Source organism: Peromyscus eremicus, chromosome X (assembly GCF_949786415.1).
Source record: "Peromyscus eremicus chromosome X, PerEre_H2_v1, whole genome shotgun sequence".
Lineage (NCBI taxonomy): Eukaryota > Metazoa > Chordata > Mammalia > Rodentia > Cricetidae > Peromyscus > Peromyscus eremicus.
In genome coordinates this window covers 131,945,745-132,086,855 of record NC_081439.1, presented here as the reverse complement: position 1 = coordinate 132,086,855, position 141,111 = coordinate 131,945,745, and the positions used below count along the sequence as shown (strand labels likewise).

The 141,111-nt window shown below is 46.2% G+C and overlaps 5 protein-coding genes across 12 annotated transcripts; 4 read left to right on the top strand and 1 right to left on the bottom strand.

Moving 5' to 3' along the window:
* The first annotated feature begins 62,122 nt into the window (after positions 1-62,122).
* On the top strand, positions 62,123-86,829 carry Hcfc1 (host cell factor C1). 5 transcript variants are annotated; one of them, XM_059250038.1, is made up of 26 exons: positions 62,123-63,571; positions 69,371-69,519; positions 69,839-69,999; positions 70,822-71,030; positions 71,797-71,881; positions 72,402-72,508; positions 73,745-73,924; positions 74,005-74,364; positions 74,654-74,814; positions 75,983-76,180; positions 76,488-76,712; positions 76,872-76,976; positions 77,199-77,418; positions 77,523-77,665; positions 77,799-77,940; positions 78,167-78,387; positions 78,941-80,444; positions 80,581-80,744; positions 81,288-81,732; positions 82,035-82,358; positions 82,507-82,625; positions 82,715-82,852; positions 83,286-83,471; positions 84,151-84,451; positions 84,910-84,973; positions 85,136-86,829. In XM_059250038.1, exons 1-26 carry the CDS (start codon positions 63,379-63,381, stop codon positions 85,173-85,175), a joined length of 6,144 nt encoding a protein of 2,047 aa, XP_059106021.1. In that variant the 5' UTR covers positions 62,123-63,378; the 3' UTR covers positions 85,176-86,829. The 5 variants fall into 5 exon arrangements, with proteins under 5 accessions (XP_059106021.1, XP_059106020.1, XP_059106019.1 ...); XM_059250037.1 differs by having other exon boundaries at positions 82,032-82,358; XM_059250036.1 differs by having other exon boundaries at positions 81,156-81,732.
* A 3,768-nt stretch (positions 86,830-90,597) lies between these two features.
* Positions 90,598-98,083, top strand: Renbp (renin binding protein). Of its 3 annotated transcripts, none has more exons than XM_059250589.1 (11): positions 90,598-90,704; positions 90,895-91,004; positions 91,164-91,239; positions 91,340-91,415; positions 91,568-91,740; positions 92,170-92,394; positions 93,186-93,267; positions 93,597-93,772; positions 94,658-94,789; positions 97,770-97,857; positions 97,943-98,083. In XM_059250589.1, the coding sequence occupies exons 2-11, from the start codon at positions 90,898-90,900 to the stop codon at positions 98,065-98,067; spliced, it is 1,260 nt and encodes a 419-aa protein (XP_059106572.1). In that variant the 5' UTR covers positions 90,598-90,704; positions 90,895-90,897; the 3' UTR covers positions 98,068-98,083. The 3 variants fall into 3 exon arrangements, with proteins under 3 accessions (XP_059106572.1, XP_059106571.1, XP_059106573.1); XM_059250588.1 differs by having other exon boundaries at positions 90,614-90,679; XM_059250590.1 differs by lacking the exon at positions 92,170-92,394 and having other exon boundaries at positions 90,614-90,679.
* Positions 98,084-98,282: 199 nt separating this feature from the next.
* Positions 98,283-103,678, top strand: Naa10 (N-alpha-acetyltransferase 10, NatA catalytic subunit). Of its 2 annotated transcripts, none has more exons than XM_059250387.1 (8): positions 98,283-98,450; positions 98,850-98,948; positions 99,338-99,396; positions 100,413-100,458; positions 100,553-100,668; positions 100,879-100,923; positions 102,605-102,689; positions 103,365-103,678. In XM_059250387.1, the coding sequence occupies exons 1-8, from the start codon at positions 98,430-98,432 to the stop codon at positions 103,596-103,598; spliced, it is 705 nt and encodes a 234-aa protein (XP_059106370.1). In that variant the 5' UTR covers positions 98,283-98,429; the 3' UTR covers positions 103,599-103,678. The 2 variants fall into 2 exon arrangements, with proteins under 2 accessions (XP_059106370.1, XP_059106371.1); XM_059250388.1 differs by having other exon boundaries at positions 103,277-103,678.
* A 5,768-nt stretch (positions 103,679-109,446) lies between these two features.
* Arhgap4 (Rho GTPase activating protein 4) lies at positions 109,447-123,876 on the top strand. The gene is made up of 22 exons (XM_059251160.1): positions 109,447-109,608; positions 114,066-114,273; positions 114,351-114,513; positions 114,714-114,776; positions 115,061-115,273; positions 116,215-116,343; positions 116,452-116,673; positions 117,954-118,055; positions 118,227-118,418; positions 118,516-118,600; positions 118,853-118,880; positions 119,044-119,146; positions 120,283-120,343; positions 120,429-120,506; positions 120,587-120,721; positions 120,817-120,922; positions 121,013-121,246; positions 121,322-121,389; positions 121,477-121,660; positions 121,987-122,073; positions 122,414-122,513; positions 123,432-123,876. Exons 1-22 carry the CDS (start codon positions 109,542-109,544, stop codon positions 123,663-123,665), a joined length of 2,862 nt encoding a protein of 953 aa, XP_059107143.1. The 5' UTR covers positions 109,447-109,541; the 3' UTR covers positions 123,666-123,876.
* An 877-nt stretch (positions 123,877-124,753) lies between these two features.
* On the bottom strand, positions 124,754-126,388 carry Avpr2 (arginine vasopressin receptor 2). Its single transcript, XM_059251565.1, has 3 exons — positions 126,364-126,388; positions 125,141-126,025; positions 124,754-124,959 (listed from the first exon to the last, which is right to left on the bottom strand). The coding sequence occupies exons 1-3, from the start codon at positions 126,386-126,388 to the stop codon at positions 124,754-124,756; spliced, it is 1,116 nt and encodes a 371-aa protein (XP_059107548.1).
* Between the last annotated feature and the right edge of the window lie 14,723 nt (positions 126,389-141,111).

The window sequence follows — 141,111 nt, the reverse complement described above, 5'->3', positions numbered from 1 at the left end:
TACATTTTATTTTTTATTTTTTTATTTTTATTTATTTATTTTTTTTTTTTTGGAGACAGGGTTTCTCTGTGTAGCTTTGCACCTTTCCTGGAACTCACTTGGTAGCCCAGGCTGGCCTTGAACTCACAGAGATCCGCCTGGCTCTGCCTCCCGAGTGCTGGGATTAAAGGTGTGCGCCACCACCGCCCGGCAACATTTTAAATGAACCACATAGGTACAAAACCTTAAACAACAGCAGAAACATATATACAATATGTTATAACAAAAATAACCTTAAATTTTTATCAATATGCAAAAATCTTTTAAACCGGAGTAGAAACATATATACAGTGTAACAAAGATAACTTCAAATGTGTATCAATATTCTATATTCTCCTAAATGATAACAAACATCCATAACCCACCAAATAATCAAAAGCCTCCCACACCCCTCAATTCTTGGGAATGTGGGTGTGGTTTTCTCCATACTTTTTCCTGCTGTCTGTGGACAAAGTATCTTTACAGTCCTAGAGAGAAAATTTGAGATAATGACCAAGTACTGGAAAGACCAGCAGTAACCTTTGCTGATATCACCTGTCAAGTTTCAGTAGGTATAGCAGGAATCTTAAAAGTTCTTATTAATAAAATTAAACCTGAGCCAGGTATTGGGGTAAACACTGGAAGATCAGAGAGACAGAACAAGCCACAGCTAACCACACCTGGCTAACTTCTCAGCTAGTCTTGTTTCCTCAGATTGGAAGCCTCTGTGTCCTCATATCCGAACGGCTCTCAGCTGAACTGTGCTGCTCAAAACCTAAAAGCTTAACCAGCCAAATGCTTCTAGTTTCTGGTCTTCACGCCTTATATACCTTTCTGCTTTCTACCACCACTCCCTGGGATTAAAGGCTCGCTTTCTGGAATTAAAAGCATGAGTCACCATGCTTGGCTGTATCTCTGAACAGATGGATTTCTGCCTCTGGAATCCTAGGATTAAAGGCGTGTGCTACCACTGCCTATCCTAAGTATCTAGTGGCTTTTCTGTTCTCTGACCCCAGATAAGTTTATTAGGGTACACAATATTTTGGGGAACACAATACCACCACATTTCCTCTCTTTTTGTCTAAAATTTAAAAAAGCTTATAATACAAGAAAAATTATATCCAATAAGTATGTACAATATACACAGTCAAGAATTACATTAACAACGTCTAGTCCATTAACAATTGACAGATTCAGTTAAAAACTCCATTATATATATTAATAATGTCCAGTCCAGTAACACTTGATAAACTCAGACAAAAAAATTTATTACTTATCCTATTTAAAACAAGTCGTTCCTTTTTAAAAGTAGATTAAAAAATTGACCTTTTTATCTTATTATATTCAAATAGGTCTCACCTGATCAAACCTGATCCATATATTCCTGCAGGAATCCACAGCCTCTCATCTCCTGTGGAAACAAAACTCTAAAGCATTTTTTAGTTCCATTTGACAACTATATTTTTTTACTTCTTTTCTAAAGTATCTAGATTGGTTCAATTTAGCAGTCCAGTTCACAGTCCCACGTGTCCTAGCAGCTGTCTTTTGCTCTTCAGCATCAAAAAAATTCAAAATCAACACAATAACACAGTATCCATACTCCCTGTGTATTTCCCACCTCTACGTGGTTTATTCTTTTTTATATTTCTTTACTTCTCTCTTTAAAGACTTTATTTTTAAACTATTTTTTTCTATGACTATACCCCTTTTTTTTTCTTCTTAAGTCTATGCATTTTTAAACACACTGTAACCTGTTTAGAGGGTTTTTTGTTTGTTTGTTTTGGTCTGGACCTCTTTTACTGCATATATTTTAACCTCTTTTGAGCATGTGAGCAAACCTTAAAACTGCTAACTTACACCTAGATTCTCCCCATGCAGCTCTCAGCTGGCTCTGCCTGCCTCTCCAGTTGGGAAAGCCAAGCCTAAACCTCACGGCCCTGTCAGAAGTTCATGACTGAAAACTGCATTCAACCTTCCTAGCTGTGAAGCCTGTACCTGTGTTGCCACAGGTGGTTTTAACTTAGCTTACAACTTTTATTTAGCACTGCCAGCTGAACAGGAGCACCTCTTAAAGGAGCCATATCTTTATTATTTTTTTCCAGCTTTCTTGGGCCCTATGGAAATACAGCCCAAGTTGGAATGCCAAAATGTTGTTATTTGGTTTTGGCTCTTTGTGAGGGCCCACCACCCAGCTCCCTAATAAATTACTCACAGAGGCTTATTCTTAATTATAAATGCCTGGCTTTAGTTTGGTTTATTTCTAGCCACGTTTTTTTTATTAAGAAATTTTTTATTCATTTTACATACCAATCACAGATCCCCCTCTTCCCTCCTCCAGCCCCTCCAGCCTTCTCCCCCCAATCCACCCCCCATTCCCTCTTACAAGAAGGTAAGGCCTCACATGGGGAGTCAGCAGAGCCTGGTACATTTAGTAGAGGCAGGTTCAAGCCCCTCCCCCTTCCTCAAGGCTGTGTGAGGTGTCCCACTATAGGTAGTGGGCTCCAAAATGCCAGCTCATGCACCAGGGATGGATTCTGATCCTACTGCCAGGGGGTCTCTTAAGCAGATCAAACTATACAACTGTCTCATTTATGCAGAGGGCCTAGTCCAGTCTCGTGGAGGCTCCATAGGTGTTAGTCTAAATTTAATGAGTTCCCACTAGTTTGGTTTGGTTGTCTCTGTAGGTTTCCCCATCATGATCTTGATGCCCCTTGCTCATAGAATCCCTCTTCTCTCTTCGACTGGACTTCTGGAGCTTGACCTGGTATTTGGCTTTGGATCTCTGCATCTGCTTCCATCAGTTACTGGAGAAAGGCTCTATGATGACAGGGTATTCTGATTACTAGGGTAAGTCAGGTACCCTCTCCACTATTGCTAGTAGTCTAAGCTGGGGTAATCCTTGTGAATTCCTCAGCCAGCTTTTCTTAACTTGAATTACCCCATCTACCTTTTGCCTCTGGGCTTTTCCTGTTCTCTTACTTCTGTAAATCTTACTCTTACTCCATGGCTTGCTGTGTAGCTGGTCCCTGGAGTTCACCTCCTTCCCTTGCTAGTTCTTCTTTTTTTTCCTCCCAGATTTCTCCTTCTATATATATTCTCTCTGCCTGCCAGCCCTGCCTATTTCTCTCCTGCTATTGGCTGTTCAGTTCTTTATTAATCATCAGGTGTTTTAGACAGTCAAAGTAACAAAGCTTCACAAAGCTAAACAAATGCAACCTAAACAGAAGTAACACATCTTAAACTAATATTCTACTACATAAGAGGAAACAGGAAGTGATATGGCTGGGTGGAAAGAGGAATATAAGGCATGAGGAAGACAGGAGCTCAGCCCCCTTTTGGTCTGAGGATTTGGTAGAGGTAAAAAGTCCCTCTAGTGGCTGCTCCTTTACTCCTCTGATCTTTCAGCATTTACCCTGATATCTGGCTCTGGGTTTTTATTACTAAGACTAATTAGAATTTGTGCTACACATCTGTATTGTTCTTTGATTGCATGAGATGAATCTTAAACTGCTATGTTAGTTGCTGGCATAGCTCAGCTTAGAGCATGAGTTGGTGTATGGCATTGGCAGCTGGCTCCTCCCTCTTTCATTCCCTGAGAGTTTAGCCTTGTGGTACAGGTACCAGTGGAAGCGATGTTTACTGCCCCAGCTCTGGAAAGTTGTTGGCTCCATGCTGTCACCAAGTAACACTCTGCCTGCTCATAAACCCCATTTAAGTGTTCAGTAGCAGGGACTCTTAAAAGAGCTGCACCTGTGTTTGGCATTAACACCAAGCCTACGTGAGAAAAGGCAGTTATCAGGAATCCATGTTTGGCTTTGTTTTTTATGCTTAGAATCTTTTTTCAAGCTTTGTTATGTCTTATATGGAAATTCCAGCCCTATGTTGGAACATCATTTGTAGGCAGACTATTCTGTCTAACCAGCTGCTCTCCAAATAACCACTCTGAGGCTTATTATTAATTATAAATGCTTGGCCAATAGCTCAGGCTTGTTACTAATTCTTACATTTAAATTAACCCATATTCCTTTTTTTCACTTTTCTTTATTAATAAATTTTCTTTTTTTTCTTTTTTGGTTTTTCGAGACAGGGTTTCTCTGTGTAGCTTTGCACCTTTCCTGGAACTCACTTTGGGGACCAGGCTGGCCTCGAACTCACAGAGATCTGCCTGGCTCTGAATTTTCTACTCACTCCATATACTATCCACAAATCCCCCCTCCTGCATCCTCTCACCCCCCTCTTTCCCAAGCCACCCCACATCCCCACATCCCCCAAATCAAGGTCTCCCATGGGGAGTCAGCAGAGCCCAGCACACTGAGCCTAGGCAAGTCCAAGGCCCTTCCCACTGCACCAAGGCTGTGCAAGGTGTCACACCTCAGGCACCAGATTCCCAGAAGCCTGCCCATAGACCAGGGACAGATCCCAATCCCCCTGCCTGGGTGCCCTCCAAACAGTTCGAGCCAAACAAGCACCTTCCATATCCAGAGGGCCTAGTCCAGTCCCATGGGGGCTCCACAGCTACCAGTCCACAGTTCATGTGCTTCCACTAGTTTGGCCAGTCATCTCTGCATGTCCTCCCATCATGATCTCAATGTCCCTCACCTGCAGAATCTCTCCTCTCTCTCATCAATTGGATTCCTGGAGCTCAGCCTGGTGCCTGGCTGTGAATCTCTGCATCTGCCTCCATCAGTCACTGGACAAAGGCTCTATGATGACAGCTAGGTTATTTGCTAGGCTGATCACCAGAGTAGACCAATCCAGGCACCCTCTGGACCACTGCCAGCAGACCAAGGTGGAGTCAAACTTGTGGATTCCTGAGAGCCTCCCCAGCACCCTGCCTCTTCCCATTCTCACGATGTACTCATCTATCATGGTATCTTGCTCCCTGCCCTCCCACTCTGTCCCTGTTCCAGGTTGACCATCCCATTTCCCTATGTTCTCATCCCCCACTCCTCACCCTCTGCCACCGCCCACACCCAGTCTGCTCATGTAGATCTCATCCATTTCTCCTTCACAGTTAAATTTACCCATATTTCTCATCCCCAGGTATGTAGCATCATACCTGTAATCTCAGCACTCAGAATTAATACCAACCTAGAGGCAGGAGGAGCAGGAGTTCAAAGTCATCTTTAGCCACACAAGAGTTCAAATCCAGCTGGGGCTACATGAGATCTCTCTCCTTTTTTAAAGTAATATTTAACAATGTCTAAAAAAAAACATTAAAATGAGTGAATAAATGGATTTTTCACTGCACTGGGGTTGGTGCCCACAAAACTGGGCATGGTGGTAAAAGCTTATAATCTCAGCTCTTGGAAAGCTTGCAGGAGAATCTTGAGTTTTAGGTCACACTGGGCTATACATCAAGACCCTGTGTTGTGAAATATTCCTTTACACTGTGTGAACTATGTCACTGTGACTGGTTTAATAAAAAGCTGAATGGCCAATAGCTAGGCAAGTTTTCCAGGCACAGAAGATGCTGGGAAGAAGAAGGGTGCAGTATTGAGGAGACATGGAGGAAGCATGATATGTAGGAGATGAGGTAACAAGCCATGAGTCATGTGGCAGCACATGAATTAATAAAAATGGGTTAATTTAAGTTATAAGAGCTAGTTAGAAACAAGCTCAAGCTATCAGCTGAGCTTTCATAATTATGTCTCCATGTGGTTATTTGGGAGCTGGCTGGTGGGACAGAGAATGACTCACTACAACTCTGTCTATAAATAAGTAAATAAGTAACTAAATAAATAAAATCACTAGAGCTGAGGATGTGCTCTGTGGTAGAGGGCTATTGCATGACTGAGGCACTAGGTTTGATCCTCAGCACCACAAAACTCCAAAATTAATAAGTTGTCAAAGGATGATTACAAGATTATACTATACAACAGTGGCTTTCTATATAAAAATAAAGAGGGGATAGAGAGATGGATCAGTGGTTAAGAGCACTTGTTGCTCTTACAGTGGATCCAGGTTCAGCTCTCAGCACCCATTTGGCAGTTCACAACTTTTTAAGGATCCTATGCCATGGAACTAAAATGAAGAGCTGAGATTATAAGCTTTCACCACCACACCCAGTTGTGATAGGAGACCAAGAAGGGTCTAGTCCAGAATTACAATGGTGGTTAAGAGTACTATAGTTGGAAGTTTTCCTGTGTTCTGCCTGGTCCTGAAGACACTCAAACCCAAGTAAATACACAGAAGCTTATATTACTTACAAACTGTATGGCCTAATGGCTTAGACTTCTTGCTCGATAGCTCTTACAACTTAAATCAGCTCATTTATATTAATCTATGCATTGCCCCATGGCTTCATGGCTTACTGGTACTTTTACATCTTGCTTCTCCTGGAGGTGGCTCACAACATCTGCCTCACTCTCCTTTTTTCTCCTCTTTCCAGTTTGAATGTACTGCCTAACCTTATTCTGCCTCACCATTGGCCAAACAGCTTTATTGATCAACCAATCAGAGCAGCACATATTCACAGCATACAGAAAGACATCCCAGAGCAGAGTACTTGTTGCTCTCATGAAGTACCTGGGTTCAGTCCCCAGCATCTACAAAGTGGCTCACAACTGTCCTATATCTTCATTTTCAGGAGATCTGACATCATCTTCTGACCTCCATGAAGATCAGGTATTGTTGTTTACTTTTTACTCTTTACTATTTTGGGGAGCCAGTCACCCAGCTTCCAAATAAATCACACATATGGAGGCCTATTCTTAATTATAAATGCCTGGCCTTAGCTTGGCTTGTTTCTAGCGAGCAAACTTTTCCTTCTTTCCTTTACTTCTTTCTTCTTTTCTTTCTTTCTTTCTTTCTTTCTTTCTTTCTTTCTTTCTTTCTTTCTTTCTTTTTCATTGACAGAGTCTCATTATATCCCATGATGACCTTGAACTCCTGATCCTCCTGCTTCCACCTGCCAAATACTGGGATTACAGGTATGTGTCACCATGCTTCCTGGCTCTCTTTGGTCTTGAGTTCAATCTTAGGGATCATTCCTGTAACTAGTTTTTATGCTAGTCTCAACTCTGGGTTATCATTATATCTTCCCCTTCCTCCTCCTCTCTTCAACAAGATCTTGCCATGTAGCCCTCTGCCTCCTGAGTGATGAGATTATAGATACAATCTGTCACACCTGGCAATCACAACTCTTTAGGAGTCTAAGCACAAACTGTTTATTTTCAAGACAGGGTTTCTCTGTGTAGCCCTGGTTGTCCTAGGACTCACACTGTAGACCAGGCTGGCCTCAAACTCAGAGATCCAACTGCCTCAGCCTCCTGAGTGCTGGTATTAAAGGCCTGCACCACTGCCACTTGGAGCAAATTGTTTTTTATTATTTTTCAATAACTGCCCTTTGCACTGAGATGTACCCAGTTCCCTGCTGTGGAATAATTCTCTTGTACACTGTAAAGATTTGTCACTCACATTGGTTTAATAAAACAATGATTGACCAGTAACCAGGCAGGAAGTACAGGCAGGGCAACCAAACCTAGAATGCTGAGAAGAGGAAGAGAGGAGTCAGGAGTTGCCAGCCAGACACAGAGGAAGCAAGATGAGAATTCTGTACTGAGAAAAGGTACCAAGCCACGTGGCTAAACATAGGTTAGAATTATGAGTTAAGTGTAAGAGCTAGTTAGTAATAAGCCTGAGCTACCAGCTGAGCATCTATAAGTAATATTATAAGCCTCCAAATCAATTATTTGGGAACAGGCAGGTGGGAGAGAAATATTCCACCTACATGTGGCGCCCAAATATTTGGCAAGAATTTCCACATAAAACCTGAGAAAGCTTAAGAAAGGATTCTAAACACACAAAAATGGAGTCAAATGCAGCTTCTTGGTAACTGTCTTTTCTCCGGTAGGCGCTGTTTGCTGGCAGTGAGCAGAGGCATGGCTCCTTTGAGAGAGGGCTTCCTGACTCAGCTTTAGTGGCAAAAACTGCATGGCTCTTTCAAAAGGCCCTACTACCAAACATGGCATACTACTTGGTGACAGTGTGGACCCAAAAACTTCTCAGAGTTGGAGCAGTAAGCATGGCTTTCAGAGCTGGCAGTAAATGTGCCTCGGCCATGAGACTAGCTTCTCAAGGAAACAAGGATTGGGGTGGAGCCAGCCGCAAAGCCAAGTCCACTAAGCAGCTCAAATGCTTATGTGGTCAGAAAAAGATAGAGATATACAGGAAAGACAGATTTAAAAAAAAGCTCTAAGTGGGTTACAGTGTGCTTAAAAATATATGTAGGCTTGGGAGAGTAAAGAGAAGGTATAGACAGTCATATAAAAGAAATATATAGTTTTAAAATAAAAAAGTAAAGTTCTTAAAAAGGGAATAAAGTAATATAAAAAAGCCACATAAAGATGGAAAAGTACACAGAGAGTCTGAATACTGTATGTTATTGCATTGTCTTTGAATTGTTTGACAACTGAGGAAGGAGCAACAGCTGCTAAAAGACATTTGATTATAAATGTTGCTGGATTAATCCAACCTATATATTTTGAAAACGCCTTGACTTCAAAATTTAAGTCAAAGATATGTTATTTTGGAGAAGGGGTTATGCTTTTATTTCCACAGGAAATGAGAGGCTGTGGATTCATTCTGTGTTAAGAAAAATCAGATTTGCCCAAGGAAGACTCCCTGAAAAATCTCCAATGGGAACAAATGGCCTAGAGGATCCAATATTTCAGAGCATCTCTGTTGCAGTTTCATTTGAGTTCTGCATCCAGAAAGACTTCAGTGCTGCTTGCCGAGATGATCCAACCTCACAGACTACTCTAGTCAGGACTTGACCATAATCCTAAATTTTCTGAGGGTCCCCATAAGATCATCAGCACCCCCAATCAGCAGGAAGTAGCCTAGAAAACTACACCCACATTCCCAAAAAAATGGATTATGAATGCTTGTCTTTGTTTAAGGGTTTGGTTACAAATTATTATTGGTCATAGCCAATCTTTTTCTAAAAGAAGAAAGGGGGTATGTTATAGAAATGATGGGGGGAAAGGGTAGATTATTGAATCTACTTTAATTCAAAAAACAACTATTAATCTTACAAAAGTATGGATTTTGGTTTACTGAACCACAAAGGTTACAGGGTCTTATTAATAAAAGCAAACCTGGAGTCAGGTACTGGGGTCAATGCTGGAAGATCAGAGAAGTAGAACAAGCCACAGCTTCCTCACCTCACAATTACTCAGCTGATCCTGTTACCTCAGACTGGAAGCCTCTGTGTCCTCATCCAAATGGATCTCAGCTAAACTGCTTCTCGAAAGCCTGAAAGCTTAACCAGGCTAGTTCCTGGTTTTCATGCCTTTTATACCTTTCTGCTTCCTGCCATCACTTCCTGGGATTAAAGGCTCTTGTTACCACGCCTGGCTGTTTCCAGTGTGGCCTTGAACTCACAGAGATCCAGATGGATCTCTGCCTCTAGAATGCTAGGATTAAAGGCATGTGCTACCACTGCCTAACCTCTATGTTTAATATTATGGCTGTTTTGTTCTCTGACCCCCAGATAAGTTTATTAGGGTACACAATATTTTGGGGAACACAATACCACCACAGTTTATTGATACAAATTTAAAGTTAATTTTATTATACTGTATATATATTTTTACTCTTGTTTAGGGTATTATGTTTATGCAGCTCATTTAAAAATGTAATATATAATTAAGAAATACAGATTAATAGTAATCTATACTAGGAAATTTAAAGTCATGTTAGATATCTTTTCAAAGTCATACAGAGATATATTTCAGATAGATAGACAATCTTCCAACACTTTAAAGACCTACAGAATATGGCACTTAAAATGTTTTAAGAATTTAGACTTTTCTTGACAGTGAGACACATCTGCTCTTGGCAGCACCAATTACTTAAAAGAGGATGATGGACATCGAAGAAACTTCATATGGAATTTGTATTCTTTATGGCAAAAGCTAGCCATGTGAGCAAAGAAAGTACCCTTCCCTCAACTGATGACAGTATGCTCTCTAAATTGCACAAGTAGGACACAAAAGAAAGTGACTGCGGAACTTTACCAAGGTAAGGTGGGACAGTCTTTCAAAAATCTTGCTTCACAGATAAGTCTGTCAGACATGCTAGGCCTGTAGGCCAAAGATGGATGCCCCAATGTTACAGAGGAACTTTGGGTGACTGTCCAGACAGCTTGAGGTCCCTGTCATTGTCATTAGGTAACATTTCACCCTTCTGGGGTCGTTGATAGAGTTGAAGACAAAATAGTTATAAATACAATTTTCATTAGTTATAATAGAAAGTAAATTAGATACAAAACTTTAGACTCACCAAGATAAGATAATTAAGTATTTTCTCTAATTTTGCCAAATGCAAATGGATTAAATTATGGTGATATTTTATTTGTAATAAAATATTTATTTTATTTATAATTTATTGAAATGTGATTTTATTTGTATGTTAATAAATAAAGTTGCCTGGGGGTCAGAGCTAATAGCAAGCCATAGCAGAGGCAGGTGTTGGTGGCGCATTGTAGCTAAAGTTTTCCTGCCTGGCCCACAGTCAGGACAAATCTCTCTCACCTGCTAGTCCCACAGCCGCTCAGACCCAACCAAGTAAGCACAGAGACTTATATTGGTTACAAATTGTATGGCCATGGCAGGCTTCTTGCTAACTGTTCTTACAGCTTAAATTAATCCATTTCCATTAATCTATACATTGCCACATGGCTCGTGGCTTACCGGCATCTTCACATGCTGCTTGTCATCATGGCGGCTGGCAGTGTCTCTCCCTCTCAGCCTTCCACTTCCCAGCTTTATTCTCCTCCTTGTCCCGCCTATACTTCCTGCCTGGCCAATGGCCAATCAGTGATTTATTTATTGACCAATCAGAGCAACACACTTGACATACAGACCATCCCACAGCAGCGCATGCCTTTAATCTCAATACCAACCATAGAAGACCTGGAGATCTGTACTGACAGGCAGTGACGAGGAAGTCATGTGGTTGGGTTTACAACCAATGAGAAGGCAGAATAGAAAGTCAATAAAAAGCACAAACACACAGGAAGTAGATCTATTTCGGAGAGATAGGACAACAGTGACAGTGAAGGGTAAGGTTTTTAACTCTTAGCTATTGCTGTGACCTCTTGGCTTTCATCTCTGTATTGGCTCTGTGTTTCTTATTTAATAAGATGGTTACATCTACATTTGGTGCCCAATGTGGCAAGAATCCATTAAAAACCGCTTGGCTTGGCTTGCCGGCAGGTCTGGTTTCCCGCCTGGGTGGCCCGGCTCCCTAGCTTGGGCCCAGCTCAGCTTAGGCCTCAGGCCCGACTGACTGTAGCTACAAGTGGTTAACCACAGCTGGAACTACTTGCTTAAAGCCGGTGCTACAAACAACTCAGGCCTGCCAGAACTTGACTGTAGGCTGCACTCGACTGTAATTGCAACAGCTACACAGAAACGCCAATGCACATGGTCAGAGCTTAAGGAAGCCAGAGCCTAGGCTCAACTTGGATCAAGCAGGAACACATGGCTGGATTTAAGCTTTTACCCAGAAGTTGTGGCTATGCTTTCTTTCTTTCTTTCTTTCTCTCTCTCTCTCTCTCTCTCTCTCTCTCTCTCTCTCTCTCTCTCTCTCTCTGGATTCACACCTCAGACACTAGGTGGCTGTTTTAAAATTCCCTCGGATTTCTACTGTTCTACACAGATTTGGTAAGTCAATTAAGATATCGGATATTTTAAAGGAAACTATTTAAAAGAGAATTTTTTTTCCACATTAAAAAAATGGGTTTTATGTGTACATTGGAAGAAAATTGGGCTTTGTTTGAAATTTTAGGCAGTCTGACAATGGAACAACTATATGAGAAGATTAATATTGATCGAATTATGCACTTTATTACTTTTCTTATCCTCATTTTACTATTTAAAAAGATAGTCAATTTACGTGCCAGGATAAAAGTTTTAGAAAAACATGTTAAACCTGTTAAAATGAATTATAGAGAAATTCAAATTCAGACAGAAGAAATTAACAGTGAAGTTGTTTCAAGATTGGATCATAAGGTTACAGAAAGAAAGCCTGTTTTCACTCAATCACCCTTAATTTATCCGGTAACAGTACAGCAGTTACCTGATCAAGTGAATACACAAAATATTTGGGCTCCAATTGAAATGTTAGATTTACGAAGGTTTAAGGAGGCAATAGTATCTCATGGCATGCATTCCCCATATGTAAAGCAAATGTTAAACACCTGGTCAACTTATAATAGGATTATACCACAGGACTGGCAGGAGCTGGCACATGCAGTTATGGAACCTGGACAATGGCTCCAGTGGCAAATGTGGTTCAGGGAGGAGGCTAAAAACATAGAAAAACAATGGAGGGATAAAGGAATACAAGTCTTCCAGGATCAGCTTGTTGGAGAAGGCCAATATGCTGCAGTACAAACACAATGTTTATATGATATTCAAACCTTAATTCTATGTCGAATGGCAGCCTTGAATGCATGGGACAGAGTTGAGGAACCAGGAAAGAAAACTGAGTCATTTACAAAGGTTATACAGGGCCCAAAAGAATCTTTCACAGATTTTTTACAAAGACTGGCTTCAGCAGTACAGAGAATGGTCCCGGATTCAGAAGCTAGTCAGATAATAATTGAATCTTTGGCCTTTGAGAATGCGAATGCAGCATGCAAAACAATAATCAGGCCGTTAAAGGCAAGATCTGCACCTTTGGAAGATTGGATTAGAGACACAGTTAATGTTGAGGCTCATGACCATGATAATATGTGGGTAGGAGAAGCAATTTCAAAAGGTTTGAGAAATGTTAGATGTTTTGGATGTGGAAAACAAGGACATTTGAAAAGGGACTGTAACAGGTCATTCCTAGACACAATGTTTCTTCAAGGAACAATGGCAACAGAATGCCCCTTCCTTCTGGAGTATGCAGAAGGTGTGGTAAGGGAAAACACTGGACCAACGAATGTAGATCAACAAGGGACAGACAGGGTAATCCTTTGCCTGGGGCTCTAGAGAACTCCCAGAGGGGCCTCAGGCAGGCCCCAATAGCAAATCCAGTTCAAACCTTTCCAACAGTCATAGAGGAAACGTGTTGCGCCTAACTCGACCAGCAAGAAAGACACGACGCAGAGCTCTTCTCCAAGCTGTTTTATTCAGGCCTCTTAATCTGTTTTTCTTTGTTCTTCTACCCCTGGGGAGAGCCCGCCCCAGCCTTATATAGGTCTCAGTCCACCAGCCCCCATGCGCCACATGGGATTCCTGGATAGGTACATGTATGCCTTAGCAAGCCAAAATCTGAAACCAAGCCAAATAAGGTATTGCTGTGGGATGTTCTGTATGGCAAATGTGTTGCTGATTAATCAATAAAACACTGATTGGCCATTGGCTAGGCAGGAAGTATAGGTGGGACAAGGAGGAGAATAAAGCTGGGAAGTGGAAGGCTGAGTCAGAGAGACACTGCCAGCCTCCACGATGACAAACAGCATGTGAAGATCCTGGTAAGCCACGAGCCATGTGGCAAGGTATAGATTTATAGAAATGGATTAATTTAAGCTGTAAGAACAGTTAGCAAGAAGCCTGCCACAGCCATACAGTTTGTAAGCAATATAAGTCTCTGTGTTTACTTGGTCGGGTCTGAGTGGCTGTGGGACTGGCAGGTGAGAGAGATTTGTCCTGACTGTGGGCCAGGCAGGAAAACTCTAGCTACAAGGTATTGCTTAAAACAAAGAGCGCTCGCCACCAGGAGGGCGGGGGGCGGAAGCCAGCTCCATCTCAAAGGTGCAGCTTCCTGCAGCTCTCTACAGTTCCCCCTTTTTGTTTTTGACAACAGGCAAGAGTAGAGGTTTGATCTCTGAGAAAACAAAAACCTGTACTAATGCTATCCAGGTGTCATCCACCTAGAGAGTACCAGACCAGTTCAGCATCTTTTTTTCAGAAGCGGGAGATAGATGCTAACCCGCATGCAATCAAACATGCTCTTCTTGAGGTCAATGTTATTTCGACCTCAAGTGCAGTGCCATGCCTCGCAGCCTGTGCTTCAAGGCTACAGCTTTACTAGCCAAGCCTGAGGGGACTGACCAGCCTCGATGGCGGTAAATGCTTGGACAATCATGGCTGCCTGACGGCGCTGTGCAAACCTCATCTTATGGAAACACCACAGGCAAACAAGGAAGGCAAGTATCACAAGAACCAATAAGGCACCTAGTCCCGCCCATTCCTTCAAATGATTTGCTGCAAGCTGGATCCAGGAAGTCAAGCCCTCAGCCATGCTGATGTCCACTCGAGTGGAGTTAATGGTCACCACCACCGCTCTCAATTTCTCCAGGGTTTCTTCGAACTTTCCAGACCAGTTTCCTACAAGAAATCTAGAAAGTTCTTTAGACAAATTTGTGGCTCAGGAAGCATTCTGAAATTGAACACTGGTAACACACAGGCCAGGCATTCTCCACTCACAGCCCAACTGGGCCATTTGCCAAAGGATATCAACTTGTTCCTGCACCAAATCAATGCGCTGGTTGAGTACCATGAGGCCTCCTTTCAACTGCGCATTCAGAGAGTTTGGGCATCCAGGGCCCGGGACACTGTAGCAGACAAATTATTTAAAGTTGTGGCTGTTTGCACAGTGGTAGACATAGCTATACCTGCAACAGTGGCAGAGACTGCGGCCATGGAGATAGCGGTTATAATCGCTGCAGTTATGCCAAAATCTCTCTTGGGTCTAAACAGCATCATAGTACTAGGCACTTCTACTGGTACTGGAATCCACCGAGGCACCCGAGCAATAAGGGCTCTGGTAAACAGCTTACTGTCCCAGCATTGGGACATCCAACAAGTACTATTTGTACAATTTGCAAAGCTAAAATTTGACAAGATAAACAGAAATGGAGGATGAACACATACAGGACTGGCTTTAAAAGTGGTGTTATTCACTATGGTCTTAAAAAATTGAGTGCAAGTTATAGAAACATTCTGGGGGTCAGAGGCATATTCTCCATACCCGCACTGATCATGCTGAGCAGAACAAAGAAGTTCATGCACTCCATAACTTCCTCCCTGAATCATGACAATAGGGGCTGTATCGGTGCAGCTTCCGTTTACACCGCACAGCATCCATTTATGAAATGGATTCATGCACTGGTCCTGCAAGAATAGCCCTGTCTTCATGTCTCCTTTGATACCCCCCTTTTCAAGGGGGCCACTCATATCAGGTGAGAAAGTAAATCTTTGTACTTTATCGGCCCATCTGACAATAGTGGATTGGCAGTCTGTCCAGGGCCAGGGGTCGCCTTCATATGCTCCCCAACAAGTAGGACCCCACTTGGCTTGCTTAGGGGGTATATAAGTATTATTAGGCAAGGTGATATTATAGGTGAGCATAGTGCCATTTAGCCAGATAACAGCTGTAGTATAACTATGTTTCAGGGTAAAACAGTCATTCCCATGGCTAATTTGCTGTTGCTTAATGCCTGGGACATAATTTCTAGCTCCATTAAACCACCCATAAAGGCCTTTGATCAGGGGAATGTAGTCTCCAGATTCATCTATTTGAAAGCACAGGGATCCTTTTTCGGGGAAACTACGATTCTCTCCTAGAGGCATTCGTTCCAGATCCAAATACAAATAAGGGAGATTAATAGCATTATTAGAGGTAAACAGCCTAGGAAAAACCTGTGCATCATGTTGTACTGGCATTGGTTTCGGGAATGCAGACAGGATCCCCCATCTCTGTTCCATCTTCCCTGGCTGTAGACTCAACAGGAACATCAGGCATGTTTGCAGAAGCATCTTCCTGAGACTGTGTCAATTGTGCTTTTCTCACCAATCTTTCCGGTACCCAGATCGGATCTTGTTGACCCTGTGGGAAAACACAAACAGAACCTCTTGCCCATGCAAGCACGGGATCAGGTCCATGCCAGATACCTGTCAAGGCATCTTTCCATTTTACCATCCCTTTAGAGGGACTGTGCTGACATTGATGTCTATCTGCAGCTGAACAGTTTGATCCATCCAAATTAAAAAAATTCAAGGTAAATAATGCAAGAGAGAGTCTATCCTTAGGGGTACGGCTATGGCCTATTCCCTCTTTTTGTTTCTGAAGCAGTTCCTTCAAGGAGCGATGTGCGCGCTCCACAATGCCTTGACCCTGGGGATTATAGGGCAGGCCATGTACAAGTTGAACATCCATTTGACGGCAGAAGGAGGCAAACTTGTGGCCCGTGTAAGCAGGACCGTTGTCTGTTTTTATTTGTTGTGGTTTGCCCCACGCTGCCCATGCCTCTAGGCAATGGGTGATCACATGAAATGCCTTCTCACCTGCCATTGGGGTGGCGTGGATGACTCCAGAACAAGTGTCAACAGAAACATGGACATATTTGACCCATCCAAATTCAGAGATATGTGTAACATCCATTTGCCATATTTTCAGAGGGAGCAAACCACGAGGGTTGACTCCTAATGCAGGAGGGTGCTGAAAAACGACACATTGAGGACAATCTAGAACTACCTTACGTGCATCAGCACGTGAGAGAGAAAACCTTTGTTGTAATGTTTTAGCATTAACATGATATTCCTTGTGGAATTCTTGTGCTCGTTGCACTGCTGAGGCCACAAACATCCATTCTTGCCTGGTACAGAGGTCTACAACATTGTTGCCCTCAGCTAATGGACCTGGTAGGCCAGTATGAGCACAAATATGTTGTGCAAAGAATGGATTTTTCCGCTGCCAAATCAGTTGTTATAATTGGCAAAAAAAGACTGTACGGGACTAGAGGATTTAAGAGTCCCTGCACATTCAAGAATTTTTAAGGCATTAACAACATAGCAGGAATCTGATACCAAATTAAATGGAAATGGACAAACGTTAAAAACTTCTAGAGCAATTAAAAGTTCCACCTGCTGAGGTGCGCCCAGTAAATATTGGTGCTTCACAGGCTCCCCTGAGCCCACCATATAGGCCCCGCAACCTGTTTTAGATCCATCAGTAAAAACAACAGTGGCTCCGGGAATTGGCCAGGAAGCAGTTATTTTAGGAAAGACTACAGGATGTTCCTTAAAAAAAATTCAATAGTGGATGCTTCGGATAATGGCAATCTATATGCCCCGCATAGCTACAGCGCAATATGGCCCAATCATCAACAGTAGCACATAAAACTTTCACCTGATTGACATCATAAGGTACAATCAGCATTTGCAGGGAAGTTCCAAAATATTGTAAGCACTGCTGAATATCTTGCTGGGCAAGTAGTGCCACAGTTGTGGGATAATACTCAATGGATTTTGCAGGGGAAATTCTAGTGTAAACCCACAATAAAGGTCCATCCTGCCATAAAATACTGGTGGGCTGCAAAAAGGTGGGCAGAATGTATAATACAATTGTGTTGGGATCTCGAACTCTCTGAAGAAAGGCTTCCTGTAATCTATCCTCAACTTTGCATAGTGCTTCACATGCTTCCGTGGTTAACTGTCTAGGGGAATCCAAAGCTGTGTCACCTGCTAATGTATCATAAAGCGGCTTTAGCTCATAATTTGCCATTTTTAAACTGTCTCTTATCCAATTTATGTCCCCTAATAATTTTTGAAAATCATTTAATGTACATAAATGATCTTTTTTCAATTCTACCTTTTGAGGCCTAATCTGTTGACTGGTAATCTTAGAGCCTAAATAAGTAACCACCTGATCCTGTTGTACCTTCTCAGAAGCAATGTACAACCCTTTAGTTCTTAACACTGTCCCTAAAAAGTGATATGCAGCTTGTAAAACATCCTTTTCTTTTGCTGTGAGGAGGATGTCGTCCATATAATGGACACATCTAACAGTAGGGAAGCGGGCCCTTAATGGCTCTAGAGCTTGTGCTACAAACAACTGACATATAATAGGGCTGTTAGCCATTCCTTGTGGTAAGACAATCCACTGATATCTCTTATCTGGCTCTTCATGATTAGTAGATGGCACTGTAAATGCAAATCTTTCACTATCCTTGTCATGCAAGGGGATGGAGAAAAAACAATCTTTAATATCAATCACAATAATGGGGCAGTTCTCTGGCAAGGCTGATAATAATGGAAGACCTCTCTGTACAGGCCCCATAATATTCATCTGGTCATTTATTGCTCTAAGATCATGCAACAATCTCCATTTCCCTGATTTTTTCTTTATAACAAAAATGGGTGTATTCCAAGGAGAAAGGGAAGGTTTGATATGTCCCTCTCTCAACTGTTCTTCCACTAGCTGCCTTGCTGCTAGCAGTTTCTTGGAGGAAAGTGGCCATTGAGGAACCCACACTGGTTCCTCCGTTTTCCAGGATATGGGAATTCCTTCCTCAATGGCCCCTAAGAAAAACCCAGCCCTTGCCTGGGCTTTTAGGTGTTGCCTGTATTGGCTCTCTTTTTTTTGTAAAAACTTTCCTAATCCAAAATTGGGATGGCATCCCATCTTTTTTATAATATTTTGAGATTCTTTGGAATACTCATTGCTTAATTTGAAACCCATAGACTTCATGAGGTCCCTCCCCCAAAGGGAAACTGGAAGCTCAAGGACATAGGGTTGCACAACGCCGGAATGTCCTTCTTTATCATGCCAATTTAGCAAACTTGCATTAATATTAGGAGTGTTAGCATAACCCAGTCCTTGTAATGTCTGGGAAGAAACTTGTATTGGCCAATCCCGAGGCCAATCTTTGTTAGCAATAATACTGTGGCCCGCTCCAGTATCCAAAATTCCCATAAGTTTAATACCATTAACAGTTAGTTGTAATGTAAGTCTCTGATCTAAATCCAGTGATAAGAATGTGAGATCTGTCCCTGATGACACAAATCCTTTGTCTCCTCTTTCTTTGTCATAAGCTGGGTGGGCACCATGCAGACTGGGGAGTAAAATAAGTTGTGCAATTCTATCCCCTGGGGATATGGCAGTAATTTCTTTTGGTGACTCTACCATAATCTTTACTACTCTTGTGTAGTCAGAGTCAATCACCCCTGGATGAATACGCAATCCTTTCAATAAGGTAGATGATCTCCCTATTAACAGCCCTACTGTTCCTGGGTCAAGGGGGCCTTGAAAATCAGACTCTATTACTTGTACCCCCATTTGCAGAGTTAGTACGAGTCTGGCGGTGGCACGGAGGTCCAGTCCTGCTGAGCCTGCAGTAGCTCTCCGCGGTGCTTGGGATGGTGAAGGGAGGGCCACTGCTCTGGAAGGGAGTCCTGTCTTGGGGTTTCCATTGCCCCATATATTTGAGGGCCCTGGGAGCGTGGGCCCCGCTGGCCGTTTTTTGGAAAGCTGTCTACCGCAATGGGTTGCTTGTTTATATCTTTAACGGACCGGCATTCATTAGCCCAGTGCCTCCCCTTTCTGCATTTTGGGCAGAGCCCCGGCTGAACGCGGCGCTGGCTACTTCCTTGTTCCTGTCTACTACCCCCCCAGTGGGCAGTTGCGTCTTATATGTCCTCTTTTCCCACATTTAAAACAAGCATCTTGAGTATTACCTTCTTTTCTCTGGGTAAGCTGAAGGACTGCAGCTGCCAGACCTGCACTGGTCAGAGGTCCTCCTAATTCCCAGCAAGCCTTCATCCAGGCTTCCAACCCCCTGGTCTTATATGGGGTGATGGCGGCCCTGCACTCCTTTGTACACTGCTCATATATTAGCTGTTTTATTAGGGGCATTGCAGCATCTGTGTCCCCAAAAATTCTACCAGAAGCCTCTATCAAGCGAGCCACAAAATCTGAAAAGGGCTCCATGGGACCTTGGAGTATCTTGGTCAAATTGCCACTCACTTCACCTTTGTTAGGCAAAGATTTCCAGGCTCTAATGGCTATTTGATTAATTTGAGTATATACATTAGGAGGGTAAGTAGTTTGTTGATTGACATATCTGCCCAGACCAAGCAACATATCAGCATCCCATTGTAGGCCTGTGTTGTGGTTGGCCATCGCCTGCTCATTAGCAAATTCAATGAAGAAGGCCTTCCAGTCTAAATACTGGCCTGGACTAAGGCAGGCACGGGCAAGATTCATCCAATCTGAGGCAGTCATGCATTGTCTTTGCAGAGTCTCAATCTGAGTAAGTGTAAATGCAGCCGTAACCCCATAACTTTTTACAGACTCCGCTATAGACTTGACAAGTTTAAAATCCAAAGGTTCATGATATCTTTGATTCTGATTATCTACAAAAACAGGACAAGCTACCTGCATTTCTCTCCTAACTTCCCTCCACAGCTGTGGGTGAAGGCTGCTGCTGACTGGCAACGCTCCAGGAGCTGCCATAGCCTCAGGGTAAGGGGGAGGAGCGGGCGGGGGGGGGGGGATTATGGGCCCACAATCCTGTTTTCTTTTGTTTTTCTTTCTCACCTTGTTTTTAATCCTTACCTTTTGTAATGATCTAACTAGAGACTCTACCTCCTCTGAACCAAGAGAAGAGTCAGTAGACTCGGGGTCTTCAAGGTCCGATAGGGAGGGATAGAGTCGTGTCTCCTTTCCTATTGTCTTTTTACTGCCCTTGCATTCTACAGACTCCGCCTTCTCAGATCTCTCCTCTTGCAATTGTTCTAAAGCGGCTTGTCCGTTTTCCAAAGCATTGCTACATTGCTGATTCTCTAAACATCCACGTACTAATTTCCAAACTGGTCTCACCCCCGGTTTCAGGGTCCCCTGCTCTGCTGCAAAGTCCAAGTCTCGTCCCAATTTTTCCCAGGAGGACACTGTGAGATTCCCAGAAACAGCGAACCATGGGGCCACAACATCGCATTCCTCTAAGAATCTTTGTAAAGTTCCCTTCTTTATCTTTAAGTCTTTTGTTAGAAGCAGCTCGTTGAGAGCCAAAAAAATTGGGTGCGAGGAGGAAGTGCCCATCCTTGTACAACCCTGTCTTTTTAACCTAAGTGGTTTCTCGGAGCCTTTATCAAACAGCCCCAGTTTTATCACCTTTTTTTTTTTTTTTTTAACTTTTGCTCCGCGCGTCCACGGAGAAGTAACAGTCAAACTAGTTTCATTTCCCGTCTGCCTCTTGTCGGCAGCTCTGCGAATATCCATTCCCCAATTAACCTGGGGACTTACCAGGTATACCTACCCTGACAGCAAGAAGTTCTGAGCTCCCTCTTTTCAAAGAGTTTTCCCCATAGGGGGCCGCCAATTGTTGCGCCTAACTCAACCAGCAAGAAAGACACAACACCCGAGCTCTTCTCCAAGCTGTTTTATTCAGGCCTCTTAATCTGTTTTTCTTTGTTCTTCTACCCCTGGGGAGAGCCCGCCTCAGCCTTATATAGGTCTCAGTCCACCAGCCCCCATGCGCCACATGGGATTCCTGGATAGGTACACGTATACCTTAGCAAGCCAAAATCTGAAACCAAGCCAAATAAAGTATTGCTTAAAACAAAGAGTGCTCGCCACCGGGAGGGCAGGGGGCGGAAGCCAGCTCCATCTCAAGGGTGCAGCTTCCCGCAGCTCTCTACAGAAATGCCTACTCAGAGCAATTAAATAACCAAATGCCTATTGGAATAAATCATGCTGGTCGGGATGATAAAACAGAGAGAATAGAAAATTCAGGAGAAAACATAAAGAAAAAATTTTGGCAAACTTCTATAAATGAACAAAGACCAAAACTAACAATAAAAATTAATGGTGTTTTGTTGTCTGGTCTAGTAGACATAGGTGCTGATGTTACCATAATTGCACCAGAATTTTGGCATCCAACTTGGCCTCTTCAAGAGGTAAATGTTCAACTGTTAGGAATTGGAACATTATTTCAAGTGAAACAGAGTGCAAGATGGCTTGAATGTATAGGTCCAGAAGGACAGAGAGGAAAATTAAAACCACATGTGGCTAACATAGCTATGAACCTGTGGGGTCGAGACTTGTTGCAACAATGGAATACTCAGATTAACATCCCTCCAGTCTCAGAAACAAATCATAAACTAGCACATGTTTCTGAGGGAAATATTAGAAGATATTATTCTAATAAGTGGTCACCAACCATCCATATTATACAAGAACAGGGCACAACAGTTGATGATCTCCCAAAGACACCAACAGCTCTACCTTTAAAATGGTTAACAGACAAGCCTGTATGGGTTCAGCAATGGCCTTTAACAACAGAGAAACTCCAGGCTTTAGAAGTGCTGGTAGAAGAACAGTTAAATGCTCAGCATGTTGAAGAATCAACCAGCCCTTGGAATTCTCCTGTATTTGTTATTAAAAAGAAATCTGGTAAATGGAGAATGGTAACAGATCTTAGAGCAATTAACAAAGTAATTCAGCCAATGGGCTCTCTACAATCTAGATTGTATGGATGGCCTCTCATAGTTATTGATTTAAAAAACTGTTTCTTTTCAATACCCTTACAAGAAAAAGATAGAGAAAAATTTGCCTTCATGGTGCCTACTTACAATAATTCTCCACCGGTTAAAAGATTTCAATGGAGAGTCCTCCCACAGGGAATGTTGAATAGCCCAACTCTGTGCCAATATTTTGTACAACAGCCATTAGAAGTGATACGTAAAAAATTTCCTAAATCTATAATTTATCATTATATGGATGATATTTTACTAGCTGACTCAAATGCAGATACTTTAGAAAGAATGTTTGAAGAAGTAAAGAAAATTTTACCTTGATGGGGATTACAAATTGCTCCTGAAAAGATACAAAGAGTCGATTCTATTAATTATTTAGGATATAAAATAGAACTACAAAAAATTAGACCCCAAAAGGTGCAAATTAGGATAGACTACAGACTCTTAATGACTTTCAAAGATTATATGGAGACATTTCTCATCTACGAACTATTGTTGGGGTAAAAAATGATGAACTGAATAATTTATTCAAAACCTTAGAAGGTGACAAGGACTTAAATAGTCCAAGAGAATTACCACCTGAAGCTGAGAAAGAATTGGCCTTGGTAGAAAAGAAAGTACATGAAGGGCACGTGGATCGTATTGATCCAAAGCTAGATTGCATTTTGGTTACTTTACCTTGTAGGCATTCTCCTACAGGAATATTAGTGCAGAGAGAAGATATTATATTGGAATGGATATTTTTACCAAATAAACCAAATAAAAAATTAAAAACTTATGTGGAAAAAATCTCTGACTTGATTTGGAAAGGAAAATTGAGACTTCGTCAATTAGCAGGAATAGACCCAGCAGAAATTGTCATACCTTTAACTAAGGAGGACATTGAAAAATTATGGACAGAAAGTGAACCTTGGCAAAGAGCTTGCAGTAATTTTTGGGAGAAATTAACAGCAAATATCCCAAAATCAATAGAATTGATCTTATAAAGAGACCTGATTGGATCTTGCCTCAAATTGTACAGGAAAAACCCACATCTGGAGTTCATACATTTTATACAGATGCAAACAAAAAAGGAAAGGCAGGTTACAAATCAGAAAATTTAAGTAAAGTGGTTCAAAGTCCTTATAATTCAGTTCTAAAATCAGAATTGTATGCTATTCTGTTGGTATTAATGGATTTTTCAGAACCTCTCAACATAGCAACTGACTCTCAGTATGCTGAAAGAGTGGTATTACATATTGAGACTGCAGAATGTATCCCTGATGCTTCAGAATTAACTTCACTATTTATTCAATTACAAGATACAATCAAGAAAAGGAGTCATCCTTTATATATAACTCACATTCGATCCCAAACTGGTCTGCCAGGCCCTCTAGCACAAGGAAATGATGAGATTGATAAATTATTGATAGGAAATGTGCTGGAGGCCTCAGAATTTCATAAAAAACATCATGTCAATAGTAAAGGTTTAAAAAAGGATTTTCCCATAACCTAGCAACAAGCCAAAGAAATAGTAAAGAAATGTCCTACTTGTTCCTTCTACAATCAAATGCCATTACCAGCAGGAAGTAACCCAAAGGGTTACAAAGGATATAGTTATCTTTCCTAGAATTTGACAATTAACCTAAAATTTTTCTTTTCAGGATAAAGATACCTTCGCCCATACCCAGCAGGAAGCAATTTTAAGAATACAACACCCACATTCCCAAAGAGGTGGTGTGGGGTGGGTGGTTTTTTGGTCTTTTAATGGGTTTTGGGTCTGGGATAATTTTCATTGTTTAGGGGGCTTGGTTACAAGTTGTTGTCAAGGGTTAGGAAAAGGGCTAAGCAAAGGGGATTAGATTTAAGGTTCTTGTTTTAAAAAAAAAAAAAGAAAAGAAAAAGACAATTACCAGTTTTAAATACTTTACATCGGATTGGATTGTTTTATATTATATACAAATTATACATATTGAAATTGATATTGTTAGAAAATGCTATATGTATATTTCTAATTGTACTTATACCATTCATTTAACAATGTAATACAATTTTCTGATCCTTGAATGTTATTATTACCAACTATTAGGATATAAAGAAATGAAAGAAGCCGGGCGGTGGTGGCACACGCCTTTAATCCCAGCACTCGGGAGGCAGAGCCAGGCGAATCTCTGTGAGTTCGAGGCCAGCCTGGGCTACCAAGTGAGTTCCAGGAAAAGGCACAAAGCTACACAGAGAAACCCTGTCTCGAAAAACCAAAAAAAAAAAAATGAAAGTTAGTAGTTAGACATTATAATAGAACTTGTAATCATATTAGGTATGTTTTCAAGATTGAGCAGATATATTTTAGATAGGCAGGTCATCTTCAAACCCTTCAGAGATCTACAGAATATGGCATTTAAAATGTTTTAATAACTTGGAAAATTTTTCTTTTTGTTATGACTATGAGACATGTTGGCTCCTGGCAGTACCAATCTACTTCAGAGAGAATATGGGCATTGAAGAAACTGCATATGGAGTTAACTTTCATTGTGGCAAAAGTTAGCCACTGGACAACAAAGTATTCTCGAATCAACTGCTGACAACAGGACAAAATGGACAGACAGAACATGAAACAAAGGACTACTGATTCTTGCCAAAACAAGTGTGGTTATGGCTTTATCAAAAGGCATCTTCTGAGGCCAGGACAATATGGCACCATCCCTGAAGTTCCCTTCACAATCCGGGAAAGGTACAGTGCCCTTTTCTTCGAAGGCAGCTGAACAGGTAGTGGGCCGATGGCTTCTGATGTGCAATGGAACAGCAGCTGAAACAGTTATTCTTGAAGAGTAACTAAACTCACACCTCTCAATAGTAGACTGGCATTTAATAGGAGGATATGGAGAAGAATGGGATGCTGAGATGAAGCCACACACACGTAGCCAAGAAGAATGGACAGCTGAATTAAAAAAAAAATCAACAATTTCCAGAATTTAAAATCCTGAATCATGACATGACACTAGTGGAATTAATGTGTTTCTGGTACATGGACTGCTCTCACCCAATGTGAGGTCGAACTATTGACCTTGTGTTCATCCTACTTCACAAATGAGTCTGTCAGATACACTAATCCTATAGGCTGAAGATGATGCCCCAACACTGCTGAGAAACCTCAGGTGACTGTCCAGGCAGCTGGCTGTTTCTGTCACCTCACATTTTTTTTTTGGAAGCTGCTTGCATGAACTTCTTGTTTTTATTTTTTATTAGTTAATATTATTTCTTTCTTGGATCTCTGAGGGAGTTGAAGATTAGTTAGTTATAGTTGAAGATTAGTTATAGTAGAAAATTAATTAGGATAGAAAGTGAATTAGATACATTTTGGACTTACCAAAATAGGATAGATAATGGAATTATTTTCTCTGAATTTGTCAAATACAAATGGACTAGACATTGTTTAGGTATTTATTACTTGTATATATTGTATATAGTTATTGTACTTTTGTATATAGTTTTTCTTATGTTAGTTATAACATTTTTCCCTTTTTCTTTTTATTAAAATAGAAAAGAGGAAATATGGTGATATTTTATTTGTACTGAAATGTGATTTTATTGTATGTTAATAAATAAAGTTGCCTGGGGGTCAGAGCCATAGCAAGCCATAGTAGAGGCAGGCATTGGTGATGCATACCTTTAATCTCAATACCAACCATAGAAGACCTGGAGGTCTGTACAGACGGGCAGTGATGAGGAGGTCATGTGGTTGGGTTTACAACCAATGAGAAGGCAGAATAGAAAGTCAATAAAAAGCACAAACATACAGGAAGTAGGTCTCTTTCGGAGAGGTAGGACAACAGCGACAGTGAAGGGTAAGGTTTTTACCTCTTAGCTATTGCTCTGACCTCTTGGCTTTCATCTCTGTATTAGCTTTGTGTTTCTTATTTAATAAGATGGTTACACCTACATTAAATAGTGTTACTGTAATTCTTACCTAATAACTGTTTTTGTTATATATAATCTTACTATGTTAAAGTTAAAACCTTCCTTTTTAATTACACACAAAAGAAGGGAAATGCTGTGGGATAATGTTCTCATACACTGTAAAGATTTATCACTCCAATTGGTTTAATAAAACGCTGATTGGCCAGTAGCCAGGCAGGAAGTGTAGGCAGGCAAGCAGATAAGGAGAATTCTGGGAAGAGAAAGAGCTGAGTCAGGAGTCAACAGCCAGACACAGAGGAAGCAAGATGACAAGGCAGAGCTGAGAAAAGGTACCAAGCCATGTGGCTAAACATAGATAAGAATTATGGGTTAATTTAAGTGTAAGAGCTAGTCAGTAATAAGCCTGAGCTAATGGTCAAGCAGTTATAATTAATATAAGCCTCTGTGTGCTTACTTGGGGACGTGAGTGGGAGAGATTTGTCCTGATCACTGGCCAGCTGGGACACAGGAAAACTTCAGCTACAAATGGCGCCCAGACGTGGGGCAAGAGTTTCCACCTAAAAGCTGAGAAAGCTGTTTTTTTTTTTAAATTCTAAAATGGAGCAAAAAACAGCTTCCTAGTTGTGTCTCTCAGGCAAGCCATGAGCTACAGTATGGCGGGTTCATGGCAGCGTGTGGGCTTGACCTGCAGCATGGCAGATTCCCGCAGTGGTACACAGTGGCATCTGCAAGGTGCACAGCATGATGTATGGTGGATATAGGTTTTGCTAATACAGACAAAAAAAGGTTTCTGGGCTACATGGTGCTTTAATGGAGGCATAGACTCACTGCTTCCAAGAGTTGGTGGTACACATGTCTCCCAGAGCTGGCGGTAAATGTACCACTGCCATGTTGAAAACCTGAGGTGGGTGGAGTCAACAGCCAAGGCTGCCTCTTCTGTTCTAACCACCCTGAAGTTTAAAGCAACAATTCACAATAAAACAGATTCAGATGAAATAAAACCTAAACAGTTTATAATGTGTGTAAAAATGTATGTAGGCTTGGAAGACAGGGGGAAATGAATATAGACAGTTATATAAAGAAATAGTTTTTATATTTTTGGTTGTGAGCCTAGCCTTTAACGGCTGAGCCGGGCGGTGGTGGCGCACGCCTTTAATCCCAGCACTTGGGAGGCAAAGGCAGGCGGATCTTTGTGAGTTCGAGGCCAGCCTGGTCTACAGAGCGAGATCCAGGAAAGGCGCAAAGCTACACAGAGAAACCCTGTCTCGAAAAACCAAAAAAAAAAAAAAAAAAAAAAAAAGAAATAGTTTTTAAAAATAAAGTCCTTTAAAAAGACAGTAAAAGTAATATAAAAAATAAACCACATTGTGAGACCAAAATGAGCCATCTTAGAAATAAGACCAAAATGCTTTCACCCTAAAACTAAGGCCTAGGATTTCTCCTTTTAGGTACAGGCCATGAGTTACTGAAACTAGTCAGTCCAGATTCCAGAAACCAGGAAGTGTAAAAGTACAGAGTCACAAGGTAGTCAAGAGGTAATGACAGCCGGACTATGGAATGTCCTCTCCCTGGTTCCCTAGGTAACTGACCAAAGAATGTTCCAACCCTGGTTTCCAGGGTAACTGACCATAAAAATGTCCCCACCTGAGGGCAGCCAATGAGAAATGGTGGCGGGCAACCACTCCCTTAGAAATAAGATTAAGGGGTTGGGGATTTAGCTCAGTGGTAGAGTGCTTGCCTAGCAAGTGCAAGGCCCTGGGTTCGATCCTCAGCTCCAGGGGGAAAAAAAGAGGGGAAAGAAATAAGATTAAGCCATGATTTCTAGAAAGTCCCTAGAAGCGAGCCAATCAGAATTGTACCCATACTAGCACCCCTAAATGATGTAACCTTATGGTTTGTGCCTTTAAAAACTGAGCTTGCAGAGAGGCAGGCACTTCCTCCAGCCTCCACTGCGTTGGATCTGTTGGAAGAAGTCCCTGCCTAGGCTTGTATTGCTTTTGGATATCCAGAATTAAACCTTGCTTTTGCATTCTTTGCTTGTCTTTGGTGGTCTCTCTGGGGGTTGCAAACTGGGCACAACACACATAAAGATGGAAATCACACACAGAGTCTGGATTGTGTTGTCTTTGGGAATTTTAACTACAGAGAGACATTTGATTGTAAAAGCTGCCATGTTAAATCTATCTATCTATCTATCTATAGATATAGATATAGATATAGATATAGATATAGATATAGATATAGATATAGATATAGATATAGATATAGATATAGATATAGATATAGATATAGATATAAGTAGCTAGAGTTTTCCTGCCTGGCCCACAGTCAGGACAAATCTCTATCACCTGCCAGTCCCACAGCTGCTCAGACCTGACCAAGTAAACACAGAGACTTATATTGATTACAAACTGTATGGCTGTGGCAGGCTTCTTGCTAACTGTGCTTATATCTTAAATTAATCCATTTCTATAAATCTATACCTTGCCACGTAGCTCGTGGCTTACTGGCATCTTCACATGCTGTTTCTCATCTTGGCGGCTGGCAGTGTCTCTCTGACTCAGCCTTCCACTTCCCAGCTTTATTCTCTTCCTTGTCCCGCCTATACTTCCTGCCTAGCCAACGGCCAATCAGTGTTTTATTTATTGACTAATTAGCAACACATTTGCCATACAGAACATCCCACAGCATGCATATATATATATATATATATATATATATATATATATATATATATATATATTAAAGGTATCTCGATTTCAAAATTAATGTCTAAGGATACAGTGCTTTGGAAAAGAGGTTCTGCTTTTGTTTCCTCAGAAGATGAGAACCTACGGATTGCTTCCAGGCTAATATGGTTTGATCAAGAAGACCTCCTGAGAAGTCTCCAGATTTTCCAATATCCAAACAGCTTCAAGGCAACTGGCTCAAAAAATACAACATCACAGACTATTCCAGTCAGGACTTGACTATAATTCTTAATTTTCTCAGTATCCCCATAAAAATACAGTACCATTTATCGGCAGAAATTAGCCTAGAACACTATGTCCACATTCCCAAAAACTGGATTGTGGATGTTTGTCTTTGTTTAGGTTGTTGGTTACAAACTGTTATTGGTCAGAGTCAGTATCTTTCTAAAAAAAGAAAGGGGGATATTATATGGAAAAATAGGATATAGATATGACAGGAGAATTGTAATTATAGTTTTCCTTAGTCATGATAAATGATAAATTATATATGAAACTTTAGACTCACAAATATAGGATAGATAGAATATTTTCTTTAGGGGCTGGAGAGATGGCTCAGCGGTTAAGAGCACTGCCTGTTCTTCCAGAGGTCCTGAGTTCAATTCCCAGCAACCACATGGTGGCTCACTACCATCCGTAATGAAATCTGGTGCCCTCTTCTGGCCTGCAGGTGTATATGCAGACAGAACACTGTATACATAATAAATAAAAATAAATCTTTAAAAAAAAAAAGAATATTTTCTTTAATTATGCCAAATACAAATAGACTAGATATTGTAACTGTAATTCTTGCTTGATAACTTTTCTATTATATCTAATTTTACTATGTTAAAGTTCAAACCTTCCTTTTTGATTAGACAGAAAAGGGGAAGTGCTGTGGAATGTCATTCTGCATGCTGTGAATATGTGTTGCTCTGATTGGTTGATAAATAAAATGCTGATTGGCCAGTAGTCAGGCAGGAAGTATAGGTGGGATAAGCAGACAAGGAGAATTCTGGGAAGAGGAAGGGCAGAGTCAGGAGATGCCAGCCAGACACAGGAAGCAAGATGACAAGACAGAACTGAGAAAAGGTACCAAGCCACGTGGCTAAACATAGATAAGAATTATGGTTAATTTAAGTGTAAGAGCTAGTCAGTAATAAGCCTGAGCTAATGGCCATTCAGTTCATAATTAATATAAGCCTCTGTGTGTTTACTTGGGGGACATGAGTGGGAGAGATTTGTCCTGACTGCTTGCTGGCCGGGACACAGGAAAACTTCAGCTACAACCAGGGGTGATTGAGACATTAGGAAGAAGACTCAGAATGACAGTTGTAGTAAGTATAAGAGCTCTATTGTAGAACTTTGTGACTGCACTTAGTAGTAACGATGTGTCCTGTACTTGAAAGGGACTAAGCCTGGATTTTAAATGTTTTCACTATTAAAAATTCGAATTATGTGAGCTGGTTCCTCATATCTTAATTTAACTATTTCACAATTTATACTTATGTCAAAATGTCTTGTTGGCTGGGAGTGGTGGCCCACACCTGTAATCTCAGCACTTGGGAGGTAGTAGCAGGAGGATCAGGAGTTCATGGTCATCCTCAGCTACGCAGTGAGTCTGAAGACAGTGTGGCATATATGAAACCCTATCTCAAAATAAAAAACATGTTGTACTACTTTTGTTGTTGTTTTGTTTGAGATAGGGTCTCACTGTATAGCTCTAGCTGTCCTGGAACACAGTATATAGACCAGGCTGTCCTCAGAGAGATCTGCGGGCTTCCCAAGTGCTAGGATTAAAGGCATGCACTACCATGCCCAGCTTCATAATTTTTTTTTTTTTTTTTTAGTTTTTCAAGAAAGAGTCTCACTATGTTGTGTATATGTCCTGGATCTCACTCTATAAACGAGGCTGGCCTCAAACTCACAGACATCCACTTGCCTCTGCCCCCCAAGTGCTGGGATTAAAGGCATGCTCCACCACTGCCCAGTTCTCATAAATAATTTCAATTATTGTCAGAATTTTTACATTAAAAAAATCCTTATGGAAAAGAGGTAAGATCTCCTGTGTAAACTGGGAGCATAGGAGAGGGGAGAAAGGGGGGGAAGGGAGGGGAAGGAAGGGGGAGGGAGGGGGAGGGGGTTGAGAACATGAGGGAATGAGATGGTCAAGCTGGAACAGGGACAGACAGGGAGAGCAAGGAAAGAGATATCTTGATAGAGGGAGACATTATGGGGATAGGGAGAAGCCTGGTGCTAGGCAAATTCCCAGGATTCCACAAGGGTGACCTCAGCTTAGACTACTAGCAATAGTGGAGAGGGTTCCTGAGCTGGCCTACCCCAGTAATCGGATTGGTGAATACCCTAACTGTCATCACAGAGCCTTCATCCAGTAACTGATGGAAGCAGATGCAGAGATCCACAGCTAAGCACTGGGCAGAGCTGTGGGAGTCCAGTCAAAGAGAGGGAGAAGACATTATAAGAGCAAGGTGGGGTCAAGATCATGATGGGAAATCCACAGAGACAGCTGACTCGAGCTAGTGGGAACTCAGACTCTGGACTGACAGCTAGGGAACCTGCACGGGACCAAACTAGGTCCTCTGCATGTGGGTCATAGTTGTATAGCTTGGTCTGTTTGTGGGTCCCCTGACAGTGGGATCAGGATTTATCACTCGTGCATGAACTGGCTTTTGTGAACCCATTCCCTACAGAGGGATACTTTGCTCATCCTTGATACAGAGGGAAGGGGCTTGGTCCTGCCTCAACTTAGTATGCCAGACTTTGTTGACTCCCCATGGGAGACCTTACCCTCTCTGAGGAGTGGACTGGGGGGAGCAAAAGGAGGGGAGGGAGAGAAAACTGTGGTTGGTATGTAAAATGAAGGAAAAAACCTTAAATTAAAAAATTCCCATCTAAGCCAGGCTGTGGTGGTGCATACCTTTAATCCCAGCATTCAGGAGGCAGTGGCAGGCAGATCTCTGTGAGTTTGAGGTCTGCCCTGGTCTATGGATCGAGTTCCAGGACAGCCAGGGCTACAGAGAGAAGCCCTTGGAAAATGTAAAAAACAAAACCAAAAAATGTCTATTTACCTGGCATGCTGGTCCATGCCACTTACAAATCCCAGCACTTGGGAGTCTTAAGGTAGGAAGATTGTGAGTTCCAGGCCAGCTTGGGCTGCATAATTAAACCCTGTCTCAAAATAACAAAGAAAAATTTACTATGCTATTTGGAATATTGTACAGTTCAGGAGCATTCTATTCTGAGATAGGGTCTCATTGTGTAACTCTGGTTGACCTGGAAGTCACTATGTATATTAGGCTGGCTTCAGATTTACAGAGATCTGCCTGCCTCTGCCTCCTGAGAGCTGGGATTAAAGGTGTGTGTCACCACAACCAGAGCATTCTTTGTATGTTCACTACTATACAACCATCACCACCATCCATTTCCAGAACCTCTTAATTTCTCCCAATAGAAATTTATACCCATTAAACAATAAATCTGTTTCCTTTCCCCTATCCCCTGACAGCATTATTTTGTTTTCTATGAATTTGGTTGTTCTAGGGACCTCTAACAAGTGGAATCATGCAGCATTTGTCCTTTGGAGATGGACTAATTTCCCTGCATATAGTATGGTCTCAGGTCATCCACACAGTAGCACACACCTATTGTGGAATAGATTGCTGCGGAATAATCCTGCTGTATACTGTGTGAATATATGTCACTATGATTGGTTTAATAAACAAACTGAGTGACCAATAGCTAAACAGGATAAAGTTAGGTGGGAAAACCAAACTGAGAATGATGGGATGAAGAAGGGCAGAGTCAGAAGAGAGGCCAGCCAGCTGCAGAGGGAGCAGCAGATGAATGTGCCATGCTAATAAAGTTACTGCCATGTGGCAGAGCAAAAAATAAGATGGGCTAACTTTAAATGTAAGAGCTAGTTAGTAATAAGCCTGAGCTAGTAGCTGAGCATCTACAACTAATTTAAGTTTCTGTGTGGTGATTTGGAAATGTCTCCTGGAATGGGAAAACTGCCTACAATAGAATATTTGTTTAACTAAGTAAAGATGTGCTACATTTGTGCTGCAGAAGAATTGTTTAACTATGTAAAGATGTGTTGCATTTGTTTATGTAAAGGTTTGTTGCTTTTGTTTATGCTGCTTTTGTTTAACTATATAAAGATGTGTTGCTGTTTCACCTTGCCTTCCTAAGGCACCTTATTGGTCTAATAAAAAGCTGAATGGCCAATAGCCAGGCAGAGAAGGGATAGGTGGAGCTGGTGGGCAGAGAGGAAAAAGGGAGCCAGCCAGCCAGCTAGGGTCCAGTGAGTCAGGCAGTCGCCAGCCAGCCAGACACAGAATAAGACATACAGAAAGAAAGAAAGGTAAAAGGCCCCGAGGCAAAATGTAGATGAAGAGAAATGGGTTAGATTAAGTTATAAGAGCTAGTGAGACAAGCATAAAATAAGGCCAAACATTCATAATTAATAAAAAGTGTTCATATCATGACTTGGGAGCTGGTTGGTAGCCCAAAAGAAAGCCTGCTACACACACCAGACTTCTTCCACCTTTTATTATTGTTTTTGTGTTCATGATGTGTAGCATGTGAATAAGGGTGTGCAATATCTCTCTCTCTCTCTCTCTCTCTCTCTCTCTCTCTCTCTCTCTCTCTCTCTCTGTGTATGTGTGTGTGTGTGTGTGTGTGTGTGTGTGTGTGTGTATTTGCTTGTATACCTGGTGCCCAAAGACCAGAAAAGGGCATGGAATCCCTTGGAACTGAAGTTACATACAGTTGTGAGCCACCATGTGGGTGCTGGGACCTGAACTTGAATCCTCTGCAAAAATAGCAAGTGTTCTTAACTACTGAGCCATCCCTCTAGTCCTCTTGATGTTTTGTGGCCTGCAAGCTTCCAGGAGATTATCCTGTCTCTTCCTCCCATCTCACCATAGGAGTGCTGGGATTACAGATGCACACTACCTCATCTGGCCTCTAAAAAGTATTTGTAAAGCTGGGGATGGTGGCACACACCAGTAATCCCAGCACTAGGGAAGCAGAAGCAGGCAAATCTCTGAATTTGAGGCCAGCCTGGTCTAGATAACAAGTCCCAGACCAGCTAGGGCTACATAGTGAGACCCTGTCTCTAGATAATTATTATGTAATTAATTAATTAAATCATCCCTCTTTTAAGCTGTCTTTTTCCCCCAATATTTTGTCACAGAGATAAAAATAAACTGAATAATACAATGTCTACTGCTGCTATGAACAGGCTATACGAAAATCATGATTTAGTCCTGCTTTCAACTCTTACACATTTATATCTAGAAGTGCAGTGGCTTCAGATATCATTGACAATCTACTGATATCATTTTCCTCCTTTGGGACATTAATATTGTTGTTTACAATAATGACTTTACTAGTTGAGCCATCTGCATTCTTTCTTGGTGCACATTTGGAGGTCAAAGAACAACTTTGGGGAAGCTAGAGAGATGGCTCAGAGGTTAAGAAGTACTTGTTACTCTTCAGAGAATCTGGGTTTGGCTCCCAACATTCACATGGCAGCTCATAATCATCTCTAACTCCAGTACTAGGGGGTCTCATACCCTCTTCTGTTCTCCACAGGCACTAAGCACACATGTGATACTTATACATGCAAACACTCATACACACAAAATAAAAATTAATCCTTTTTTTTAAGCAAAAGATGTGGTGGACCAGCCCCCACACTTATTTACCCCAGGAACTCTTGAGGAATGAGGAATAAGAGACTTAATTAGAAATAGAAGAAAAACAGAGAGAAAACACAGGATAGACTTGGGTGCACCTGGATCCTTATCCACCGGCCCAGAACTTTATTCCAAAGGTCTATTTATAACAATGCCAGGCTGGAGAGATGGCTCAGAGGTTAAGAGCACTGACTGCTCTTCCAGAGGTCCTGAGTTCAATTCCCAGCAACCACAGGTTGGCTCACAACCATCTGTAATGAGATCTGGTGCCCTCTTCTGGCCTGCAGTCATACATGATGTGTGCATAATAAATAAATAAATCTTTAAAAAAAAACAGTGCCAAGGGGTGGAGCAGAAGACCTCCCCCTTGCTAGTTAGACCCTTACAAACACCTGGTACCCAGGCCTGTGGTCCAATCAACCTTTTATGCAGTCCTGCTAGGTACAGCCACTAGGAAACCTAGTGGGCTCCAAAAAAATAGCTAGACAAACTAATAAAGTTTAAGCAACTTTCAGGAGTCGTTTCTCTCTTTCCACAATGTGGATCCCAGGGATCAAGCTCAAGCCATTAGGTTTGAAAGCAAGCACCTTTATCCACTAATCCATCTTATCAGCTCTGTTTTTGAGGCAGGATCTTCTGCAGCCCAGGCTAGTCTTGAACTTGCTGTGTAATTTACACTAGCCTTGAACTCCTGATCCTTCTGCCTCCATCTCTCGTGTGCTGGGAATATAAGTGTACACTGCTGTACCCAAGACCTCATGCTTACAAGCACTCTACCCATGAGATCTATCCCTAACATTTTTATGAACTTTTGAGACAGGGTCTCATTAAATTTCTGTCTGGTCTTGAATGCATTCTGTAGTCCCAGGTGGCCTGGTACCTGTGACTTCCTGCTTCACACTCTTAGGTAGCTGTGATTACAGGACTATGCCATTAGGCCATACTTTACCTGTCACTTAATTTTTTTCAAGACAGAGTTTCTCTGTGTAGCCTTGTCTGTCCTGGCAACCAGGCTGGCCTCAAACTCACAGAGATTCACCTGCCTGTGCCTCCCAAGGGCTGGGATTAGAGGCATGTGCCACCACCCAGCTATCTGTCACTTTAAAGTCTGAAAATAATTCATATGAGAATTTACTTGGCCTGTCTTTTGCCACTTTTGTCTCCCCCTCACTATGGGAACAAGTATATTACTTAAGTCCCAAAGTTTATGGTGGTACACTCTTAATAGCCACACCTGGTCTGCAGTCCCTTCTTCATTCTTTGTTTCCTCTCTGCCATGAGATGAGCAGCAGCACCCTTCCTTGCTCTCACCACTTCGACAGAATCAACAAAGCCAAGGACTACTCAGACTGAAATAAGCTAAAATAATATTCTCTTCTTAAAATTCTTCTCATAGCTATGCAAAAGGTACTAACACAAGCCAGGAACTAGAAACAGACTGTGGTGGTTTGAATGAGATGTCCTCTACATTCTTGGGCATTTGAATCTTGGTTCCCAGTTTGGGGAGGCTTAGAATGTGTAGACTTGCTGGAGGAAGTGTGTCACTAAGGGTGGGCTTTGATGTGTGATATTTTGATCACATTCTGACAACAAAGTTTGCTTTGAGTTCAGAGGGCAGAGCTAGCCACTAGCTGAACAAAAAATTAACCATAGAGATCTTGTAGGACTGAGGATAGAAGACAGGAAGTACTAAGGCAGGGCTGAGAGAGGATCTCAACCCTTTTGGATTGAGGAATGGAAGAGATAGGAGGTCACTGGTGGCTTTTCTGTTACTTCTCCTATCATTCAAGTTCTTACCCCAATATCTGACTCCTGATTTTTTTATTGCCAAAGAATAATTAGATAAACACTTCACCTTGAGGTTTCAAAGCAACACACCATTTCTGGTTCACTCTCCCTGCTTGGTACTTGCAGTTCAACAGGTACTCCTGCCACCATACCTGGTGCTCATTGCCACACTTCCCCACCATAATGGTAATGTATTCTTATCCATATGGAAGCATAAGCCCAAATAAAACCTTCCATAAGTTGCCTTGATCATAATATTTTATTACAACAATAGACACAGACTGAATGGCTGGCAACAAAGGAACTGAAGCCAGGAATGATAGCACATGGAAACCAGAATCACACACACCTGCAATTCCAGCACTCAGGAGGCAGAAGCAGGTGGCTCTCTGTATGAGTTCCAGTTTAGCTAGGGCTACATAGTGAAGCCTTGTCTCAAAAAAGAACAAAACCCCAAGATGAACAAATAAGCAAAAATATGACTCCTTAATACATGGGATATCGCTCAGACATGAAAAAAAAAATATGGGCATGAGCTGAATCACAAAACAAGATAGTGAATGAGTGATATCAGACCTGAGAAATGCATGTCATACACAATGGTTTCTATGAAGTTCTAGAACATGCAAAACCAATCTGCAGTGAAAGATCATTTGGGAAAGATTGTCCTAGCACTCATCTTTGGGGGCTGGGTTTGTACCACCGTGTGTATATATGTAGCTCGAATGTTAAATGGTCTTTTTTTTTTTTTTTTTTTTTTTTGGTTTTTCGAGACAGGGTTTCTCTGTGTAGCTTTGCGCCTTTCCTGGAACTCACTTGGTAGCCCAGGCTGGCCTCGAACTCACAGAGATCCGCCTGGCTCTGCCTCCCGAGTGCTGGGATTAAAGGCGTGCGCCACTACCGCCCGGCTAGACGGTCTTTTAATTAAAAAAAAAAAAAAACCCTAGAACCAGATATCAGGGTGAAAGCTGAAAGATCAGAGAAGCACCTCACCAACTTCTCAGCCTGAAAGAGCTTCAGCCAATAGGCCTTTAGCTGAATGAGTTTCCTCAGGTGAAAAGCCTTAGTTCTTGTCTCCTCATGCCTTATACACCTTTCTCCGCCCACCTTATCATTTCCTTCTTAGTGCTGGGATTAAAGGCATGTGTGCTTCCCAAGCAAAGGCATGAGATCTCAAGTGCTGGGATTAAAGGTGTGTGACTCCCAAGTACTAGGATTAAAGGTGTGTGCCACCACAGCCTGGCTCTGTTTCTCTCATAGACTGAATCAATCTCATGTACTCCAGGGTGGCCTTGAACTCACAGAGATCCAGACAGATCTCTGCCTCCCCAGTGCTAGGATTAAAGATGTGTGCCACCATTGTCTGACCTCTATGTTTAATCTAGTGGCTGTTCTGTTCTCTGATCTTCAGTCAAAGTTATTAGGGTACACAATATATCACCACATATATGACAAATTTAAATTATATACTTAATATGTGAACACTTTGCTGGACCATATTTTATAGAAGAATAAAAATTTCATCTATGGAATTTTTTTAAAATATGAATTTCATTGAAAGACCTCTTTTTACTGTTATTCATATATTTTTCAAGTATATATTTTATTAATGTACTTCTGGGGTTTTTTAACTTGGGGAGGAAAGGGTTTATTTGGCTTACTTGTCCCCAGTCACAATCCATCGAGGGAAGCCAAAGCTGACAGTCAAGCAGGGTAGGAACCTGGAGGCAGGAACTGAAGCAGACCTTGGAGGAGCGCTGCTTACTGAGTTTGTTTACTTGGTTAGTTTGTTTGTAGTATTGGGGGTTGAACCTAGGATGCTAGGTATGTCAGGCAAGACCTCTACCACTGAGCCCCAGCCCCAGAACCTGAGAGTATTTTAATTCTTATTTTTTTTTTTTTTTGTGATGTATGGAGAAGGTATTACAGACTCTAGCTGAGTGACCATGTGCTTTTGGTTACCACACTTAGGAGGGAGGCTGGCCTTGAACTTCAGACCCTCCTGCATCCACCTTCCAAGTGCTGGGGTCACAGGAATATGCTCTCATGCCCTACAGTTGCAGGGGGTAGTCTTTTTTCACTTTGTGGCTTTAGATGCTGCCATTGTGTGTAGGTACAACCCATGGATGTGAGAGGTGAATTCTGTACCTGCCTGGCAGAAACCTCTAGTCAGAGCAGTTGTCTGCTTCACCAGATGTTCTTGAAGGGAAGCTTGTAGCTAACATTCTGCTTCTACCATGCCAGATTTGTCTCTTTCTTCCTGGCAGCCTGTCAGTTTTTGCTTGAGCTTTTCGTTTGGTTGGTTGGTTGGTTGGTTGGTTTGATTTTGGTTTTTCGATATAGGGTTTCTCTGTATAACAGTCCTAGCTGTCCTGGAACTCTTTTGTAGACCAGGATGGCCTTGAACTCACAGAGCTGCTTCTGTCTCCAAAGTGCTGGAATTAAAGACATACCACCACACCCAGCTTTGCTTGAGCTATTTTGAGTTTATTTTAACAATCCCTAAGACGTTTTTGTTTTGTCTCAGCATCCATTCTATCTGATGTTAATACAGATAGCTGAGCCAGGTTTCTTTCTTTGGTTACCTGTTGCCTATCATGGTTTTTTTTTTTCTCCTTTTTTTTTCCAGACAGCATCTCATGTATCCCAAGTTAGCCACAAACTCAAAAGCCAAGGACGACCTTGTACTTTTGATCCTCCTGTCTCCACCTCTCAAAAGTGGGAATTACATTACAGACAGCAACCACCATGTCCAGATTCTTCTCTTATTTTTCTGATGCATTTTGTCACAGTGATGAAGTTTTTTGTTTTTGTTTTGTTTTGTGTAGTTGGACTTTCTTTGGACTGCCAGCCCCCGAATAATGACATGGAGATTTATTATGAAAACTTGGCCTTTAGCTTAGGCTTGTTCCCAATTAGCTTTTTCTTTAAAGATTTATTTATTTATTATGTATACAGTGTTCTGCCTGCATGTACACCTGCAGGCAAGAAGAGGGCACCAGATCTCATTATAGATGGTTGTGAGCCACCATATGGGTGCTGGAAATTGAACATGGGTCCTCTGTTGGAGCAGCCAATGCTCTTAACCTCTGAGCCATCTCTCCAGTCCCCCAACTAGCTCTTATAACTTAAATTAACCTGTTTCCATTAATCTATGTTCTGCCACATGGCTCTTTACTTTTCCTCCATTCTGAATGTCCGACTTCCTCTGTGTCTCACTGGTGAAATTCCACCTTTCTTCCTCCCCAACGTTCTTCTCTATACCCAGAAATCCCACCTATTCCCTCCTGCATAGCTATTGGCCATTCAGTTCTATATTAAACCAATCACAGTGACACATCTTTATACAATGTAAACAAATATCCCGAAACAGTTTTGTTTTGTTTTCTGAGACAGGGTCTCACTGTGCTGCCCTAGCTGTCCTGGAACTCGGCTCTGTAGACCAGGCTGGCCTTGAACACAAAGATCCATCTGCCTCTGCCTCCCAAGTGCTAGAATCAAAGGTGTGCACCACCACCACTCAGCTTTGAAGTTGTTTTATGTTTTTGTTTTGTTTTTTGTTTTGTTTTTTTGGGTTTTTTTCTAGACAGGGATTCTCTGTTTAGTCCAGGTTGTCCTGAAACTCACTTTGCAAACCAGGCTGGCCTGGAACTCAGAGATCCACCTGCCTCTGCCTCCTAAATTCTGGGATTAAAGATGTGCGTCACCACCACCTGGCTAGCTTTGAAGTTTTATGTTGTGTGTATTTTATTTTGAAAATGTATTTTCTAGGCCTAGGGGTATAGCAATTACCTAACATTCATGAGGCACCAAGTTCAATTCCCAGCACTGAAAAAAAAAAAAAACATTTTCAAGTGAAATTTAAACCCAAGGATATTGCGACAAGCACTCTCTGGGATATAATGAAAAACAAAAGTGACAGATGGAAGTCCAAAGCCCCAAGGTGAACCTCATCCTGGCCTCTTCCTACCTCTATGAACTTGAAGGTCACTCAGCTTCTCTAAACTTATTTTCTTTCATTTTAAGTCCACAATCACTGTAAGCTGCTACCAGCATGACTTGGGTCCCCTCATCAGTCATATAGCCAACAAAAGTGGAATGGCCTTCCTCCTCACAAGAGGCAGAAGTGGGATAGGAAGGACTGCCTTAGTGTCAAATTTTGTTTGTTTGAGACAAGGTCTCACTATATAGGCCTGGCTGTTCTGGATCTCACTCTGTAGACCAGGGTAGCCTTGAACTCAGAGACCCACTCGCCTCTGCCTCCCGAATGCTGGAATTAAAGGTGTGTGCCACTCCACCCAGCTTAGTGTGCACTTTTATTAAACTATCTACATACTTCTAGATGGTACCCCACAAAAAGAGTAAAGTGAGGCTCTGAGTTCTCAGGAAGCTCACCTAACACCTCTTATTACTGAATAGCAGAGATTAGTCTCAATTGTTTCATTACATTTATTGGAGTGGCACTTACATTCCATGGTACATGTGTGGAGGTCAGAAAACAAATTGGTGTCAGTTTTCTCCTACTGCATGAATCTCAGGGACTGAACTCATGTAGTCAGCCTTGGCAGTAAGCCCCTTTACCTACCAGGCCACCTCACTAGCCCAAATCTCAACTTCTATAAAATGATAGTTAATGGGACTAGGAATGTTAACTCAGTGATAGAATGTGTTTAGCATTTGAAACCTCCTAGGTTCAACATCCAGTGCTGTGGCTAAATACACATAGCATGAATTTGTCATCCTAACCCTTGGAAGTGTGCATATAGTTTGATGGCTGAATTATATTCACAGTACTGTGCAGTTATCACCACCATCTAGAGAGCTTTTTCATCTTCCTTTTCTTTTTTTAGGTTTTTGAGACAGGACCTTACTCTGTAGTTCAGTTTGGCCTCAAACTCACTATGAAGTCCAGTCTGGCCTTAAACTCATGGCAATCCTCCTATCTCAGCCTCCTGAGGACTGAGATGTTACAGAATATTATTTTAATGTGTGTTACATTAGTGTATGCTGTGGAACATTTGTTAATGATGTAAAGATGTGTTGTATTTTTTTTATGTTGCATTTGTTTAACTCTGTGAAGCTGTGTTACTTTGTCTCCCTAAAACACTGATTGGTCTAATAAAGAGCTGAATGGCCAATAGCTAGGTAGGAAAGGGGGATAGGTGAGGCTGCCAGGCAGAGAGAATAAAATATGAGGAGAAATCTGGGGAGAGGGAGACCAAGGAGCGAGAGAAGGAAGAGGACTCCAGGGGCCAGCCACCCAGCTACACAGCAAGCCACAGAGTAAGAAGTAAAGAAAGGTATACAGAAATAGAGAAAGATAAAAGCCCAGAGGTAAAAGATAGATGGGATAATTTAAGTTAAGAAAAGCTGGCTAGAAATAAACCAAGCTAAGGCCGGGAATTTATAAGTAATAAGTCTCCATGTCTATTTATTTGGGAGCTGGGTGGTGGGGCCCCCAAGAGTAAGAGTTAAAAAAACACTGAGATTCTAAGTGTGAGTCAGCACATCCAACTTGATCTTGTGCATCTTGCAAAACTGAAACTCTGCCCATTAACCATGATTCTCCTCAGCAATTCTTCCAATCTCTGCCACCTACCACTCTGTGTGTCTCAATCTGAGTGCTCTGGGGATCTCCAGAAGCAGTATCAGAACAGTTTTTATTCTTTTGTGCCTGACTGATTTCACTGAGCATGGTGTCCTTAAGGGTCATCCCTGTTGTGAGAAGCCCCAGCCTTAAAGGGACAGAGAAAGTCTTTCAGGAAACTTCTCAGAAGTGGGATTGCTATATCATGGGGCACATTATTAATTTTGGGGGGCAACCTTGTGTTCGGTTGGAACCTGCAGCTCACTCCTGCATGATCCAGAAAGCCTCATTCCTCTCTCTCTCTCTCTCTCTCTCTCTCTCTCTCTCTCTCTCTCTCTCTCTCTCTCTCTCTCTCTCTCTCCAAACCCCACCCACTCAGAGAGCCTCTGAACAAAGGATGGGTGGGTGCTAAAAGCCTGGTTCCACATTCTTAGTGGCTACTGCAGCTTCCTCCCCTGCTGCCCAAGTCCTTGCCTAAAGTGCTCCACTTTTGACCATACTTGGGCACAAGTATAACCAAGCTTGTGGCAGATACATCATCCCCTACTTGCCTACAACCTATGAAGTCTCCCTGCTTTTGTTTGTGGGTGCAGCTTCTCCAGCCTCAATCTCTGGGACTGGAGAACCCACCTAGGAGTTGCTTTGCTCAAATAAACCTGTTGTTATACTTTTTCAATTTGGCTTGATCTGGCTTACTTCATTGGCAGAGAAACCTATTATCAGGGCACAGAAAATCTATTACCTTGATTTAAAGCTGAGACAGTCAAACAAGAACAAAAGGCAATTTGAGGTCACCCCCACCACCTCAGTACATGGTAAATCCTGTAGCCACACCAGGGCTAGAAATTTGGGGGGCAGTCATTTCAGTAAGCCCTTTGGGAAGGGGCTTGGCGTCTTCTACCTAAACTTCAGTACTCTCACCCATAAGCACCAGGTAGGCAAGGAAATGGACCCAGGGATGCTGCTTGAACAGCAGTGGCAAATAAAGAGCTGGGAAACACACATAGAAGATATTGACATGGTGGACACCAGAATTTATATTACAGGTGAGAAGGGGGCAAGAAAGGAGGTATGTTGGGTCACTATATGTTGGGAGGATAAGTTTGAGTACTGAATCTGCAAGGATTCATGTCTTTCTTTTTTGTTGTTTATTGACTGAGTTTTGGTTTTTCTTTTCTTTTTTTTTTTTTAGGATTTATTTTATTATGTATATGGTGTTCTGCCTGCATGTATGCCTGCAGGTCAGAAGAAGGCACCATATCTCATTATAGATGGCTGTGAGCCACCATGTGGTTGCTGGGAATTGAACTCAGGACCTCTGGAAGAACAACCATTGTTCTTAACCGCTGAGCCATCTCTCCAGCCTGAGTTTTGGTTTTTCAAGACAGGGTTTCTCTCTGTAGCCTTGGCTGTCCTGGAACTCACTCTGTAGACCAGGCTGGCCTTGAATTCACAGAGATCTGCTTGCCTCTGCCTCCCTAGTGCTGGGACTAAAAACTTACACGACCACTGTCCAGATGTTATTTTTTTATCAATTTATTTACTTTAAGACTGAAGCTTATGTGTCCCAGGCTAGCCTCAAACTGGCTATGTAGCTGAGGATGACCTTGAACTTTTGATCCTCCTGTCTCCTGGTTTATTTGGTGCTAGGAATAGAACCCAGGGCCTTGCGCATAGACTCATGTCTGTACTGGCTAGTTTTATGTCAACTTGACACAACCTAAAGTCATCTGAGAGGAAGGAACCTCAATTGTGAGAATGCCTCCATAAAATCTGGCCGGAAGGCATTTTTTAATTAGTGATTGATGAGGGAGGGCCCAGACCACTTTGGGTGGTACCTTCCCTGGGCTGATGGTCCTGGGTTCTATAAGAAACAGGCTGAACAAGCCATGGGAAGCAAGCCAGTAAGCAGCATCCCTCCATGTTCTCTGCATCAGCTCCTTCCTACAGGTCCCTTCCCTATTTGACTTCCTGTCCTGACTTCCTGTGATGGGGAAGTATAAGCCAAATAAACCCTTTCTTCCTCAATATGCTTTGGTCATGGTGTTTTATCACAGCAATTGTAACCCTAACTAACACAGTGTCTTTCAAGAAAAGGAATCTGATCTGGCTAGGGTGGTGGCAACTGTAGACATACTAGCTGAGACCCTACTGGAAGTCAGGTGCACCATAGAAAGAAGCAGAAAAGTAAAACTTGAAGTCAGGTGCAGGCAGAGATTTCCTGTCCCACAGATGCTCTTAAATAATCACTCAGATTCTTAATATTAATTATGAATGTTTGGCTCAGGCTTGTTACTAGCTAACTCTTATACTTAAATTAACCTATATTTCTATTTATGCTTTGCCAAGTGGCTCATGGCTTGTTGCCTCATTTTCTACACATCCTACTTTCTCGGTGGCTGGCTAGCTGGCTGGCTGGCATCTCCCCTGACTCCACCCTTCTTCTTCCCAGAGTCCTCTGTGTCTGGCTGTCCCACCTATACTTCCTGCCTGGCTACTGGCCTGTCAGCTTTTTATTAACCAATGAGAGTAATATATATTCACAGTGTACAGAAGGATTATTCCACAGCAGTCAGGCTCTGGAGAGAAACAGAGAGCAAAAATCAAAAGAGAAGGTGGCAATAGAAGAAACTACCAGAAAAATACAAGAAGACTAAAAAGACTAGGCATGTCAGGTGGTTGTGGCAAAAACCTTTAATCTCAGCACCTGGGAGACAGAGGCAGGCAGATTTCTGAGTTTGAGGCCAGCCTGGTCTACAGAGCAAGTTCCAGGACAGCCAGGGCTACACAGGGAAAACCTATCTCAAATTTAAAAAAAAAAAATGACTAGGCTTGCCACCACACCCACTAGGCCCCTGATTCTTCAGACCTACAGAGGTCTAGTACTGGCATCAAGATGGCCACAAGCATACTAGCTACAGAGTCACTTAGCAGAGACATGCCACCCAGAATAGAGGATGCTTACCAGCACAGAATGCCAGGAATGTAAAAATAGATCAAGGCTGAGGAGACACCTGGGCTGAAACCTGTGGTGACAGGAAAGAAGTGTTCCCCAAACACACAACTATTTAGGGACTTGCTTGAGGGCAGAAACTGCCTTGTTTATATTATTTGGGGTTTCTACCATTAGAGACCTTCAAAGGGAGGGCAAGGCCTTACATACCTGGTTGATGTGCCTGGCTTTAAGGGCAGAAACACCTCCCTTGTCCTCTCAGGCTGTGATGTAGTGTGTACCTATCTCCTTTTTCCTGTGAAACATGATCTCAAGACGACAGTGACTCCTTTGGAACAATTACTGTTTGAGAAAAATTGTTTCAGTGCTGAGATGGAACACAGGGCCTCCTGAGGAGTATACTCAGACAGAGCTCAGCCCTGAGAATAACTGTATTTTTAAAAAGATTTATTTCTACTATTATCTTTAGATTTCTTTATTTACTTATTTTTGTTTTTCGAGACATCATTTTTCTGTGTAACAGCCCTGGCTGTCCTGGAACTTGCTTTGTAGACCAGGCTGGCCTTGAACTCACAGAGATCCACTTGCCTCTGCCTCCCAAGTGCTGAGATTAAAGGCATGCACTACCACTGCCTGGTGGATTTATTTTCACTTAATGTGTATGAGTCTTTTGTCTACATGTATGTATGTGTAACATGTGTGTGCCTGGCACCCAAAGAGGTCAGAAGGTGGCATTGGGCCTTATGGAACTGGAGTTATAGATGGTTGTGAGCTATCATATGGGTGCTGGAAACTAAACCCAGGTCCTCTGGAATAGCAGCAAGTACTCTTAACTACTGAAAATTCTCTCTAGCCCTCTGTTTTTATTATTTTAAATTATGTGTAGGGATGTGTGATGTGGTGATATTTTATCTGTGTCCCCCCAATAAAGTTTATCTGAGGATCAGAGGAAAAAGCCAGCCACTATATTAGACATAGAAGTCAGGCAGTAGTAGCACACGCCCTTAATCCTATCACTTGGCAGTGATCTGTCTGGATCTTTGTGAGTTCAAGGCCACACTGGGAACAAAGCCAGGTGTGGTGGCACATGCCTTAAATTCCAACACTAGTTAACCATAAAGGTCTGGAGGTCTGTATACACAGGAAGTGATGTAGCTGGGCAGAACAGAAAGGCAGATAGGCGTGGGTATACAGGAAGTAGGTCTCTTTGGAGACTGAAGGTCGGTGAGGTGAGGTTGACTTGTGGCTTCTACTATTTCTCTGATCTCTTAGCTTTAACCCCAATTTCTGGCTCCGTGTTTTTATTAAGACCGTTTAGCAATTTGTCCACAGTGTGACTATATGTAAGTATGTACACATGAGTGCAGGTGCCCTTGGATGTTAGAGGCCTCTGATCCCCTAAAGCTAGAGTTACATGTTTGAGAGCTACCTGATAGGGGTGAACCAAACTCTGGTCCTCTGGAAGAGCAGAAAATACTTTCCAACTCCTGAGTCATCTCACCAGCCCCAAGAATAACTTTATACTTAACACTTATGCTGAAAAGTATTAGGCAACTGGTAGAGGACATGCTAATTTTAACAAAAGTAGCTGAGGTGTAGGCAAGTACCACCTAGCCACCCAACAAACTAAACCAAGGCTGGTGCACACCTTTAATCCCAGCACTTGGGAGGCTGAGGCAGGTGGATCTCAGTGAGTTTGAGGCCAGCCTGGTCTACAAAGCAAGTTCCAGGACAGCCAGGACTGTTACAAAGAGAAACCCTGTCTCAAAAAACAAAAAGAAAGAAAGAAAGAAAGAAAGAAAGAAAGAAAGAAAGAAAGAAAGAAAGAAAGGAAGGAAGAAAGAAAGAAACTAAACAAGGCTAGTCACCTACAAATTATAATGAAAAAGGTAAACATGAGGATGTAAAGTTTCAACCACTTTGCTTTAAGATACTCACAGCTGAACATGATGTCACACACCTGTAATCAGTCAGGAAACTGATCCAGAAAGATCAGTAGTTCAAGGCCTGCTAGTGCCTCACAGTGAGATCCAGGCCAGCATGGGTAACTTAGTGAGACCGTATCTCAAAAACAAACAGAGATGCCTACAAAGCCAAATAACAAGCAATAGATTTTTAAAACACATTTGGGCTGGAAAGATGGCTCCAAAGTTAAGAGCACATACTGCTCTTCCAGAGGACCCAAGTTCAAATCCCCAGCATCTATGTTGGTGGTTCAACTACCTATAACTACACTCCAGAGAATCTAAAACTTCTGGTCTCTGTGGGCCAACACTCATGTGCACATACCCACACAGTCTCATACACATAATTAAAATTAAAATACATATTAAAAAGAACACTTTTGTTATTATATAGGAGATAAGAGCTTAATGTCTATAATATAAAAATAATTCCTGGGGCTCAGAACATACATCAGTTGGTAGGAAAGGGATAGGAAAGGATCCATCATGAGTGGTTTGCCCAGCATGCATGGAGTCCTGTGTTCCATTTCCAGCACCAAAAGACAGAGGTGTGGTGAACACCCATAATCTCAGCATACAAGAAATGGAGGCAAGAAGACAAGAAGTCCAAGGTCATCCTCAGCTATATACTGAGTTCTGTGCCAGCCTGGATTACATGGGACCCTGCCTCAATACAAACAAAAAGAATGCCTGCAAACTGATAACAGAAGAAAAACAAAAACAAACAAACAAAAACTCCCCACTAAGAACATTTCCAGAAAAACAAACTGGAAACAGGCAAATGTACACACACCAGTGTAAATGGATTTTTCTTTGGGCCACCAGCTCACAAAAAAAAAAAATATGACACAGAGACTTATGATTAACTATAAAAGCTCAGATAATAGTTTAGGCTTGTCCCACTAGCTCTTATAACTTACTTAAATTAACCCATATCTTTTAATCTATGATCTTTTATATGGCTCGGTTACCTTTACTCTGTATTGCCCATCCTGCTTTCTCAACGTCTGGCTAGGGACTCCTCCTTTCTTCTTCCCAGAGCTCTCTCCATCCAGAAGTCCTGCCTATACCTCCTGCCTAGCTATTGACTGCCTAGCTTTTTATTGAACCAATCACAGTGACACATTGTAAAGGCATATTCCACAACCTTCATGTGTGGGCTGTTAGTCACAATCAAATCAAACTCCCTGAGATTGGCATAGCATGAAAAGAGCCTCAAACCTTTGCTATTGGGTAAGAGCCAGAAGTAGTGCCTGAAGTTGCTGGTAGAAATGTGAATTGTGAGCCGGGCGGTGGTGGCGCACGCCTTTAATCCCAGCACTCGGGAGGCAGAGCCAGGCGGATCTCTGTGAGTTCGAGGCTGGCCTGGGCTACCAAGTGAGTTCCAGGAAAGGCGCAAAGCTACACAAAGAAACCCTGTCTCGAAGAAAAAAAAAAAAGAAAGAAAGAAAGAAATGTGAATTGTGAAAGTCCCTGGGAAAAGTGATACATGGATCAGAAACATAATTACTTGTCCACCCACCTGCAATCTGCCTCCTTGTACTCAAGGAAGTGGTACTACATACAGAATACAGAGGTGATACACGCAGTTTCCAGCACCATGTGTCTTTAAGGCAAATTGAGATTAGAGGCACAGTTGCAAGGCAGTGTGGGATTGAGTCAGTGACAAAGACCCTGTATGCTCCTTAAGACTGCATACCAGTCAACTGTGAATGATGTGTGTGAAGAAGTGGCCAGAATCCTGGAAGTAATTTTAGGTGGTGGTGGGTAATGTTTAAATTCTATGTTGTTCACTTCCTTGCCCTATGAGCCTGTATCACCTGGCCCCTAGAATCCCCATCTCCTTGTTCTCTTGCTCTTTTTTCTTTTCCTCCCAGATTTCTCCTTCTATCAATTCTCTCTGCCTTCCAGCCCCACCTATCCTTTCTCCTGCCTCTCAATTGGCCATTCAGCTCTTCATTAGACCATCAGGTGTTTTAGACAGACACAGTAACACAGCTTCACAGAGTTAAACAAATGCAACATAAAGGAATCCAACACATCTTTGCATCATTAAATAAACGTTCCACAGCATAAGCAAATGTAACACATCTTAAAATAATATACTACAACAATCATCCACACAATTAGAGCAGAAACAATACAATTTGGTTTGTTTTTCTTAAGACAGGGTTTTGCTATGTGGTCCTGGCTGGATTCAAATCCTCTAGCCTCAGCCTCCTGAGGGCTAGAATTCCAAGCATGTGTGCCACCATGCCTAGCCAAGAAAACATTTCTTTCCACTAGGGAGAAAATATTCAGCAATAACACCTAAAAGCACTTTTCCAGGCAGAGATTGTTGGCCCTGACGGTAGACACCTGGCCTTCGGATAGTCTGGGCTGTGTTTTTTCAAGCACTCCAGTTTCAGTTTCTTATTCTGTGAAGTAAGAAATTTTTGCAGATGTCTTCTGAGATATCCCCCCACTAGCTTAGGAACCTCTATACTGTCAGGTCAAAGATGGGAGGGGCCCTATCTGGCAACCAACCATTGGCTCCCCAGCTGTATAGGGGGCACATGGAACAGCAAGACTGAAATCAATAGTCACGAGGACTCAGCAACAGCCCCTTCCTACAGCAAAGATGAGCCCGGTGGAGGTACTATAGATGGAGGGCTGAAGACAGGCCAAGGGAGGCTTAGTCAGAAGCTCTCTTTCTCCAGCTCTTTGGGACCTACTGGTCCCAGGCCAGGGCAAGAGAACCTAAGTCTTTGTGAATTAAGTAAGCTCTTCATCTAGGATCTAGGAACACCCCCCCTCCCCAATCAGAAGCTGTCAGGGGGCGAGTCTGCTGAGAACTCTGAGGCCTTATTCATTCCACACCTTTGAGCTGCAAGGACGAAGAACAAGTACCACTATTTCATTCTAGTTTTCATTGTTACTAATATATATTCAATAATTGTGAGAAACTTCTGGTTTTCATTTAGCTCCTGTGTCAGGCAGCGTCCTCATCAGAAACAGGTGGCATGCTGAGATTTGGATGACTCAAGGCAGGCAGTTCCACAGAGAACTACTGGGTAGACACACACATACACATATGGGAACCACACGGGGCCTTAACTACTCTAGGACCCTGAGGGGTGTGTAGCCACAAAAGGAGGAAAGATCTGAGATGGGGTGATTTCCTGGGGGTGCCCACAAGCCTTCTTTTTCTAGGGCACGACTTTTTTAAAACTGTGGGTCATGACCCCATATGGAATTAATTAACCAAATGTGGCAGTCTCAAAAATTTGGCAACAGTAAAAAGTTTCTCAATATTCAGTGACCAAGCACAGTGGCATACATCCATAATCCCAGTACTTGGAAGGTAGAAGAAGATCAGAAGTTTAATGTCATCCTCAGCTACGTTGTACATTTGAGACCAGCGTGGGATACATGAGGCCCTGTCTCAAAAAATCAAAAGAAAAAGAAGGGAGGCTAGGGAGATAGCTCAGTCAGTAAAGTACTTATTGTGAGAGCATGGAGGACCCGAGTAAAAGGCCAGGTGTGGTGCTGTGCACTTGTAATCCCAGGGCTCGGGGGGGGGGGGGGGGCAGAGACAGGAGGATTCCTCAAGTTTGCTGGACAGCCAGCCTAGCCCAATCAGCATGACCCAGGCCAGTTTGAGACTCTGTCTCAAAAAACAAGGTAAGGGCTTGTGGGCAAATGAAATGAGAACATGACTGCTCCAAGATATGGTTGAGGAGTTTTGGGGGTTGGGGGGGTTGTTTGTTTGTTTTTGTTTTTTAGATATGAGGGAAAAGTACAGCCAAAGACATCTGGAAGAGTCCAGAGCCAGGAGAGAGGAGAGTAGTAGACTAAACATGATGAGTAGACTATAACATGAATCTTAATTGGTCTTAATAGTAAAAACCTGGAGCCAGATATCAGAGTAAATGCTCAAAGATCAGAGAAGCAGAGCAGCCAGCCACTAGAAAGATTTCTTCCTGCCAGGCGTTGGTGGCACACACCTTTAATCCCAGCACTCGGGAGGCAGAGCCAGGCGAATCTCTGTGAGTTCAAGGCCAGCCTGGGCTACCAAGTGAGCTCCAGGAAAGGCGCAAAAGAAAGACTTCTTCCCTCTAGGAATCCTCAGACTGAAAGGGGGCTGAGCTCCAGTCTCTGCCCGCCTTATCACTTCCTGTTTCCTCCTCCCAAGTGCTGGGATTAAAGATGTGTGCCACCACTGCCTGACCTCTATGGCTAACTAGTGGCTTGCGCCATACTCTGATCTCCAGGCAAGCTTTATTTGTTAGAGCACAAACAAAATATCACCACAAATAATCATCTATGTGATTGGTTATACATAATCTCTAACAACAAAGAGAATCACAACTGATGACACTTCCACTTTAACCAAGAGAAACAATTGGAGGAAGAGGAGTCAAACTCTCATCAATCTGGAATATTCTCTATGAATTCATGAATAAAACTTAGAAATAAACAGTAGCGATAAAAATCCTGATACTTGCATACTCTAGGTCTCTCCAATGGTGACAGACTCATGACCCTTAGGTGGCCTAAGCCTCTAAGGACATTAAACCACACCTGATGGTAGACCCACATGCAACTTTCCATTAAGAATATAACTTTTGAGCCCGGTGGTAGTAATGCCTTTAATCCCAGCATCCCGAGTGCTGGGATTAAAGGCGTTGTGCCACTGCTGCCCTGCATGTTGCATTTTTGTTGTTGTTGTTGTTGTTGTTTCAAGACAGGGTTTCTCTGTGTAGCTTTGCGCCTTTCCTGGATCTCGCTCTGTAGACCAGGCTAGCCTCGAACTCACAGAGATCCACCTGCCTCTGCCTCCCGAATGCTGGGATTAAAGGCGTGCGCCACCACCGCCCGGCTGCGTGTTGCATTCTTTTATGCTGCATTTGTTTAACTCTGAAGCTGTGTTACTTTGCCTATCTAAAACACCTGATAGTCTAATAAAGAACTGAATGGCTGATAGCTGAGCACAGAAAGGATAGACGGGGCTGGCAGGCAGAGAGAATAATAGGAGAAAAAGAGGAGTCAGGAAGCAAGAGAGATCAAGGAACAAGAAAAGGAGAAGAGGATGTTAGGGGCCAACCACCCAGCCACACAGCCAGACATGGAATAAAAAGGAAAGCAAATATATACAGAAATAGAGAAAGGTAAAAACCCAGAGGCATAATAAAGGTAATAACTCAGATGGAATAGTTTGTGAAAAGCTGGCTAGAAACAAGACAAGCTGTAGCATGAATCTTAAAAGGTCTTATTAATAAAAACAAACCTGGAGCCAGGTATTGGAGTGAATGCTGGAAGATCAGAGAAGCAGAACAAGCCAAAGCTACCGCACCTTGCCAATTCCTCAGCTGATCCTGTTTCCTCAGACTGGAAGCCTCTGAGTCCTCATCCAAATGGATCTCAGCTGAACTGCTGCTAAAAGCCTAAAAGCTTAACCAGGCCTAGTTCCTGGTTTTCACACCTTATATACCTTTCTGCTTTTTGCCATCACTTCCTGGGATTAAAGGCATGAGTCACCATGGCTGGCTGTTTCCAGTGTGGCTTTAAACTCACAGAGATCTGGATGGATCTCTGCCTCCCAAGTGATAGGATTAAAGGTGTGAGTGCCACCATTTTCTGGCCTCTATGTCTATCTAGTGGCTGTTCTGTCCTTTGACCCCAGATAAGTTTATTAGGATGCACAACATATTGGGGGACACAATATATCACCACACCAAGCTAAGATCAGGCATTCATAAGAAAGAATAAGTTTCCATGTGTGTGATTTATTTAGGAGCTGGGTGGCAGGCCCCCAAAGAACCAAAAGAGTAAGATAAAAAACCAACAACAATGGGGCCTTTTAAAAGACCCCAGAACAGAGAACCCTCAGACTGTCAATGTATCTCCCCTGAGAAAGTACAGCAGGTAAACTGGAGCAGAGCAGGGGGAACTGGTGGTATTTGGAACCTCTAGTTTATAGACAAGCAAAGAGGTTAAGAGCAATTGAATGTCACAGATTCTAAGCCAGCACCCTTTCCAGATGATAGACTCCAAACCAGGCAGAGCACTGACAAAGGTGGGTAAGGACTAGCCAGGCCCAGGCAGCAGTCAAGGAGGGGGACCAGAGCCTCTAGCAATGACACCAGAGCAGCCTGTCCCTCCTGCCTGAAAGTAGTAGAACAGGATTCATAAAGAGATTAGCAAGAGAAAGGTAGCAAAAGTGAACTCCCAGGCCAAAAGTTTGTAAGGAAAACAGGGAAGGAAACAATTGAGTTGGATGGGGTCAGGAAAGCTGGACTTCTTCAAATCTATCTTGTATTCTAGATTTTCCTTTGGAACATTATTATTTTGGTTTTTTGAGACAGGATCTATAGAGCCCTGGATGGTGATGGAACTTGCTACATAGACCAGGCTGGCCTCACACTCACAGAGATCCACTGTTGCATGAATCCTAAATGGTCTTATAATGAAAACCTGGAGCCAGATATCAGGGTGAAAGCTGAAATATCAGAGAAGCAGAGCAAGCCACAGCCACCACCTCTTACCTCACCAACTCCTCAGCCTGAAAGAGACTGAGTTCCTGTCTCCTCCCACCTTATATTCCTTTCTCTGCCCAGCCATATCACTTCCTGTCTCAACTTTCCTAGTGCTGGGATTAAAGCGGTGTGTGCCACCACTGCCTGGCTCTGTTTCTCTTTTAGACTGGATTAATCTCGTGTAGCCCAATGGGGCCTTGAACTCACAGAATTACAGACGGATCTCTGCCTCTGCCTCCTGAATACTAGGATTAAAGGTGTGTGCCAGCACTGCCTGACCTCTATGGCTAACTCTGTGTCGAGCTCTGCCCTCTGATCTTCAGGTAAGTTTTATTACAAGCAATATGTCACCACAATCCTCCTGCCTCTGACTTCTGAGAACTGGGATCAAAGGCATGCACCACCACACTCAGCAAAGGCATACTTTTTTAATTTAAAAAAATATTAAATTTACATGTGTGTTTATATTATCATGTATACACACACATTTAGAGCCAGAGAATCAACATGCAAAAGTCAGTTCTCTCCTTCCATTGAGTGGGTCTCATAGAGCTATTTAATTCAGGTCATCAGGCTTGGTGGCAAGCGCTTGTTGTTAGTTTTTTTTGGGGGGAGGGGGTGTTGTTTACTTTTTATACTTACTGTTTTGGCTCTTTGCTCTTTGATGGGGGGGGGCTGCCTCCCAGCTCCCAAATAAACACATGGAGGCTTATTCTTTCTTATGAATGCCCCGCCTTGGCTTAGCTTATTTCTAGCCAGCTTTTCTTAAATTAAATTATCCCATCTATCTTTTGCCTTTGGGCTTTTATCTTTCTCTGTTCTATATACCTTTCTTTCTTTCTTACTTTGTTGCTGGTTGTGTAGCTGGGTGACTGGCCCCTGAGGTCCTCCTCTCCTCCTTTTCTTGCTCCTCAATCTTTTTTCCCTGATTCTCCAACTATTTATTTTCTCTGCCTTCCAGCCCTACCTATCTTTTCTCCTGCCTAGCTATTGGCTGTTCAGCTCTTTATTAGACCATCAGGTGTTCTAGGCAGGCAAAGTAACACAGCTTCACAGAGTTAAACAAAAGCAACATAAAGGAATGCAACATATCTTTGCATCATTAAAAAATGTTCCACAGCATAAACAAAAATAACACATCTCAAAATAATATTCCACAACAAGCACTTTTACTTCCTAGTCATAAATTATCTCATGAGTCTTTTTTTTTTTTTTGCGACAAGATTTCACTGTGTATCCTTGATTGTCCTGAAACTAGCTATGTAGACCAGACTGGCCTCAAAGTCACAGAAGTCCACCTGCCTTTCCTTCAGAGAGCCGAGATTAAAGAGGTATACCATCACACCCTGTTAGATCCTTGTTTGTAAACAGACATTTCCTGTCCTGATTGTCTGGTCCCAAATTACCACACAGAGGCTTAATATTACTTATAAATGCTTGGTCAATAGCTCAGGCTCGTTACTAGCTAACTCTTACACTTAAATTATCCCATATTTCTATTTATGCTTGCCACGTGGCTCATGGCTTGTTACTTCATTTTTATTTATTTTTTTTACACATCCTGCTTGCTCAGCACCTGACTGGCTGGCATCTCTCCTAACTCTGCCCTCCTTCCTCCCATCATTCTTAGTTTGGCTTTCCCACCTAACTTCCTGCCCAGCTACCTACCTGTCAGCTTTTTATTAACCAATAAGAGTAATATATATTCATAGAAAAGGATTGTTCCACAGCACTTGGGTTTTTTTAATCTTTTATTATTCTTTGATACTTTCAATATATGTATACAGTTACAGTATATCTCAATCAAATCCACAGGTCCTTGCTTTCTTTGGGGGGGACAGGAGGGGACAGTCTCACATTATAGCCCAGGCTGACTTAATAAACTTACTCCTGCCTCTACCTGTCAAGTGTTGGGATTAGAGGCATGTCCCACCACTCCTAGTGAGAAATGTATTAGTTATCATTGAAGGGAGAATAGGCTCAGCTCAATGCTCTGAAAATGACACACAGCCAATCACAGCTAAGAGGTGGTAGAGATGAGGGAGAGAACACAAGGAGAGGCCTCAAGCTCTCTGTACTCTAATGCCAAGCTATGTGCCTCCCAGCCCTGGCTTTTCCTCAGCAATATGACCTTGTATCAGAACCAGTTTGCTTACCCATAAAATGTGGAAATTGGCAGCTCTTTCTTGAAGCCTGCACCCATGTCTTCGGTGCATAGTATTCTCTTTTTCTCTTGAAATAGGGTTTCTTTCTATAGTTCAGGCTGTTCTAGAACTCAATTTATAATCCAGGCTGGCCTCAAACAGGTGATAATCTGCCTGCTTCATCCTCTGGCCTCCTGCAATTACAGGCATAAGCCACCACACCCAGGTTTTTGAATTTTTAAAAAATATATGGGCCGGGCGGTAGTGGCGCACGCCTTTAATCCCAGCACTCGGGAGGCAGAGCCAGGCGGATCTCTGTGAGTTCAAGGCCAGCCTGGGCTACCAAGTGAGTCCCAGGAAAGGCGCAAAGCTACACAGAGAAATCCTGTCTCGAAAAACCAATATATATATATGTTTATCTGGGTGGCAGTAACACACTCCTTTAATCCCAGTGCTCGGGAGGCAGAGGCAGGTGGATCTCTCTGAGTTTGAGACCAGCCTGCTCTACAGAGTGAGTTCCAGGACAGGCACCAAAACTACACCTTTATACTTATTTTCTTTGAGACAGAATCTCACTACATAGCCCAGGCTGCTGGCTTCAAACTCGCAGCAGTCCTCCTCCTCTCTCAGCTTCCTGAGTGCTGGAATTCACTTATGCTATACTCAGTTTATTACTGTCCTTTTCCTAACAGTTACAAGTGTAACCTCCTCTACCCTGGCCCTCAACTCTGCAATTCAGGGCTATCTCTTATCTATTTAACAAACTCTCAACTTAGGCTGGAGAGATGCTTCAGCAGTTAAGAGCACTGACTGCTCTTCCAGAGGATCGGAGTTTGAGTCTCAGCATCCACAAGGCAGCTCACAACCAGCTATAACCACAATTCCAGGGGATCCGATGCCCTCTTCTGGCCTGACACTCCATGTGTGCCATGCACAGGCATACATGCAGGTTAAACAGCCATACATATAAATTAAAAATAAATGTTTTAAAACAAACAAAAACTCTCAACTTGAAGAAAAAATGTTGTGGAATATTACTTTAACTATATAAAGATGTGTTCCATTTGTTAATGTTGTGGGATATTACTTTAACTGTGTAAAGGTATGTTGCACTTGTTTAACTATGTAGAGATGTGTTACATTTGTTTATGGTGTGGAATATTACTTTAACTATGTAAAGATGTGTTGCATTTGTTCAATTATGTAAAGATGTGTTGCTGTTTTACCTTGCCTGCCTAAAGCACGTTATTGGTCTAATAAAAAGCAGAATTGCCAATAGCTAGGCAGATGAGAGGATGGGCAGGGCTGGTGGGCAGAGAAAATAAGTAAGAGGAGGAATATGGGGAAAGGGGGAGATGCCAGGGGCCAGCCATCCAGGCAGCCGCCAGCCAGCCAGACACAGAGGAAATAGGAAAGTAGAACACACAGAATGAAAGAAAGGTAAAAGGCCCCAAGGCAAAACATAGATGAAGAGAAATGGGATAATTTAAAAAGCTAGCTAGAAACAAGCTAAGCTAAGGCTGAGCATTCATAACTAATAATAAGTCTCCATGTCATGATTTGGGGGCTGGCAGTCTGAAAAAGCCTGCTACCAAAAAAAAAAAAAGGTGGCTTCATAGCTCATATCTGTAATCCTAGCTGATAGGGAGGCTGAGGCAGGAGGATTAAAAGTTTAAGGGAAACCTGCTTGAATAAAATCCTGACTCAAAAAGTTAAAAATTGCGGAGGATATAGCTCACTGATAGGATACTTGCCTAGAATATATGAGGCCCTGGATAATATCCCCAGTGGTATAAAAATAAAACTAAACAATAAAACGTGGAAGCCACAGAATTATTTATATAGAACTGGTTCTGTTTCTGCTTCTCCTGCTGTTTTGGGGTGTGGTTTTTTTTGGGTTTTTTGTTTGTTTGTTTGTTTTTTGTTTTTTTGTTTTTGTTTTGTACTACTGAGGATGGAACCCAGGGCCTTATGCATGACTGCTAGGTAAGCAAGGGCTCTACAACAGAGCTTCACTTTCAGCCCAAGAATGGGCTATTGTACATCAGACTACTTACCAACATTATATATTTGTTGTTTGTTTCTAAGACAGACTCTCCTACTGTAGTTCAGCCTGTCTTGCTTACCATTCCCATCCTCTTGCCTCAACCGCCCAAGTCCTGGAATTACAGGCACGAGAAAGTGTTTAGTTTCAAGGCCAAATATCCAACTCCCTTCCTGAAGTTTAATGTAGGACACAGTTGGCTTCTACTCTCTTCCCTTACCCTCTCACCAGACCCATTTCCTCTTTGTCTTCTCAGATATGCCCTGGAGTCACCTGGATTCTGGGCTGCTGGGCTTAATTATGAGGCTTGCTTGCCTTCAGTATCTGTTGCTAAGAAGGACCACCAGGTCTAGTATGTGGGTCCCACTGTTCTCCCAAACTCATTACCACCACCAGGGAACTGAAGCTTTCATCTTGAATTTGTCTCCATGTCTGGGGGCCACCTCTGCTCTGGGATTCTTACCTCCAAGCCAGGGTTAACATGGTCTGTATTCTAAGGCCCTGAATCTTCCTTAAGTACACTTGGATCTCATCGTATTCCTTCTAGCCAACCTTTTGGCTGGACTCAAAGTGCCGTCCACATGTATCCCTGAAAAGGCTTCAGCTGGGACACAAGCTGAAGCCCTACCTGGTGTCTCTACATCCTTCCCTGTACTCATATGGAGCTCAATGACACCCATATTAGACTGGCTCTTTTTTTTTTTTTTTTTGGTTTTTTAAGACGGGTTTCTCTGTGTAGTTTTGGAGCCTGTCCTGGATCTCTCTCTGTAGCCCAGGCTGGCCTCGAACTCACAGAGATCCACCTGCCTCTGCCTCATGAGTGCTGGGATTACAGGCGTGGGCCACAACTGCCCGGCTTAGACTGACTCTTCTATATTCCAGTAAGCATAATGGTGAACTAAGGACATGAGTCAGATACTATCAATGGAATAAAGGTCGACTGTTGTTTGGATCTTAAACAGTCTTATAATATAAAACCCAGAGCCAGATACAGGGTGAAAGCTGAAAGATCAGAGAAGCAGAACAGCCAGCCACTAGTTCTTACCTCTACAAAATCCTCAGCCTAAAGAGAGTGAGTTTCTGTTTCTTCACACCATATAAACCTTTATTTGCCCTATCATATTACTTCCTGGGATTAAAGGTGTGTGCCAACACTGCCTGACCTCTATGTCTAATCTAGTGGCTGGCTCTGTCCTCTGATCCTCAGGCAAGTTTATTAGGTTACACAATATATCACCACAGTCGACATCCAGGAAGGGTATAGATAAAGCAACTCTTCCTGCAATGGGATCAAAGTCTACCTGGGTCCAATATGAAAGTCACATACAATGAAACCAATTGCCCAAGTTTGTCAGGAAACCAGGCTGGTTACATTGTAGCTTAACTCCCCTCTACTCTTGAACTGCTATGACCCTTGTTCCAGGTCGAATAGATCTTCAGAGCTTGCCCCTAGCAACTGACAGGGAAGGCTCACAGCATTGGCTCTTAGGTCTTGGGTCTTTTGGGGACATCCTGCAAAGCATGACAATGTATTTTGCCTCTCCTTCCCTCTACTTTTCTACAGAACTATCTATGTAGCAGGCATTAGCTTCATATTTCCACCACTATGTCCATATAAGTGTAACAATTTCCAAGCTAAGGAGCTTCCTTCAAAAATTCATGTTCCTACCATTAAGGAGGAGGGGATGGGGAGTGAGTGGGTATGGTGATATATTGTGTACCCTAATAAAATTTGCCTGAAGATCAACGAAGCAGAGCCAGCCACAGCCACCACCTCTTACCTCACCAACTCCTCAGCCTGAAAAAAGCCTCAGCCAATAGGCCTCTAGCCGAATGAGCTTCCTAAGCCAAAAATCCTTAGTTCCTGTCTCCTCATGCCTTATATACCTTTCTCTACCCAGACATCACTTCCTTCCTAGTGCTGGGATTAATTGCATGTGTGCCTCCCAAATACTAGGATTAAAGGTATGAATCTCAAGTGATGGGATTAAAGGTGTGTGCCACCACTGCCTGGCTCTGTTTCTCTCCTAGACTGAGTCAATCTCATGTAGTTCAGGGTGGCTTTGAGCTCACAGAGATCCAGATGGATCTCTGCTTCCTGAGTGCTAGGATTAAAGGTGTGTGCCACCACTGCCTGGCTTCTATGTTTAATCTAGTGGCTTGTTCTGTTCTCTGATCTTCAGTCAAATTTTATTAGGGTATCCAATATATCACCACAGGTTGGGGGCATGGGGAAGCAGGAGGAGGGATGAGAGGGGGATCTGTGGTTGGTATGTAAAATGAATTTAAAATTTTTTTAAATAAAAAAAAAGAAAGAAAAAAAACTTGTGTTCCTTACACTTGCTTTTTTCCTGTGGCTATATGGATTTAAGCAGCAGCCACTGTCACCTCCAGACAGTGGAACAGAGGTGGTATTTTGGCCTGCAGCATTAATGAGAACATTCTGTTGGGCCCCAGGACTGTCATCTGTGATCTTTCTGCAGATATGAAGGCATAGCATGAGACACTTACCAAATATTTGAATGACCTTAGCCACTCATAAGCCCACAAACCCCAGAGGAACCAAATAGTTTCTGAATTTGAGAGCAAAACATGCTAAATTCAGTCAAACCTCTGGGAGACCAGCGGGTCAGCTCCCTTATTTTACAGGGAGGACCTGGGGCTATAAAAGAGATTGGTCAAGGTCACATAGCTATCGGTGGTACAGCCATATAAGCAGGGGCTCATCTCTGGCCTTTGCCAAATGAGTACTTGCAACGGGATAACTTAAAACCAAGAATTAATAAATACATTTAATACATGAAAACAGGATTATTACACACATTGTTTATAAAGTGACAAGGTAATTTGCATGCTTTATTGCTAACAAATTACAAGATCTACTGGCAGGCTCAATACAGTAACATCAAAGTTAAAATTATTCAGTGGGGTGATATATGTCCCCCAATATATTTTGCATACTAATAAACTTATCTGGGGTCAGAGGACAGAACAGCCACTAGATAGACATAGAGGCCACGCCTTTAATCCTATCACTTGGGAGGCAGAGATCCATTCGGATCTCTGTGAGTTCAAAGCCACACTGGAAACAGCCAGCCATGGTGACTCATGCCTTTAACCTCAGGAAGTGAGCCTTTAACCCCAGGAAGTGATGGCAAAAAGCAGAAAGGTATATAAGGCGTGAAAACCAGGAACTAGGCCTGGTTAAGCTTTTAGGCTTTTAGCAGCAGTTCAGCTGAGATCCATTTGGATGAGGACTCAGAGCCTTCCAGTCTGAGGAAACAGATCACCTGAGGAATTGGCAAGGTGAGGTGGCTCTGGCTTGTTCTGCTTCTCTGATCTTCCAGCGTTGACCCCAGTACCTGGCTCCAGGTTTGTTTTTATTAATAAGACCCTTTAGAGATTCGTGCTACAATTCAGACTGCCGGTAGAGCTTGTAATTTAATTTTTAGATCTGTACAAAGCAGCTACAGGACCTGTAATGATCTGTACATGTCCTTTGATGACAAAGTCACAGGTGTGTGATACTCTATGTTCTGCTTTCTATATTTGTAATTACTGGAAATGCCAAATTTCCACCAGAAGTTAGTTAAAATAAGGATGAAATTAAGGGAGACTAACGTGGAGAAATAATCTGTTCTTGGTCTAGGCTCTGGGACATCAGCTTAGGACCACTGTGCTTGCCTATAATGATGATGACATTGCAGTGCCTAACTGGCCTGCTGGGAGACTTAGAACGTAGAAATAATGACAGTAACGATCCCTTGTCAAAGTTGTTGTGTGAATTTACTGTATTGGCGCGAAAAGGACAGAGCTCACATCCGGGTATTTTGCTTCTCTGGGTTTGCTAGGGAAAATTCAAATCTCGAAAAAGGGCGGACCCGTAAAGCTGCTATAAGCCTGCGCAAGGGCGGGGCGAAGAGCCCTGGGAAGCAGGCGGGGCGGATGACGCGAAGTGACGCGAGTGGCGCGCTGCACCCGAGCTGGCTTGACTCCGGTGCTGTGCCGTTGGGCCGCTGTGGGAGGGTGGCCTGGCGCGTTGCGAATCGGAGCGCGCACCTGGGCTCGTTCCGGAGGCCCGGCGGAGGCGGCAACGCCCCGGGGTGGTGCTGGCGGGCCTGGGAGCGGGCAGTAGCTCCGCCCCTGTGCGCTCATGGCGTCACCTTCGGCTTCGCCCCACCTCCAGCTCCCCACTGTGGCGGGGCTCTGGCTGTCTGCTGAGTATTCGGGGCGGGAAAACAGCTGCTTCTCACCCAGGGGTACAATCGCAGTGTCTCCTCTCTACCACCCTTAACTACCATGTGCCCTATCTCCACAGCTAGTTTAAGGGTATTTCTCGCGTTTCAGTCCCTTCAGCGACCCGGGAGACCGTTCCCAGGGGGGCGTGGCCAAGCGAGTCTAGGGAGAGTTACATATTCATCCGGGCAATCCCAGATGCTGCGGCCATCTTTGTTTTGTGCTGAAAGTCGCTATTAACGCCTGCAGACAGCCGGCGCGGGGAAGTGGCAAGATGGCGGCTCCCAGGGAGGAGGCGTGGAGGAGAGCTAAGGGGGGACGCAGGGCGGGGCGCTACTGCACCTGACCCGAGTTCTGCTCTTTCTCTAGACTACTGCGCAGCAGCGCCAACTCGCCCACAACCAGACAGCACATTGCACTTTTAAGAAGCTTTAATTCTTTATGAGCCTTGGGTCATTTAAGAGGCTTGGGCCCAGAGGTGAAGACGTGCGAGAGCGGTGGAGCGGTGACGTCTCCTGACTCCGCCCCCTCGCCCGACCGCCGCCATGTTTAGTTGTTACTTCTTCACACAAGATGGCGGCTCCCAGGGAGGAGGCATGAGCGCCCTGCCGTTACCGCTTCTTCTGCCGTACAGTTGTCACTTCAGGGCCTAACTCCTGCTCTTTCGAGCAGCTCCTGTGGGAAAGTCATAAGAAAGGAAGCGAGGATTGGACGCTGCCTTGCTTTTGGTTTGCTGTGGAAGAACTGTCCAGGAAGAAGAGAGTAGGGGGAAGGGGAAGCTAGTCTCAAGATGGCGGCTCCCAGAGCGGCAGGCACAGCCTGAACAGCAGAGGCGGACTCAAGGGAGAGGTGCGAAACCTCACGAGCGGTCCGGCGCGGGGCCCCCAACAGTTCGAGCCGGTTTTGCCAGCCTCTGACGCGCCTTTTTAAGGAACGTTGGGGTTGTTCTGCGATCGGCTGCTGTACTAAGTGCTGAGCGGTGAAGCAGGACGGGCTCAAGATGGCGGCTTCCACAATTGTGGTCTGACTGCCGACGGGATTGAGACAACCGCGGCATTTGTGGCTCTTTTCCACCCGCCCCGGAAGCCAGCCAGTGCTGAGGACTGGGGGGTGTGGGAACCGGGCCGGGGCTCCGCCATTTCCGGCGGGGGAGGGCTACGACTGAGGAAGGGAGGAGAGAGAGGCGTCTCAAGATGGCGGCTCCCAGAGCCTCCTGCCCGAGGTTCTAAGCGGGAGCACCCGGGCAAATAGTTAGAGCGGCATCGCTCAGTGGCCTCCAGCTTCTCGGGAGTAAGTGCTCTACAGTTTTGAGAAGCTTTAAAGGAGACGAGCCGAGTGAGAAGGGGGGAAGAGCCAAAGGGAAGGAGGATAGTTAAGATGGCGGCCTCCATGGAGTCGTCCACCGCTGTGTAAGGAGCCGCTTCTCCGTGAGAGCTGCCTTAGACGAAAAGGGGTGTGTGAAGAATTAAGGGTCTCCCTCCCGCTCAGTGACTTCTTCCCACTGCATCCTTAACCGGAACTATGGCTTCGGCTGTGTCCCCTGCCAACTTGCCAGCGGTGCTTTTGCAGCCCCGCTGGAAGCGAGTGGTGGGTTGGTCGGGTCCCGTGCCCCGACCCCGCCACGGCCACCGTGCCGTGGCTATCAAGGAGCTCATAGTGGTGTTTGGCGGCGGCAACGAAGGGATAGTGGACGAACTACACGTGTACAACACTGGTGAGTGTAAGCCCGCTGGGTTCTCAAAGCCTTCTCTTCATCTCCTCTCACTCTCCTTCACTCTTCACAATCTTCTCCCCTCTTTCCATCCCTTTCTCACTCCCCTGGTGTCCTTTCCTCTTTCCTTGCTCTGTTTGCCATCTTTGCTTTTCCCTGGTTTTTCAACCCCCGTTCTACACCCCCGGACTCTCCTCTGTTTAAAGGTTGCATTTGGTACTTAGAGAAACCCTCTAGTCTGACTTGTGAGGGGGAGGGGATGTCGCCTGCGATGGTGACTTCAGACGTACACCGTTACCCGGCGGGCTGGGGCTGGCGCGGCAGCGGATGTGTTCTTTTGGCGCAGGCGGAATCCTCCCCCATCCTGCGCTCGTCCTCATCTCCAGCGTCCATGCTTGTTCAGGAGAAAAGACAATTTCTAGATCACAGATCCATTCTATGCACCCAGAAAGAGGGAAGCACCCTTAAGGGGCAGACTTTTAATAGTTTAATGCGACCCTGTGGCAAGTGCTGATGGCAGGATGGCTATGCTGTCTCCCCCTCACCCCTCCACACACACACAGTTGGAGGTATTTACTTGTACGAGTTGTGGATTTTTGTGTGTTTTTTTTCCCTTCAAATTGTTTCTTTTCCTAATGTGGTGCCTTAACAGCTGAGGTTCTTCTAACCCCCCCCCCTCCGCCATAGCACAGGCTGGAGAGCTCAGTGCCTCCTTTCCTGTGAGGTTGAAGGGGTTAACCAGTCCCTTCTAATGCCTCCCTCCCCAAAACCTTTGCAAATTGGGAGGAGCCTCTCTGTCTACAGGTATGGCTGATCTGCAGGCTGGCCTCTGCCCCCTCCCTTATGGAAGCCACATGTTGTTCCTTGCTTGGTTCCCTTGCTCTGCCTCTAGGGCAGAAAGCTTTGTCGAATCCTTCCCCTGTGGTAGCACTTTCTGCACATCTAGTACAGGGGATTGTCCTGAGTTGTCGGTTGACTGCCCAAAGGCCTCTAAGACCTTTGCCTTGCCCTAAGAGAGAGTACTGGGACTTGCTAAGGCCGGAAATATGTACCAGTTGTGTCTAGGTGAGAGCCTGGAATACTAGTGTAGCCAGACAGAGCCAGCCCCCTTGCCTGTGGTAGACTGGAAGCTTCCCTCTTCTGCAGGAGGTGCAGCCTGCAATGCTTCCTCCCTTGTCAACTCCTTAGCCTCTTCCATATACCTTCATCTTTTCTGGGCCCCTGCCATCCCAGGCACCTTCTCTTCATGTGAGGGCGGGACCAAGTGTGCAGCAAGGCCATTCTATTGACAACCCATCCCTACCCTCTTGCCTCCTTGGTCTGTCTGATAAGGTAGGAAGCAGGCAGGAGATCGTGGTCTGGGGTAGTTCATGGAGTGGGGCTTGAAGCCAGACTCTTCTGGCAGCTCCCCAGCACCTCCCCCACCAGGCTGTGTGTGCAGGCCTGCCTCAGCACCTCTGAATTATTCCCCCTTCCAAGTTGATGGGTGAGTGGTTCATGACGCTCCGAGTTCCTTGCCTCTCCACACCTGTTGCCTCTAGGGAGCAGGGCTTTTCTCAGGGCCCCCTCAGAAACGGGGGGGGGGGGGGGAATTGGTGATGCTTGTGCCAGCCCAGACAGCTGTGGTAGCAAGAATTCGCCCAGTAAGGTAAGGACAAGGGCGGAGATGCAATTTGTGGAGCTGTTTTTAGAGATGCCCTCTACAGGAGCAGCAGCACCTTCTCCCTACCCTAGAATGCCTTTCTTCTACTAAGGCCTGGAGCAGACTTTCTGGCAGGAAAATACAATTTTAGAAAGTAGGGCAGGGGCCTAATTACAGTCAGCACCAAAGTCCATTGCGGGCCTCTGTCATGGCTTCCTGGGATCTCTACATATTCATTAGTTTATTGAAACCAATTGACTACTTTGGTATTAATTTGTTACCATTTTGCAAAGAGGTTGGATGTTAGGAGGTAACCAGCCTTCTAAAAGTCAGCTTACAGCAAAGGCCTGGAATCCTCCAAGAGTAACAGTTTTCAAATTGTCCTGATCATTTTTAGGTGACTTGAGAAAGCATCTAGCTGACCCCACTACCCTGTTCTTCACCTTAAAAGGTGTACCCCTTGTTTTGATGGGCTCTGGGTGTGTCATGTATTTGGCAAGCTCCCAAGTTCTAGCAGTCCTGATGCTACCCTTGCTGCTCATCCTTCCCAACACATGCCTCTTCTTACCGTGGTTTTGTTTCCAAAGAGGCCTGAGTTCATAATGTGTTCATGCCTCTGCCTGTATCCCTTTGCTTTCGTGGGATTGGTCTTTACCCCTTTATAGAGTAGGCTGATCTGGAAACATTTCTCTTTTCCATGGTGTATATGTACTTGGCTGTCTTGTTCAACTCTTCAGTTTGCGGGGGATGGAGTATAATTCACCCAGGGGTTACCCAGTGGAGTAATCAGGTTTGTGTGTTCTAGAGAGTGCACGCATGCATGGGTTTCCCCATTTAGTGGCAGTCACCACGGGCTGAGAGACCCTTTACTGTCTTTTGATAGGTCTTGTGGTTGCAATTGTCCATGGAGGAATTTTATTTCCATGAGGCAATTCAGATTATTCAAGAGGCCTCAAGCTCAAGGATCCAGGGTCTGGGGTGGATTGTGTTGTGCTGAAGCTGGGTGTGTGTGATTGTTCCCTCTCCCAGGCTGCTTTTGCCTCAGTGGATATTGGATGTCACCAACCTTCCCCCCACCCCCCCCCAAGGTTGAGTGTGGAACATTGCTTTGAGCAAGTGCTATACCACTGAGCCACATCTCCAGTCCTACAATAGACTCTTGAGAGTTAGTGGTAGAAAATATTTAAAGGGACTTCCTACACATAAGGAAATTAGAATCCAAGAGGGGAAGTGTCAAATCCAGGGACACTGCACTAGCTAGTGGTAGAAGTGGGCCAGTGTGTGAACCTTTATGGGGACTGCTGTACCACTTATTTCTTTTCTCGTGTGTGTGTGTGTGTGTGTGTGTGTGTGTGTGTGTGTGTGTGTGTGTTTGTGTTTTCAAGACAAAGTTTCTCTGTGTAACCATCCTAGCTGTCCTGTGACTTGCTCTGTAGACCAGGCTGGCCTCAAACTTACAGAGATACAACAGCCTCTGCCTCCTGAGTGCTGGGATTAAACATGTGCACCACCACCACCCGGCTGTACCACTTATTTCTTAATTCAGTTCATAGGCTAAAAACCATCATCTTAGAAACACATCCCTTTTTCCTCTGTCCCTATACCTAAATTTCACTAAGTCAGATGGGTATTATTTCTGTTCTCCCATCTTTTTCAGGCCCTCTTCTTAGCAGGCTCACTTCCTGATTGGCCTGTTAGTTTTTTTGATTAGGAAATAGGGACATGCCAAGGCATATCAAGAATGAGGGACCCAGGGATTAGGTTACATGATACCCCACTGGATGTTTGAGGGCAAGGGAGAACAGCTGTTAGATTTGTAAGATGGAGAGAGGAATTCACATATTTGCACACTAAAACAGGGATTCGTAGAAGAGATAAGGAGAGGAGATGTTAATCTTCATACCAGGAACTTTGCTCCCTGACATACTCCTTGTGGGAGTTGGGAAGGGCTTCTGCCTTGCCAAAAGAAACATTCTAGAACCAAATTAGTACCTCTTAGGTCTCAGGAGAAGCTGGTGATCTAGGAGGCCAGGAACATCCTAGCTAACATCTGCCTGGCCAGCTGGGTCACTGAATCAGCATGATGGGAAAGCTGTAGGTCAATCCCATTTGCCATTTAGCTTTCACCTAAGCCTTGTCTCATGACTCACTACCTATATGCCGTCAACACAAGGGTTCTCAGCTAAGTGAGAGACATGAGACAGACAGTGAATCAGGTTCATGTCCCTGTTGGGTTTTACTCTGACTTCAGGTGAGTTTCCTTTCCTGGGCTCTGGAGTCTTTTGTTTGTGACTGTTTTTGTTTTGAGACAAGATCTCTTATAGCCCAGGCTAACCCTGACCCTCCTACTTCCATCTTTGAAGTGCTGGAATTACAGGCATGCTCTGGGCTCTTTTCTTTAACTGAGAGCTGGATTGGTTCTTCCTCAAAGGTTCCTGTTGGCTTTACCTTTGTAACTTGGATGAAAAACTCCTTCCACAGATTGTTTAACACTATCTCTTTCAATTTATGTAAGGTTGATTTGCCTCAGTATTGAAAACTCCTACATTTCTTGGTTCGTGTTTGCACTAGGAATGAGAAATGAGGTCAAGAGCCAACATTTGGGTATGTGGACACGTGAATGCATGTGCACAAGCAGTTCATCGCTCCAGCAGGAAAATGGCAGAGAGGATGGGGCCTAGGCAACCTATTTCAGTGACTCATCTAAACCACCGACGAGTCCAATAGCTATGCTGGGGGCACCTGGGAAGACTTCCCCCCTCTAAGGCAAAGCAGGGTGCAGTTGTTGCTTATAGAGCCTTAGAATTGAGAACACAGGAATTTAGAAATGGGGGGGGGGCTTTTTCCCAAATGCATCTGAATAAAGGCTGAGGGAGCAAAACAAGCATTTTCCCTTTTTCTCAGACATTGGTCTCCAAATCAAACCTCTATTTCTTAACTTGTATGCCTGCCTCCCTGTGTGAACAGTATGGCTAAGAAGCAGATGAACAGCCTAGACTGGTCCACAAATGCCTCCTGTGTCACCTCCTCCAAAACATAACCTGACCTCCCATCAGCTCCCAGGAGGGAGACTGGTCTTGGCTCTGAAGTCCTTCCCTATAGCAGCTACAGCCCTCTCAGATCTCACCTGACTGACATGTACATGTGGCAGGTCTGCCTCTGGGTCCCAGTCTTGGAGATTTTGGAGAGAAAGTGGCTTATCCTTTAAATATATGACATGGCAGAAAAACATACTTGCCCGTAACATTCCCAGAACCCTTGCCACTGCTGATGTGAAGGACACAGGAGCCTAGGTGAAAGAACAAACTGCCAGACAAGCTAGGGAAGGCTCTGTCCCAGCTGAAAGTTTAACCTTCATCTTGTATCATCCTAAGGGAACAAAGAGGTGCCCTTTTTTGGTGACTTCCCCACCTCACCCCCTGTTAGAAGTATGAGGAGCTCCTGAGAAGTTTCTGTCACAGAAGCTCTATGGCAGTTGCCACCTCAGGCTTGAGAATATTCTGGACTTGTGTGGGCATGGGGGAGGGGGGACACTGCCATGGAGCCTGTGGACCATCACTTAGGAGACAAGCCAGTAGGGAAGTCAAAGCAGAGATAGCTAGGCCTGGGAGGTCAGCAGAGACTGATTCTTGCCTCATGCTCTTCTGAGCCAGTAAGCGATGACCTCTGTTCCCTGTTAACTGCCTACATGGAGGGAAGGCATCAGCCCATAACAGTTGGTGTTTCTAGGACCACCTAAAACTGCAGCTGTGGGCTCTGAAGAGGAGAACATAAGCCCTAGAGGGCTTTTGGGGTATAGAAGTTTGATAATCATGTGAGCAGTAGGGGAAGGAAGTCAACGACTACTAGATTCCCAGAGGCTGATGAATTATCTTGGTTGGTGACTTAACTGTCTTCTGAGGTGACCTTGATGAGAAGCATGCAGTGGTGCAGCAGTTTGAAAGCCAGGGCTCTGCAGATGGCTTGGCTAGAGTGACTAGAGATTTGGGGTGATGGTGTTCTTAAGGGACAGTAAACCGGCCTAGCCTCTCCTCTCTTGGTTACATTTGAAAACTAGGAGTTGGAGAGTACAAGACTTAAAGAATAAGAAGAAGCGGGGAGGGGCTCAGGTTCTAGGAAGCTCCTGGATGTTTTGACTACTGTTTCCTTTTGCTCTTCAGCGACCAACCAGTGGTTTATCCCAGCTGTGAGAGGGGATATCCCTCCAGGGTGTGCAGCCTATGGCTTTGTGTGTGATGGTACTCGTCTACTGGTGTTTGGTGGGATGGTGGAGTATGGAAAATACAGCAACGACCTCTATGAACTTCAGGTAATAACATAGAGCCCCTTTGGGCCTGGGTTAATACACTGCCTCAGCCCTCATGGGACTCTCCATAGTGTTCCTTATAGTGTTTGAGGGTTAAGACAGGAGAGGCAGTGGAAGGGATCATTTAAGAGTCTGCCAAGGCTGTTCTCATCTTGAACAGTATCAGAGGAGAGAACGGGACCAAATTCCTTAGGACTTGCATGTTCCAGCAATATGCCCCCTCACTCAGGACCACCTTCTCCTTATGCCACAAATTGCCCTAGGCCCCCTACCAGTGGCCTTCTCATCTTGGGAGTCATTCTCTTAAGTCTTGATTTTGCAGGCCAGTCGCTGGGAATGGAAGAGACTGAAAGCAAAGACGCCCAAAAATGGACCTCCTCCGTGTCCTCGACTTGGACACAGCTTCTCCCTTGTGGGCAACAAATGCTACCTATTTGGAGGTCTGGCCAATGATAGTGAGGACCCCAAGAACAACATTCCGAGGTGAGACTTTGTCCTTTTTTGGAGAACACCACCAGGGTGGGTCTACTTGATCCAGGTACAGAGCCATGTTTCTCTCCTTTGCTGGGTTGTCATTAGAGAATGCATTCAGTGCCCTTTTAAGAAGTTCCCAGCATTGAATCTGAACCCCTGGGTAGGTCTTGTAGGAGAAAGCTGGGCAAGAGGTAGAAGCCTGCTTTACCTTGGACTGGTCCCTATCCGTCAGACCAAAATTAGACCTGGATGCTTCCTTTGCAGCTTCTGCTGCTTATACATTTCCTGTATGGGTATTTTCTAATGCCTTTAGCCAAAGGCCTTACTGTCTGGAGGTAGTTCTAAGCTTGACATCCTCTTGCTCTAGAGACGCCCAGGTATAATGTCTGACATTGTATACATCCTGAAGGGACCTACCACTGAGTCTGAACTTAAGGCTGCCATCATAGTTTCACACATACACCCCTTCCATTGCTCCAATTGTACTTACCTGGTAAGCTTCTGTCAGTCAGTCCCCTCTTCAGGAACAAAGGTTCCATGGTCTTTGCTCCATTTGTTTGTTTTGTTTTGTTTTGTTTTTCAAGACAGGGTTTCTCTGTGGAACAGCTCTGGCTCTCCTAGAACTCACTCTGTAGACCAGGCTGGCCTCAAACTCAACAGAGTTCCACCTGCCTCTGCCTCCTGGGTGCTGGGAATAAAGGCGTGCACCACTACCACGCCTGGTCCTAGCCTTTGCTCTTATGTTCTAACGAATATACTGCTTACTGAGATACCCAGTAAAAAAGCCTGTGGTGCATATGCTCAAGGCTTGCTATAAATTATCTTCCTCAGGTACCTGAATGACTTATATATCCTCGAACTACGGCCAGGCTCTGGAGTGGTAGCTTGGGACATCCCCATCACTTATGGAGTCCTGCCTCCACCTCGGGAGTCACATACTGCCGTGGTCTACACTGAAAAAGATAACAAGAAATCCAAGCTGGTGATCTATGGAGGGATGAGTGGCTGCAGGCTAGGGGACCTTTGGACTCTAGACATCGGTAAGAAGCTGCTACAGTTCCAGTAGCTTCAGAACAAAGCCAGTTTTCTGGGTAGCTGGCCTTGAGTGACTGGTGAGGTGGGGCTCATGGGGAGCTAGTGTCCTTCTTGACCTTGTCAGTGGATAGGAAATAGTAAGGCTCAGTTGGGCTTGTCTGGAGAGAGTACAATCTTTTTAGAATGGAATTCTCTCAATTTGGGCAGAGTCCCTACTAACTCTTCAGTGGACAGTCTGTTTGTGGATTGGTGTATTCTGATATGTCTAACACAGTAAAATTGGTTACCCATAGACCAATTAATTATACTTTTGTCTGTGAAGTGGGTGATGGATTGGGGGGGGGTGTTGATCTTGGTTATATTGCCCCGTGGATCAGAGCACCCAAGTATTTGAACATAAGCAAAACTCGTTTCCTAAAGTGTGGTCCTGTCCACTACTAAGATGGCATGGGGATAAATGTGTTCTGCAGGGAGTAGAAGTGTAAAGGAGAAGCTGGGGTGAGCTTGACCACCCCTGTGCCATCCCTGAGAGCTCTACTGCCTTATAGCAGGTGCCCAGTACATTTGGGAAGAAACCTTGCCCAAATCATACAAACAGCTTTAGAAATGCTGAAACCTATCTGTTAGGGCAATAAATTGGAGGGCCTGCTGAGGGATTTAGGGCAACAGGAATGCAATTCTTACGTTTGCTTAGGCTCCATTTGGCCCAATGAACTATGAACTATGGTGTTTGATCCAGCATAGGTAATCCCTTTCTCTCCATCTCTGCAGAGACACTGACATGGAATAAGCCCAGCCTTAGTGGGGTGGCACCCCTTCCTCGAAGCCTCCATTCTGCAACCACTATAGGAAACAAGTAAGTATCTGCTCTTCTCTTCCCTGACCTGAACTGCCCCTGGCGCCTGAAGAGTTCTCAAGTCAGTTTTGTCAACTGTCCTTCAATCCCAAGGAGACTTCTTTCTGGCAGGTCTGGCATTCGGCTGCCCCATACCCACCTTATTATAACATAGAGAAGGCAGATTTAGGGTGGAAAGGACTGCATGTAACTCAACCTGAGACCATTTCTTGGCCAGTAAGACTGCTGTAGCTCCTCACACAAACAGCATTGTTGGTGAATGCCAAGGTCTAGGGTCCATAGAGATTCAGGTACACCTTAGATGAGCCAAACAATACTCTCCTGCTATACAAATGACAGTTCTTTGTAAGAGTTGTACCATTAGGTAGGAAGTGCAATATTAAACTGCTTCATGAATCTTCAGGGACTCCTGGGGCCTTCTAGAGAACTGAGCATATTCAGAACTTTCTGGGTAAAAGAGGTAGCCTCTAGCTTGGTACTTCCTCTTCAATCCTCTCTTGCTTTTCCTTCACCCTCCCAGAATGTATGTATTTGGTGGCTGGGTACCTCTTGTCATGGACGATGTCAAAGTGGCCACACACGAGAAGGAGTGGAAGTGTACCAACACGCTGGCTTGTCTCAACCTAGGTATGGCCTCCTCTGGCTTAGAGTGGCCAGGGGTGGGGTGGGAGTGGTCCTGGGAGATTTTCACAGTGTACAGGAGCAAACCTGGGCTCATGGATCTTTCTAGAATTCACCCAGAAGTATCCGATAGGTAGAGAACTCTCAGGCAGCACTCCTTTTAGTTTGGATAGGTTCTTCATATGTGCCTGACATCCACAAGTACAAAAGCACATACAGTGAAGAGGATATGTTTCTTGTACCCCATTACAAGGACTCTTCTATACAGGCAGTAGCTCTAGGACCTTAGCCTGCCATATACAGGGCCAAGTGGCCCTTTTCCCTTACTATATCTTGGAGATCATTTCATATCCTTGCACAATGAGTATCACATTTTTTTACTATGGCGTACGACTTTAATCCTAGCACTCATGAGGCAGAGGCAGATGGATCTCTTGAGTTTGAGACTAGTCAGGTCTTTCATAGTGAAACCCCCATATCAAAAACAAAAAACAAAAATTTTGAGTTGCTCTTATTTTAACTGAAGATACATGCATTTTCTTAAGATCTTTACTTCATTTTTCCATATATTGTTTCTCTTTTCCTGTCTCTTAGGATTGTATTACTTTATATGCAAGGAGTTAAACCTTTGGCTATATCTTCAAAATACTTTCCAAGTTTATGGCTTAATTTTTTCCGTCCTTTCTTCTTCTTCTTCTTCTTCTTCTTCTTCTTCTTCTTCTTCTTCTTCTTCTTCTTCTTCTTCTTCCTCCTCTTCTTCTTCTTCTTCTTCTTCTTCTTCTTCTTCTTCTTCTTCCTCTTCTTCTTCTTCTTCTTCTTCTTCTTCTTCTTCTTCTTCTTCTTCTTCTTCTTCTTCTTCCTCCTCCTCTTCCTCCTCTTCTTCCTCTTCTTCCTCTTCTTCTCCTTCTCCTTCTCTCAAGACAGGGTTTCTCTGTGTAGCCCTGGCTCTCCTGGGACTCACTCTGTAGCCCATGCTGGCCTTGAACTCAGAGATCCATCGGCCTCTGCCTCCTAATTTTCCCACCATAATTTTTATGTTGTTTTTGCCTTATTTTTGTTTACTTTTAATTTGTTACTCCAATAACTTTACCATCCCCAACAGTGAAAGAAGAATAGAGAAAAACTTGGGAATTGGGGGTGGGGGCATTTGTATGGGGGTTGGGGGGGTTGTTGGTTGGTTGGTTGGTTGGTTGGTTGGTTGGTTTTTGTCTTGTGTGACCTCCAGCACTTGTGTGCCTCTAGATACCATGGCCTGGGAAACCATCCTAATGGATACACTGGAAGACAACATTCCTCGAGCTCGAGCTGGTCACTGTGCTGTTGCCATCAATACTCGCTTGTATATTTGGAGTGGCCGTGATGGCTACCGCAAGGCCTGGAACAACCAGGTCTGCTGCAAGGACCTGTGGTATCTGGAGACAGGTAAGTGCTATGCCACTGCCAGTTCCACATGCTGAAGCCTCTTCATTCCCTATCTTAACAGTTGTATTATTGTATTACAGAAAAGCCACCACCCCCAGCCCGAGTACAACTAGTACGAGCCAACACCAATTCACTGGAGGTTAGCTGGGGTGCAGTGGCAACAGCCGACAGTTACCTTCTGCAGCTCCAGAAATATGACATTCCTGCCACGGCTGCTACGGCTACCTCCCCCACTCCCAATCCAGTCCCATCTGTGCCTGCCAACCCTCCCAAGAGCCCTGCGCCTGCAGCAGCTGCACCTGCTGTACAACCACTGACCCAAGTAGGCATCACACTTGTTCCCCAGGCTGCCACTGCACCCCCAAGCACTACCACCATCCAGGTCTTGCCGACAGTGCCAGGCAGCTCCATTTCTGTGCCCCCCGCAGCCAGGACTCAAGGTAAGCTACAAGGGCTAAAGGTATTTGGAGTAGGGCCTAGTCACTGGAGACAATCATTTCTTGAGTCGTAGCTGCTGCTTTGTTGATTGGTAGATTTTAGCTTCAGGCTTATTGAGGATTAGAGGATAAGAGTGCACTCTCTTGCTGGCAGGGACTGTGTTGAGAACATAGAAGAGCCACACATAAAGAATAGGCAGGTCAAGGAGTAGCACAAGTCTGCCTTAAACTTGGCAGAGTGGCAGGATAACTGTGGAAGGGGACCTCCTGATGATCAACCTTTTCTTATCAGGTGTTCCTGCTGTTCTCAAAGTGACTGGTCCTCAGGCTACAACAGGAGCCCCACTGGTCACCATGAGACCTGCCAGCCAGTCTGGAAAAGCCCCTGTCACTGTGACCTCTCTGCCTGCTAGTGTGCGAATGGTTGTACCCACACAGAGTGCCCAGGGGACGGTGAGGATCTGTTACTGAGTGGGGTTTTGTGGTAACCCAGTAGCATAAACAGAGTTCTTGTGTGATCTTTAAAAAAAATATAACTGCTCTGGGACTGGGGATGTAACTTAGTTGATAGAATGCTTGACTAGCATGCATGAAGTCCACCATTTCCCACACTGTACATCATATGCCTTTGTTGTTTGTAAGGTGCTGTTGCATTGAAAATAATGCCTCAAGGGGGCCTAATGCTCCATGTATTCCTTGGGGGCATTTTCAGTGTGAACTTCCTGATTTGGAAGGCCAAGGGGAAAATCTGTTTAGCTGAGTTTGACCCAGGCCTATAAGAATGAGTTGTATCTAACTCGGGTTATGTTTGTTTCGTTTTGGGTTTTGACAGAGTAATTCTGTAGCCCAGGCTATCTACCACTTAGAGAGATTATCATGCCTCAGCCTTCCAAGTGTTGGAGTTCTAAGTATATGAACCATCACACCCAGCAGTGGCAGTGGTAGTATTGATGGGTGTTGTATGTGAAACTCATTACTGCCTGTGTGCTAAGCATGTGTTCTTGTACTGAGATACATCCACAGTTTTGGCTCTGGTCTTTTTCTTTATCTCTGCAGTACTGGGGACAGAACTCTGTTAGGGAAGTATTTCAAATACTGACTACACTCTTACTTTTGAATCAGGTCTCACTAAGCTGTGAGACCTTCAGCTTCCTGAGTAGCTGGTACTACAAGCATTATGCCCCAGGGCTAGCTTGACTATGCTGTTTGATTAAAAATTTTCTCTGGGACTGTAGGGGTATAGCTCAATTGGTAGAGTGCTTGCCTAACATGCATGAAGCTCTAGATTCAGTTACTGCATAAGCCAAGTGTGTGGTATTACATGTCAGTAATCCCAACATTTGAGAGGTGGAAGTAAGATCAGAAGTTGAAGGTCATCTTCATGAGTTTGAGAAAAGTCTGAGCTACAATGAGACCCTTTCTGGAAAAAAAAAAAAAAGGCACTTGGCAAGCACCTGCCTACTTGTTGTTTGCACTAGGAGAGAGGATCCAACATTAGGAAAAACCAAGGGATGCTACTGAGGCCCCCCTACCCCGCAGATTCTGAAAGGGTCATGCATGGAATTGGGAGGCAGGTAGCAGATAGAACCCTTGTAGCTCACATGTTCTGTGCCTACCACAGGTGATTGGCAGCAACCCGCAGATGAGTGGAATGGCTGCATTGGCTGCTGCTGCCGCTGCCACACAGAAAATCCCTCCTTCCTCAGCACCCACAGTGCTGAGTGTCCCAGCAGGCACCACCATTGTCAAGACAGTGGCTGTGACACCTGGCACAACCACTCTTCCAGCCACTGTGAAGGTGGCCTCCTCCCCTGTCATGGTGAGCATTTATCTTCTGGGTCTGGTTCTGAGCCTGTAGCCCTGAGGCTGGTGACTTCTGATGGAACAAGCAGTGGCCATGTGTTCCAGGCTTTGGACCAACCCTTCAGGCCGTTGGTTTATAATTGGTACTGGCATGGGTTATGGAATATGTAGTTACTTTAATCGTGTGCAGCCTTGGGTTAGACCTGTGGGGAGTTCAGGCTGCCCTTTTGCTGCTCAGCCAACCAAGTTAGGTAGACAGGTGGTCATCAGAGATATAGCCATTATGTTGCCACTATTCTCATCATTTATCTCTGCTTCTCCAGGTGAGCAACCCAGCCACTCGCATGCTAAAGACTGCAGCTGCCCAAGTGGGGACATCTGTGTCCTCTGCTGCCAACACATCTACCCGCCCTATCATCACGGTACACAAATCGGGCACTGTGACAGTGGCCCAGCAAGCCCAGGTGGTGACCACAGTGGTAGGCGGAGTCACCAAAACCATCACCCTAGTGAAGAGCCCCATCTCTGTCCCAGGAGGCAGTGCTCTGGTGAGTGACAGGCACCATCTGGCTTTGTTTGACAGCTGCCAGACTATGGTGAATGCCACTGGTGACTTACTGTCGTGGGCTAACTCCAGTATAGTCCTAGCCCAGGCCATGCCCTTGTTTGGTTCCAGATCACTGCCTGCTCCATTCTTTCCTTTTTAGATTTCCAATCTGGGAAAAGTGATGTCAGTGGTCCAGACCAAACCAGTTCAGACTTCAGCAGTCACAGGCCAAGCCTCTACAGGCCCTGTGACTCAGATCATCCAGGTGAGCTCTCACTGTCTCCCCAGAAGTCATCCCTAAACTCCAGGCCTACAAGGATGAATGGGCACTGGGAAATAAGGACAGAAGTCCCATAAGCACAAGTAGCTCAAAGGCCTGCTGATATCATAGCACCCATAGTAATCAGAATATTCTGAGTTAGAGTAGCTACACCTATTGTTGCTTTTTGGCAGTAGTTCCTGTTCACTCACAGCTTTTCCCTTTCAGACCAAAGGGCCTCTGCCAGCGGGGACTATCCTGAAGCTGGTAACATCAGCAGATGGCAAGCCCACAACCATCATCACCACCACACAGGCTAGTGGAGCAGGGACCAAGCCTACGATCCTGGGCATCAGTAGTGTCTCTCCCAGCACCACTAAACCTGGCACGACTACCATTATCAAGACCATTCCCATGTCAGCCATTATCACCCAGGCAGGCGCCACAGGTAAACATACAGCTTTCAAAAGGCCCTTGCTGGTGAGTGTAATTCAGGAAGAAGATGGGAAGCTTTCACAGAGCTTATTTTCTCTGGACCCTTCCCCAATGCAGGTGTTACCAGCAGTCCTGGCATTAAGTCCCCCATCACAATTATCACCACCAAGGTGATGACTTCTGGAACAGGAGCACCTGCCAAAATCATCACTGCTGTCCCCAAGATTGCTACTGGCCATGGACAGCAAGGAGTGACCCAGGTGAGGCACAAGTGGCTCCTTTTCACCTCAGTCTAGTGCAGACCACATGTGTCCTCGTAACAGGCCTGAGAGGGGCAGCATAGTCCAGTCAGCCTGAAAGTGACATTGGTGGCACTTTGCTCTGGTGTTCCAGGTGGTGCTAAAGGGGGCCCCTGGACAGCCAGGCACTATCCTCCGCACAGTGCCCATGGGCGGCGGCGTTCGCCTGGTCACCCCTGTCACCGTCTCCGCTGTCAAGCCAGCTGTCACCACATTGGTTGTGAAGGGCACCACAGGTGTGTAGCCCACAGGCCAGGTCCTTGGCAGTGACTGGGCTCTCCCTCCAGTCTTCTTCTGGACATAACCTCTAGTCTGGCTGGGGGAGGATGACAGGTGCTCTCTCCAGAGCCTTCTGTCCTTGGTGGCAAAGCTCCCATTCCCCAGCCCTTTCCAGAGACGTGCTGCTATATAGAAAGTGGTAGCAATAAGCTTCATTCTACTTCTGCCTCTTCCTCCTGTTAGGTGTCACAACCCTAGGCACAGTGACAGGCACTGTCTCTACTAGCCTTGCAGGAGCTGGGGCCCATAGCACCAGTGCCTCCCTGGCCACACCTATCACCACCTTGGGCACCATTGCCACTCTCTCAAGCCAAGTGATCAACCCTACTGCCATCACAGTATCAGCTGCACAGACCACACTGACAGCTGCTGGTGGACTTACTACACCCACAATCACAATGCAGGTAAGTGGGTTCCAAGGATGTACCACCATACAGCAGCACTCCCACATGAAAGTAGGGGGCATTTCGTCTTTTTGCCCCTTTCCAGGTGCTGTTCTGCAGCCCTGTGCAGCTGTGAGTTTTTCCACACGTGGTGTGTATGATCTCTGTTTTAGTCTTTTCCAGTGACATATCTTATTTGAACTATTTAGTTTGCAGACACTAGGATCTCATACATAATGTATTGTGTATGCATATAGTATTTGTCCTCCTGACATGTTTTTATTTCTCTCAAACTAGACAAGAAGTGCTAAGAGATCTAATGCTGGCCTTTGTATCAGCAAATAGGCCAACCCCCTCTCCTGCCCCAGCTCTGCCTCATAGCCCCTCCATCTTAGTCTGAATAAGTCTTAATTCATGTTTTAAGATCATGGGGCAAGTGAGTCTTAGATTTGCCTGGGCTCGTTAGCAGAGTTGGTGGTCCCAGCCAGCATGGACAAGCATAGACTAGTAGGACAGTCAAATGAAAAATCACATACTTCAGACACTAACTCCTCTGTTCTACTGTGTCCCCCAGCCTGTCTCCCAGCCTACCCAGGTTACTCTGATCACAGCACCCAGTGGGGTTGAGGCCCAGCCTGTACATGACCTTCCTGTGTCCATTTTGGCCTCACCTACTACAGAGCAGCCCACGGCAACAGTCACCATCGCTGACTCAGGCCAGGGTGATGTACAGCCTGGCACTGTGACACTGGTGTGCTCCAACCCACCCTGTGAAACCCATGAAACAGGCACCACCAACACAGCCACCACCACTGTTGTGGCTAACCTTGGGGGACATCCTCAGCCTACCCAGGTGCAGTTTGTTTGTGACAGACAGGAGGCAGCTGCTTCTCTTGTATCCTCAGCTGTGGGACAACAGAATGGTAATGTAGTCCGTGTCTGTTCAAACCCCCCCTGTGAGACCCATGAGACAGGCACCACCAACACTGCCACAACAGCCACATCCAACATGGCTGGGCAGCATGGCTGCTCAAACCCCCCTTGTGAGACTCATGAGACAGGTACCACCAGCACTGCTACTACATCAATGTCCAGCATAGGCACTGGGCAGCAGCGAGACACTCGTCATGCCTCTAGCACCCCCACTGTAGTGCGGATCACTGTGGCTCCTGGGGCGTTGGAGAGAGCCCAGAGTACTATGAAGCCTCAGTGCCAAACACAGCAGACCAACATGACCAGCACCACCATGACTGTGCAGGCCACCGGAGCTCCATGCCCAGCTGGCCCACTGCTCAGGCCAAGTGTGGCACTGGAGGCTGGGAGCCACAGCCCTGCCTTTGTGCAGCTAGCCCTTCCAAGTGTTAGAGTTGGTCTAAGTGGCCCTAGCAACAAGGACATGCCCACAGGGCACCAGCTGGAGACATATCATACTTATACAACCAATACCCCAACCACAGCCCTCTCTATCATGGGTGCTGGGGAGCTTGGTACAACTCGGGTGGTCCCCACATCTACATATGAGAGCCTCCAGGCAAGCTCTCCCAGCAGCACCATGACTATGACAGCCCTAGAGGCACTATTGTGCCCTTCAGCTACCGTGACCCAAGTCTGCTCCAACCCACCGTGTGAGACCCATGAGACGGGCACCACCAACACTGCCACTACCTCCAATTCGGGCAGTGCCCAGAGGGTATGCTCCAACCCGCCTTGTGAGACTCATGAGACTGGAACCACACACACAGCCACTACTGCCACATCAAATGGAAGTGCAGGCCAGCCTGAGGGTGGACAACAGCCTGCCGGTGGCCATCCCTGTGAGACACACCAGACCACTTCCACTGGCACCACTATGTCAGTCAGTGTGGATGCCCTGCTTCCTGATGCTACTCCTGCTCGTGGAACCCTGGAGTCTGGCTTAGAGGTGGTAGCAGTGCCCACCGTCACCTCCCAGGCTGGTGCCACATTGCTGGCTTCTTTCTCAACACAGAGGGTATGCTCCAACCCTCCTTGCGAGACCCACGAGACAGGCACCACACATACAGCTACCACTGTCACCTCTAACATGAGCTCAAACCAAGGTGAGTGAAAAGTGTCCAATATAGTAGGGTACAGATATTCTGGCTATATTAGCTATAGTGGAGGGGGCAATTTCTAGGAAATCTGTGGTGGTAAAAACAAGTGGAAGTCAACTGGTTCCCCCTTTGACACCCACAGACCCTCCACCAGCTGCCAGTGACCAGGGAGAGGTGGTGAGCACCCAAGGTGACAGCACAAACATCACCAGCGCCAGTGGTATCACAACAACAGTGTCCTCCACACTGCCACGAGCAGTGACCACTGTGACACAGTCTACACCAGTCCCAGGTCCCTCTGTGCCGGTAAGCTTCCACTATGCCTTTTATTTGTGCTGTTCCAGAGATGGACACCAGATGTCGCTATTATACCAGACATGGCATTGCTCCTTGGTTCTTCCAGACCATAAAAGGGCAGTCTTGGTATCTGGGTACTTTGTCTCTGATGCTGGTTTCCATCTTGGCTGTTTTCTATAATTTGTCTCTACAGTGAAACCTCTCTGAGCATGAGTTGAAACTTGATGCCCTTCATGCTGCTCCTTGACCCACCTTCCCCATCTACATTTAGCATGGGGTTAAAGGTAGCCAGCCTGTCATGGTTGATACCATAGGCCTACAGGAAAAAATAAAGGCCATCTTGTTTTTCATCCCCACTGCCTAGTACTAGCCTCCGTCTCCTCCCCTCTTCCTCTGACGGGGGCTTCTCTCCCTTTCTAGAACATCTCATCACTGACTGAGACTACCCCAGGGGCTCTGACTTCCGAAGTCCCCATCCCAGCCACGATAACAGTGACCATAGCCAACACAGAAACTTCTGACATGCCCTTCTCTGCTGTTGACATCCTGCAGCCCCCAGAGGAACTCCAGGTCTCACCAGGGCCTCGCCAGCAGCTGCCACCACGGCAACTCCTTCAGTCTGCCTCTACCCCTCTGATGGGGGAGTCCGCTGAGGTCCTGTCAGCCTCCCAGACCCCTGAACTCCAGGCCGCCGTGGATCTGAGCAGCACTGGGGACCCATCTTCAGTCCAGGAGCCTGCCAGCTCTGCTGTTGTGGCCACTGTAGTGGTCCAGCCACCTCCACCTGCACAGTCTGAAGTAGACCAGTTATCACTTCCCCAAGAACTGATGGCTGAAGCCCAGGCAGGCACCACCACCCTTATGGTAACAGGGCTCACCCCAGAGGAGCTAGCTGTGACTGCTGCTGCTGAAGCAGCTGCCCAAGCTGCAGCCACTGAAGAAGCTCAAGCCTTGGCCATCCAGGCTGTGCTCCAGGCTGCACAGCAAGCTGTCATGGGTAAGTATCAACTGAGAGCTTTGAGGGATAGGCACCTTGGGATGAGTGACAGCCTAATAGGGAGGGCTAAGGCACTATATGGGGACAACTTGAGATGAGAAGACATGCTTCCTATGAAAGTACATAGTGTGCTTCAAGGGAGGCCTGTGTAGGACAGCTGGTCCTAGAAAGGAGACACAGGGCCCAGTGGTGAGGGTATAGTAAGGTGTGAGCAGGATCAAAGCTAAGGAAAACAAGATCTCAGGAACACCATCGCTGTCTGTTAGGCCAGGCACATTAGTATTCTTTTGGTCCTGGAGCAGGCACTGGGGAGCCCATGGATACATCTGAAGCAGCAGCAGCAGTGACACAAGCAGAGCTGGGTCACCTTTCAGCTGAGGGCCAAGAAGGTCAGGCCACCACCATACCCATTGTGCTGACACAGCAGGAGCTTGCAGCCCTGGTGCAGCAGCAGCAGCAGCTTCAGGAGGCTCAAGCTCAAGCCCAGCAGCAGCACCATCTCCCTACTGAGGCTCTGGCCCCAGCTGACAGTCTCAATGATCCATCCATCGAGAGCAACTGCCTCAACGAGCTAGCTAGTGCCGTCCCTAGCACTGTGGCCTTGCTACCCTCAACAGCCACTGAGAGTAAGCTGGGCTGCTTTTTGGCAGGGGTAAATTGTTGATAGAGTTGAACTGGTGGGAGATGGACACTTTGACAAGGGTGGCATGAAGGTTCCGGGAGGTTCTGGCTCAACACAGAACTTCCCCCGACTGATATTTTGTTTCTTCCCAGGCCTGGCTCCATCCAACACATTTGTGGCTCCCCAGCCTGTTGTTGTAGCCAGCCCAGCAAAGATGCAGGCTGCAGCTACCCTAACTGAAGTGGCCAATGGCATCGAGTCCCTGGGTGTGGTGAGTCCAGTGCAGTGGGCCCCAGGGGATAGGAACAGCACTGCCTTTGGGCCCCAAGGACTTGATGTCATCTCATTTCTGTTCTCCAGAAACCAGACTTGCCACCCCCACCCAGCAAAGCCCCTGTGAAAAAGGAGAACCAATGGTTTGATGTGGGGGTCATTAAGGGTACCAGTGTAATGGTGACACACTATTTTCTGCCACCAGATGATGCTGTTCAGTCAGATGTAAGTATACCCAGTAATTGGTATCTTTGGGTAGTGGGGTGGATCCTGCCCTGCCTGTGAGACAACTATCATAGAAATAAACTTAGCTTTACAACTTTGCAAAGGGGCTCACAGGAGAATCCCACCTTTGTGCCACTTTTGAACAATTAAGAAATGGGAAGACAGCCAGATGGAAACCTTCTTCTCAGAGAGTAAGAAAGTAAAAATTTGATTCTTTCCTGACAGCACCAAGTTAATCTCACCATGTCCCTAGGGCCTTGCTATAAGGACAACCATCACTGAACAAAAGTCTTGGTTCCATGGTCCCCCTAGGACGTTGGCCATTCTAGACAAGCACTGTAGCCCTGAACTGCCCCTAGTTTCTATAGCATTCTTTTTGACTGCAGGTTTTATGCCATTTTCTTCTTTCCTGGTATTCCACTTCTTGCCCTAGGATGACTCAGGCATGGTCCCAGACTATAACCAGCTGAAGAAGCAGGAGCTACAGCCAGGCACTGCCTATAAATTTCGTGTTGCTGGAATCAATGCTTGTGGCCGGGGGCCCTTTAGTGAGATCTCAGCCTTTAAGACCTGTTTGCCTGGTTTCCCAGGGGCTCCTTGTGCCATTAAAATCAGCAAGGTGAGTCTTTTCTATAGGCTGCCTTTCTGTTCCCTATTGGTCTGCTGTCTCTGCTCTAAGGAGGTACATATGAACAGAGCCAGGGGGTGGCTGGACTGAGAGTGTACCAGATAAGTGCAAAGTAACCACACTCACCCTTAGTAGACAGAGGTCATGTGCCAGGCTCTTCACTGATAAATCTTTTGTCTAATCCTGAAAATTCCAAGGAGGTCTGGGTTCTGTTAGTCCTATTCTCAAATGCTGAAACTGAGGCACCAAGAAGCTAAGTGACAGTTATGAGTTAGGTGATGAGTTAGGGGTGTTAAAAGGCTCTTTTAAAGTCCTTTGAAATTTGATGTGGACTATCTGGGTTGTTTTGGTTAATTGTGTGTGTGTGTGTGTGTGTGTGTGTGTGTGTGTGTGTGTGTGTGTGTGTGTGTTGCTCATGTGAAGGTCAAAGGAGGTCATGTGGGTAGGGGAGATTCAACTCAGTCATCAGGCTTGGCAGCAGGCACCTTTACCATACGGCTGAGCCATCTCACCGGCCCCTGGATTATCTATTGTGTTGGGGGAGGTTGTTTATGGGGGTAATTAGCAGTTCTTAGAAACTTCTAGCCCTCTTGCTCTGGGCACAGGCAGGGTGGGCTGAATCCACAGTGGCTGAAGAAGACAAGGCTTGACTTTATGTCCTGGATTCTAGAGCCCAGATGGTGCTCACCTCACCTGGGAGCCACCGTCTGTGACCTCCGGCAAGATCATCGAGTACTCTGTGTACCTGGCCATCCAGAGCTCACAGGCTGGTGGTGAGCCCAAGAGCTCCACCCCAGCCCAGCTAGCCTTCATGCGAGTGTACTGTGGGCCTAGCCCTTCTTGCCTCGTGCAGTCCTCCAGCCTCTCCAATGCCCACATTGACTACACCACCAAGCCTGCCATCATCTTCCGCATTGCTGCCCGAAATGAAAAGGGCTATGGCCCTGCTACACAAGTGAGGTGGTTGCAAGGTAAATATTCATAAGCCTCTTGGGGCAATTTTTAGGGAAGGCACGGGAGAGCAGAGATACCTAACCTAGCTAGACTAGGAGGGCTTCAGATTGGGATATAAGGGTGTAGGATGCTATAGAGACAGAAGCCTCTTGTGCTCTTGGGTGTACAGAAGATACCCTGGGGTGTCTAAAAGTAAGAAAGGTTAGAGGGCTAGAGAAAGCAAAAGCTGTTAGGCCCAAGCATATCCCAGGGCCATTAAGATGGGGAGCCTAAGCTGAGGCCAGCTTCTAGGAAGCATCTGTCTCAGGAGGGGCATTGAGGGCAGGAGCTGGGCCAAAAGGATTTCTGACTCCTATCCTGCAAAGATCAGAGACCTGAAGGATGACATGGGCAATCAGGACTATGACAAGTAGGGTAAACCCAAGTGTTCCCTGCCTTTTGTTGGGTTGCTCACCATCTATCCCATTCCTTTCAGAAACCAGTAAAGACAACTCGGGCACCAAGCCAGCCAGCAAGAGGCCCATGTCGTCTCCAGAAATGTAAGCAGCGAGTCTCTTTCAGGAATCTTCTGGGGGGTACTTAGAGTAGAAATAGGCTTCACCTCTCATCAGCTGCTTGGAACTATATTTACATAGGGTCCTGAGTCAGTGTGATGCTCTTGGGATCCTCTGTAACTGTTCCTCCTCTCTTTCTTACATAAGGAAATCTGCTCCAAAGAAGTCTAAGGCTGATGGTCAGTGAGGAAGCTGGCCAGCATCTGGATCCTCCAGACCCCTCTGCTTCAGGAACGCCCTATAGGGCCCACCCTCCCACCCTGCCTACCCAGCCTTTGCACTTCACCCTCACCAGCCACTGGCTACCATTCAGTCTCCCCCTTTCCCTCTGTTTTTACAATAAAGAAAGCACACTTTACCATTGCTGTTGGGAGGAAGCAGAAGGCAGATTGGAAAGACCGGCGAGTAAACAAATGAGCACAAATTGTGCTCCTTTCTTTTCCCTACCTGGTGACCTCCCTGAGCTGAGTACAACTGGACAGTTCAGAGACTTTGGGAAGAGAAATAAAAACTAAAAACAAAGGAGATAGCACCCACACTTAAGCCTGCACTTGTTTGTAGTTCATCACCCTTGGCCTGAGAGGCAGCCAAGGGCTGGAGCAGGGAGGGGTGTCCCCCAAGTTCCTTCAGAGGCTTTCCCCAGCAGGAACCCCATCCTGGGTGTCTGTCTGGTTCTATTTTTGTTTTGTTTCCAGCCACCTCCTATCCCTTCTTCAGGCTTCGTAGAATCTGTCTCGTCCAGCAAACCCACCGGAAGCAGAACACATCTCAGAGGCCTTTGTGCTACCACTTAACACCTCTCCCTTCCTCTTTACAAAAAAAGATGAGGGAAAAGGAGCCTTGGGTGGTCTGAGCAGTGGCTGTGAAATCCTCCTATTGGGCACAGAGTGGCCCCCAGTGATCCTGGCTTTGGCCCACCTTGCTTGAGCCTGGGGGACACATCACCAACTGCTGCATTTGTTGTATTTTTTAAGTTGAAATTAATGAAGTATAACATTTTTATTGTAATTTTAGCCTTAGCGTGTGGGGGTTTATCCCTTTTTGTTAGCTGTGTACAGAATGTGTATCGTATTTTTTTTTCTTCCATTTCCCCCCCTCTTGGCTAATCATTGGCAAGGATCTTTCTGGGGAAAAGCTGAGAGAGCAGCTAGGGCAGGAGAGTGTCCTGGGTAGGACCTGATAGACACTGCCTATCTAATTTCCTGTTGCTAGCCCCTACCTGCTTTTGGAACAGTGTGAGACATTGACCTTTATTCCCTGTGGGTTAGCACTTAACATGTAGAGGTTTGGGCTTCTACATCTTCATTAGCATCACTTGCAGAGGACTGACCCTGAACAAAACAGCAGGGGCAGGGAACAGGTGGGACCTGGACACCTTGAAGGCAGCCCCAAGTGTGTGGGGTATGCTATATATCCCACAGAGGCTGGGAGTAGGTACATGACACAAACTCAGTAATTAATTTCATAGCATTGTCCCCAAGCTCTGGATTTTTGTCTCCGGGACCCAAGTTTTAGGCGGTGAGTAATACTTGCAAGAAAGTTACTGAAGGATTTAAAAATGGACAGCCAATGTGTTCACCGCTCAGGCCCATACCCCCTGGAGCCGCTAGTGTATTGTATCATATTTCTCTGTGGAAAACCGTCATGTTTAGTCAAGTTGGAGCCCACTCGCCTGGTCCCTTTGTTTTCCCTATCCCTTCTCCCAAGCACCCTTTGATTTCTCTTCTGAGAACAGTACTACCCCGTTCATCTATTGTAGAGTAACCCTGTGACTCAATATTACCATAGTGCGATGTTGTTTTGTGCTATTTTGAACAATTAAAAGACTTTTTTTGAAATAACCATCTGGTGTCTGTCTACTCATGTCAAGAGTGTCTTGTGACCTTTGGAAAGGGGAAGCTGGAACCTGCCCAAGGTTCACTTGAGCCACTGGAGGTCTTTTGTTACCAGGAACCATAGGTGAGCAATTCTCAATTGCCCTTCTAAGGCTTCAGAGCAAGGTACACCACTGGGGCCTCTAGAGCCATGCTACCTTACAGGCCCAAGGCTGAGGGGCCTCTTGAGTACTTGCTGTTGATTCTGCATTTGGAAGCCAGATCACCTGTTCTCCCACTAAGGGACAGACCAAGCCTGGCTGGCCATTGGCAGACATGTGAGTAAACCACAGCCTCTATATTCTTCCCAACATAAGCTCAGGAGGCTCCAGGGTATCAGCTCAGACAGGACAGGTGTGTCTGACATGTGATGGATACTCAATGTGGCAGGACCAAATCCTCTATCTTTGTGTACAAGCCAAGCCTCCAAACAGAGGCAGAATTACTGACCTTGGCAGTCTAACAGCCGGTTGAGTGGTACAGCTATGATTTGGTTGAGTAGTGCTATCTGGGCAGAAAGCTAAAGACATCCTAGATATAAGGCAGTCCTGGCCTATAGTCAGAGCTCAGTGATGGCAGGTCTAGGTGCCAGCAGGCTGAGAGTAGCAAGCATACCACCTCCATGCATCTCTAGGCCCCTGGTGCTTGAGCTAGAGAAAGAAGGGGTGTAGGTATATGTTTCTTTAGCATCTCTTTTCTGACATCTCCGCCGCTACTGCCTTTATTTAGATTTGTTTTTTGAGATAGTCTGTGTATCCCTGGTACTCACTGTGTAGACCAGGCAGGCCTCAAACTCAGAAATCTGCCTCTGCTTCCCAAGTGCTGCATTACAGGCTACCATACCCAACTTTTTATTATTTTTAATTATGTGTAGGTGGGTGGGTGGATAAGTATGTGCAGGCTCCCTCAGACACCAAAGACATGGTCCTCTGGAGCTGGAGTTAAAGGCAGCTGTGAGCTGACCAACTTGGGTGCTGGAATTGAACTTGGGTCCTCTGTAAGAGCAGTACATACTCTTAACCACTGGGCTATCTCTCCAGCCCCCTGTATTCCTCTCAGCCATTTTGATACCAAAAGTGGCCTCCTATGAAGCCAGTGCTGATGTGCACCTAGATGTGTGCACTCAGTGCATGCTGATGCCTGAGTGCAGGCCCAGTGTAGAGGGCCTCTGAGAAGCCATTTTGGTGCTCACACCACCATTTGGCTCCAAAGCAGCACCTCCTAGCATGTGACATCCTTATGTCTTCCAACCCAGACTGTTCCCTGCCCCAGTTGGAGCCCAGCCCAGCCCAGCTAAAGGACAACTTGGGACAGGGAGCACAGCCTCACTGGGTCCACAACCTCCAAGGCTTCTGATTTGTTGAGGGTATCCTGTCAATAAAGAGAGCAAGTGAAAGTTCCACTAGAGCCAGGCAATAGTGGCACACGCCTTTAATCCCAGCACTCAGGAGGCAGAAGCAGGCTGATCTCAGTGAGTTCAAGGCCAGCCTGGTCTACAAAGTGAGTTCCAGGACAGCCAGGGCTACACAGAGAAACCCTGTCTCGAAAAATTTAAAAAAAAAAAAAAAAAAAAGTTCCACTAGCCTGCCTCAGGCCCATGAGAGGAACAATAAATTGTCCTTCAGATAGGAGCTGTGGGAGCAATGTCCAGGGATAGGAAGACATGGATCAGCAGAGGTGAATTGTCCAGTGGAGAGGTTTGTGAAGATTTGTTAACATGTGGACACTTAGCCTGGCAGAAGTGCAAAGGTTCTTTCCACCTCCCTCCTCCCCTGTGCTGAGCTTCTCATACCACTCTGGAACTCAAGGAATAAACAGAGCTGGAAAAATAGCTCAGTGATTAAGAGTATACTGCTCTTAGAAAGGACTAGAGTTTAGTTTCTAGCATCTCTGCTGAGCAGACTTCCATGGTCACCTCACTCACACAGACACACACATAATTAAAAAATAATCCTTTTTTTTTTTTTAAGGATTTATACCAGAAGTGCTTTGGCACAGATCTCAAAATACCGAGCTTGAGCTGGGTGGTGGTGGCATGTGCCTTTAATCCCAGCACTGGGGAGGCAGAGGCAGGCAGATCTCTGTGAGTTCAAGGCCAGCCTGGTCTACAGAGTGAGTTCCAGGACAGTAGGAACTACACAGTGAAAACAAAAACAAACGAATACTGAGCTTGAAGCTGGGTGTGATGCAACACACCTGTAGTCCCAGTTCTTGAGAAGTGGAGGCAATAAGATCAAGAGTTCAAAACCATTCTTGGCTACTAGTGAGAGTACAAGGCTAGCCTGGGATACATGAGACCCTGTTGCAAACAAACAAGCAAACTGAGCTTGAGGGCAGAAAGAGGCATTACAGCCTTGCCTAACGCTCCTCCCATGAGATCCAGGGCCAGGGAATCACCTATAGTTTCATACCAAGGCTTGTCCTTGGCTGAGCTTGAGGGAGATGGTATGTGTGCAAGGGAGGCAGGGGAGAAAACAGACATGGATAAATACAGTTTAAATAATGGCACACAAGCCTTCCTGGATACAGGTCCACGGTCCCCTGGGTATGAGCTAAGCTGAGGGTAGATATGAACACAGAGCAGCTGCAGTAGACACCTACCTAACATACATGGGGACAAGGCTTACTCCAAGCACCATAAAGGTGAAGTGTTTCAGGCTAAAAGAACCACTCCAACCTGCAGAGCTAGCCAGCAGCCATAGCCTGGAAGGTAGCAGTCATTGTGAAATCAAAGGTCAGAACACAGCTGGGGGATAGGGTGGTACAAGAACATCACCATGCCCAGGAACTGGATTCTTTTTACTAAACAACTCCCAGAGCAGCATTGATGGGGCAGAAGGTCTAGTTACTTTACACTCCTGGGTTGCAGTCTATCCTTAAGGACATGTTCAAAGAACTAGAGTGATGACTCAGCAGTTAAGTGCACTATCTTTTCTTCCAGAGGGTCCAGGTTCGATTTCCAGCACGCACATGGAGACTCACAACCATCTGTAACTCCAGCCCCAGAGGATCCCAGTGCCCTTTTCTGGCCTCTAAGGATACTAAATGCATGTGGTGTACAGACATACACAGGCAAAAAACACCAATACACATAAAATGGGGGAAAAAAAGATTCAGAACATATTCAAGCTCCCCAAAGTACCTCAGAAATTCTGGCTGCAACTCTCCCTCCACAGAATTCTGCTGATCAATGAGGGTGCCCAGTGGGTAACAAGAATAGGGGGAACAGATCAACCAGCCTGTCCCAGAGCCAACCAATACTGGGTAGCTAGAAGGCAGGCCCAGAGATCTAGAGGATGCCCACTCTTCTTTGCGTGGTTACCACCTGTTTTCCCAGAAGCAGCCTTTGGCGTGAAGTATCCAGGAACTGGCAACCAAGGCCAGTGGTTGTAAATTACTGGATACAGACAGCTTACGAAGCTAAAGGACCAAATTGGCAGAGAAGACTTGCCCACTATATGGTCTCAGGATTCAGGCATTTCCAGGGGCACCCCAACCCCACACATTTGTTGGGATCACCAACCTCAGCTGCCAGACACAATTCAGTCTCCTCCCTACTCCCTCTCCATGTGACAAGACTGTCCTCACCCACTTCCCACCAGGAGAATCTAGAGCAAGAGTGCTCACCCTGGGCCTTGATGGGCAGGAGGTGGGGTTTCAAACCCCGCCCTCTGCCCCGCCTCCACCTCGGGGCCCATCGGAACCCTGAAGAGGATCAGGTGGGTGGGGCACTGCTTGGTCAGCTGAGTGACGGTCACGGGATTTGACCAACTCCTGTTTCCTGGAGGAGAGCTAATAAATGGACCGAGTGTTAAAAGTCAGTGGTCTCATTGGCAGGAGAGGTGCTGTTCTGGAGGGTCCTAGCAAAGGGTGGGGTCAGAAGCCCGTCGCAAAGGCGAGAGGGATCCTTGGCTCAAGGCCCTATGGGGATGAGGTGCAATCAAACAGCTCTGGGGCCCACTTGAGCTGATTCAGGAAGTCCCTGTGAAGAGCTGTGCCTCCATGCATGCCCTGACCTGAATCACTTCACAGGATATGGAGAAGGAACGAGAGACACTGCAGATCTGGAAGGAACGTGTGGGACAGGAGCTCGATAACGTGGTCGCTTTCTGGATGGAGCATTCCCATGACCAGGAACACGGGTTAGCTACCCCTCGATGATCCTCCCAGGGATTTTGCCCCTCCCAAACTCCTATTTCACTCTGTGGCGACTCACAGATCTACTGGCTTCAGGAGAGTAGTGAAGCTATGGAGAAGGGTGCAAGTCTCCTCTTTTTCTAACAATACAACATGTCTCACAGGGGTTTCCTCACATGCCTTGGCTGCAATGGGCAGGTCTATGATCACCTCAAATATGTCTGGCTGCAGGGGAGGCAGGTCAGTTTGCACACTTAAGGCTGTCACACAATTGGATATACCCAGGGATACTTAAGATCCCCCCTACCCCAGCTGCTCTGTTCAAACTCTTCCCTCACAGGTATGGATGTATTGTCACTTGTACCGCAGTTTTGAGCGCTTCCGCCGTGCTGAGCTTCTGGATGCAGCAAAAGCAGGTACCCTCTCCTACCCCCATCTCCTCAGGAACTTCAGTGGGTCATTTATTCAGTGGATCTAAAGGGGTCTAGAAAAGAAAAGGGACTGGATATGTTCCAAGAGACAGTATATTACGAGCCCTTACCTAGCATGCATACTCCCCAACCACCAGGTGGTGAGTTTTTGCTGCATCATGCCCGTGTGGCACCACCTGCCAAGAAGTGTGCCTTTGTGCTGACTCGGGATGGCCATCCAGTGAAGGTGCAGCGGACCATTTTCAGCGAATGTTTCTACACCATAGCCATGAATGAGCTTTGGAAAGTAACAGGGGAAACACATTATCAGGTGTGTGGGAGGGATGGCCACAAGCTGTTGGGTATGAATTCACTCTGAAGAGAGACCTGAGAGCCTGCCACACCTCCCATTCACTCCTGTCCTACCATTTTGTGACTACCTTCTCTCCTCAGCTCTCTCCCAATTCCTGTACCACCATAGGAACCCTGAGCAAACAGGGATCTATCAGTCAGTGCCCTGTGTCCATGTAGAAGAGGTCCTTTTTCCTCCCTGGGCCCTCCTGCCTGAATCTCAGAGCTTCCCCCTCACCCCACAAGCAATGTTGGGTGAATCCACTTGGCCTCTGGTACTTGGCTGTAGGGCTGGCCCTGGAGAGCTGCAGAAAGAGCAGGTATCCTTGGAGAACAAGCTGAATCCTAGGTCCTTCCTGGGGGAGAGAAATGGGACAAGGTATGCAGCCTCTGCCTGGTCTCCCCACAGAATGAAGCTGTGGAGATGATGGATCAGATCGTCCACTGGGTACAGGTGGATTCATCTGAGCTAGGCCAGCCTAGGCTCTCAGGGACCCCTGCGGCAGAGGCCTTGGCAGTGCCCATGATGCTGCTCTACCTGGTGGAGCAGCTTGGAGAGGAAGATAAGGCACTGACCAGCAAGTATGCAGAACTAGGGGACTGGTGTGCCCACAGGATTCTGCAGCACATCCAGGTAGGCACAGAGAGAGGAACAGAGTGAACCCTATTCTCCCACTCTGCAAGGGCCCCTCACCTGAAGTATGTTCTTCAGCTTTCTAGACAGGTAGATCTAAGGAAGCACATTCATTTGAAATATAGCCCAGGGTCCTCAGGAAGGTGGAGCCTGGCATGCTGGGGCAGAGATGGGTGGGTGGGTCCTAAGGCAGAAAGAAGAGGCCAGAGCCCCAAGCACATCCTGAGACCTTGATCTATGTTCCTCCTCAGCCTCTGTGGACATCCAACTCTATCTTGCCTCCTCATTCAGTGTTTTACAATCTCTGCTTGAGAGATCCAGATGTAAAGCAAGGAATCAGAACCTATAGGCCCATGGGAGACAATCAGCCATTCCAAAAATGTTCTTTTATAATTCCAGAACTCCAGAGGTAGAAGCAGGAAAATCTAGAGTTCAAGGTCAGCCTTGCATGTATACTAAGTTTGAGAGTAGCCTGGGCTACCCAAGACTGTTTCAAAACACACAACAACCAAAAATGCCCCCTTTGGGCCTACTGAGTAGGTGGATGGCTGGTACCAAGGGTGGAGGAAGGAATTTTTTTTTCCGTTTTTTCAAGAAAGGTAACAGTCCTGGAACTCACTATGTATACCAGGCTGTCCTTGAACTCACAGAGATCTGCGTGCCTCTGCCTCCCCAGTGCTGGGATTAAAGGTGTGGGCCACCATGCCCAGCAGGAGGGATTTTTGAAGTTAGATCTTTCTGGTTGGATGAGAGGGAATGGAAACATCTGTCTTTTGTTCCTTTCCTGGCAGAGGGATGGGAAAGCTGTGCTAGAGAATATATCAGAGGATGGCAAAGAACTTCCTGGTTGCCTTGGAAGACATCAGAACCCAGGTGTGCTGGGCCCATCAGGAAAAAGAACTCAGCTTTCAGTTTGGGGTCTCATATGGGAGGGGCTGCCCTCCTCCCTCCACCAAAGACCAGGTAGAGGAAGGGGAAAGTCTGCCCAGGACTGGGCATTGGCTGAAGGAACTTAAGTGTCTGTTTTGGGGGCCTTTTTTTTTTTTCAGGGAATGGAGTCCAGGCAGAAAGGCAGGGTATCCTGTGACAGAGTTCAAGCATCTTTCACCCTTGAGGAGGAAGGGAGGTTTCAGGAACTCAAGCCCTCAGATGCTTGGGAAGGGAATTAATTCCTGCCTTAACTTTCTTTCAACCCTCACTAGGCCACGCAATAGAAGCTGGCTGGTTCCTGCTCCAGTATGCCCGCAGGAAAGGTGACATCAAACTTCGAATGCACATCATTGACAAGTTTCTCTTGTTGCCTTTCTACTCTGGATGGGACCCTGAGCACGGAGGCCTCTTCTACTTCCAGGATGCTGATGGTTTCTGCCCCACCCAGGTGGGAATGCCCAGAGCAACTTGCTGGAAGCCTGGCATGTAATAGGGGAACTCAGAGCCAGGTGTAGTGGCACATGTCTTTAATCCCAGCACTTGGGGGCCAGATCAGAAGCATCTCTGTGAGCTCAAGGCCAGCCTGGTCTACATAGTGAGGTTCAGGACTGCCAGGACAAGTTAGAGAGACCCTGTCTCAAAATACAATAACATCATCATATATCCTGTGAAAGCCATTAGAGAAGAATGAGTGTGCAAATGCTGATGCCAAGACACACGTCCCCTTCGTCTGGTGCCAGTGGCTTGAAGGGTTCTTGGGTGATTCTCACTTTCCCACTTGGTGGCAGACAGGAGTGAAATTGTTCTTCTGATGAGTTGTGTCCTGATCCTGCTGGAGATCTGCTGAGGGTACTATACTAGCCATGGGTAGCAGCAGAGTCCAAGAGGCTTAAAGATGACATGACAAGGCAGACAGCATTCCACCTTAAGGGATAAAGGGAGTCTGCCCCAGTACTTGTCCTTTTAAGGAGCTGCTTGGGGTACATTCAGGTCAGAAAGCTAGCCCTACTTTTTTTTTTTTTTAAAGATTTATTTATTTATTGTGTATACAGTGTTCTGCCTGAATGCCAGAAGAGGGCACCAGATCTCATTACAGATGGTTGTGATCCACCATGTGGTTGCTGGGAATTGAACTCAGGACCTCTGGAAGAACAGCCAGTGCTCTTAACCTCTGAGCCATCTCTCCAGCCCTACTCTTTAGGACTATTCTAACTCTATCCCCCATGTCTCATGATTGAGAACCAAGTCCTGAGCCAGACAGAGTCAGAACAGAGGATATGAGTGTCCTAAAGTCAACAAGGACCTTAGCTGCCTATCTCTGCTCTCTTCTCAGCTGGAGTGGGACATGAAGCTGTGGTGGCCACACTGTGAAGCCATGATTGCCTTCCTCATGGGTTACAGTGACAGTGGGGACCCTACCTTGCTAAAGATCTTCAATCAGGTGGCTGAGTACACCTTCTGCCATGTAAGTGCTATCTCCTTATTTCCTGGAAGCCCAGTTCAGGTTTGAAGGATATGACAGACAGCGGGAAAGGAAGAAATAAGCTATATAAGAGGGTCCAGTAGGCTTTCCCTCAGCCACTCCTAGCCCATTCATCAGGTGTTACCCTCAGCTGCTCTGAGGGTACCAAGAGTGCCTTTTGTTTGGTAAACCAAGAAGCCTTGCCTCAAGGAATTCACCTTTCTAGGTGGTCAGATTTTAGTCAAGTAAACAAGCAGATGTAGAGACCAATGAGCTATGGGAAACAAAGCAGATGGCAAATGATACAGAACTTTTTTTTTTTCCACTTTGGTTTTTCAAGACAGAGTTTCTCTGTGGAAACAGTTCTGGCTGTCCTCTCATTCTGTAGATCAGGCTGGCCTCAAACTCACAGAGATCCACCTGCCTCTGCCTCCCACGAGTGCTGGGATTAAAGGCGTGCACCATCACCGCCCGGCCAGAACTTTCTTATAGAGGGATCAGAGAAGACCTTGTGAGCAAGGATCTAAAGCAGTGGAGGGCAGGGTATGTCTGTTTGACAGAAGGGAAGCTAGGAGGGTCCAGCCAGGTGAGCTCCATGTAGCAGGAACATCCTTGATCTGCCAGGTCCAGCAGCCTGAGCCTTGACAGGGAATCCAACAGGCTGGTGAATCAGCAGTTGGAACCTCCCCCGTGTGTGTGTGTGTGTGTGTGTGTGTGTGTGTGTGTGTGTGTGTGTGTGAATCCAACAGGCTGGTGAATCAGCAGTTGGAACCTCCCCCGTGTGTGTGTGTGTGTGTGTGTGTGTGTGTGTGTGTGTGTGTGTGTGTGTGAGAGAGAGAGAGAGAGAGAGAGAGAGAGAGAGAGAGAGAGAGAGAGATAGTAGGTCAGAGGACAACTTTAGGTGGTGTTTCTCAGGTACTACATACCTTTTTGTTGAGACAGGGTCACTCACTAGCTATGTTAGCTAGCAGGCATACCCTTGGGATCATCCTATCTCTGTTTCTCCAGTGGTGAGAATACAAGCGTGCTATCCTTGTCTTTTTTTCATATGGGTTCTGGGACCAAACTCAGGTTCTCATGTTTGCAAGGCACTTTTTTTTTTTTTTTTTTTTGGTTTTTCAAGACAGGGTTTCTCCGTGTAGCAATGGTTGGGCTGTCCTGAAACTCACTCTGTAGATCAGGCTGGCTTCCAACCCAGAGATGAGCCTGCCTCTGCCTCCCGAGAGCTGGGCTTAAAGGTGTGCACTAGTTTACAAGGTATTTTACTGACTCTTGGCCCAGCAGATGAGTTTCTGAGGCTGTTGTTGGTTGTTTTCGCTCTTTGCTCTTTTGGGGGCCTGCCACCCAGCTCCCAAATAAATCACATAGGCGCTTATTATTACACCTTTAATCCCAGCACTTGGGAAGCAGAGGGAAGTGAGTTCCAGGGCAGCCAAGGCTACACAGGTAAATGTTTCAAAGAAACTTAAAAAAAAAAAAAAGAATATGAGCCAGTTTTGGTGCATGCCTTTAGTTCCAGCACTGGGGAGGCAGAGGTAAGAAGATTTCAACTGAGTTCCAAGCCAGCCTGAGCCACATAGCAAGCTCTAGGGCAGTCAGGAATACAAGGTGAGAGTCCTTCTCAAAAATAAATACATAATAAGGACAAGACTACTCAAAAGTTATGATTAGATACAGAACTGCTTATACCTCTCTTGAATACACCACCACCACTCTTTCTGAGACAGAATCTGGACTGGCTTTGAACTTGAAGTAATTCTCCTGCCTCAGCCTCCTGAGTGCTGGGATTACAGACATGAATCATTACACAGCTTAAAATTCACAATTCATATGTCACAATATTTTTTTTTTGAGACAGGGTTTCTCTGTGTAGCCCTGGCTGTCCTAGAACTCGTTCTGTAGCCCAGGCTGGCCTTGAACTCACAGAGATCCATCTGCCTCTGCCTCCTGAGTGCTGGGATTAAAGGTGTGTGCCACCACTGCCTGGCTTCATATGTCACAATTTAAAGGGAACCTTTTGATGGTAAACTTGAATGCCTTCTAAGAAGGGGTTCTACTTAACTATTTTATCATTGAGAACAAAATGGGAAGGGCCTTGGATAAGGACCTAGGCTACATTTTGGGGAACTCAAAAAGCCTCAGTAAGACAGGTATGGGATGGGGTGTACAAAGGGTCTGTCCAGCAGCTCAGATGTTGTCCCCTATATCTTAAAGCATCAGATCCACTGGACAGGGTCAGAACCCATGATGAAGGCAGGCAGAAGACCAGGTTGGCCTGAAACTTACAGAAATGTGTCAGCCTCTACATCCTGAGGGCTGGGGCTAAAGGCATGCCCCACCACACAGGGTCAGAGGAAAGTCTGAGACCCTGTTATAAAAACCTCAGTATACAAGGACAGGAGTTATGTGTCTCTGCTTGATAATCCAAAGATCTTTTGGACCAAATGCCTGTGAAGTAGAGACCATGAACTCCAGGGAAGTCACTTGTTGCAAAGTTTGCTGGCAAGATTCTTTCTTTCTTCCTTCCTTCCTTCCTTCCTTCCTTCCTTCCTTCCTTCCTTCCTCCCTCCCTCCCTCCCTCCCTCCCTCCCTCCCTTCTCTTTCTTTCTTTCTTTCTTTCTTTCTTTCTTTCTTTCTTTCTTTCTTTCTTTCTTTCTTTCTTTCTTTCACTTAAATGAGGTAAATGTTTGTTTCTAAAGTATTCAATTCAAAGTGTTAGGTAACACACCAATCAAATATAGAGAGCCCGTTCTCGCAGCGTTTCAGCACACCCCCCTGCAGCCCCTTCCCCACTGGGTTACAGGCTGAGAAGGCCTACTGCCTACCATCCTCAGCTTTCATCTTTTTTCCAGGACATGGTCCGTTAAAAGTACTGAAATCATGCCATATGAACTCTGACCACTGCAAAGGGGTCCCCCTTCCTCAGCCGGTGACATTCGGGTGGGTCCTGCCGATATTAGCTGTCATTGTATCCTTATTCTAGTTTCGTGATCCTGAGTTCGGGGAATGGTTTGGCTATCTGAACCGAGAGGGAAAGGTGGCCCTCACCATCAAGGGAGGTCCTTTTAAAGGTGAGCGGGGAACGGGCGAGACTGCAGGGTTTGTGGCACTCGGCTCCCCGGACCCTCCCAACACCAGCATCCATTCTCCTCACAGGTTGCTTCCATGTGCCACGGTGCCTGGCCATGTGTGAGCAGATTCTGGAAGCCCTGCTCCGCCGCCTCGGGCCCGCCCCCGTTGTGTGCTCGCCCTCTGTCCCCAGCCTCGGAGGCTCGAAATAAATCTGATCCTGCTCCACCTGCTTGTGTGCGCACCTCTGTGGGCCCTGTGGGAGGGAACAGCTACTCTCCACACTGTCCGGTTTGCCGGGCCTTCATGGCGGCCTCGAAGGCGCCACCTCACCGCCGTTCCACCGAGCCCATTGGCTCTGTGAGCGCTCACTAACTCTGTGGTTTGGAGGCGGATCTTGTAGCCGAGCACTTCCGCTGCAGACTAGTCGGAGCGGCTCGTCTCTTCCGCCACCGCCTCCTGAGAGTTTGGCCCTTGTCCCAGCCCCGGCCGCTAACGTCCGTGCGGTGCTTCTGAGTGGCCGCTGAGCGCGCGCGTTCACAACCCACGAGGACCTGCGAGCTCCGCCGCTGTGATGAACATCCGCAATGCTAGGGTGAGGTGATGGGGAGCCAGCCTGCCCGCACCGCGTGGGCTCCTTGCCGCGTGACCACGTGTGCATGCTATTGAGGGACCTGGTGCTGTGGCCCCCGCACGTCTGCGGCTGCTGATCCTTAAGGTTGCTGCAACCTGCTTTAGACATCTTGGGATTATAGTATCCCGTGTTTGCCTGATGTCAGGGCTCCACAACTTCCAGGCGCTGCTACTTGGTCCTGGAACTGTCGCATTTTGCACGGCGCATTGAAACCAGGCTTATGCAAAGTCAGATAGTCACAACCCTGCCCTGCCTGGGGGAAGGGGAGGTCCAGAGATAACAGAGAACAGGGGTCTCAAGTGCGTGAGGCCTTCTTAGTCACTGAAGTCCTGGACTAACCGTGTCCCCACTGTCACGCAGCCCGAGGACCTGATGAACATGCAGCACTGCAACCTGCTCTGCCTGCCGGAGAACTACCAGATGAAGTACTACTTCTACCACGGCCTGTCGTGGCCCCAGGTAGGCAGCTTTTGCGTTTTGTAGGGGTGTAAGGGACAACAGGAGGGAAACATGGATCTGAGTGGGCTAAAAGCAGTGGGCAGTGAGGTACAGTGCCTTGGTACAGTGAGGCCCGGGCTGATAGGGAAGCCTGGCAAATTGAAAAGGTGTGTATGTAGGAACTGTAAGCTAGACACAGGTTGGAGATGGGATTCCCACCTGTGCCTGTGCTCTTCCAAGAGGGGGCACAAGTGTGGAGTAGGGAAACTGGGCCCCTTGCATTCCAGGTCACCAGTTGTCACAACAACAATTTTTGCAGCTTCCTACTATCTTACACAAAGCAGGAGGCTGACAATGAGCTCTAGCCTGTTGCCTGCTCTGCCTGACGTCCTTTTCTTGTCTGTTACCAGCTCTCTTACATCGCTGAGGATGAGAATGGGAAGATTGTGGGGTACGTCTTGGCCAAAATGTGAGTCACCAAGGAGGAAGAAAGGAGCCTAATGCTAAGACTGGGTGTTGAGGAGCTGGGGGAAAAGCTTTGGAGAAGGGATTGGGAAACCAATACCTCCCATGTCTGGTGAATGCTGCTATGGATTAGTTTTAAGAGGGGTTCTCATTCTTTTGTCCAGATTTGCCTCAAATTTACATCAGTCTTCGTGCCGAGCTTCCTGAATGCTGGGATTAACTATGCCCAGTTTGCTGTGGATTTTTTTTAATTTAATTTTATTTTATTTTACAATACAATTCAGTTCTACATATCAGCCACAGATTCCCTTGTTCTCCCCCCTCCCGCCCCCCTCCCCTTCCCCCCAGCCCACCCCCCATTCCCACCTCCTCCAGGGCAAAGGATTTTTTTTTAATTAACAGGTTGTTTGTAGGGTAGCTCTAAGTTGACAGAAAAAATGAGCAGAAGGTACTGAGTATTTCCATACACCCCTCCTCCATATTTGTTCTCTCACTACCATATATGGTACACTTATTAGAAGTGAGAAACCAACACAGATTTTGTTTAGATTCGTGTTCTCATTGTTGTGCTTCTGTCTGTGTTGCACGCCCTCTGAGTCGGACAGTTGAAGAGTGTCTGTCCACCTTTAGGGTATTCCATACTTCCTACAACCTCCAACAACAAGGTCACTTTTTCAGAATGTTGCAGAGTTGGAATAGGAACTGATAGCTCTTTCAAACTGGATCCTTCACTTAGTCCTTTGCATCATTCAGCACTACTCTTTTTGTGGCTTAACAGCTGAGTTTTTTTCTTTTGGTCAATCATGAGCAATGTTCTGTTGACACTGCACATATCTGGTGGGTGTATCATGGGGCTTTGAGGAGGGCGTGATTGGTTATTCTGATTCAGAATTTCCTAGTTCTCCTCTGCCTGGATCTGGGGTGCTATAGGGTCCACCACAAAGTCTACACACTTGCTATGCACAGGTGTCCCAGATAGACTGCACCTGTACCAGGCTCCTTTCTAGTTTTCTCCTCTAGGGAAGAGGATCCAGATGATGTACCCCATGGACATATCACCTCACTGGTGAGTAGAGCTACTGACGGTTTGGCAGAGGTGGACTGGAGGTAATTGAAGGTAGCCTCCCAAGGTTCCACTCTACCCATTCTTCTTCTCTCAGGCTGTGAAGCGTTCCCACCGGCGCCTTGGCCTTGCTCAGAAGTTGATGGACCAGGCCTCTCGAGCCATGATAGAGAACTTCAATGCCAAATATGTCTCCCTGCATGTCAGAAAGAGGTGGAAGCCAAGCTGGGGGAAAGGGCAATGCTGGGGAGTGGGGAGGAAGAGGTACCCGATTGATAGGGCCTCTGGGGTTTACTACCTTCAGAGGAAGATGGGAAGTAGCATTAGTGGGAAAGGAGGACTGGGAAAGGTAGGACCTAGATATGGCCTGCCAACCTGCCTGGCCAAGTTTGTGAAGCTCAGAAGTGCCTTATTCCCCTACAGTAACCGGGCTGCCCTGCATCTCTATTCCAACACTCTCAACTTTCAGTAAGTAGATCAAGATTTTTTTTTAAGTGGCATGATCCATCCATTTGACTGAGGTGGGCTGAGAAAGGGGTGGAGGGACTCCAGACATTGCTAGGAAGCCTTCTGTATACTCAGTGGCTGTTCACTGGCAAGCTGACATGGAGAAGGCACCTGCTTTCTGTGTGTGTGGTAGAGCAGGGGTCCAACACATCTTACTGGGTGGAGGAAGGATGGCTGGTGAAGGGCAGTGTGGTAAAGAACACACAAGGCTTCTTAGTGCTGGTCTAGGAGTAAAGAGAGATAGGCTAGGGGGCATGAGCAAAGGCTGAGAAGTGACTAGCACCAGGAAGCATCAGGTGAGAGCAGATGAAAGAGAATGGCAGAGAAAAGGGGCCTTGAGCAAAAGCAATGAGGGACCTATAGCTCTGGATGTCCTGATGGCAGGTCTACTCAAGACATGGGCATCTCCATGAGACTAGCATTGAAGAGAGGACCTGGCAGTACCTACTACCACATAAAAGGGGGCTGGAATGAACTGATTGAAGGACCCACTGAGTCACACTAGGCTTTGAGGGGGTAGAGTGAATATGAGACCATTGGGACAGGGCAGTGGCTTTCAGGCTTTTCTGGATTCAATACCCAGATTCAGGGAGGGATCTTTGACCTAGTTAAGGATGCCTCTGGTAGGAACTGCTTCACATGCCAAGTCAGCAATTCCCACCACTAGGTGTGGTAGTATATGACTCTCAATCTCTGTACTCAGAAGGTGTAGGACTGTGGGTTAGGAGCCTGGCATAGGGAGTTCCAGCTCAGTCTCAGCCACACAGCAAACCCCTATCTCAAGAGGGGGTGCCAAAGAGATAGCTTATTTGTGAGGACCTGACTTTGATCCCTGGCACCTATGTATAAAAGCCACAGTGTCCTGCACCTGTTATCCTAGTGCTGAGAAGGTTAAGACAAAAGAATCCTTGGGTACACTAACCAACCAGCCCAGTTGAATGGGCAAGGTCCAGATTCAGTGAGAGATCCTATTTTGAAAAAAATAAGGTGGGAAGCAATTGAGGAAGATACCCAACATATACCTCTGGCCTCCACATGCACACATGAGCATGTGTACACACACGCACACACACACACACACACACACACACACCAATTCTCATCTTTAATGTCTTAGGCTGACAAAGACCTTTCTAGGCCATCAGATGGCTTCCCTTCAAGTGTCAGGGCTACTCAAGTGTTCACACACATCTCCCCTCAGCAGTAACCAGGTTGTCTGGGCAGTAGCCAGGTTGTCTGTGATGGCCATCTACATGCAGGTACAGTGTCCCTCTTTCCTAGCAGAGGAATTAGCTATATGTTCAGTAAATGACAGGGAGCAGGTCAGAGAGAGGAAGGAAGAGGCAAAATTAAGGGCTTCAATTCAAAAGACACAAGTCCTTGCTAGTCAGGCTATGGGCAGAGTGGTGGCAAGTCCAGGGATGGAAAGCGTCCTGGATGCTACATGCTGCTTGGCTTCACTGGAGAGAGCAGAGAAAGGTATCATGGCTGTTGGAGGAGTCCACTCAAATGAAAAACAAAAAAGGAATCCATTCAGCCTGGCCTTTTGCCTCACCCCCTGCAGGGGGAGATGACACCCACCCCAGTAGCCTAAGAACCAGGAGAATTTGCCCCCAGGCGTGTGTCTTCATCCTACCCCCAGGATCAGTGAAGTGGAGCCCAAATACTATGCAGATGGGGAAGATGCATATGCAATGAAGCGGGACCTTACACAGATGGCTGATGAGGTAAGAGTTCAGCCGAGTCAGGGCAGCAATTCCAGCAGTAGAGAGGATTCTGCATTTGGGAAAGGTGGCTACTTAAGAGCTGCAAGTTGGGGCAGTGGTGACTGGAAGTAAGACCAAGGTTGAATGGCAGCCCTTGTAGCTATAGAGCTAGGAGTCAGAGTTCCTCTTTCCCTCACTTCCTCAGCCGGCGAGTATAGGCATGACCTTGGTTGACTGTAGAGGAGGCCATGGGATATTCTCTGGGGAAGAAGCCTGGAGGTGGAATAGGAGAGACAGTAGGAAGAGATTTTTCTACAGAGGGATTGGGACTACTAGGGTTGGGGCAGTCATGACCAGACTGCTCAGATCTAGGACCAAACTGGGCTGGGGAGAAAGGGTCCCTGACCAAGCCTCCTGGGGTAGGGCAATTTATGGGGCACTACTGTGTCTTGGGAGCTCCCCAGAAGCCCATTTGAGTGCAGCAGGAGACTTGTCATTTTACAGATGAGGAAACAGGCTTAAGGGCAGAGCTAGGATTGAACTATATCTCTACCCAGTCCTATTTCCTGCCTTGGCCCTACCACTTCTCACTGTGTCCCTTCCCCCAGCCAGCCCCAGGGCCTGGCTCTTGTCTCCTGTCTGGAGACTTAGGCCCTGTCTCTTTCCACCCGCTTCCCTCTGGGCTCCCGGCGGCAGCTGAGACGGCACCTGGAGCTGAAGGAAAAGGGCAGGCACATGGTGCTGGCGGCCATGGAGAACAAGGCGGAGAGCAAAGGCAACATGCTTCTGAGCTCGGGAGAGGCCTGTCGTGAGAAGGGCCTGGCTGCTGAGGATAGTGGTGGGGACAGCAAGGACCTCAGCGAGGTCAGTGAGACCACAGAGAGCACAGATGTCAAAGACAGCTCAGAGGCCTCTGACTCTGCCTCCTAGACCCTGCCCCACCTGGTTCAAGCCTCACCCCATGTGCTTTTACAATAAATGTCACCCTGTGGCCTTGGGGAATTTGTGAATGTGCATAGTGGGGGTGTGCTTCTTTCCAGCTCCTTTATGGCAGGGATATCATCTTCACAAACCAGAGCCTACTCAGCTCACAAGTCAAACAGATTTGGAGAATCTGGCCACCTTCAGCAACCGAGTTGGGGTTGGCAGATAAACTGACTTGGGTGCCCTATTCTGCTGCAACCTTCCTGGCCTGCAGGCCTCATTGACTTCCTTAATAATTTTCTAGGGCTGAACTAAATGACTTCTTGGTTCTAGTCAGCCTCGAATTTCAGAGGCAACTTACCCATCATGATAGTCTTTGCTGCACTGTTTTGCCCTCTTAATGTCCCACTTTTAGCCCTTTCTCCTGGTCATACTTGCTCTCTCATCTGCAACAGCTCCAGTTCATACCTCCTGGACCCCAAATGCCTAAGTCAAAGTCCAACTTCTTACTTCACTTATCTGGAGATGTCCTAGCCGGATCATGGCCTATTTAGCTACCAGTTGCTCAGGCTTTTCCTTCTTCATTATCCATAATTCTTTCCTCTATACCATCCCAACAATCATTAGGTCCTGTGGGTTCAATCACATTAATACATTTTTTTTTTTTTAAATTTTAGCTAGGCTGGGTCTTTGTGCCACCACACTCAGTTCATACAGTGCTGGAGATCTAACTCGGGGCCTCTTGGATGTTAGACAAGCACTCTACCAACTGAACCGAATTCCTAGCACTAATTGTTGGCCTCAAAGTCCTGATCCTCTAAGGTGTTCTTTGCATACTGACATTCACCATTACCAGCTTCATTTCCTTTATTTTGTTTATTCATCTTTTTTAAAAAATAATTTATTTAACTTTATTTTATGTGCATGAAGGAATCAGATACCCTGGAACGGGAGTTACAGACAGCTGTGAGCTGCCATGTGGGTGCTGGGAATTGAACCCAGGTCCTCTGGAAGAGTAGCCAGTGCTCTTAACCACTAAGCCATCTCTCCAGCCCCTTATTCATCTTTTTGAGTCAGGATCTCCTTAGCTCAAACTGGCCCAGAACTTATGTAGCCCAGCTGGCCTCAAACTTGTGGTAATTCTCCTGCCTCAGGCTCCAAAGTACTGGGATTACAAGTGTGAGCCATCCCAGCCAGCTCCCCCATGAATATTCTGTATTTATTACTATGCTGAGACAGTTCTGGTAAGTGCATAAGACAGGGTTTCTCTGTGTAACAGTCCTTACTGTCCTGGAACTCGCTTTGTAGACTAGGCTGACCTTAAACTCACAGAGATCCTCCTGCCTCTGCCTCTCCAGTGCTGGGATTAAAGGCGTGCGTCACCACCTGGCTCTTCCCTTCTTTTACAGGGTCTCAAGTATTTCAGGGTGGTTGTGAACTAATTTACTATGTAGCCAAGTCTGGCCTTACATCCTAATCCTCTTGTTTTAGTCTTCCAAGTGCTGAGGTTTCAGGTGTGAGTCACCATTCCCAGCTTTTTTTTTTTTTTTAAAGCAAAAAAGGGAAAAAGTGAGTCAACCTCACTCCTAAATGTGCTTTCTGGCTTTTAAACCATCACTGATGACCCAAGAGCACCTAACATCTGAGCTGTCACTATACTAACAATTTCCCTGCGCCTGCAAGTGACACAGCGGTCTGTCGCTAGGTTGAATAATTTGTCCTGGAGCTTAGTTCTCTTTTTGGCTGTATAAATGATCCTTCAGAAACCGAGAAAGCTGGAGGGCAGAGGCTGGGAAGAAAAGTTGCGCCTGCGCACGGCTTCCCCCCTCCCCTTTTCTCATTAAAGCGAAACTGCGTTCTGTTTGTACTTCCTTTGAAGGAGTCTGAGGCTCGTTCCCTTCCGGTTCATAAACCGGTGACGTTCTTAGTTCCCAGGCTCTGATTGGTTTTACAACGCCAAAATAAAGGCCCGTTGAAGAACATGTAGATATGCGGGCGGGCTCGGCGGCGCCCCAGAGTTGGTGGGAGGGAGCGCGCGAATTTTCCTAAGGCCCTTGCGGTGGCCCACCCTCTGCCCTGGGTGTCATTGGCGGCGGGTTGAAGTTCTGCTATCCGCTCCGCCCCTAGTTGGTTAGGTTTCCTGGGCGGAGGTAGGAGCAGTGGAGGGGGAAACCGCAGGCCTGCTAGGCCTTGGGGGCCCAGCACTTCCTTTGTTTCATCCGTCTCTTGGAAGCGCCGGCTTTAGGAGCCTTTGTGAGCTAAGGCTGGAAGGCAGAGGGTAGGGTGTCTGGGATTGACTCTAGGGACGCTGCTCCAGAATATATCCTCACTGCCTAAGCATTTTTTTCTCTCCAGAGCCCCACTGTCCTTAGGGTTCGTGTCATCTCCCTCTGTCCACAGTAGCCAAGCAGTCTGATTACATCAGCCGTGTGGTCATCCCTCAGGATCAAGTGTACATTCTTCCACGTATTTAAAAAGGCCTTTTTTTTTTTTTTTAAGGTCTTGCGGAGCTGGAGAAATGGGTCAGTGGTTAAGAACACTTGTTGCTCTTCTGGATGACCTAGATTCGATTCCCAGCACCCACATGGCTGCTCACAACTGTCTGTAACTCCAGTTACAGTGGATCTGACACCGTCACTCACACAGACACATATATGCAGGCAAAATATCAATGCACATAAGATAAAAATTAAAAAAAAAAACAACAGAAAGGGCTCCCAGCACTCCAGGAGACAGAGGCAGACAGCTCTGAGTGGTTTGTGTTTTTGGGTTCTTTGTGATTTTGTTGTGTTTTGTTTTTTGAGACAGAGTGCGCTCTCTCTCTCTCTCTCTTTCTTTCTCAGCTACCGCCTGGCAGCTCTGGGTATTTTATTTTTTCTATAGGTTCTGATAAGTGCGTAAAGTCAAATATGTTGACCATTATGGTTTCATGTTGAATATAAACAGTTGGATTTCTGACTGGCCTGCATAGTGACACCCTGCCAGAAATAATCCTGTAGATCTAGCTTTTTAAAAAATATTTAAGAGCTCTCTTTTTAAATATTTATTTTTATTTTTGTGTCTATGTGTGTTTGTGTGTGGGGGTTCTTTCAGAGTACAGAAGAGGGCATTAGATCCCCTAGAAGTGAAGTATTACATAGTTGTGAGCTGCCTTTGGAATCTAAGAGCTCTGTCCTCTGGAAGAGCTCTTAACTACTTTGGAACCATCTCCATTGCCTATCTTTTTGGGTTTTATTTTTGTTTGTTTGTTTTGACAGAGTCTCCATATATAACCCTGATCTCTGCCTCTAGGTGAGCATCACCTCACCCCGCTTATCTGATTTTTGAGATAGGGTCTCACTCTGTAGCATATAAGGGCTGGCCTGGAAGTCACCCTGCAACCCTGGCTTGCCTCTGAACCACCACTCACCAACTCTCACCCTGCCCTGCAGGTTTTGGAGTCTTAAAACAGGAGCTAGCCAGGTGAGGTGGTGGTGCACGCCTTTAGTCTCAGCACAGGGAGGCAGAAGCAAGCAGATCTCTATGAATTCAAGGCCAGTCTGGTCTACATAGCAAGCTCCAGTCTGACCAGAGCAACTGAATGAGACCCTGTCTCAAAAAGCCAAAAAGAAGGGAGCTGAGGAGAAGGTTCAGTGGTTAACAGCACTTGTTCTTTCAGAGAATCAATTCCCAGCACCCACTTGGAGGTTCACAATCATCTGTAATTCCAGTATCTAATATCTGAGACCTTCTTCTGGTCTCCATGGGCACCAAGCACACACACACACACAAATTGCACATATAAAAGCAAAACACATAAAATTAAGTGAATATAAATCTAATAAGATTTTTTTTAAAGCCAAAAAGGAATAGGCCATGTGTGCTGGCACATGCCTTTAATCCCAGCACTCAGGAGGCAGAGGCAGGCTAATTCTTGTGAGTTCAAAGCCAGCCTGGTCTACATGGTGAGTTCCAGGACAGCCAGGGCTACAGAGTGAGACCCTGTCTCAAAAAAAAAAAAAAGGAACATGAGCTACAGATACAAAAAGCAGTTTCACTCATAGCTTCAGATGCCAAACAAGTGTCCTAAGAGCTAGGGCAATCACTCAGCTTTTCTGTTTTGCCTTTCATTCAGTTTCATTCCCCAGTTTCATTCTGGGGGACTGAATGGGGCACCATTCAGATTCCTAGAGTAAGGACTGAGAACATTTGAAGGCCAGTTCAGTGGCCATTTCTTGTGTGCCTGATTTCTGAATCCTGCCCTGGCTGGGCTCTGCTGGGTGGATGAAGGACTTCTGAGGATTAGTCAAGGCTCAGATAGAATGGAAGGCAGGTAGGGTGGGTTGCTTTGACAAATAAGGGGACTTGTGTGAGGCACTGTTGGAATGTGTCTCCTGACAAAGCAGCTCACATGGATGCATGCCCATTCATGTGTTGTGAGAAGACATACAAGCTTGCTTGACTTGATGGAGGATTCCAACATTGCTACTTCTGATACAAGCTTCTGGAAGTCCAAGACTTGGGCCTGTCAACTTCTAGCTAGTTTCCAGGCCTTTTCTTCAAGGCTCTGTGAGCACCTGGCAGCATCTTAGAGAAAGGCTTCGGTACTAAGAGCAAGTAGAGACCAAGAACTAAAGGAGTAAGTATTCTTTCTGGCCAAGAAAGTTGATTGCACACAATTGAAGAGCCAGAATAGTCTCCCCCTCCTGCCAGAACTCCAGGTCAGTGTCATATGTGTTCACATGCACTTTGATATCCATTCGTGCATGTACAGGTCTGGACTCCTTTTGTATTTTAGTACCTAAGTTCCTTGCCTTTCTCTTACTATCTGTATACCCCAGGGCCTTCTCCATCAAACTGAAGACAGGTGGATTGTCATCTGCCTCCTGCCTTCCCAACTGAGTAGAAAAGCCTAGTGTGGTTGTACATACCTATAATTCTTGTACTTGGCAGAGGCAGAAAGATTGCCTCAAGTTTGAAGCCAGCCTGGATTGTGTAAGGAGTACCAGGCCAACCAAGGCTACAGAGTGAAACCCTATGAATGAGACCCTATCTCAAAACTTGTAATACAAAACATCACAAATTGACCGATGAGTAGGTCTTGCCTTCTGGCTTAGAGTTGGTGGGGGTGGAGCAAATCCCCTTTATCCCTAGATAAAAGAGGCAATAGGAGTTGCTCCCAGGCTGTCTCAGAGTACAGGTCCCTACAGGTGCAAGATGCAAGAGAAAAGAGACAAAAAGAGTCTCTTCCGGCAGCAGGAAGTGGTAACTACCTATGGGGAAATGAGGCTAGTTCTTTCCTTTGGTGCTGAGTAGAAGGGGAACTGTAGCTGAACACTATTCCTCCCCCTCGGGGCCCAGAGGGGACACAGGCCTGCAGTTCTCTGGGGGACTTCCCATTAGCTGTCAGGGCTCCCTTAGGCCTCACTCAGGGCTGTGACTCCAGGAAGGAGGATGGCATCTGATGTCCAGGGAGGCTGGGGGGAGGGAGGCCGTCTAGGGGCAGTCTTGGGACTGGAGCAGCTATGGCGCCAATGTCCACTAGTATTGAGGGCCAGTGGGCACAGGGGTGTGGTCTGACTTTGGGGACCACAGATAGCTTTCTGCAGATGGTGAGGAACAGCAGCAGGTGGTCCCAGGCATGTTGGGGCTCTCTTGCATTGGCTGCTTGATGCTGAATCTTAGGGCTCAAGGTGATCTAAGTAGAGGAGCAGAGCAAGACAGCCTGCCTCAAGAGCCGTGTGCTGGGAAGGGGCGCCTTCTCCTTAAGAGGCCCACCCAAGCAGCAGGCAGCGCTTGGTCCTGGTCGCCCCGCCCCTCCCGGGGACCGTGCTGGGGGCGGGGCGAGGCGGGGCAGGGCGGAGCTGGCGGACTGTGCTGGCCTTGGCGCCCCTGGTCCCTGTGCTCCGCGGTCTCCCTTTGCCGCCGCGTGGGAGCATCAGGACTCGAAGGCACGCTCAGCCCTCGACCATGGCGGCACACGGGAAGCTGCGGCGGGAGCGGGGGCCGCAGGCTGAGTATGAGGCACAAGTCAAAGGTGAGAAGGCGCTTCAGGCCTGGTTTACTGCGGAGACCCCCAAGTCCCCGCTGCTGAACCTCAGATATCCCCGGAACGGGGTGGAGGAGGGAGCCCAGCCCCTGCTTCTTGGAGCCTTTGGCCTCAACTGCCTGCCTATGCCCTCCCTCCCGCCTCTGTACTCAACTTGGCTCGCCTGCTGCTCACTCAGGCAGCAATGACTCTGGTAGCCTGAGGGAAGGGCAGACTGAGAGGGTGGCTTTCTAGCTGGATGTAATGGGCCACCTTGACTTTTCTGGTGGCCTGACACCTCACTCTTAACACCACTAGAATCCATGAAGCCTTAGCACCTTCGCCTCCCTTTGGCACTCAAATAGCTTGCTTAGGGTTGTTGGCCCTGGGTCAAGTTGAAAGACTGAATGTGGGTTAGAGAAATTCAACTGGACTGACTTTACAGCCTTGGGATATTAGACCTCTGGATTCTGGCAAACAGGTCGATGCAAATCACATGCAAATAAGCTTTGTAAGTTCTTAGCTGACAGCTTCATTTCTTCAGGGTGTGGTAGGTAACTCTTGCACAGGAAAGGAGGCAGCATCTAACTGCCCCTCCCCCAGTTTCTTGTTGCCTCCAGATATCTTGACTCCCATTACCACTCTATTTTTTTTTTTTTTTACCTGTTGTGGATACAAGCTCAGAGAAGCAGTGTCACATAGCACAACAGCTCCCAAGAAGAGGAATAAAATGACCTTTGGATTTTTCCAACCTGTAGATGCAATTCCAATGTTCTTATTTGGTGCAAGCAACTTATACCAAAGTGTGTCTTAGTGATGTGTTGCTGCTATAGTGGTGAGCATAGCTGCCTTTGAAAGTTTGACCTAGTCCTCATCTTGGTGTCCAGAGCCAGCTTGAGGTGACTGCAGAGGGTGAGCCAGCAGGTGGAGACAAAGATCCTATCCTACTTCCTCAAAATGTTGAGAAGCAGCTGGGCGGTGGTGGTGCATGTCTTATAATCCCAGCACTCTGGGAGACAGAGGCAGGTGGATCTCTGAGTTCAAGTCCAGCTTGGTCTAAAGAGTGAGTTCCGGGACAGCCAGGGCTACAGAGAAACCTTGTATCAAAAAAACACAAAACAAACAAAAAAACAACAAACATTGTTGTGAAGCCCAAGGACCTTGAAAAGTCTTCAATCACTTCAATCAGCAAACACAGGTCAATTAGTTCTCACCAAGAAACTGAAGTTTGGCACAAGACTGTCTTTAAGATAGCCCTTGCTCATTCAGGGTGTCTAGCTTTTGTGGCTTTTATTTCTCATGGCCCTCCCTCAAAAAAAGGAAAAAAGGTCTTCCAACTATGCTGGAATAGGGGCACTGTCTTCAGACTTTAAATTCTGAAAGGTCAGCATAGTCGTGGTTTGGAGGCCATCTATTCTACTCCACTGGTCAGCAGAAGTGAGAGTGAATGCCTGGCTCACAGGAAGTGCTCGAGGGGCCTGGGTCCCAGCTTTGCAATGCAAATATGCAGGATTTCTCACTCTTTTTTGTCAGCAGTTCTTTTGTTTGTTTGGGTGGGTGGGTGGGACTGGAGCTTGGTTTGTAACTCAGGCTAGTCTTGAACTCATTGTTTTACTCAAGCTGGTCTGTAACTTGCAGCATCCTCTGCCTCAACCTTCCAGGGCTGGGATGGCAAGCCTGTGCCACCACACTCAGCTGCCAGATCTTTTTTTTTTTTTTTTTAAATACATCTGTTTTGCTCTAGACTCTGGGAATACTTTATTGTATAAAAGAGAAGCAGTCCTTCTTGGTGCTTCATAGGCCTAAGGAGAGAAAAATTACACACAGTTGATTTCATGTATGATGATAACTACTGCAAAGGACAGCCAAGGTGCCAAGAGCACATGGGGGCTAGACAAGGGCCAGAGCTAGTTTGGTAGAGATCTCTTTGAGCTGAGATCTGAAAGCTCTGCCATGGCACAGCCTGGAGTCTTGGGGCAGCAGTTTCCTGCCTTCTGTGGACCTCAGATGCAATTGGCTTGCAATCTATAGCTCTGTGACACCAGCTGGTGTGCATGTTCAGACCGGAAGTGCTATTGCTACTGGTGGAGAACCCATACAATACTATGGTCTGCTGGTGCACTTAGCATTGTGCAGCTATAATAGGTCCCTCCTTGGCAGCACATCCTTTTTGGAGAGCAGGGCAACCTACAAGGAAGGGCATGCTGGGGACTCTTGAGCCCCTGCTTGGAATGAACTTAAATTGCCATTCTTCAAAACCTTTAGTCTCATTTAATAGAGATTCCCCTAATTGAAGTCAGCAGCATTAACACTCATCCTAATGAGTGGCTGGTGACAGTGACACTTGGTATTGTGGGCTTTGCTTTGGCTTCAGTGTTGGGGGTTTGCACACGCGCGCGCGCACACACACACACACACACACACACACACACACACACACACAAGCTCCCTTCTCCCTGACTTGTCCCCATGGTAGAAATTTAGCAATCCAGTGACCAGGTTAAGAAGCCCACCCCAAGAGAGTCCAGTGTGTAGGGTAGAAGGCTGATGAGTAGGCCATGCACACAGCTGGATCTGGAGCACCTGGACTCAGGAAAAGAAGTAAGTCCCACCATAGAGTGGAGTCTGAGAGCAGGCAGGGGACATACTGAGAAAGGAAATTAGAAGGGGAGATGGGGAGGTCTGGGCAGGAGCTACCTAAGGAGGCCTTTCATCTCATAGCCCTAGGAAAGTCACTGTCAAGACAAAAGACCACCCATTCTGATCTCTTCACAGTGGATTTCTATTGAACTCTGGGGCTTGCCTTTCAGACTGGCTCCCAGTACCCACCATATTTTCCTTAGACAAGTGTAGTAGCTGCCCCTTGGGCTCTACACAGCAGCCGGAGGAACCCTGAAAATGAAATGAGTCCATAGGGCTCTACTCTATGGCTTGCCTTTCCCTGGGCATTCAGCTGGAATCCTGGACCACAAGCTTTTGGTCATCTGCCCCCCTCCCCTCCTTCCGGATTCCTCCCCCTTGCTTTGTTTGTTTTTGAGACAGGGTTTCTCTGTTGTAACAGTCCTGACTGTCCTGGAACTAGCTCTGTAGACACGGCTGGCCTTAAACTCACAGAGATCCACCTGTCTCTGCCTCCCAAGTGCTGGGATTAGAGGTGTGTGTCACCACTGCCTGGCTCCCCCTTGCTTTTTGTATACTTTTTTTTAGAATATATTTTATTTTTTTATGTGCATTTGTGGTCTTGCCATGGGTGTCGGGTCCCCTGAAACTGGAGTTACAGACAGGTGTGAGCTACCATGTGGTTGCTGGGAATTGAACTCAGGACCTCTGGAAGAAGAGTCAGCGCTCTTAACCCCTGAGCCATCTCTCTAGCCCTTGTATACTTTTTTTAAGGCAGTGTCTCCTGTAGCCCAGGCAAGCCTCAAAGATGTAGCCAAAGATGATCTTGAATTTTGGATATTCCTGCTTGTACTTTTTAAGTATTGCTATTACAGATGTGCACCACCACACTTGGCCTGTGTGTGCATCTTGTAAGTACCAATCATTGCTCCTGGTCATTCTACCATGGCTCTCTTTCCAATCTACCATGGCTCTTTTCCCATGCTATCTGTCCCCCACTATGGTCCCAACTCCAGTGGAGCAGGCACTGTGTCTAGAATATGCCTGGAATGAAATAGATACAAAGTCACCATTCTACTAAATGAAGAAATCAATTAGTGTTCTGCTCTGAGGATATGGCTGAAGACCTACCTATCTGTGGACATCCTGCTTTCTAGAAGCCAAGACAGTGTGTCTTTTTGCTTGATGTATTGATACGTGGGTTGTGGTGCTCATCTGGGTCTTTGGTCTGGGTATGTAGGGCATCATGTTGCTAGCAGCTTGCAAGACAGGCAGCTTTTGCTTGAGATATGGGTGAGGGAAGAAGTATTGCTAAATCAAGCTAGAGATAAGATGTCAAAAGGCCTGTGGTGGTGTGGGGCCCTCAGCTATGACTCCCCTGTAGGATAGAGGGAAAAACTCTGGGGTGGGTAACTGCCAGTAGAAAACAACAAACAGAAAACTTAGGCCAGCTCCTCTGTCCCTTCACTTATCAACCTTGACCAGAACACTATGGGACCAGTTTGACCTGGCCTGAAGTCCCTGAAGGCTTGGCAGAGTGCCACAGCAGTCCTGCCCCTGAGCAGCTTCTTGTATCTGTTTAGAAGCCACAGCACAGAGTTTTCTGCCTCAGGGCCCTTCCCAAGTGCACACGGGCTGCTGAGCCTGGGTACCTTGCTTCAGGGCACCCTTCTTTCTTCTGCACTTAGTTCCAGTTTTTAGCACAGTCAGGTGCCAAGGAACCTTTGGTGTGGACAGGATGGCTGTCTGTCTGTCTGTCTGTCTGTCTTTGCCTCCCTTACCTCTTAGTGGCCTGGTTGGTTCACGCCATGCATGTTGGCCAGGCCTGAACCGAGGTCCCCTTGCAGAGATGCGCTCGCAGTTGAGTGAGCAGCTCCGTTGCCTGGAGCTTCAGGGAGAGCTGCGGCGAGATTTGCTGCAGGAGCTAGCTGAGTTCATGCGGCGCCGGGCAGAGGTGGAGCTGGAGTATTCTCGGGGCCTGGACAAGTTGGCTGAACGCTTTGCCAGCCGCAGTGGTCGTCTGGGGGGCAGCAGCCGGGAGCAGCAAAGCTTCTGGTAGGTACCACACTGGCAGCAGTACCTTGCAGGGCCTAAGACCTAGGCTCCCTGGTCTGAGTATTCCTCTGCTACAGGAAGGAGCCGACTCTCCTGTCACCCTTGCACTGCTGGTCTATGTTGCTGGAGCACACACGGCAGCAGAGTCGAGAAAGTGCCGTCCTCAGCGAGGTGCTGGCTGGGCCCCTGGCTCAGCGCCTGAGTCATATTGCTGAGGATGTGGGACGCATAGTCAAAAAGGTAGGGTAACAGAAGTTGTGGAGGGCCTCAGAATCTAACAAAGCCAATGGGGATCTATCTGGAGGTACTGTGGTTAAGATGCATGGGGGGCCAGGTGGAAGTTGCAGCTCAAGGTTGGCTTGTACCAATCTCAGGTGGGATGGGTTGTCACAGGATGGTGAGAGGCAATGCTATGGTCACACATACCCCTTCATCTCTAGAGTAAGGACCTGGTGCAGCAGCTGCAAGATGAGCTCCTGGAGGTGGTCTCAGAACTCCAGACAGTAAGCAGGACCCACTGTGTGCTGATCAGGGGGAAGCAGGAACGGTCCCATGCCATTGCATCTCCCAGTGAGGCTCAAGAGAATGGGTGCTCAGGGATGACCTGAGGGTGGGGGCGGGAGGGAACAGCAGGCATGGGCCTCTATGCTTTGGGGACAGAGTGGTTAGATGACAACATACTTAGGTAAAATGGCCCAACGCTCAGATCTGAATCCCAGGGGCGCTGAGGGGTACTGTTCCTGGTCATGACCTTCAGCAGGGCTTCCTTTCCTGGGCTTCCCTGTAGACCAAGAAGACATATCACGTGTACCACTTGGAGAGCATGAATGCTGAGACCAAACTCCGGGAAGCTGAGCGGCAGGAAGAGAAGCGGTCAGGCCGGAATGCCCTGCCCACCAGCACTGCTGCCTCTGCCAGCACCACGACTACTGTTACCACCACTGAGACAGGGCCCCTCCGAAAGAGCTCTCTCAAGAAAGGAGGGCGGCTAGTGGAGAAGGTGGGCCTGGAAAGCTATGGGCCCCTCTCTGTCCAGCTCTGATGGCTCTGGCCTTTGTCCAGGGGGCCTTTCTTTCTATAAGCTCTTGGCTGTCCCTGGGGCAAAAGTGTGGGGGAAGAACCATAGGCCTCTAGCAAGTTTTTTTTCTTCCTGGTCAGACCTGATAGCTCTGAGATGTAGAAAGACAATGCTACAGAGATTTCAACAGACCTGAAAGATAGGGAAAGACACAGTGAAAGATTGATTCTATCACATTATGCTCCAAGCATGTTGTCCCACAGCCCTGCTAGAACACAGAGCTGTAGTACTCTAAGCCTGGATGACTTTTTCCTAGCTAGCTTTTAGGAGTTTTTAGGAGCACAAGAACTCAGGATGAGTGAGACTCGGTGCCATTCTGGGAGAAGCATTCAAGGGGACCCCATGGAAAGAATGGAGAGGCTCCAAGCTAAGTGGGGCTGAGAGCAATGGCTTTTGTTTTGTGCCACCCCCATGTGGAGCCTAAGTGGCTTTCTCATACATTTTCCTAGTTCATACCTCTGTCACAGGGTCTGAATATGAATGCCTTTTATTTAGCCATCTGTTTCTATGTGTCCTACTTCCACTTCTTTGGAGAATGACGGTGAGGCATGTTGGGGACTCAAACCAAGGTAAGAGTGGGGGTGAGGGGATTAGCCCTTGCCAAGAGATCAAAAGTAGCCAGTTAAGAGCTAGGGAGTCAAGACAGGTTCTGGGAGTTGAGTAGGAGACTCTGTTCACAGTAGCACTGAGCATTGAGGGTGCACCAAGGGTTGGTGTGTGGCAGCATAAAGAAGTTCATGTCAAGTTAAGTATGAGGGACTGTGGCACATTGGGCATGCTTGTTGGTAGAGGGAATGTGAAAAAGTAGAGATAAAAGTGGTCTCCACATGGGTGACCCTGGTGTGCCTTGGTGTCTTGAGCAGCGTCAGGCCAAGTTCTTGGAGCATAAACTTAAGTGCACTAAGGCCCGAAACGAGTACCTGCTCAGCCTGGCCAGTGTCAATGCCGCCGTCAGCAACTACTACTTGCATGATATCTTGGACCTCATGGATGTAAGTCCTGTGTAGGCAGGCAAGTGGACCATGGTATTGGAGCTTAAATGCTTGGAGCCGTTGGCTCTGGCTTCAGGCCCACAACAGTGTCTGCTTGCTTCTTTCCAGTGCTGTGACACAGGTTTCCACTTGGCCCTGGGGCAGGCCCTCCGGAGCTACACAGCTGCAGAGAACCTCACCCACGTCTCCCAGATACAGGGATTGGGCAGCCTGGAAGAGGCTCTGGAGGCCCTAGATCCTCCAGGGGACAAGGCCAAGGTGCTTGAGGTTCATGCCAGGGCCTTCTGTCCCGATCCACGCTTTGACTACCAGCCCCATGAAGGTGATGAGGTGAGGGTTAGTTTATTCCACCCCCTGCTCCTGCTACCCTTAAAGCCCAAGCATGATTTCAAAGGGCTTCACATTCTCTGGACTTCATGCCAATGTGGGTCAGTCACATAATTTACACTTTTCTAAAACAAAACAAACAAATTCCAGGATGCTGAAGGTCCTTATTTCTCAGCTCTTTAATCCATGGCCTCTGGCCCATTAGAACAGTTTGCTGTGGCAGTTCACTTAGGGGGCTGCCATCAAACACAATGCAACCACAGCAGTCCAGATGGCTGTCCATACACTATACGTTGAAAACTCTTTGTAGCCATATATGGTAGTGCATGCCAGTCATCCTAGCACTGGGGAAATGAAGGCAAAAGGATTACCCTAAGTTTAAGGCTAGCCTGGACTACATAATGAAACCCACAGCTTGGGCTTAAGTGTAAAAACCTGTCAACAAACAGACAAACTGACAACACCACCAACAAATTTCATAATTTGGGAGGAAATATAGCATGCAGAATAATTTCTTCTTTCTTTCCTTCCTTCGTTTTTTTTTTTTTTTTTTTTTTTTTGGTTTTTCGAGACAGGGTTTCTCTGTGTAGCTTTGCGCCTTTCCTAGATCTCGCTGTGTAGACCAGGCTGGCCTCGAACTCACAAAGATCCGCCTGCCTCTGCCTCCCGAGTGCTGGGATTAAAGGTGTGCACCACCACTGCCTGGCAGGGTTTCTTTACGTAACAGCCTGGCTGTCCTGGAACTTGCTTTGTAGTCCAGGCTGGCCTCGAACTCAGAAATCCACCTGCCTCTGCTTCCCCAGTGCTGGGGTTAAAGGTGTGTACCACCACCACCTGGCATATGGCATCATTTCTTTCTTTCTTTTCTTTTCTTTTCTTTTCTTTTTTTTTTTTTTTCAAGACAGGGTTTCTCTGTGTAGCCCTGGCTGTTCTGGAACTCTCTCTGTAGATCAGGCTGGCCTTGAACTCACAGAGATCTGCCTGCATCTGCCTCCTGACTGCTGAGATTAAAGGTGTGCACCACCACATCAGGCATATAGCATCATTTCTAACCTGACATCTGTCCTCATGTCATAAACTTTTAGAGTAGAGTGCTTACCTAGCATGCATGAAGAAGCCCTTGGTTCTATTCCCAGCACCTGGCATGGTGGTGAATGCCTGTGATCCTAGCACTCAGGAGTTGGAGGCAAGCAACAGAGATGTACCATGTTTCCTCAGGCCTATCCTTAATGCCTTGTCTGAATTCTGTGCCCTGGCCTAGTCCCTGGTACTACCCTCTGCAGGTGGCTGAGATCCAGGTTGAGATGGAACTTCGGGATGAGATTTTGCCCAGAGCCCAAAACATCCAGAGTCGCCTGGACCAAAAGACCATCGAGACAGAAGAGGCATGAATGGCCAAGCCTGGGGTGGGGACAGGCCTTAGAGCTTTCTTTAGCTTCAGCTGCCCAGACAGTTCCTTCCTAGTTGGCAGTAGCTTTCCTTTCCTCTTTCTGCAGATTTAGGCTTCTTTCCTCCCACACTGTCCTCTACTCACTGCCTTGGCACTGTCCCCTCAGGTGAATAAGACACTGAAGGCAACACTTCAGGCTCTGCTAGAGGTGGTGGCATCAGAGGATGGGGACATGCTGGACTCTTTACAGGCCAGCCCCTCCACTGAGTCCCTCAAGTCCACAAACTCAGACCCAGGCACCCGACAGACAGGCCGAAGACGGAGCCAGCAGCAGGAGACAGAGACCTTCTACATTACGGTGGGGCTGAACTGGCGGAACAAGGCCACAAAGGGCAGCAGAGGGAAAGGAGGCTGAGTTGAGGTTCAAACTAGGGACTCTTCTTTGGGTTTTCCAGAAGCTGCAGGAGTATCTGAGTGGCCGGAGCATTCTTGCCAAGCTGCAGGCCAAGCATGAAAAGCTGCAGGAGGCCATACAACGAGGTGGGTCCTGCTCCAGGTACACCCTCTCTAGGGCCCAAAGCTGCCCCTGTCCTCCTCCCTCTGATCTGACCCATGCTCCTCCTTGACCAGAGAGGTTGTTTGGCATGCAGGGACTAACCGAGCATAGGTACTGACTTCTCTTCTACCCCATGATCCTTTTACTATCCTGAGCTTTCAGTCCAAGCCTCCTCTCTCTGGGGTTAATTGAAGATCCCTAGCCTGAGAGACAGACCAATATTTTCTCCTTTCCAGGTAACAAGGAAGAGCGAAAAACATCTTGGTGAGTCCTTGATGAGGTACTGGCATATTTAGAGGTCCCCATCTCCCTATTCTTACTGTCTAGCTCTAGCTCTACTGCCAGCACCCTGTGGCCTGGCTGGCTTACGGATGGGAAGGCTTCTCCATGGCTTGTTCCCCTAAGAGGAAGTTCCCATTCTTTTCAGGACCCAGTGCACAGAGAGAAAATTCCACAAGAGCCACCATACCCTTCCTAGCTCCCAGTGTAACCAGAGACTCTTTGGAGGTGACCTGGAGACGTTTATCCGGGTATTTGCTTTGCCCTACACTCCAACTCATTGGAGGCCATCCCTGTCCCTTCTGGTCTTTCTCCAGCTTTGGTGGCCCAAGCAACTGCCTAATCCCAGTGCTCTCTAGTCCCAACCTTCCTGGGTGGAGCTCAAGTGCCTCTTCCTATGCAAGCCATCTGCCAGTGCTGCTGAGGTCTCCCTGGGCTTCCCAGTGTCCTGTACACAATTAAAGGGAACTATTTTTTTGTTACTGTTGTTTGCTTTTGGTTTTTGAGACAGATTCTCACTCTGTAGACCAGGCTGGCCCCAAACTCACAGAGACCTGCCTGCCTCTGCCTCCCAAGTGCTGGGACTAAAGACATGTGCCACCACCACCCAGCTTTAAAGGGAACTCTTAAACTCAGAAAACCTGGAGCTCCAGGAGCTGGGTTCAATTCCTAGTACTCACATGGCAGCTCATAACTGTCTGTACCTCCAGTTTCAGGGGATCCGACACCTTCACACAGACATGAATGCAGGCAAAACACCAATGCACATAAAATCTTTAAAAATTAAATACATACTTGAAAAGAAAAAAAGAAAAGAAAACCTGGGGCTGCAACATTTTTAGGGATAAAATGTGATTAGGATCAGCACAAGATGCTTATAGGCCATACTTCTAGCCTGTATGGCATAACAGTATCATTTGCAATTGTGCCATTATGTACCTAGAGTATTCATAAGAATCAGACCATTTAAATGAGCATATATAAGTTTTGCAGGGTTTTTTTTTTGTTGTTGTTGTTTTTGTTTTTTTGAGACAGGGTTTCTCTGTGTAGCTTTGCGCCTTTCCTGGAACTCACTTGGTAGCCCAGGCTGGCCTCGAACTCACAGAGATCCGCCTGGCTCTGCCTCCCAAGTGCTGGGATTAAAGGCATGTGCCACCAACGCCCGGCCAGTTTTGCAGTGTTTTGACTGAAAGTCAACACCTGGATTTTGATTGCCTTGTTACAGTTGCAACAATTTACAAATAAAAGGTAAAGTGATGGCACCAGCAAATCAGTTTCTTCATGGAGATTGCAATAAACTACACTATAACACTATTAGGAGAAAAGTGATAGAATGACCAGAGGACATGCTGTGTCCTAGTGAAATAAATGTGTTCTCTGTCCCCAGAGCTCAGGCCAACCTGTGCCCCCTGTGGTGGAGAGCTGCATCCGTTTCATTAACCTCAATGGTAAGTGTAGTCTATCTTCTGCCACACTGGCACTGGGTATTTGTGAGAGAAGGGATTCTGCCTATCAGCTCCTTGTCTTCCATAGGCCTACAGCATGAAGGCATCTTCCGGGTATCAGGTGCCCAGGCCCGGATCTCTGAGATCCGAGATGCCTTTGAAAGAGGTGAGGACCAATGGATAAGTGTGGCAGTGGCTTCAGTAAGCATGGGTAACCTCTTCATTTTACCATGTTACCCTCCACAGGGGAGGATCCTTTGGTGGAAGGTTGTACTGCTCATGACCTAGACTCAGTGGCTGGGGTACTGAAGCTGTACTTCCGGAGCCTGGAGCCCCCACTCTTCCCCTTGGACATGTTTAACGAGCTGCTGGCCTCAGCAGGTGAGGCCCAAGGCCAGCTGGGTAGGAGGACCACCCAGTAATGCTAGTGGCTACAACTTTACTCAGTCTGCTCTCTTGGGCTGCCTTGACCACAGAACTGGAGGCTGTGGGTGAGCGGGTGGAGCCTGTGAGCCATCTGCTGTCCAGACTGCCCAGACCCGTGCTAGTAGTCCTGCGATATCTTTTCACCTTCCTTAACCAGTGAGTACTTCTGGGAAGCCAGTTGGCTGTTGGGGGTGAAGGGGTCACTAGTGAGGTAGCTCCCTGCCTATGACTTGTGTATTTCTCCAGCCTGACCCAGTACAGCGATGAGAACATGATGGACTCCTACAACCTTGCTGTATGCTTCGGGCCCACACTGTTGCCTGTGCCTGCTGGGCAGGACCCTGTAGCCTTGCAGGGCCGGGTGAACCAGCTGGTGCAGACTCTTATCCTTCAACCAGCTCGAGTTTTCCCACCCCTGACTATGTTGCCAGGCCCCATCTATGAGAAGTGCATGGCACCACCTTCTGCCAGCTGCCTGGGGTATGCTTTGGGGGCTTCTTGGGGGAGAGGGAATTTAGTAGAGGAAAGCCTGCCTTACTCTGCTTAAAACATCAGGGATGGCCAGTTGGAGAACCTTGTTGGGGAGCTGGAGTTGGAAGCTGGGACCACAGCTCAGGAGGATGGTGAGGAGGGATCAAGCAGGGAGGCTCTACCCCATCCTTTACCTGTGTACCCACTCTACCCTCAGCCTGACCCTCTTTTCCTGACAGACCAGGAAGGAATTATGGAGGCTGTGGCCTGCTTTGCCTACACTGGCCGGACAGCCCAGGAGCTGACATTCCAGCGAGGTGATGTGCTACGGCTGTATGCTCGGGCATCAAGTGACTGGTGGCGAGGAGAGCATGCTGGTGTGCAGGGACTCATTCCCCATAAGTACATCACACTGCCTGAGGGGTGAGTGAGCTGTAGCCCTGGGGAGGGCCCCATTGTATCTGCCTTGGATCCCCTGACCTGTGATGTTCATGGTTGCTTTTTAGCCCATACTGAGCATAGAGTCTTCTGGCCTTCTTTCTGGAAGTAGCCACTGTCATTCTGACATGCTTAAATAGGATTTGTTCTAACCAAGGTTGCTGCCCTCCCTAACCCTAAAACAGAGTCTATAGGACTGGGTTGCACCCAAGAACAACTATTCCCAACGCCTTTGATCGAGGAAGGGGACATTGACCTCCAAGCTCCAGCCAGGAAGGATTCCAAAGCAAGCCAGTCTTTTTCCTTCCCAGGGATGAGAAGCAGACAGCTGGTCTGCAGGCCACGGCGGAATCTGTGAGCCATCCAGAGAGCTTCCTGACGTTGGAGTTTACCAATCGGTGAGCCAGGAGAAGACAGGCCTTTAGAAAGACCCCTCAGCCCATGTGTGCTGTTAGAAATAGCAAGCACCAGGGGTCAGAGGCTACCTGCACTGTTAAGCTTGAGGATGTGGGTGGGCTCAGGCTTTGGCCACATGTGATTGGGGGAGTTGTTGCATAAAGGACACTAAGTGTGGACAGAACAGAGTCATCCTTCTTTGTGGCTGGGAGAGGTTCTAGAGGAATTTTGGGACCATGAAGGCTTACCTCTTTCCTTGGCCATACCTAAAAGATGGGCACTGCCAGCTTAGGTCAAGGATTTCCCAGGGCCATTGCCAATCTTCCTATCTATGCCTTGTAGGCTGGAACTAGGCACTCCACCTGAGGCTGTGAGCCCCTCTGGGCACAGACGACACTGTTTGGTCCCCACCTCCCCTGAGCAACATGTGGAGATGGATAAGGTAAGAGCCAGGACTGACTATGGGGCCAGGAAGGGGTGCCTCTTCTACATGGTCTCTGACCTCCCCAAGGTGAGGCTCATTGTTATTGTCCTTGGTCCCAGTCCAGGGGCACCTGGTGCCAGCAAGTCAAGTCACAATCTAGGGAGGGGCATGGGGACAAGGGGGAAGAGACGGGGTGGGTGGGACAGGGATAGGGGCACAGAAGCAGAGATAAGAGAGCAGTAGATCATCAGCCCAGCTGTGGTATGGGACTCACAACACTCTTGAGCTAGAGAGAAGCCAGACTGTTTAGATTGGTGTGGGCTAGAGGCTCCAGGATAGACTTCAAGGCTGGCACCTAGAGCTAGGCTTAGTTGCTTAGCAAGCCAGGGAGAGTGAAAGGACAGCTGACTGAGGAAGCAAAATAGTCTCAGAACAAGGCTCTGATGGGTGCCACACTTGGGGAGTCCCTTTTATACAGTGGATCCTTTGAGTCCCTATGAACTAAGCAGGGAATCCTTGAAGACAGTTGCTAAGTCTTAGGAAGAGTGTCCCCACTCCTAGTCCTAGGGAGCCTAGGGAAGGCTGGTAAACACACAGGAACTAAAGCCTGGCAGCTGGAAGACCCAAGGGAAGACACTGACCCAGGAGTCCCCAGCATGTTGACAGCCCCAGAGATCATGATGGAAGCTGTGATGTCAGCCAGAGAAAGAGTAGGGGTGAGAAGAGGGGGACCCAGGGCTCAGAGGGGCCTCCTCTTCAGAGCCAGACTAAGAAGTTACTGTCTGACAAGCAACACTGAAAGTGACTGGAGGAAGATAGCTGGAATGGAGTCAGGGAGGTCCCCTGGAGAAGAGAGCCTGGCTGCGGCTGCGATGTGGTAACCAAGGTCTCAGGTTGGGGAAACTCACTGTGCCCTCCATTTTTCCTTTCTGCTAGGCTGTGGCCCAGAACATGGACTCTGTGTTTAAGGAGCTCTTGGGAAAAGCTGCTGTCCGCCAGGGACATGGGCTAGCATCTACAGCCACCCCCAGTCTAGGAACCCGAAATCTGAAGCCCCTGGCCTGCAGCAGCTTCGGCAAAAACAAAGTTTTCTCCCGGGGACCAGGGGCTCCAGTTTCCCCCTCAGTCTCCCATCCCCAGGGTCCAGACTCAACTCGCAAGCCACTCTGAGGCAGCTTACCTCCAGCAGTCACCAGACCACATTCCCCCAGGCCTGTTGCCTCTCCACAGCCCTGCTCTAGGCCTCTTTGAGAAGTAACAAAGGAAGGAGGCTAGAGATAAGCCCTTCTGTGCCTTTGCTGGGAAACCTTAGGCTGTGGCTGTGGAAGATGGAAGTTGCAGCAATTCATAAAGACCCATGCGCTGGTTGCTGTTGTAATAACCTACACTCTGTTTTGTGGGGCTAAACAGGTCAGGTGCAGTACAGCTCTGAGAGCCTACATTGCTAGAGGCCAGATGCCAAGACAGAAGGTTGAACAGCTTCAGCAGCTTCTCTTGGGAAAGAGGGTCTTCTGACATGGCTCTGCCTGTTGTCATTTAGGGACTGCTCACAGAAGTGCAATCTTGATTGCTCATATCACAGGTTTCCAACCATGTGTATATCTATAGTTGTGGGGGTCCTTGTCTTTTTTTTTTTGGGGGGGGGGTTTTGAGACAGGGTTTCTCTGTGTAGCTTTGCGCCTTTTCCTAGAACTCACTTGGTAGCCCAGGCTGGCCTCGAACTCACAGAGATCCGCCTGGCTCTGCTTCCCAAGTGCTGGGATTAAAGGCGTGCGCCACCACCGCCCGGCAATGGGGGTCCTTGTCTTTATTCCAGCCTCTGTACCCACCATTTACCTGGTCTGAGGAAACCTTTTCCATGTGGAAAATGAATTGCAACTTTTATTAGGAAGATAGGCAGAAGGAAGGAATAACAGGAAGTTCTTCTAGCCCCATCCTGGTCCTTCCTTCAGCTCCCTGGGACTCCTCTTCACCCGCAGGGTACTTGCCAGGGTAAGAAGCACAAGCACCTCTGTTACCTGTTCCCCTCCTAGATCTTGAGGCCTCTGCCCCAGTTGCTTCCCATGTCTGGCACAAAGGAGCCAACTTAAGGGTTTCCTTGCAGTCCTGGAACATTCCTTCTTGCATACCTGGGGACAATGAGACCTAGGGAGGACCAAGAATGGCCAAGGTACCCCTCTCTTGGTACCCCCAGGGCCAACTCCAGACAGTCAGATGAGCTATAGGGAGCCTTTGGATGGAAAGAGCCCAGGGAATGCTCAGAAGGGTGTATCCTTGGTCAGAGAAGAGCTGGCAGTGGCACAGGACTCATCTTGAGGTCCCAGGCTGGGTGTGATGTGCCTCTGAGCACAGCAAAGCAGGCTACGTAGCTCTGAGGAGACGCTGCTACTGAAGGAAGCATAGATCCAGGGGTTGGTACAGCTGTTAAGGCTAGCCAGCAGCATGAGCAGCACAAAGGGAGGTCCTATGAAGGAGAGAAGAGTCCAGGTTGGAGCTCAGGGTGTCCCTTGCTCACGCTAGCAAGCCATGGGGGCACCACATGTGAACCCACTAGTTGGGCATAAAGGTAGCAAGTGGAGTACTCGGATGTGTATGGCCAAGCCCTTACCTCCCTCACCCCCAGCCTTAGCCACACCCACACCCACTTTCCAGTGGAGCCTCTGGGTCCCACGCTGCCCACAGCTGCACAAGGAAGAAGGGTGCCCAGCACAGCACGTAGACAATCACAATCACCAGTGTCATCCTCACAGTCTTGGCCATGGCTGCTGACACATGGGCTCCCTCGGTGGGACTGCCTGTCCGGTGCCCTCTGCGGCGCCTCCCTGCTCTCTCAGATGGCCCTGGCACCAGACTGGCATGAATCTCTCGGAAGATAAGAACCTGGCAGGCAGCAATGCCCAGGGCAGGTGCTATAAACACCATCAAGGCAATCCAGGTGACGTAGGCACGAAGGCCCCAGGGCTCTGCAAATCGGGCCCAGCAATCAAACACTCCACTGCCATTTCCCACATCTCGTTGAGCAAAAATGAAGAGCTGAGGCAGGCTGAGAAGGAGTGAGAAGGCCCAGGCCACCAGCACTGGCCGGTTCCAGCGAGCCCCACCTCCATGGCGATATGCCAGCATAGGGCGACAGATGGCGCGGTGGCGGTCTAGCGTCATGGCCAGGATCATATAAGAGGAGGCATACATGCCCACCATCTGCAGGTACTTGACGGCCCGACACAGGGCATCAGGACCATGGAAGCGGTCAGTGGCATCCCAGGCCAGCTGGGGCAGCACTTGAAACAGAGCCACAGCCAGGTCAGCTAGGCACAAATGACTAATGAAGACATGCATGGGTGCCCAGCGTCCACGCCGGCCCCGTCGTATTAGGGCTCCCAGCACCAAGCCATTGCTCAAGGCCACAGCCACAAAGACAGTAGAAAGCAGGGCCAGTTCAGCCCGGACTAGCAGTGGGTCTCGGTCATCCAGTAGCTCCTCCTGGCTGCTGTTGCTGGGAGAGCTAGGGGGCGAAAGAGGCCCAGGCACAGCTAGGCAAGGGTGAGAGGGACAAGGGACAAATTAGTGGGGTGCTATGTGTGCTCCCTAGAATGAGGAAGTTCCAATACTAGGGATGGTGGGCTGTGCAGCTGGTACCTTGAACCCCTTGTTGGTCTTATTGCCCATTTCCTGGCTCCCAGCAAAAGGGACTTCTAAGGAAGTGTGTGGTTTGGAAGACAGGTAGTGCTTGCCCTTCAACCCCTCCTGACAGCCTACCCATTCACAAGAAGGGAAAGAGGTTTTAGAAAAAGGGCCTTCATCAAACCCACCTAGCCCACCTGGCTCATCCAAGCAAGGGGTAGCAGAAACCCAGTGGCTGTAACCTTACCAGATATGGTGGACACGAGGAGCATGATGAGGGTGGCTGCACACCTGTCCCGGGACCCAACTCAGCCTCCACTCCAGGTGCCAGCCCCACTCTCCAGGGTCACTGTACAGGATAGAGGTGCCAGGAGGCAGGTACCTCTCTGAAGGTGCGTTCACAGGATGGAGGTCCAGGCTGTATTTAGGCCTGGGCAGGGAATATAAAGAACAGTCAGACAGAACAATACACAAAACCCAGGTTCCATCTAGGCAGTTCACAAGAGCCTGTGGTGATTAGGCATCAGAGGTAAACACTAAGATCTCCCTGCCCAAACAGCAGCTTGGGTAGAACCACCATTGGAGGGCTAAGGACTGGACAAGAGAAACCAAGTGTGCTTCTCAGGGCCCTTTTACAGCCCCTTACCTGCTTCAGCTCCTGGGCTTCTGGGCAGCTGGGCAGCAGCGTGAAGGTGGCCCAGTGTTCAGACTGCTCTCCATTGTCGGCCCCGCCCCAACCCAGCCTCAGGGAATGACCTGAACAGGAGACTTCCCCCTCCTCTCCCTCATGCGCCTCCCCTAGCCTCCCGCCTCCCCTGGCCTCCTTCCTCCATCTACCAGGAAGTAAGTTACTGCCCTCCAATTTCCTTTTCTGCCCCAGGCTTCTTAGGTCAGTCCCCAGGACCACCCCTCTCAAGCCCAGTCCCCATCTTGGTTCAGCAGCAACCTCCATCCTGCCTACCCCACAGGTTCATCTTTCTAGAATATCTGGTATGGCAGTGCTGTGAGAAACTATTTAGTGCAGCACCTCATCTACTAAAGTGGGGAACTGAGGCTGGAGATGGCTGGACCTGACCCAGAATCACTACTTTTTCATGGCAAATCCTTACCTTCTTTACCCAAGCCAGATGCCTTATTTTGTCTTCATTTCCTGGTGACAAAGGGCTAAAAGCCTGGAGATGGGAGAACCTCTAAGGACCATTCAAGCCCCTCCTCCTCAATTCGAGTTGGCTGCCCAGAGATGAGGGACAGAAAGGGAAGGGGTGGGGCTAGGGGTAAACCAGGGCTAAATGTGCCCCTATGTGATCCAGCTTCCTCCCCAGGGGCCTGTAGGAGCAACCACCCTCTTCCTCATGCCCCACCTGCAACCACCTGTCCCAGGAGGAAGGCCTTTCAGACTGATCTCCAGTATACTTACCCATTTCTCTCTTCATACACACACCCTCAAATACATGCTTCACACAACATGAAGACTCATACATTTGTGCACAAACAGCAGGCTCAGGGATCCAAGTTCCCTTCCCATGTGAAAGAACCTCAGGAGAGAACTTAGGGACACAGATGTTTAGGGCCTTCTATCACCCACATACCTGACTCCTGCCACCTGTAACTCACCAGCTCCCCCTCCTTCTATGGCTCTGTCTGTTCAAGTTAGCTTGGTTTAGTCCCAGGCTGTTGCCTGCTCACCCATCCAAGGCCAAGCTCCTTTTTTGCCTGTTTCTCGGTTTTCTTCCCTTGACCTACAAGGCTGGCAACCGAAACAGCAAGGCCCAGGGACCTTGCCAATGGTCAAGGTTTCCTCTTCCTGCACAGAGAGTCTGGTGGGGCTTTAGCACCTCTCTGCCCCTTGAGGTAGAGGAGACATGGAGTGGATGCCTTCATAAGAGACAGAGATGCACACCCAACCTCCATTCCTTGTGCATACATGCTATGCAGTTCAGACTTCCACATTCCCCATATACTACACAGGGACACACATCATCCAGCATACACTGCACATATATACACTATCACACACATATATATTGAATGTTTATCATGCTTTTGGGGGTCCTTTGGGTTTTGCTATTTTGAGACAGGATCTTCTGGTAAGCCTGGAGCTCCCTAAGTAAATTAGGTGGGCCTGAAACTTGCATGGATCCTCTGTCCTTTGCTTCCTAAGTGCAGATTATAGGACATACAGCACCATATTTTGCTTGTTTGTTCCTTTGTTTTTTGAGACAGGGTCGCTCTAAGTAGATCAGGCTGTCCTAGAACTTACTATGTAGACCATACTCTGTGACTTCAGACTCACAGAGATCCACCTGCCTCTGCCTCCCAAGTGCTGGGATTACAGGCATGTGACACCATTCTTTACATATTTTTGTTGTTGATTTGTTTGCTTTTTGTTTTTTGAGATAGAGTCTCTCTACATAGACCTGGCTGTCCTGAACTCAGAGATTCATCTGTGTTTGTCTTCTGAGTGTGGGAATTAAAGATGTGCACTACCATGCCATGTTTCACTGTAGATTTCTTTTTAAATTTATTTTATTACATTTATTTATGTGAGGGGGGTGTACACCACAGTGTGTATAGGTCAGAGGAAAACTTGTGGGAGTCATTTTTCTCCTTCCACCATGTAGGTCCTGAGAATCAAACTCTGGTTACCAGGTTTAGTGATAGGCATCTTTACCCACTAAGCCATCTTGCCAGCCCATCATTATTACTTTTTAATTCACGTTAATGTTGAATTAAGTTGAATTCTTTAATTCAACTTCACAGTGGAGAGATATCTACGTCTGTCCTTTGTACTTTATTGGTGTTTGTTGATGTTGCTGAATTTTTCATCTGCACTAAAGAAAAGTGGTTTATCCTGCTTGGAGATGTAGTGCTCTCTAAATATCAATTAGCTTAATTTGCTTGATAATACTGTTCAAATCTATATTCTGACATTTTTTTCTTTCTTATTTGATCAGTTCCTGAAAAACACATGTTATAGTGTCAAACTGTGTTGGGAGATTTGTTTATTTCTAGAGCCCTTTAGAGGGAACAAGTTTTACTTCGTGTATTTGAGAGATTTGGTATTAAGTCTTGTTATTTGTCCCTTTTTCAGTGTCCCTCCTATGTCTGGTTACACTTTATGCTGAATTCTACTTTATCTGGTGTTTTTAAAGCCACACCAGCTTTCCTGTGCTCCATGTTTGCTTGGTATATCTTTTTCCATACTTTGACTTTCAACATCTATTTATGCTTAAAAGTGCTTCTTGGAAATACCATATAGCTACTTTGTTTAAGATTGACACTCTCTGCCTTTTAACTGGTGTGTGGCAGATAGTGGCTTTCCAAGGTAGCCCCAACAATTTCTCCATCCCACATGTTCTCCTGGAGCCTTGCCACCTCCCATCAAGAGGTGAAATTTAACACTCACTGTACAATCCAAGTAGGTTTGCATGTTGCATGTGATTAAGATAATCTGCTAAAAGTGCTACTTGCTTTCTGAGGCTGGGTCAGAAAATTCAAGACGTGGCTTCTGCCTTATTAGCTGTGTACTCAGCCATCACAACCATGTTAGCTGCCTAACTTCCCTACCACCCCATGAGAAGACCTGAGCAGTCATCATGGAGAGAGTACAGAGAAGGGCTCACAGAGAGCATGAAGGAGACAGGCCCAGGCAGCTTTAGCTTGCTTCATCTGCAGCCCTGGTTGGACAGCAAGCTTGTGAAAAACCCAGAACTAGAATGACTTGGGTGAACCTCTCCCGAATTCTTTTTTAAAATATTATGGTCTGCTGGGCAGTGGTTGGCACACACCTTTAATCCCAGTACTCAGGAGGCAGAGGCAGGCAGATCCCTGTGAGTTCAAGGCCAGCCTGGTCTACAGAGTGAGTTCCAGGACAGCCAGGACTACACAGAAACCTTGTCTTGAAAAACTAGAAAAAAATTATGGTTTATCTATTTATTTAGCTGGTATTATGTGGGTAATTACAGATATAGTTTGACATTTTAACTATTTAAAATGTTCAGTTCTGCAGTATTAATTGCTTTCAGCTTTGGGGTGTGTGTGTGTGTGTGTGTGTGTGTGTGTGTGTGTGTGTGTGTGTGTGTTTAAATGTTTTGCCTGCATGCCTGCTTTTGCAGCACGTTCATATCTAGTTCCTACAGAAGTCATAAGAGGGCATCTGATCCCCCTGAAACTGGAGGTACATATGGTTGTGAGCCACTGTGGGTGCTAGGAACTGAACCTGGGTCTTCTGCAAGAGAGTGCTTTTAACTGCTGAACCATTTTCCAGCCTGCATTCACAGTGCTTACAGCCATCATTACTGTCATACTAGTCAGTAGCTGATGACCCCGAACTTCTAATCCCCCTGCCTCTACCTGAGATTATAGGAGTGCACTATCACACAGGGTTTGTGCAGTACTGGGAATGGAACTCAGGACTTTGTACATGGTAGGCAAGTACTCCATCAACTGAGCTCCATCCCCAGCTGGCATTTTTATGGCTGAGTACTATTTTGTTGGATTTATCTACTTGGCTGCTGATAGCGGCTTAGTTGCTTCCACTTTTTGGCTGTTGACATTTGCTCTCAGGTGAGCTCTATCCCAGCACCTGATGCTGACTGTATAGCAAGTTCCTCTGAATCGAAACATTCCTTCTGGTGGTATTGTGTTCCCCAAAATATTGTTCACCCTAATAAACTTATCTGGGGTCAGACAACAGAACAGCCACTAGACACAGAGGCCAGAAAATGGTGGCACACACACCTTTAATCCTAGCATTCCAGAGGCAGAGATCTACATGGATCTCTGTGAGTTCAAGGCCACACTGGAAACAGCCAGGCATGGTGACTCACGCCTTTAATCCCAGAAAGCGAGCCTTTAATCCCAGGGAGTGAGGCAGAAAGCAGAAAAGTATATAAGGTGTGAAAACCAGAAACTAGAAGCATTTGGCTGGTTAAGCTTTAGGCTTTTGAGCAGCAGTTCAGCTGAGATTCATTCTAGATGAGGACTGAGAGCCTTCCAGTCTGAGGAAACGGGATCAGCTGAGGAACTGGCAAGGTGAGGTGGCTGTGGCCTGTTCTGTCTCTCTGATCTTCCAGCGTTCACCCCAATAACTGGCTACAGGTTTGATTTTATTAAGAACTTTTAAGATTCATGCTACAGAGGGATGCTCATAAGACAAAACTAAGTAAACTTAGGAGGTTTAGAGCTCAGACAGCAACAAGATTCACAAGACCCTTCTCCAGGATAATGGAAGCTGTAATCAAGTGATGGGGACATTTTTTTTTTCTTTTCTGAAGCTGCCTTGGAATTGTGCAGGAAGCCTCGGGGTTGCAGCTTTCCTTAATCTCATCCATGTTGGAGTGGGCTTTTCAGATGCCTTCAAGTCACCCAAGCTCTCATAAATAAATAATTAAACTCATTGGTTCATTCATCATGCTAGACTTGAATGGACTCATTGCTTTGGTTTGTCATTGGCACCCTATCTGGGGTGAATAAATGTTTGTTTACATCCCCCAGCAAAAGTCAAACAGTCTGATCTCTGTTTGCTCCATTTTTATTTCTCTTTTTCTTCTTTTTTGGCTTTTGGGGGGACACTTTGAGTCTTTAGGAGTGTTTTCTGTTTATTGAATTTCTGTTTATTTATCTTGCAGTGCTGAGGATTGAACCCAGGTCTTTATGCACAGTAGGCAAATGCTCTATCTCTGAGCAACATCCTCAGCCCCTATTGGCATTTTAGTTATCATTTGAATTTGTGTATGCTATGCAAATGTCCTATCACTAAGTCATAGTACCCCCCACCCAAGAAAATTTTTTTTCTTTTCTTTTCTTTCTTTTTTTTTGTTTTTTTTTTTTGTTGTTTTTTTTGTTTTTTGTTTTTTTTTTTTGAGACAGGGTTTCTCTGTGTAGCTTTGCGCCTTTCCTGGGACTCACTTGGTAGCCCAGGCTGGCCTCGAACTCACAGAGATCCGCCTGGCTCTGCCTCCCAAGTGCTGGGATTAAAGGCGTGCACCACCACCGCCCGTTTCTTTTCTTTTTGAAACAGTCTCATGTAGCACTGGAGTGGTGGTTTGAATAAGATTGGCCCCCATAGGCTCATATATTTGAATGCTTGGTCCCTAGTAGGTGGAATTGTTTGGGAAGGATTAGAAGGTGTGGCCTTGTTGGAGAGGGTATGTCACTGGGAGTGGGCTTTGAGGTTTCAAAAGCTGGTGCCATTTCCTAGTTAGCATCTCTCTCTGCCTCTCTTTCTCTGTCTTGTGCTTGTGTATCAGATGTAAGTTCTCAGTTACTGCTTCAGGGCTATGCCTGTCTGTCTGCCTATTGCCATCCTCCCTGCCATGATGGCCATGAGCTCACCCTCTTAAACTGTAAGCCCCCATTAAACACTTTCTTCTATAAGTTGCCTTAGTCATAGTGTCTTGTCACAGCAATTGAAAAGAAACTGAGATACCAGGCTAACCTCAGACTTGCTAAATAGCAGAGGCTAACCTTAAACACCTTATCTGCTTGCCTTCATGTCTTACTTTTCTATTGCTGTGATAAAATGCCATGACTATGGAAATTTTTAAAAGAAAGAGTATAATTGGGTTTATGGTTCCAGAGGGATAGAATTTATGATGTCAGAGCAAGGTCACATAGGTATGTGGCTGGAGCAACAGCTAAGAGCTGATATCATGATCTGCAAGCAGGAGTCAGAGAGTATACTGGAAATCCCATGAGTCTTTTGGAACCTCAGAGCCTGCCCCTAGAGACACATCTCCTTCAACAAGACCACACCTCTTAATCCTTCACAGACAGTCTCCAACTGGCAACCAAATATTCAAATATATGAGCCTATGAAGGCCATTCTTATTCAAACCACCACACTTCAAATGCTAGGATTACAGACATGTGCCACCACACCAGGACTCTTTTTTCCATGTTTTTGTTTTGTTTTGCTTTGTGTTGTTTGTTTTCGAGACAGGGTTTATGTGCATAATTTTGGCTGTCCTGTGGGATGTTCTGTATGTTAAATGTGTTGCTCTGATTGGTTAATAAATAAAACACTGACTGGCCAGTAGCCAGGCAGGAAGTATAGGCGGGACAAGCAGAGAAGAGAATTCTGGGAACAGGAAGGCTGAGGCAGAGAGACGCTGCCAGCTGCCACCATGAGAAGATGTTAAGATACTGGTACGCCACGAGCCACGTGGCAACTTATAGATTAATAAAAATGGGTTAATTTAAGATATAAGAACTAGATAACAAGAAGCCTGCCACAGCCATACAGTTTGTAAATAATATAAGTCTCTGTGTGTTTACTCGATTGGGTCTGAGCGGCTGTGGGACTGGCCGGTGAGAGAGATTTGTCCTGACCGTGGGCCAGGCAGGAAAACTCTAGCTACAGTCCTGGAACTCACTCTGTAGACCAGGCTGGCCTTGAACTCACAGAGATCCACCTGACTCTGCCTCCCAAGTGCTGGGATTAAAAGTGTCATCTTAAACTGTAAGGATGTCCTTTAAACATCACAATTAAACATGCCAAAGGAAAAGCCATGTTGTCACGATGCCCACTTACCAGACACTTCAACCCACCCTTGCCGACCTTCTATACCCCCCTTTTTTTCTTTTTCTTTTTTTCTTTTTATTAAACGAGAGAAAGTAGACAGATACATGTTGGTAAATGCTAACTGTCTGTATTCACATAGAGACACAGTATAATCTCTGAGCCCAATATACAAAGAAAGGAAAAAAGCTAGAATTCTATGCACTACTACACAGGGGGGGCGAGGGGTTTTCTTTTTTTCTCACAGAGCACAGTGGTGGTGTTGAATCCACAGTTTGAGACAACAAAGGATAAAAATGAATTTAGAAGAGAATAGTGGAGATTCTTTTCCTGTTGTATTTTGTTCATGGTATTTCCCCCAAATAGGTTGAGAACCATGGTGTTGAGAAGAGACCTCAAAAAACAGGGTGACCTAGGACAAGAGGGGTTGGGGGGCAGGAGGAAATGACTGTAACCTGCTCCCAGGGACTGGAGAAAATAAAATGTTTTTTGAGACAGGGTTTCTCTGTGTAGCACTGGCTGTCCTGGGACTCACTCTATAGCCCAGGCTGGCCTCAAACTCATAGCGATCCACCTGCCTCTGCCTCCCTAGTGCTGGGATTAAAATGCCACCGCTGCCCAGCTGTAGGGCATTTTTTTAAATTAGTGATTGATGGGGGTGTAGAGGGAAACCAGGAATGTTAAACTTGAAGGCTTTTCTCTTTAATGGAAAGGATTTACACCTATTTTCTGCCTGGAAAACTGGGATTGGATGTAGTTAATAATCTGGTGATCTTTTGAATCTATAGAGCCAGTCCTCATCCAAATCCCCCAGACTACTATGTTTATCCCAGACTCCTGAACATTTTCTCAGTCAATAGAACCTGTTCTTAAGAAAGAGGTCCCATATACTTTCTACTATTATGCTTATTCCAGACTCTTCCTCTTTCTTTTTTTAAATTTATTTATTCTTATTTTATGTACATTGGTATTTTGCCATAGGTATTAGGTTCCCTGGAACTGGAGTTACAGACAGTTGTGAGCTGCCATGTAGGTGCTAGTTCCAGGTCCTCTGGAAGAGCAATCAGTGTTCTTAACTACTGAGCCAACTCTCCAGCCCCCAGACCCTTCCTCTCTTTTTTTTTTTTTTTTTTTTTTGGTTTTTCGAGACAGGGTTTCTCTATGTAGCTTTGCGCCTTTCCTGGGACTCACTTGGTAGTCCAGGCTGGCCTCGAACTCACAGAGATCCGCCTGCCTCTGCCTCCCGAGTGAGTGCTGGGATTAAAGGCGTGCGCCTCCACCGCCCGGCCCCTTCCTCTCTTGACCCCTTATCCTGAGCATTGCTTCTCAGTCAATAGAACCGATTCTTATGGAAAATGTCACCAGTACTTTACAAAAGATAGGTACTTTGCAAAGGAGTTTTGATATAGTCATTCATGCTTTAAGCTTTGTTGTGATAATTGTCACTAGAAAACTTTTTTCCAAACTTGTACTGTGTTTAAATATGTCAAAAATAAACTGCTCAGGGTTAGACTCTAGAAATTTTTTGTTTGTTTGTTTGTTTGTTTTTTGATTTTTCAAGACAGGGTTTCTCTGTGTAACAGTCCTAGCTGTCCTGGAACTCACTCTGTAGACCAGGCTGGCCTTGAACTCACAGAGATCCGTCTGCCTCTGCCTTCCAAGTGCTAGGATTAAAGATGTGCACCACCAGACCCAGCTAGACTCTAGAAGTTTGAACCAACCCGAAGAACTAAGTCACATTGAGCAGGATTTCCTTCTTGCCTCATGCAGATCATTCCTCTACCTGGCATGGCATTTGATGGGACCCCTACAATGAGGGAAGGCACAGTCCATTTGGGTTGGGCCACCCCTAGGATGGTGGTCCCGGATCTAATAACAAAGCAGGTTGAGCAAGCTAGTAAGTAGCACTTTCTATGGTCTCTGCATCAGCACCTGCTTCCAGGCTCTCCCAGATTTAAGTTCCTGTCTTGGTTTCCCTCAGTGAACTGTGACTCTGGATAAATAAGCCAAACAAACCCTTTCTTTTCTAAGTTGCTTTTGGTCATGGTGTTTCATCACTGCAATAGTAACCCTAACTAAGATAGAAATCAGAGTTTGTGGTTTGTTTTGTTTTGTTTTCCTTTTGGTTTGCTTGCTTTTGAGGATCTTGTTGTATAACTCTGGCTAGCCTGATACTCAATATATAATCCTGGTATGCAACCTATAAAATATAGGTGGTCTCAAATTTACAATAATGTGCCGAGTGGTGGTGGTGCATGCCTTTAATCCCAGCACCTGGAGAGGCAGAGGCAGGCGGATCTCTGTGAGTTCGAGGCCAGCCTGGGCTACCAAGTGAGTTCCAGGAAAGGCACAAAGCTACACAGAGAAACCCTGTCTTGAAAAACAAAAACAAAACAAAACAAAACAAATTTACACTAATGCACCTGCCTGAGCTTCCAAGCGGCTGGGATTAGAGATGTGAGCTATCATGCTTGGCTCAGAAAAGAATATGTATCTTTATAATTGTATTTTTTCTTTCATCTGTCAGGATAGAGGCTTTCCTCAGAAGTCTGGTGATCTTTGGTTATTTTTTCATGCTAGCCATGGTAGCCCAGGCTTGTAAACCTAGCTCCACAAGAGGCTAAGACAAAAAGATCTTAAGTTCAAGGCCAACCTGGCAACTTAATGAGAGAGCCCCTGTCTCAAAATAAAATAGTAAGAAGAGACTGGGCATGATGGTGAATGGCTTTAATCCCAGCACACTGGAGGCAGGGGCAAGAGGATCTCTGGGAGTTTGGAACCAGCCTGGATAGCCAGGGAGAAACAGGGAAACTCTGTCTCAAAAACAAAAACAAGCAAACAGACAAACAAAACCAAACACATAGTAAAAACAGTGAGGCGAGTGCAGCAAGGGTCTAATGATCTGAGTTTGAGCCCCAGAACCCAGGTATAGGTGGAAGGAGAGAACTGACTCCACAAAGTTGTCCTCTGACCTCCATAGGCATGCTATGGCATGTGTGCTGCCCTGAATCATGCACATATAATAAGTAAAAATGTTTTAGAAGATGACTGGGGATGTAGCTCAGTGGTAAAGCACTTGCCTAGAATGTGCTAGGCCTTGGGTTTAGTGCTGAGTACCAAAAATGAAAGAAAAGAAAACCAAAAAGAATCATTAAAGAGCTTTCTAGGAAGAAGGGGCTTGCAGAGCCTGAGCTGCACTGCAGCAGGGCTGTTTCCTTGGAATTCTGCCACTCAGCTTTCCATCATTGTAACAAATACTTGATAGTGAATTTAGAAAAACAAAAGGGTTATCTAGGTCCACTGTTTCAGAGCTTTTGATCTTTCATTGCTTGGCCCATTGCTTTGTGGCCTGTGGCAAGAGAGCAGGAGCATATGGTGGGACAAAACCAGTGACCATACAGTTGGTTGCAAAACAGAGGAAGGGTCTGGGACTCCTCTCTCTCTCCCTTTTAAAAAGTAATTTTTAAAATTTAAAATGTATTTATTGTTTATTCATTTATTTATTTATAGTCATGTATATAGATGTTTTGCCTGCTTGTATATCTGTGTGCTATATGTATGCAAAGCCCATGAAGACCAGAAGAAGGCTTCAGGTCCCTGGGACTGGAGTTAAAGATGGTTGTGAGCTGCCATGTGGGCACTTGGAATCAAAGCCCAGTCCTCTAGAAGAACAGCTAGTGATCTTAACTCTGAGACATCTCTCCAGCCCCTCTCTCCCTTTTGAGTGTGTATTTTCAATGTATGGAACACTTCCCATTGGGTACCACTATTTCCCAGAATCCCATGTTGGAAACTAATCTTCTAAGCTTTTAATACAGGGACCTTTGCAGGAGCGATCTATAGCAACCTTCATCAGTGCTGTCTTCAGGTCCTGTGTTCTGGGATTAGTCCCAAGGAAGATCTTTAGGCTAATGCCTGAGGCTGGTTGCTAGCACTCAAGGAACTAAATGGGCCAACACTGAATAGAGCAATCCGTTTAGCCCTTAGATTGTGCTTGAAGGACTGGTCCAGACTTGTAGTGGTAACGGCGCTACCACCACCCGTTCACCATGTCCAAGCGAGGGGCTGTGGATCAAAAAACAGAGACAAGAGACAGCGCCTCAGCAGAATGCCGAATGCCATTTATTGAAAGAGGGAAGAGACCTTAAATACAGGCTTACAGCACAATGGGAGAACCCCAGAGGGCAGAAGTTCCCATTCTACATTCTTGCATCTAAGCTGTTTACACCAAATGCAGGATATTTGAACAAAGAACCTCTGGTGAGCCTTCAGTAAGACGGAAACCAGCAGGGAATTAGCATAGGGAGGACATCTGGTCAAGGTCAGCAAGCAAGGCAACAGCTACCCAAAATGGGGGACCAGGGCCCTACACAGACTCAGGAGTAGAAGGAATGGAAAGGAACAGCATGAGGCTAAGGACAGAGAGGGTAAGCATTTGAGATGAACAGGTTAGAGCAATTGAAGCAGAAGGAGGAGGAAGCTGAGGTGAGGTTAGCATAGTTTGGGGATGCTGGGCATGGTTGGCACATCTGTAATCCCTATATTTGTGAGGCTGAGTCAGAAGAATGATGAGTTCAAGGCTAGTCTGGGCTACACGAGACCCTGCCTCAAAATGAAACAACAAGCAAGAGATAAAAGAAAGCAAAAGAAAGATTGTGCCAGCACACAGACAGACACGGGGAGTGGGGGAGCTGGGCACAGACAGCAGGCAGAGGCAGGCAAATCTGTGAGTTTGAGCTCAGCTTAGTCTACATAGTAAGTTCCAAGCTAGCCAGGGCTATGTAGTGAAACCCTGTCTCAAAAACAAAACAAAACAGAAGCCAAAGAAAGGGGCTAGAGAGATTGCTTAGGGGTTAAGAGCATTGGCTGCTCTTGCAGAGGACCCATGTTCAATTCTCAGCATCCACAACCATCCTAATTCCAGTTCTAGGGGATTTGATGTCCTTTTCTGACTTATTCAGGAACTGCACACCACCACCTGGCTGGACTTATTCTTACTTATAAATGCCTGGCCTTAGCTTGGCTTGTTTCTAGCCAGTTTTTCTAACTTAAATGATCCTGTTTCTCTTTAACTACATTTTGCCTCTTGGCTTTTTACCTTTCCTTATTCTATATATCTTTCTTTCTTTACTCCATGGCTGGCTGTGTGGCTTGGTGGCTGGCCCCTGGAGTCCTCTCTCCTTCTTTTCTCGATCCTCCCTCCCTTCCCTAGGTTTCTCCTCCTATTTATTCTGTCTGCCTGCCAGCCCTGCTTATCCTTTCTCCTTCCTTGCTATTGGCCATTCAGCTCTTTATTAGACCATCATGTGTTTTAGACAGGCACAGTAACACAGCTTTACAGAGTTAAACAAATGCAACATAAAGGAATGCAACACATCTTTGCATCATTAAACTAATATTTCACAACAATCCCTGGTCCTGGAGAAGTGTTCAGGATAGTGGCTTCAGGCTTCACTTAACATTCCAAGGAGAAGTTGGATTTGTCTGAAGAACTTTGTGCAGAAGTTTGCAATGGTTGAAGCAGTATTTAAGACCAAGGGCAGGGAAACCTAGCACAGTGTGAAGGCAGGACAGAGGCTATGTGGAAGGCAATAACCAGGAACAGCTCTGAGGAGAGGTCAGGAAAGGGAGATTCTAAGATAGCAGAAGGGTTGACCAGCACTTCACGATCCTCCTAGCTTTCTGACTGTGTAACAAATTAGAAACCTAGAAAGCCTTCTTCACACATCTATACAAAACAAGTCTCTAGAGATACATACTATGTATGTACACATGTACAGATGCACGCACGCACGCACGCACGCACGCACGCATGCACGCGTGCACACACACACACACCTCTTTCTTTCTTTGGTCTCTTTTATCTTTTGAAAGAGTCTCATATATCCAGTTGGCCTTGAACTTAACCTAGAACTTCTGATCCTCTTGTCTTCATACCCTGAGTTCTAGGATTATAAGCATGCCCCCACAATACCAGGTTCATGAAGTACTGGGGCTTGAACCTAGGGCTTTGTGTAGAATAGGCAAGCACTCTACTAACAAAGCCACATCACCACTTCTCACATCACCACTTCTCTTTGCTTTTCCAGACAAGGTCTCCTTATGCAGCCTAGGCTGGCCTCAAATTTGTAATTTACCTGTCCCAGCCTCCAGAGTGCTAGAATTACAGGCATATGTTGCCACACTTGAGGTGCCACCTTGAGAGAAGAGTAACAAGGAATTTGTAGACCTACATTATAACCACCAGAGCTGAGATATTGATTGACTTTACACTTTGTTAAGAGTGTATGCTACAGGCTGGAGAGCTGGCTCAGCAGTTAAGAGCACTGGCTGCTCTTCCAGAGCACCCAGATTCTACCCCCAGCACCCACATGGCAGCTCACAATTGTCTGTAACTCCAAGATCTGACACCTTCACACAGACATACATGCAGGCAAAACACCAATGCACATAAAATAAAAAAAATTTTAAAAAAGAATGCATCTTTGTAACAAGTCTTTCTCTGTCCCACCAGCCAGTTCCCAATTAATGACACAGAGACTTATTATTATTAATTATGAAAGCTCAGCCTCAGCTTAGGCTTGTCTCACTAGCTCTTATAAATTCAATTAACCCATATTTTTATTAATCTATATTCTACCACGTGGTTTTTACCTCTCTCCCATTCTGTTTGTCCAACTTGTTCTGTGTCTCCATGGCATCTCATGCACCTAGATTTATCTCCTACTTCTTCTCTGTCCAAAAATCCCGCTGATACCTCCTGCATAGCTGTTGGCCATTCAGCTCTTTATTAAACCAATCACAGCAATATATCTCCACACAGTGTTCAAATATCTCATAATATATGTTATAAGCTGGGTGTTGGTGGTACACACCTCTAATGCTAGCACTTGCAAGCCAGAGGTAAGTGGATCTCTGTGAGTTCAAGGTCAGCACATAATTAAAAATAATAAAAATAGCTGGGTGTTGGTGGTACACACTGTTGTGGAATATTCCTTTACACTGTGTGAAGATGTGTCACTGTGATTGGTTCAATAAAAAGCTAAATGGCCAATAGCTAGGCAGTGGGTATAGCAGGGACTTCTGGACAGAGAGAGCTCTAGGAAGAAGAAAAGCAGAATCACAGGCCTTTTATGCAGGAGGAGAGGTAAAAGCCACGAGTCACATGGCAACAAGCAGATGAATAGAAATGGGTTAATTTAAATTACAAGAGCTAGTGAGACAAGCCTAAATTGTTGGCTGAGCTTTCATAATTAACAATAAGCTTCCATGTCATTTTTGTGAGCTGGTGGCCCAAAGAAAAATCTGTTTACAGCACACCTTTAATCTCAGCACTTGGGAGGCAGAGGCAGGCAGATCTCTGGTCTACAAAGCAAGTTCCAGGACAGCCAGAGCTGTTACACAGACAAACCCTGTCTTGAAAAACAATAAATAAATAAATAAATAAATAAATAAATAAATAAATAAATAAAT

Excerpts from the sequence above, each read along its gene's own strand:
- Renbp (XM_059250588.1), top strand. Across the intron at positions 92,395-93,185 it reads GGATTCTGCAGCACATCCAG|AGGGATGGGAAAGCTGTGCT; the intron begins GTAGGCACAGAG and ends CTTTCCTGGCAG. Across the intron at positions 93,268-93,596 it reads TGGAAGACATCAGAACCCAG|GCCACGCAATAGAAGCTGGC; the intron begins GTGTGCTGGGCC and ends AACCCTCACTAG.
- Arhgap4 (XM_059251160.1), top strand. The coding sequence starts at position 109,542 with ATGGCGGCACACGGGAAGCTGCGGCGGGAGCGGGGGCCGCAGGCTGAG. Across the intron at positions 121,390-121,476 it reads GACCACAGCTCAGGAGGATG|ACCAGGAAGGAATTATGGAG; the intron begins GTGAGGAGGGAT and ends TTTTCCTGACAG. Across the intron at positions 121,661-121,986 it reads TACATCACACTGCCTGAGGG|GGATGAGAAGCAGACAGCTG; the intron begins GTGAGTGAGCTG and ends TTTCCTTCCCAG.
- Hcfc1 (XM_059250035.1), top strand. The coding sequence starts at position 63,379 with ATGGCTTCGGCTGTGTCCCCTGCCAACTTGCCAGCGGTGCTTTTGCAG. Across the intron at positions 70,000-70,821 it reads CCCAAGAACAACATTCCGAG|GTACCTGAATGACTTATATA; the intron begins GTGAGACTTTGT and ends TATCTTCCTCAG. Across the intron at positions 82,359-82,506 it reads ACCCTCAACAGCCACTGAGA|GCCTGGCTCCATCCAACACA; the intron begins GTAAGCTGGGCT and ends GTTTCTTCCCAG.
- Avpr2 (XM_059251565.1), bottom strand. The coding sequence starts at position 126,388 with ATGCTCCTCGTGTCCACCATATCTG. Across the intron at positions 126,026-126,363 it reads CCTCGTGTCCACCATATCTG|CTGTGCCTGGGCCTCTTTCG; the intron begins GTAAGGTTACAG and ends ACCCTTGCCTAG. Across the intron at positions 124,960-125,140 it reads CCCAGAGGCTCCACTGGAAA|GACCTCCCTTTGTGCTGCTC; the intron begins GTGGGTGTGGGT and ends TCTCCTTCATAG.
- Naa10 (XM_059250387.1), top strand. The coding sequence starts at position 98,430 with ATGAACATCCGCAATGCTAGG. Across the intron at positions 98,451-98,849 it reads TGAACATCCGCAATGCTAGG|CCCGAGGACCTGATGAACAT; the intron begins GTGAGGTGATGG and ends ACTGTCACGCAG. Across the intron at positions 100,924-102,604 it reads TCCAACACTCTCAACTTTCA|GATCAGTGAAGTGGAGCCCA; the intron begins GTAAGTAGATCA and ends TCCTACCCCCAG.